The sequence below is a fragment of the Hypomesus transpacificus genome, chromosome 3, assembly GCF_021917145.1.
Source record: "Hypomesus transpacificus isolate Combined female chromosome 3, fHypTra1, whole genome shotgun sequence".
In the NCBI taxonomy this organism is placed as follows: Eukaryota; Metazoa; Chordata; class Actinopteri; order Osmeriformes; family Osmeridae; genus Hypomesus; species Hypomesus transpacificus.
This window is the reverse complement of record NC_061062.1, coordinates 3490737-3631265: the sequence shown is the minus strand read 5'-3', so window position 1 is coordinate 3631265 and position 140529 is coordinate 3490737. Positions and strand designations below refer to the sequence as shown.

Genomic DNA, 140529 nt, shown 5'->3' with positions numbered 1-140529 from the left:
CCTGCACATTAGCTTGTATTTCATTCCTGGGTTTGCATGTGACATGTGAACAATGCTGGAGCTGGAGAGAGAGACATTTTTTTATGTAAATTACAGGGTGGAGATGACATTATTGATTAACAACCACAGCATGCTGTCGCCTTGCCAGATGTGTTGTTGCTACTGTCAAATGAAAACTTGTATATAAACTGTGAGCAGGTTCCATTCTCTCTCCTTCTCTCTCTCTCTCTCTCTCTCTCTCTCCATTTTCTCCCTCGTTCTAAAACAGTAGAAAGGACAACAGAAGAGGGCGAAGACATTTGAAGAAAAGAGAAGAGAGAAGAGAGGAAAGAAGAGAGGAGAAGAGAGGAAACTTTAGGAGGAGAGGAGAAGAGAGGACAGGAAAAGAGAGGCCTTTATTGAGGCATGGATTGGTCCACGGGGGCAAATAGGGGTGTTCAGTCTATGGTTGCACTGAGCCCTTGAACGGACAGGGAGCCCCCTACCCCCCAGCCCCCCACTCCTCTACCCCCGAACAAAGCCAACAAAGGCCCTCTTCACCCCCCCCTCCCCCAACCCCCCACCCCCCTCGATAGAGAACTAGGGAACACGTCACACATTCATTCACAGCCCCCCCCCCCCCCTCTGCCTCCACCAGGTCAAGCCCTCTTAAGCCACTCATTCCCTTCAAAGTTAACAGCCATTAACGGCGTAATGAACAGATTTACCAACAAAACCAATTAATGGCATAGGAAGGGCCCTGGTGAAGCGCCAGGGATCAGGAGTTGAGGGTCACACAATCAGTGGCCAGCGCCGCTCTGCCACTCCGGAGGGGAGAGGAGCGCCCGGGTCGCGGAGGAGTGTGAATTAACTCTCTTCTTCTTCTCTTTTTTATCCTTGGCTTCCTTCCTTGTTCTTCAATAGCCCTGACCGTCTCCGCGGAGCGATGGAACACCTTTTCACCACAGCCTTCAGTAATGAGGCAGTGCAGACACGGGTCTCAATGGCAGCAATAGAAAAGCTATTGACACCCAGTGACTCATGCAACACATACATGTTATCCCCAAACATTTAATGACTGGCTTGTGTCGCATGGTGTTTGTGATATAATGCTTTAATGAGGTAAAATATCTGAAGAATACAAGGTTTATTTTTTTAACAAGAAAACATGGTTACTTGGCAACATTACTGTTTATGTTAATGCATTGATATTAAAAGTTATTCCGTAACTGAGACACAAATTGTTTTTGGCGAATACTAAGTCAAACCAGTAACCACAATCTCCGAAATGAATCTACGCAGTCATTTCAGCATGGGCCATCACTGAACTGTTGTTATTGGATTGTTGTTGACAAGCTGTCAATCACTGATAATGAGTTTCTTATTTTGATGATGGTGGACTCACTATCTGTTGTTATAATATGCAACACATTACCATGCAGTGATGGGGACACACGATGCCTGGAATACACTGGCAGGGATGATACGGTAATTATGACAGCCTTCTGACATTGATCCCAGTCAGGCGGCTTAATTACTGTCTGTCGAACTGAAGCAACAACACAAACCACATAACTTCTAGATGTTTTTTTTTTACCATGTCGCACATATAGCTTTTTTCTTCCAGTAGTTAGTTTTATTTTACACAACACATGTTTGCATATTATGGGATGTTTCCTGCACATACCCTCCAATGAGGTCAGCCATAGCAGCCAGACATCTGCCTTGCCTACCACGTTTTCATGTGTTGAATGAAACAATGAGAAAACATAACTGGTTTTATATTTTTTTTTAAGATGTTGCACATTTGTCTGCGTGTTTGTGGAAAACATTGTACATCCACTAGTTGACAAGCTGCTTACTTGTCAGATAAGGTCTCCAATCACCATCTTCAGAGTGTAAAGTACAAATCATGGACTGTTACGTGGCACATTTTTCAGTCAGCGTCTGCATTTCTGTAGGTTACGTAGTGCTACTGTGTACATACGTGAAGAGAATGCCTGCATATGTTCCAATATTATTAAGCAGATTTTACATGTATGTTCTGGCTACCCTCAGCCCTGACATCGCAGGTTGGCAGAGTCAGGCAGAGTGTGGCCCAGTGACCTGAAGATAATGAGTGTTTGACTTAGTTGTGGTCAACACTGTCTGGTCTTCACAAAGAAACACACACACCTTGGCACACACACTAGGTTGTTATGGTTGAGTACGTCTGCCTTGTGCCTACAAGTGTTTGAGAGTTTCTGTGTGTCTGTGTGTCTGTGTGTGTTTGTGTGTGTGCATGAGGGAGGTAATGATAACATAAACAAAACATCAGAAGGAGAACACTTAATGTCCTTTTCATCTAGCACACAGTGAGCATTCCATACACAAGAACTGAAATGAAACGGTGGTGTTCTGATGCTTACGCATACAATAGACTTAAATAACACGTCCCCCTGTCAGCCCTCAAGACAACATGCCTTTAGTAAATGATATGCAGCGTTCATCTATTTGATTACATTAACTTATCGAAACACATTTAAATGAGGCTCACAACACTGCTGCGACAGATGACTGTTTTTGCAACCCTGTCATTCTGTGCGTGTCTGCGTTTCCTGTGCATGCACGAGTGTGTGTGCGTTCGTTTGTGTGTGTGTGCGTGTGTGTGTGTAGCGCTGGGTGTATGAGTGTGAGAGTGTGTGTACAAGCTCAAGGGGAATGTTATTTTCAGAGTAAAAATGTGTGCAAATATCAGAAATGGAAACTAGAAACACACTCATATCCCAGTGTCCCACAGGGGAGGGGTGACACAGGGCCCGGTTCACCAGTGTCAATTTATTCAGCTTCTGCGTCTGTTGCGGCAGCTCAGCTAGGAGACGGGAGCCACAAAAATAATGTGAGAGCAGAGGCGGGACGCGACACGAAAAAAACCTGTCATCTGCTTCAACCACAACACACACTCACAACACACACTCACAACACACACTATCCAACTGAGGAGAGGAGGAGAAGCCTGTTGCCGCCTGACAGCGCTGTGCTGACGGGACTTGAGGCCAGGAGAAATACTGTATGTGTGTGTGTGTGTGTGTGTATGTGGGCTGGGGTTGGGGGTGAGGTTAAGAGAGTAATAATGAATGTAGCAACTCCAATGACTATCCATAATCTAATTCAATTCACTCCCTTTAAGACTGTCAAATATGGACTATGTAATCTCACAACCCCCATCCTCCCCCTGACTGAACAACAACTAGCCGAAGACTTACAAAATCTTATCAGTCTTACCAAGTGAATCAAGTGAACCCGCGGAGCCCCTGCTCCAGTTGAGTCCCTCACCGCTCCATAGATCATGACGACTTTCCAAATAACTGAGCGCTGAACTTTCCCCCTGACGTTACCTAATCTATGGTATCAATGTTTTGTATGAGCCTTTCAGCCAGAACAGCGTTACGGCACTAGCTCCGTGATCTATCCTTCCCCAGGGAGCCTCCCTCTTCCCCTGGGTCTCTCTCCAACAGACTCTCCTCTCCCCTCTCCCTCCAACATTCTACTCTCATCCATCAACAGCCACTTGTTCACCTCATTATAGGGCTATATGTCAGTGTTCTGGCTGTGCAGCATAACTTCCCCTCAGAACTCCCCCAGCCTCACCCCACCCCAGACCCCAGCCTTATCTCCCCCAGCCTCAACCTCTGGCCTCGTCCCTCCATCCCCAGCCTCTTAGTTTGCCAGCCATTTAGTCTAACAGCTTGCCAGCCTGCTGGCATTAGATCTCCAGCCCCAAACCCCCAAACCCCCCTACCCCCCCATCCCCCACCCCCAGCCTGCAGCCTCAGTCCTAGAGTCTTAGTCCCTCAGTCCCAGCCTCGGACCCAGGTGTGGCCTAATACACTGTTTACATGGAGAGTTCATGTTTAAGACAGCCTGCTCTAGGTTTGTGTGTGGGGGTGTGTAGAGCGAGACAGAGGGAGGACAAGAGAGAGGGAGAGGGGGAGGGAGGGAGAGAGAGAGAGAGAGAGAGAGAGAGAGAGAGAGAGAGAGAGAGAAAGAGAGAGAGAAAGAGAGAGAGAGAGATGGAAAGAGCACGCACCTGTGTGTTTAGACATGTGTGACCACTGCTCTCCTGCTGACGTGGACGGTGGTGTGGAGTACAGCCTCAAAGCTCCCCAGTGAAAGATCTCCTGGACTGGGGGGCGCCACGTTAGGAGCCCTGGTCCAGCTGGGGCTTGTCTCCTCCTCTCTGTATGACCTCCACTCTCCTCACCTCCCCAATCACCATTTGTCCCTTGCAGGCTGACTGGTTGACTGGACCACTGGCTGGCAGGCTGGCCAGCTGGTTGGCAGTCTGGCTTGCAGGCCAACTGGCTGGCAGTCTGGCTGGCTGGTTGACTGACTGCTCCAATCCCTCAGTCACCACACTCATTGTCAGCCTGCTAACAGCTCAAGGCTGTACATGTGGCCAGCAGCTTGGTAGCTCCATACTAGCTTTGTTTTATTGAATATTTGACAAAAGGTTATATCACTCAACATATAAATACATAGAAAAGGGAAACATGGAACAATAAATCTTTTCAACAACAACTAAAAAGCTCCACAGTTCCTCAACAGGAACTGTTTTAGACTCAACTGCAAGGAAGTAAGGAAGAAAGGATGCATTCAAGTGAAGTATTCCAACAAATTAGGACACATCCACCCTGCAACCTTCCTTGTGATCTGAAGGGACTGAGCGATGAGGTCCAGCTGTTGAACTGCTTCTTTCGTATGTGGTCTATAGAAGCTCACAAACGTACTGTATCTGTTATCTACAAAACACTTTTCAAGTTGTACAGTATCTAACTAAAACAAGCATTCATGTAACAATTTGTCAAATGTTTTGGATGATGTATTATTAGAAGACAGTGCTGTATTGTTGTAGTATCAAAGTAGTGAGGATTCCATTTCAGTATCAAAGCATGTCACAGACCTGATAGTACAATGCTCTCCATGAACTGGTTCTGCTGGATAAGTGATGTAACAGAATGAACACAACTTTACTGAAATGAGCGATCATTTGAATATAAATGTACATCTAACACAACAAAAGACATTTGGGGTTTTGAGGGAAGGGATTTTACGGATGATGACAAGAAGATGAGGAGGAAGTGAGGACAGGTAGAGTGTTTACATCAGGTCAACCTCTCAAAGTAGCAAAGCTTCTGATGAACGCACCGACTCAGCCTACTTGTCAGGTAGTGTCACATGATCACCTGGAATGTGTGCAAACCTACAATGGCCACATGTTAAAATCAACATAAAATCTTAGCTTCTAAAGAATGTATACTTGGGCGTTCCTTTTAACACAAACACCACTAAAATGTACTCATACAGACACACAGACATACACCTTGCTTTATCATAGAGTGAGTTCATTTGCATGTTGCATGTTGACTTTAAACGTTAAGCTCAATATTGTTAGGGAGCGTGGTTGGGGGGGAAGGGGATATATACAGTTCGAGTGGTTATAAACAATCTCACAAAACTTCAAAGAAACAGAGAGTGAGAGAGAGAAAAAAAATCTACTTGACTTGACAAAGTCCCAGTTGTTCAGGGGATTGCTATTGTCCTAATACTTACAAGCCAATTTGAGCAGCAGTTAACAATTTTCACAGGATAGATAACTTCTGAAACATGATAAAATGACAGCTTTTCAACAATGGCATATAAGAATTTCTCACTGCAGCAATTTCCTGACAGCGGTGTTCAGTCTAAAACGCCGCTAATGCATGATCCGCTCTGCCCTCTCCAATCTCTAAGGAAGGACAGAGAGGAGAGCATAACAATGCAAAATGTCTCTAATGGTGCTCGGAAAAAGCACAACATATTTATCTCTCAAAAGATATTCTGTGTGAAAGATGTTCCGCTCAGTTCAATCTCCGTAGGTGTCAAAGCCTTCAGAATGATATCAGCACTCTAGCGATGGGCGTTAGACAGGAGCCTGGCTCTCAGCAGATACCAAAGTGACATGCAGCACCATCCGGTGCATCTTAAACAGGTCTCCATCCTCCACAGAAGCCATGATGTACAGTGTACCTGATCCAAAGCAGCGTGCCTATCTAAAATGGATCGTTAACTAACAAGGAAAGCAAAATAATCAGCTTCTTCCCACAACTACAGGGTATTGTTTTTTTTTTTATCGTGGTCATAAAGTAAACATAGTGATAGAATTTACACTAATATTGATTCAGTCCTCGGTTGAATTCTTTCTAGAAGGTGAGATGTTCTTGGTAGGCACACTGAAGTATAAATACTTCAGCTAAGGCTCTGCTCCCCAGAACTGGTTTTAAAACTAGATTGTATTAGTGTGACTGTCCAGAAATTCAAACTGTCAACCACTTTCCACCATCATCCACTGTTTCTCCAGTATACATGGTTATGGGGGTGCAAGTTGGTCTCCACATCTGAGGAATTAAACACAGTCAAACAATGCGATGAGGAGAGGAAGCAGCCAGGGGAACATGTGTGGTGGTCCACCGTGACTGCTGGATGACCTCAGAGGTGCACCACCATGTTGAGGTCCACTTTAAACACAGATTAGTCTTGAACACACATGTAAACACACACACACACACACATATACTGATGCCACGCTACATACACACACACACCAGTGGCGGTGCTGTATATCTAATCACATCTGGCTCGGATAAAGCTCTTTTCTGTTCTCCAGTAACAGTGTGAAGCTTTGCTCTGTTAGATCTCCCCAGCTCTCTCCTGCTCAACACCCCCAGGTATGGGTTACTGAGCTGAGTGTTGAAGTGATAGCTCAATACACCCTGCAGACTGACATTGGAGAGCATTCCTGGTGGTGCTCCTTGCAAGGAAAAGAAACAGATTAAGACTCTGAGATGACTGTCCGTGTGTGTGTGTGTGTCTGTGTGTGAGTGTGTGTGTGTGTGTGTGTATGTGTGTGTGTGTGTGTGTGCAAGTATCTGTGTGATTTAGTTTAAGAAGAGTCGGGGGAAAGTTGAAGTAATATAGCCTGGCAAAGGTCACTGTTGTTCTATTTGAGGATGAAGAATAGTTATGCCTGGTCTTGTGATCACTGGGGTAGACACATAACAGTTATCCCAGCGAACACTCGAGAAAGCGCATGCTTACAAAGATACACACACACAAATACTGATTTACAATCAATCGATGGCAAACACAGACACCCTCTCTCTTTCTCCCGCTCACACACACTGAACACTGATAGACTGAGCAAATGCATGCTCTCACTCGGATCTCGCTGTCTGGGATAAGAAATCAAATGACTGTGGGGATTGTCAGGCTATTTCTATTCCCTGCCCACCGAGAGCAATCATTGGGCAGCGAGTAGCCGTGTTGTATTGTGAAGGCCATTCCCGGTCTCTTTATGACTCCCCAATCATGGAGACACACAACTCTGTAAGTGAGGGTCTGCGAGCAGCCGCAACGGGTAGGAACAGGTTGCCATGGCAGCCACAGTTGGAGGAGAGCTGTAGATTGGCAGGAAAAAGCGTGTCAACAATTGCCCTGTTGCAGCGCGAGAGAGAGGAGCCTCTTCGTCGCCTGCTCTCTCTCTCTCTCTCTCTCTCTCTCTCTCACTCTCTCTCTCTCTCTCTCACTCTCTCTCTCTCTCTCTCTCTCTCTCTCTCTCTCTCTCTCTCTCTCTCTCTCACTCTCTCTCTCTCTCTCTCTCTCTCTCTCTCTCTCACTCTCTCTCTCTCTCTCTCTCTCTCTCTCTCTCTCTGTGAAGCCTCAAGCCTAGTCTCCTTTGCACCCCCATGCTGTGTAATAATATCCATTCACCGCTTGCAGATTGATCTGGATCTGTAGCGTAAAAAAACAACACTTCGGGAACATTCTCCTTTCTCTTTCCCCCCAACTTCTCACAACAAACGTAACTGAGCAATTTGTCCACAAAGATAGAGATTTTCAGGCAAGCTTGGAGCGCGCGGGCGGTGTGACGGGCTGAGTGTGGTGGGAGGAGGAGGCTGTTGCTGCAGAAACTTTGCAGTGATGAGTTTGAAAACAAATGAGACAGCAGCTAAATAAACATCTCAGCACTATGCCGGAAGCATGTGGGTCCAGAGGGCGAACATATGAGTGTGTCCCCAAAACATGATGCCGTGGACATCCTCATGTCGCAATGCTAAATAGTAGCCCATTTTGCAATACAGAGAGCAGACCGTAGTAGCCTACGTTAGGTGTTAATGGATGGCGCAAAAGAAAACATAGGCCTACAACTTATTATTTTTTTAATTGAGAATGGTCATTTGGTATTATTACGTCCATTCTCCGTTGCCTATTCGAAAAACGCGTGTCGATGATTTATCCCATAAAGCCACTAAGATTTAAAAACAGGAGATAATGTTCGTAATACCATCGATGTAGCCTAATAATGAAGCATTGTGAAACTCCAGCTCCGTGGAACTCAAAGTGATGAAAATTGCTGTAATAGGCCTATAACAGGCAATATGTTGTAGGCTTACAGGAGAACAACAGACCTGATGCTGCTGTAGTGGGATATCCTCCCAGCAGCAATCACTCCCCATCTTTACACCTGATAAACAAAGATGGCTGAATTGTCTTTGTGTGCAGACAAGTGGAGCTTATTTGCTGAACACCTCCGTGTCTGTCTGGACACTCCCGACAGCAACTGTGAATTTACTGTCATCAGACTAATCAGCGCACCATTGATTTTCAACTGGGTTGTGCCGGTTTCACCGGGGCGGTCTAATAGCTTTGCCGCTGGTGCCATCGGCCCATGTCGAACTCATACAACCATGTACCGCTGATGGATCTTTTATCAAAGAAAACAAAATAATCAGCAACGTATACACACAGGATATTTTTATTTATTCCGGGTCAATATGTAAACAGCCAGTGGTGAGTAATTAAACTTTAGACACGGTAGTAAATAAATAGGGACATAGGCTTCCTCTGTGAGGTGATCGATGAAGAGAGAGAGGTGGTTGAAGTAGGGAGAGGAACAGAGAATAACGACTGAGTCTTTGTGATGCCGCATTGATCGGGGTGAAAGCCCGAGAGAACCGCGAGGTCTCCGCTCACCGCCGACCCGAGCCTGCGCAGCACGGCGGCAGTTTGTTGAGTCAACTCCCACGATTCCAAGTAGATAATTGGTCTGCGACATTGGTGGCAGAGGCAACCCGGGCACCGCGATAAACACAGCTGGTGGTTGGGAGGAGTGTCTGCATCCTTTTATTTTCACAAATTTCAGAAACCTTCACAGCAAGACCTCTGACAAAAGTCTTTTTTTTCCCGTCGTTGCGTTTTCAGGTGAAGGCACCAAGGGAGCATGGGGGAGAGAGACTCCCTGAAAGCTTATTATTAACGGGGAAAGTTACATTGGAGCTGTGTCGGAGGACGACTGGCAGACATGTCAACAGTGACAAGGTTTAATCTCGTGCTCTGGGTATTGGGGAACAAGGCAAATGTCATCCCTGGTGGATTCCATCTTCCTCTGCAACGTGTTCACAAGTTTCAAATCCGCTATTAGTATGGTGGGGTGCAGCTGGGGTCTCCCAGCCCTTAACAACAACACCTGCCCCTGTGTTACAGTCGGGTGCTGATTAACGTTAACGTAGTCAACATGCAGCACTATTACTCAATATAAAACAAAATAAGACCTAAAACAGGCAACATCTAAAATTCATGGAATATATACTTTCTTTGATTAAATCATATAAGGCAAGCCAGAGAAAGACAACGCAAACGAAATAAATGTGTCACTGCAAAGACAAAAGAATTGCATAGCATTAGAATATAAATGTAATCAGTTTCTGTGCGTGGAAAAAACAGGTTAATGTAATTTGCACTTTTAAAAAAATGAGACAGTCGTGGCAACGTGTCAAAAAACATGTAACAAAACAGATGCAACCTAGGTTTATTATTAGAAGTCTTCTGACCCTTAAAACACTTACCCTGTTAACAAAAAACCTGAACCGGCCTCCCCCATTTATATATTTAACCACATTTTTTATAAGAGAAAATAAACATTTAGAGTGTAATTTTTGCAGCATCTATTTTGAAGTGACGTGTATAATCAGGGTGGGTAGAAGAGTCCCCTGACCCGTGTCTGTGTGACTGAGCCCCCGGCAGGCCGGTCCCTGGGGCCGGGCCGCTGCGCACACAGCGGAGACTGTTTGGAGGCGCAGCCGTCTTTCTGTCAGCAAACTTCGGGACATGTTGGGGAAACACTTTTCTAGTAACCCAGAAGCTCTCGCCAATTTATCACCAAGGATAGACTGTTCCATCAGGATATCGAACAAAACAGCAAAAAAAATAATCACGCTTTTTTCAGTTAAAATTAAGATGTTAAACATCTAGGGTTAGAGTTTATAGGTTTGTGGGATTGCAAAAGCCATATGTTATCAGGTGTTCACTCGCTAAACATCCTATATATGTGCGTTAAAACTATTAAAAACCAAATGCATATTTTTAGAATTTGCGGAATTATATGTTTTGTCTTGTAGACAGATATCACTTTATTGTCAAACACTGCAAACATCTCTTCTGTTAGTACAATCCTTTCTTTTGTTTTCATCTTTTTGCAGACAGCAATTTAATCAAACTGTGACTTCATGCCCCACTATTTGCAAATTATATAGCACCTCTAAAACATAAAGGCACAACATTTCACAAACAAGTTACATGGACCTTGATTACGACGGTAAACACGCGCAGCATGGGTGAGCATCACATCACGGGGCGGAACCGGAGACTGCCGCTCCAAACGTCGGAGACAGTGAAGAAAGAGAGAGAGAGAGCTAGCGAGAGAGAGAGAGAGAGAGAGAGAGAGAGAGAGAGAGAGAGAGAGAGAGAGAGAGAGAGAGAGAGAGAGAGAGAGAGAGAGAGAGAGCGCTTGAGAGCACGGGATAAGGAAGACAGGTAGGAGGGTGAGGAGAGAGAGAGGGAGAGGGAAATACATGACAAATCCACTGCCGGTCTCACAGTCACAACACGCCATCTTATTGTTTTGGGAGGATGGAGACTAACAACAGAGATATGTTGGTAGTAGAGCACATTCTTAAAGGTAACACAGCCACCATCATGCGCTGGTAGCAAATGACTGGAATGACCCTGCAAAAACTATGCTCATAGGGCTACACTACATGAATTGCAATCCCGTTTTTACTTGATACATGTTTGGAAAAGATCTGGGATTAACTATCTTTAGCCATGTTAAAGCAAGGTGTATTTTGCGAGCTCGAGAGGCTGGCAGGTGTGCATAGTATGATTATGGCTGCTCTCCGGAGACGCCCAATGTTTTAGAGCAGCAGAAGTCCACTACAGCTCGCTCTCTCACCACAATGACACACTACTGTACTCTCAACATGCTAACGGCGGTACACAAACCTGTACAGGGAAATGGGGAAGGAGTGAAAGAGCGAGTGTTGGTCGTGGTCGGTGCTTTTTTGGCCACCTGGACCCTCTTGTTAAATCACGAAATTTGAGTTGGTGGGTTTTTAATGATGACTTTATAAAATGCTACAATTGATTGACTTGCTAGGTTATTTAAATGTTAGAGAGATATAAAATAATACTTCTATTCAGCGGCGTAACAAGGACTTGGCGGGCCCGAGTGCAGATCTCACCAACGGGCCCCTTACCGACCTATCGTCAGGCGAAATTATTGAGTTTTCAGTTTAGCGATGCGCAAGGAAATTTAGGCTACTCATGATGTACAATTAAGGGTAACGACTGCTCCTTCTATGTGAAGATAGATTACGGTTTTCAAAAGTGAACGGCTCTGACTCGCGAGTCTCTGGCTCTAGATTATGCTTGCTACAACACGGAATGAGTATAATGGAACAGTCAGTCATGAGCCGACGTATCTGCGACATTTGAAATAGAGCACAGAGATGAGAAGAAAATCTGATCATTTACCAAGGCTTATCCGACGTTATGAATGACGTTTCGATCTGTCATGTGTGCTATCTGGGTACTAGTAAAAAAAAACTGTCACTTCGATGGTGAATATTTGATTTTTTGTTCGTTAAATATGCTAGTTTACATTTAGTCTATCTAGCTTCAGCTATTTTCCGACTACATCCTGCACATAGTTTACTATATCTAACCTGGCCGCTGCCTGGTAGCCTAGGCCTATATGTGCATTTTTATGACGTTTAATAGCCATATGTCAACTGCATACACCAGACAGTAAACGTTATGTAATTATTAGCCTACCCTGGTGGCTGAGTTTCACACTCATTGCTGTTGCCGAGCTGGGGGTCAGACGTAGCGTCCTCTTCAACACGCTTCGCCACAATCCAAATGAGGATAGTTTTGACAGCTTTGCCCCACTTACAAATTGCTCTTTTCGTTCCTGCCGCTTTCTGGAGCCACTTTTATGTTAAAGGGCATGGCATGGGGTAGCCTAATTCGCTTCAAAACGCTAATGCAACACAACTGTAGTATCCCAACAACAACTGTCTGTGGTATTCCAACAACTGGATGGGAACAATCGTGTGTGGGTGGGCGGGAATCTTTGACAACAATATTACCCAGACATCCTTGCTATTTTTCGAGGGCAATATTACTTAATAAAAACGACATTTGTTTCATTCAGCAAAAGGCAAATGAGGAAAAATTAATTATTTGCTGTTGTTAACACTGACTGTTTTTAAAATGTTTATTGGGCAGGTGATAGCTCATAATTCTGAATAACTGACACCATAATTGAGAAATGTTTGCGAATTGATAACACTGGATCATATGGGATCTTCAACTTACGGTTTTACAGCGGTGCAAGGGGCCCGGTCAGATTGCCTCAAGGGGCCCGGTCAAGTTGTCTCACTTTAACGGTGAGATCGAGGACGGGCCCCCTTTCGCCACGGGCCCTAGTGCAGCTGCACTCCTTGCACTCCCTATAGTTACGCCACTGCTTCTATTTCAATGAAGCTATGCTCCAATCTGATGTGGCTCTGTAAAGGACGCATGCCTGTCCGTGATTGTGGCTGTGAGTCACTGGCGTGTGTGTTTCTGTTGGGAGCTAATCTTTATAAACATCACCACCACAACTAGGACAACAAGCTGTTCAATGTTTGTATGCCTCACCCACAACAATCCTCCAGTAAAAACAGCATCCTGGTCACATGAATATGCAGCGTAGACCGTAAAGCCCCAAAGTCATGAACTATAGAGTCTGTGCTGGAAATGTCTGCACAAAATTAAAAAACACAAATTCGTAGATGTATTCTTCTGTCTTTGGACACATCTATTCCCATCCTAGTAGACACGTCGACTGTCAGCTTTTTCGCTTAGCAAAGTTTACACAGGAGCACTCTAACAAGCAATATCTAGTGGAGTCAGTGTCTGTTGTAATTGGAGGACGTGAGGACGAGAAGGCTGCCTGAATGATAGGCCAGTGCCCGACATTCGATGACGACTGTTGAGATTGTAGTGATTATTTACTGAGAGGAGTACAACACCAGATGAAACGATGAGAGGTTTCAGCAATGTTGGCGCTGGGAGGACACATAGGTTGGAGGCTGTTTCTGCATCATTATTACCCATGATGAACGAGAACACTCTGTTTCCTTATCTCTCTACCAATCCTACTTTACAGATAACCTTAGAGAGAGATTGAAAGTGTATGAGAGAGAGAGAGCGAGAGAGAGAGTAGGGGGCGCAAAGGGTTGAAACAGAGGTAGAGAAACAGAGGGATGAACTGTGGTGCCGAGACAGAGAGAGGGAGAGATAAAGAAAAAGAGAGAGGGAAGAGAAAGAGAGTCACAGGCTCGTGAACAGACCATTAGAGAGATGGTAGCTCAGGTCAGGCAGAGGGGACCCCAAACACCCCTGTTTCCACAGTGCTGCAGCCACCATCATCTCATAACCACCACACACACACACACACACACACACACACTCACACACTCACTCACACACATTATAAATATATAATCGTTCCAAAGCCTTTACACATTAGAATTAGCCAACTGTCTGCGTTAGGCTACTGGTGTAATGATGAACTTTAGTTCAAATGCTTGAGGAATTGTATAATTTCGGGAATCTAGTTACTTAAATTAGATAGTTAAGAGCTCTGACCCCTATACGCGCTCATGGGCGCTAATGCACGCGCTATCCACTTTACGGATCTGTCTGTGGATCACGAATCACGCAAATACCTGTAATTCTTCCCTGATTCCAAAGGAAAATGCAGGCATGTATTTAAAATACTGCATAGACCATACATTAGCGGTGACAGTCAGTCTTCAGTGGGATTTTATGGCATGGGCATACATAATTATGTAGAGTCTTGATTTGGATCACTGAATGTGATGTAAACACAGAACGATCATGTAGGGAGGGAAGGAACATCATGGCAGGTGCACCAGCGGCTGGATGCCTGCCGGGCCAGCATTCATTCAGCTGAGAGTCTCAGTCTGCTAAACTGAGTTCATTCGAGATGTACACCAGGCACCAATAATTATGACTGTTATGAAAATAATCATATTCTAGATTTAAATTGTCTGTACCTAAAAAATATTTAAATTACTAACTAGAGTTAACTTTACCAGAGTCAAAATTGTTATGTAATATTCTATGTTTCAAAACAATTTTGAGAAAGGTTTTAAAAACGTTCGCCGGTGGCACGCTTGTAGCCAAGACTGTGGCGTGCCTCTGCTGGGCCAAACAAGGCCCAGAAACTAATCTTGATATGTTTAACAAGCAGCTCAAGGAGAAGCCTGATAAATAATAAACGACCTTTTAGTGGATCCAATTTATGAAACATTAACTGGGGGCCATAATGGAGTAATTAGTTGTATCTCACGTTGGATGTTATTGGACACTGCTCTTCTGAATGAAAACTTTTATGGCTGGCCTGATTCGAGACACAACGGAGAGCAATTTTCTGTTCCGCTGTGAGCCGTGAGGCGGGGAGAGGGGTGGTCTTGATCTCTCTCTCTGCCACCGGAGCTCGACGGGAGAAGGGGATGTCCAGATAGAACACCCTGTTTATGTAGTCCCAAAAGTGTATCAAAGCTCAGATCCACGGAAATAAAAGAAAAGTCAAACAAAACAAGCATTAGACTGCATAAAATAAAGTATGGACAGAGGAAACAGGTGAGGCTTTGTCTAGGTGGTTGAGGTAGATCGATATCTCGGCTTGCAAGCCCGGAATCTTGCCCGTTTTCCTCCAGCACTCTACAGATCATCTTACGGCCTGTAGACTGACTGTCGCCTGCACTGCTCTGATAGACAACCTGCCTAACCCCCAAAACACGGAATAAAAGAATATGTCCTCCATTTCTACGTGAATAGAGAAAATAGTATGTGAGGCTAGTGAATTACGTTGTTGTCGGTTTTAGGCCAATAGGACAAATAGCAATACTACGGTCGTTGTTTAGGCATATGGGTTTAATCCCTGATATTACGCACTGTCTGTTGTGTCATTGGAGAATAATCCTCCCCACAGTGTAGACTAGTTTACACGTCACACCAGGAGGGTAGACCAGTGAATAGGCCAACAAAACTATGAACGCAATGGCAGTGGAAACGATAAATTAATAAATGTATATTGCTTCTCACAAAGGCCTAACTCGTTTTCAATTAGGCTAATTAGCAAAGATTTTTACCTGAACATAAAGTGCAAAATACATAGCCTATATTTTTTCCTGTAGATTCATGCAACACATTGTTTAATTTCCAAGAATTCGGGAAGTGTTTAAGAAATAACATAGCGTCTTTGAACGCATTAAACAGGAAGTGATTCAATCAGATGTATTGATTAGGTTTCAGTTCATATGGATGTCATAATAGGAGCATAGCCCTATAGATATAGCACTGCCCCAGGGTAAGTCATTAAGAATGTTCATGAGGCATAGGGACTACATGCCTTTAGTCTTCTGGCTCCATTACATGTTTAAAATGTAGCCTACTTTAGGCATTTGCAGACGAGTTATGGCTGTTTATCATTAGCCAGTGTCGTTTTTATGGTCATACAGCTTTGAGTTGTGTATTACATAGGATAAGGGGTCAATGGTTAGGTGAATATGGTGCGAGTTATCGGAAATGCAAATCTTTGCCATTTTCCTTCTTCAGGATCTGTATGTAGGCTATACGATATGTTTGGGTGGTGTGTGTGTGTGTGTGTGGGGGGGGGGGGCAAGAAAATTGCTTTTGTTTACCAATACTTAAATATGTTCACTACAATGCAATGACTGCGAATGCACTTACGACGGAATGATCCTCTACAGTGTTAATGTACTAAGTGGAGGTCGACCGTTGCGGTTCATTTCCAAATATCATCTTACCAACTCGAGCTGGAGAGAGAGTGAGAGGGTTAGTTTTCAGCCAGGCGATAGGCACCACACAAACAGCATATAACCTGCAAAGATTCCTTTATATTTTAAGCATTGTATAGTTCTAGAGGTTGTGAAAGTTCGGTTTAAACATTAGTAACACAACAACAGAGAACAATAACAGTGACTATGGCATGCAGCAATTATATTAAACCTATGTTATAATCATTACTTTTCTAGACTTATAGGCAGCATTTTACATTGCAGTGATTTTAAATAGCCTATAGTAGGCAAGCCAAGAAACTGTGAACGTAAATGTTGCTACATGGCTCTTATCACAGACTGTATTATAAATAGGCCTGCAATATTAATTTGTTCCAAAAATAAAATAAAAAGGGGTTTGGAATAACTGGTAAATAAATCATATAGCCTTCACATATAGGCTTAATATTATTCAAATAAGAAATCGACAACATCCAGTTGGATTGTTGCTGTGTATGTTTCTGGGATGGGCTATGCCTAATTCCTCACCTCATATGTTTGTTTCGAATGAATCACAGGTTTCATCTAATGCACCGTCAGAGTTGTGAACCAGAGCCGTGGATTGATTGATGTGAACGTTGTCCCACATACGAGTCCTACCAAAATACACACACTAAATAACAGAGAACAAATTGCTGTACGCACTTGATGTGATGTAATGGAATTTAGATAGCAGGCTTGCAAAACCGATTCATTGTAGCTTAGGCTAATTACTGCCAACACGCGAATTTAGTAGTAAGGCGATAACAATAATTCAACGCACAAACAGCATCCTCAGTTTATACCCAATTCAGTGCATGCAAAACATTGTGAGGCAGATCAGGTTCCCCACAACTCCGGTGATGGCCCCTTGAACAAACTAGTCCACCACATAAACATGCTACACTATTTAATGTTGTCCGATAATGCATGGCCTGAAAATATCTGAAAATGTCTGTATAGTTTCTGTTGGATTATTGCCTCTAAACCTTCAGGCCAGCAGGAATGGAAAAGCGCTTGAATACACCTCCTGTCAGAAGTAGCCTTTAAGCAAAAACGCATGCATACAGAGTCATTATTGCCTATTTGGATTTTGGTTGACAAACTGATATTCAAACTGAGCATCAGTCAAGCGTGCAATCTTCAGGTGAGCAGTGGGATCGATCAACAAACAGAACGAATGCAGAAACTTCAAGAAGTCTCCCTGACGCGGGATTGACGGAATTTTAACGAGGAACCCCATGGCAGGTGACACAGAAGGAGGTGAAGATGTAGCCCTAAAAAATACACTTAATTCTCAAATTAACCATAAATACATTTCAGTTGGTTATCGATGATGGTGTTGGTCAAATGGTAGCCTAATGTAAAAGTTTTGTTAAAGCAACTGTGGGTGAGTGTGCATGTTGCCTTTAACCTTGTACTCCAGTAACGGCCAACTTCACCTTGTAGTCAAACATAGTGCTTGCATGCAACCATTAGCCAAGGTTGGCCAACTCTGCGCGCACACGTAGGCCTACACACAATGTTTAAGGTAATACAAAAATAAAAAAGACTGAAAAAAGTTGTGTGCCAGTGTAAGATTTTGTACATCAATATCCGGGGTCATTTTTAAGATTGTCACCCTGCTCCATAGCCCAAATCAATAGACATATAGGTCCTATCTACGACAACAGACAGGTCCCAAAAAATCACCAACAAACACAATGTTCAGATTCTTTATAATTTACTTGATTTTTTACTCAAAATATGTTTACCGTTTGTTTTGTATGCCTATACTATTTTAATAATTAACAAAAGTCTTTAGCCGTGTTATTCTAAGCTATGTTTACGCGTATAGGCCTATAGGCTATAGCCTACTGTCGTTTTTCTAATATTAGACTTCAGTTTTGCGTTGCAAATACATTTGAGATTTTAGTCTATAGTCTACCATATTTCATCACAATTTAAATCGATAAATTATCGTACATGATCTCATAAGATGTTCTGGAAAAGTAAACCTGTGAGGTCAAGTGAGAATTGGAGATTCATTATTAATTGATACTTGAAAAACACGCATCAGCATTCAAGTCCGTGCATTTTATAATAACACAAATAAAGATCACATTCACTTTAAGATAATATTGCAATGTCATATTAAAAGGATTTGGGCTCCGTTGTTTAAGATCTGTAGTTTTTACGGAAATTGAATTGACACCACTTTGCACTTAAACAATCGGATTTCGTCATGGCTGCGGGTTGTTTGTTTAACCCGACAGCTCGGTGCACCAAGTCGCACGCTTTACACTCATTAAAACGATTATTCACGATCTGTCGAATGTTTTCTTGTTCGTTCACACGAACCTCATGCACAGAAATGCAGCCGGGCTACAACAAATCCTTCACCTCTTGTAGTCGGTGATGGCCATGTAGCCTGTTGCTTTAAGTGACACGTAGAATGAGTTGACCATGCAGGCTATTTGCAGAAAACTTCAACTGACATTCCAACATTTAATTACTATTGATGTGGTCCTAAGTCGGACATGCTTGAACAAAATAATGGCGATCTGAACACTTTACAAACACAGAAACACACACACACACACACACACACGCACAGACACACAGAGATAGAAGGCGGTGGTGGAGGGGTATAGAGAAAGAGAGAGGTGAATTAGCCACATAAAATAATAACACAATAAGCATTTATTTAAGACAATGTGGATTCCAAAATTACAATTAGACTTCAAGTCATTGAGTCTCCGTCGAATAAGAGCCTCAGAGTTTGTAGCCTACTAGATTGGATCCTGATTGAAATTATTGAAATAGCTTTGTCTGCACCTTGTCCATTCAACCTCCTCATGCTCCTCCAACCATTTTCACCCTGTCGACCACGAGCAAGGAAGATAAGACTATCAAACAAGTATCAAAGCATGACATCCGAACTCCTAACTGCTTTAACTCTCTACAAGATTCTAGCGCCCCCAGTCTGTCGATTTAGGACCTACACGCAGTACACAGGACAAAGACACAATCTTGGCTGACAATCCCCACTGCAAGAAAATGAGAAGACAGCCCTTTGGTGGATAGGCTACTTCCGCGTTCTTAATCCAAATTTAGACTATGGCTTTTAAAATGAAGATTTTTAATACGACATTGATCGTAGCTAAAATAATAATCTAGTGTAATCATGCTTTTATGCATGCAATAATAGGTTAACGGAAAATTATTCGCAGGCTGTTGTTTTTATTAATATTATGAGTGTGTTATTATAAATTCCCTAAATTATTAAAGCCTTTCCTATTGTTGCGTTGTTATGCTTTGCTGTGGTGTTTCCGTTGTTAAAATGACAGTCGAGTTTTGAGGTCAGATTTAGTTCTAAGGCCCGTGCTTGCGGCACCTCAGAATTGTCAGTTTCATCACCTTTGTCGGCTAAGATCAAGTGTAGCCTACATCCTCCTCTTGCTCTGTCTTAACCGACTCTAGCAGTGTAATCTTATGAAAGTCCGTATTTGTGCGGGTTTCAAGCTAAATCTTTTCCGAAGAGTAGCCACTGTAGCACAGATCTAAATGCATAAGAGTAATACATTAAAGTCAAATTTAAATGTTGCTTCCCATTTAACTTTAGCCTGATACGTGAAGGTATGAATTTATAGGACCCTTACAGGATATAGTTAATGGTGAGTAATTTAAGATAGGGCCTATATAATAACAATGATCCAAATTATCTAGGCCACTATCTTAATATTACAGACTACTAGAAGAACAAGCCGGTCGTACGTTGACAACATTAGGCATATTTTGATTATAACACATAAACTATGAAAATGTAGGCTAACATTTTATTTCACTATAACGACACAGGCAGGCTTAGGTTTATGTCCCTGTAGCCTCAGCCCACAGCCAGTTTGAAAACTGAACAAGGCCTATAAGGTTAGAATACCAGACAGAAGCTACAGGGTTGTTTAGAAAGACATGCGTACACATGTAGCCTATCACTGGGAAGGAAACTAAATGACCGTTAGGCCTACTGTTTATTTGCACTGAATAAGCATTAAAACTCAAAATCAGTTTTTTTTTTCAGAGACACGCATGGGCTTGGTCAGGTATAGTGTCTCCAAAGACACTATACCTGCCGGTATGCAATCTGAGGTTACTCAATCCTAAAGACCATAGGCACGCAATCCCTCAATTGACGCTTTGTTCTAAATGATACAGAATACTCTTTGTGGCTCAGGTGTAGGCTATTGGTTGCTAATTGTGTCTGAAACGTAAAATACAAGCTAATAAATAAATACTTATTGTTGGTTTCTTGCGTCTTGATATATTTAAATGTAGGCCTACTTCTCTCAGGAAGGTCAAGTATCAGACCTTACTAAATGTCTCAATAATAGGTAATGATAATAATACTAAAAATAATAATATATATATTTTTTAATACAATGATTAGCCTATTATCGTTATTGGTATACAGCTATAAAAAATGTACAATTATTTTAGCCTAATAAGAGAAATAAGAAATATTTATTATCATTATTAGTGATAGTAGTAGGCCTATTTTTGTCAAAGTTAATATTTTATATCTAAAATGGGCTAATCATACATTTTCACTTCCTTAACAAAAGGTGTTTGCTTGATTAAAACATTCAAATATTGAAACGTTCATCTTAACACAAGGCACTCTAATTAATACAATTAATTAATACATTAATACAATTAATTAGATTGCATAATATTGTTCTTGCTTAGAACAAATAATAAATAGTTGACCAATGTCATTGTTTGTTGGCATATAGCGCGTTGGCATACCCCTCCAAATCTTCTGTTAACATATTGGATCAAATAAACTTCAAATTGACAAATGAAGTAACAATAAAGTATGGGAAGATATGTCCCTTGTACTTTTAACCCAAGCCCTTTAGTCATTGTCTTTTGAGTGGTCACCCCATTTAACATTTGAACGATAGCATCTTGCGAGGGAGATATTGAGTTCCACCGGCCCATTGTGAAAAGCAGTGAGGTTATTGCATTACAGTTGGACTCATTTAACACGATGCCTCTTTAGGAAATGAACAAATTGTTGGCCGCGTAGAGCTGAGAGTTGAGCTTTGTTGTGTTTTATTGTGGATACAAGCCTGACCACCAGGTCTATTCTATTTCTAATGAACACAACTAATTGTCAGCAGAAAGGGAAAGGCTACAGATCCTGGCCTACTTGTTCAAAGTCAATACAGAAGTGCATCTCTTTCCCATAAACATCATAAGGTAAGACAATACATTTTCCTCAAACAAATGGCGGACAATGGTTGACAAACCTCTCTAAGAAAGGATTTGTCTCACAGTATCTCTATCGCTCTCTTTCTCACTATGGCGGAACAATTAATACACAATAGCCAAACCATCAAAAGCCTCCAATATAGGATGCTAGAGGGAGTAAGAAGGAGCACAAAAATTCTCACAAATACCGGTTTCATTTGTATGTTCTCAAAGCATCACATACGGAAACAAAATATGAACTGGCCTTCACGAGCCCTGAAGCACAGCAGCATAGCAGAGCATTTTTCGTACAACTGTACAGCGCATGCATGTAACTTCAATTAAGTTGATCATAGGCTACTAGTCGCGTGGATCTACCATGGATTATTTCCTTCACATATAAATAGACGTAGGCCAAATGAGAAATGAGCATGTGATATAGTTTAGTGACAGTTTCCTCTAAAAGACGGACGGTGTATAGAAAAGTCCCCCTCGGACAAGGCCCAAGTCACAGCCACCCAGCCTGTCGCCCATACAGTCCACGCTCAAAGACATGCAAAAGAGAAGCCAAACGTTTCTCTATCATAAAGGAATGTTAATAAAGACAAAGGTTGGATAAGAACGTAACCTATTCTTTTATTTTTGATCGATTAACAGTTTAAGCGACAAACACGGGAATAAAGACCACAATATCACAACCATGAAATTTAAAGAGACGACATAAACAATCACTCCATATTTTTATGAGGCATTTGCTCAACACGGGTTACACGTTCGCAAAGTTAACCTATAATTACAATAGGTATTGACATGTCACTAATTACAAAAAAGAATGCGATCGGGTGGTGATCACATACAGTAAAATATGCACAACACAGGCCAGAGGCATTCATTCATTTTGTCCCCTTCCTATCTGCCCTGTCTTATGCTGCTGCTGAAATACTGAACTCTCGAGTATCATCTAAACCGATTCTTTGGTCCAAAAAGTAACAGTATCGTGTAGAAAATATAAATGATTGTATCAAGTACTAATTGTTCCTAATGGGAGAGAGGACAAAATAATAAGAGCCATAGGTTGGTATGGGCATTCTGCATTTTTTGAAAACACATTTATTTGAAAATGAAAACAAAAATTAGTCTTTAATTTTTCACAAATCATATTTCCACCACCAGTGCACGCATGATATACGTGATAATACTGCAAACATGGCCACTGGTGGCTGATGTGATGGTATTAGATATTTTTAATATTTAAAAAATTAGGCAAATCTGCAGACACTATTTAAATACACATTCTAAAGGTAATGCCTCTTCAAAAACCTATACGTTTTTCTCTTTTTTTTTCATCACATTGCACGTTGCTGACAGTGGAACCATAAACACCTCCCCGACACTTGACATATATACACAGAAATAAATGCAGAATATCAATAAAAAATACCTGGACTTCGGGCTGCTTTCGTTTTGTTTTCTCTTTGTTCTTAAGTCTCTCTTTTATAGGATATTTTACAAGGTAAATGGGTGTAAAATGTTCACTTACAGTCTGCTCCATGTGGATGTTTTGTTAGTGTATAAGTGGATTTGAAGATGAACCTTGATTTTGATGTGTAAAGTAGTCAGACAGGCCTCCGGACAGTCCTGAAGAGAAGCTGGGAAGGGAAGGCCGTAAGGAATCGCAGGACAGGGACGAGGGAGCCTGCGGGGAGGAGGAGGAGGTGGCTCGAGCAGTCATCGTGGTGCTACTCTGAGACGTCATGGACGGATGGGGGACGTGGGGGAAAAAGTAACTTGTCTGTCCAGCTAGTAGGTTAACGGAACACGGGTTTAAAGAGTATGTCCCGGAGCAGGGCACAGATAGACCACATGGCACGGAGGCCGCCAGCGCCGCTGCTGTGAGGTGATGAGTGGCGTAAGGGATGTCTCCATTTACCAGTCTGTCAACACTCAGTCCGTTCGAGGAAGGGAAAGAATGGTTGTTCCCCAAACTGTTCTGAGTCAACATTGTACTGTAGGACATGGGGTGACTAGGATAGGCTGATGATGTGCCGTTGTAGCTCAGGGCACTGCTGGCCCTGGGGTGGTGAAGAGACAGAAACGGGGACATAGGCCAGTATAAAGACCCTGCCCGGTCCATAAAAGTGAGGCCAGAGGTTAGGCGAGCGCCCCGCTTAAACGCCAGCTTGGCCCTAGATGTTGTGGATCTCCTGCGAAGTTTGCCCGTCGTTCCACCGATGAAGACATCATCACTTGAGGGGTCAAGCATCCAGTAGTTCCCCTTGCCCGGGTCATCGTAGTGCCGCGGGACTTTAACGAAACATTTGTTCAGACTGAGGTTATGCCTGATGGAATTCTGCCAGCCCTGCTTGTTCTCTCGGTAGTAGGGGAAGTTTTTCATGATAAACTCGTAAATACCGTTCAGCGTTAGTCGTTTTTCCGGGCTCTGTCGGATCGCCATCATAATAAGAGCGTTATAACTAAAAGGCGGCTTCTCATACTTGCCGTTTTTCTTTTCTCCGTCTTTACCACTTTCCCCGTCTTTGCAATCCTTCTTCTCATCCGTTTTTTCCTTCTCGTCGTTGCAAGTCGATTCCTGGTTGGAATTGTTGTCACTTTTAGTGCAAGTGTTCTCCGACTTAGTGTCCTGTAGTGCAGGCTGAGACATCTTCTCCTCTTCCTCGGGGACTGGTCGGTGGTTATCATTTAGGACGGCTTCAGGCACCAGGCTGTTTATACTGAACGACGATTTAGGAATCATTTTCACTTCTTTCCGTTCTCCCATATCCAACATCACACGCAAGGTATAATGGCAGTAACCAGCAGCACAGTTGGGTCTCAATCTCTATCGCCGGCAACTCTGCAAATAAAAAACAACTATTTCATGGTCTTAAAAAACACATCGATAGGAGACAGATAGCTACAATTAATTACGGAGCCACAGACACTAAGCTGTAAAAAAATTGGTTGAACCTTTACAGTGCGCAGCCAACCACAGCACCATAAGTATTAACGCGTCCTCCTAGGTTTCAACCAATCGTGGAGCAGTTCTTAGCAGTTGTCCAAGTGCGCAAGGATACACACACACAACCTCCATTGCAATGTAGAACGCACTCACCCCCATCAACAAAGGCAGTTCCTTTACCTCGGACCAAAAGCATACCAAGAAAATAGATCACACCACCTAAATCCATGTCACTGCTTCTGATATTTCTAGATTGCTTACCCAACATTTCTTAGCGTCACAAAAGCGTGTTACAGACCGTGGGCGATAAACACAAGAGAAAAACTGTAAAGTAGCCGCCGAAAAGAGGTACTACTTTATGTCTCAAACAAAACTATAACAATTTGTTAGCATACAGCATATTTTTATTTGCTTATATTTATGTGGGCCTGGTCTATATTTTCACGTGTTGTATGCCACAAATAAATGTGTATCATGCCATGATAAGTACTGTTAAAAAAGTACACTATACATTTAAAGGAACATATAACGTATTATGTGTTGGCCTACACGTTTCCTTGCCCCCCGCCCTTTATCTGAATGGAAGCCTCTCCAGTCAGACGCCTTTAAAGTCCTTCTATTTGTACCTAAAGATTTAGTTGAAACATACAGAAGTCCTTACTAATGTTGTTGACATTTAGATATGAATCCAGTAAAATAACATAAATACAACGAATTTTCCAAAGATATAAATAGAGTTTAATCAGAAAGTAAAGCATTAATATAAATGCAATGTGGGAAAGAGCAACTGTAACAAATGCTACAAAATAATAATCCATTAATAATGCATCTCTTGTATGGATCATCATCTAAATACTGACTGGTAACAAGAACCCAGAGACAAATTTGTCTACAATTGTGTGAACTGTAAAATAGCTTAGGCTGAACATATGTTGTGCAACCAATAATTGCCCCCAGGGTGGGGTCTTGACAATAAGATATATTACACCTGCGAATTTAAACATTCGTAAATCATCGCATTCCATTCCTCCTTATTCTCGCATAGTAAATTTGGCTATAGGCTTAAATCCAAACGATATCTGTATATAATACTGGGCCTCAGAATTGACACCCATTGTGGGTTCAAAGCATGTTACATACAATTGCAGAAACCAATACTTCCAATAGTCTAAAGGTCAATCTAGGCCAGCGTTGCATTGTTTTTCTTCGTCTGTTTAGGTACATTAATATGTGTGTTTAATAGGATGTGCCACAAACTCACAAACACACAAACACAAGCACGTACGCATAGACACGTTTCCAAACAGTTGGAGCGCGGGCGCATGAGAAAGAGAGAGAGACAGAGTGAGAGAGAGAAAGAGAGAAAGAGAGAGAGTTGAGGGGGGGATGCGTAGGAGAGAGACCTACAGCCGTTATAAATTCCCACACGGCTACTTTTCTGGCGTGGACATATTGTTTATGCACTTTTCATATAGATATCAATGTCATGGTAAATGTCATGGTAACATCCTGTATTTTAATTCATATAGTAATTAGGACATTGTTATTATGCTTGCCGGCTACAAGGCCCAGTGATTGTTTCAACTCAACCGAGAGTTGACCGTCTTTCCTTAAGCTATAAATGTATCCTTTTCTGGTATAGGGTTTGTGTCTTAAGAATAGTTACTAACAATGGCCAATTACAGCATGTGATCAAGTGTAATGAGAGGATTTTCTTTACTCAAATTCCCAAATATTAAAATCTCAAATAGTAGCATTAGTAACATAATTGATATAAGACATTACAGTGTGAGTAATAATGTAGTTGGCTGAATGCCAATACCATTAAGCTTTTCTTGTTATGATTTTTTAAATTAACGATAATGCTAATGATAGATACTGCAAGGCATACCAGGCTACTTTTACTATTGACACCTACAAAAGTAATAACACATTGATCAATTAGTAACAACAACATGTAACAACGTTTAAGAATATATTGGACACTTACACATAATTTTACTAAACTAAAAATTATACTTTTTAAATGCAGTTATGGCTATGGAAGAAGGAATTACCCGTTTGCCATCCTATTTGTAGTCCTGTTAAACTTGCTAGTAATATATGAAAATGTAACTTTATGAATAGCCTACAATTTTAAAATACATGTTTTTTCCAGGTAGGCAGTACACAGAGTGGAGCAGTCAAGTTGGGAAGGCACAAACGCTTTTCTATCGTTTTCTCATGTTAAACGCTACGTCCATCTTTCCCAGGGAGGGAGAATGTGATTTTGGAAGGCACCAGCGGGACCGCATCACTTAGTAAGAAAGGTCGCTTGTCAACGCTATCCTTCAGCACAGCAAACCTGCATAAGAAAACAAATAAAGTCGTGGACGTGTGTTTTTATACGTTTGAGGGTAACAATCTAGAGAAGAAAAAACACATCCATCTACCATCAAATTAATCAATTACCTTTCAAACCTTATACACAAATCTCAAGTATTTTCGTTACATTTAAGAAATGACTAAGGCAACAAAAGAAAAGTTTATAAAAAGCGAAGCAAGTGATGTTGTGTAGCCTACATATGTATGATTGAACCCAGGTTTACAATAATTAGAATAAATCAAGCCCTCCCCCCTCTTTCTCTACCTCTCTCTGTTCGAACCAAATTGGGTGCAGAAAAATCTGATTTACGATGAATAAAAACAGAACATAAGAAGGTGGTGATGGCTAGTAAGACATGGTTATGAATGCAACACTTCAAATTGGATACGAATTTGAATGCCCATGTCACACAATTTTGAATTCCTAACTAATGTTACATCACTATAACTTTCAATAGGAAGCATACATTGTGTTTTCCAAAGCCACGCTATACAGATATTATTATATTATTGGAGACGTTATTATCGAATATCCGATTTTCATTTGATATATGAACATCTTTCAGTGATTCTCAAAAAAAAGAAAGACGCATGGCGTCAAAGGAAAACTGAAAAGGGATTCATTGCTCAACAAGTCTGTCGTAGGCCTAATTCCTAATATAAACCCCAAAAGTTTACAATTACATCTTTCAAACACACATTTTACCTGTTGGCCCTAAATACCTTACTATACTCAGTTTAGTTGTAAATTTATTTGAATACAATGACGAGGCCACTCAACAAGCACTGCACAATATTTATAAACATGGCGTTCATGTAAACATGGTTATTATACACTTCGGGGCATAAATAATGTCGTGAGGAAATAAGACACTGGAAAACAGAGGCAGACACGGCTCCCGTTATTCAGAGGCATGGTTTTGGCCATGTATAGGGCTACATAGCCCTCTATCGGTAGACAAGAGAGAAAGCATGCTTTTTGATACTAGCCTAGGTGGACTGCAAAGACTCAGAATTAATCGGATACAAGGCACACATTTGATCAATTCTATTTTAACAAATAAAGCATTAGACCTAGCCTCCTTGTGAAATAGAAGAAAGTGGAGCTTATGGCCTAAACTATTGAGTTAGGCCTATAGGCCCAGTGTCCTTTGTCATATTAATATTCATTACCAGACAGTGTGCCTATATTACGATCATCCATGCACGTGTTTGCTGATCAATGTCGATACCTGTCTTCAAGCTATTATCTTCGGCATTGTTTTAATAATAGGCAAATGTCATCAAAATGAAAATGTGAAGTGAAAGTGAATTAGAATTTATATGGCTATGCATGTAAGCATATAGGTGTAGAAAATAGTGTAGAACTATTGTAGAAATAATGCATATTTCCAATAATAAACTCAACTACACATCTTTTTTATTACATTATTCTGGTTATTATAGATATTATTATCGCCAGGTTTGTTGTCTGAATGGCAGTCTACCAGTAGGCTGCACCGTATAGCGTCAATAGTCTTGTAAAGCCTGAGAAACAGTCAACATGCAGAAGCTCCCCACGGTCTATCCTGAATTGTAGGATAGCCTACATTGATGTGTAGTATCTCGGATTGAAACATGGGCCAGTTTGATATATTAAAGAACTACGTTGTTAGGAAAATGTTGTGCTATGCTTAGCTGAACAGGACCTAAATAAGGCCCACATTTGAAATGGAACAAACTATACACAAACATGGACAGATCAACATAAACTTTTGTATGCAGCCTAAGTATTATTTTTGTTTGCCATAGGCGATATGCTGTAGGCCAAAAATGATTGCAAGATCGAATCTGGGAAACAGATAAGATTGTCATTACAATTTCAGGAGAGCTGTAGACCTGAAAAATGAAATTAGGGTCCAACATTATTAATAAATGTTGTCAGTGTGATGGCTGCCCCGGGGAATATGTGTTTTCCGGATAATTCAATTTGTTCCGTGCTACTAAAGGCGTTTGTAGCGCAACAGTGGGGATACAAACATAATTCCACTAGCTCCTTTCAGCAGTGGGATTCGTTGGATCTTCTGCTGCAGCTTTTGTGAGCCGTGATCGGAATTACAGATATTGAATGATAACGCATGCGGCTAACCAAAATCTGCGTCGTTATAGGTTACTATAGAAATCTTTCCATAATTAACGAAAATGTACAAGCCATTGTAACCAGAAGTATGATAATCTGAAAAACAAATACAGAAACGTAGAAACGTAGCCTATGACAGTGCCTAGACTAGTATAATGCATAGGCTGCATCTACAACAACAATAATAGCCTACCAATAATGACATTATACTGTGAGAATACATACATTTGATCCTTCAAATATTAATTAGTAAACAATTTCCTTTCATTCTATTGTGTATTGAATCAGCTCCTAAACGTTTAATTTATGAGAATGCTCAGTAGGCTAGGCCACATCCGTGTTAGTAATCAAATGTATTATTGAACTATATTGCTCGGAAGCACGTCTCTGCAAATTTGGAAATGTCTTAACGTCCTAAGGCTCCTAAATGATCATGAGTCGCAGAGTTTCCCAAAACAAGATTTCAAGAAGCAGTTCTTCAAATCTTTTTCATAATAATGGGGGGGAGAAAGATAATGAGTGGTCGTTAAGGACCAAAAAACTTTTGGATGGGCCTAGTTTAAATCTGTAGTCTAAATAGGGCTAATTTACCAATGATTCACAATAACGTATCGCCATAAACTTATTCCTCGACTAGAGAAGAAATCGGAAAACACTCGTGACGTGAGTACCATGGGGACAATATTCAGCAACTGATAGATAACCTATTATCCTAGAGGATAGTTAAGGCTTTCAGGCGAAGGTTAACCCTGGAATGAACTTTTGAACCACAATCTCGATGTTTAATCCAAAGAAAGGTCGAAGATGGGCTCATTGCTTTGTGCGTGCCGCCATCTTGCGGTTATAGTCTTAAGTAGCTTTCACAGTTCAAGGACTTCACCCAAAAACACACAGCATCATATAAAATTGTAATTTATTAATTTGGAAAATTATTTCTACAAAGTTAGTGCAATGTATAACCAATCAACATTCTCCAACTTGCTTAGTTCATCAGATCTTGAAGTGGAAAGATTATCAATCATATTCCTTATTTGATCTTTGGTGTAATCTCTTAGTGTGAGGACATTCAAAGTTAAGCATTCCATGTATGTTTTTGTCAAGCTAAATAATCCCAGATACAAATGATGATAACAGACATGATTAAAACATGCATGTCTATAGAAATGTTGTCGCAAAGTATGATGTACTGTAGACCTATGTGTAAATTAATACAAAAGTAATTTCAAGAATAAATATATTCACTGAACAAAAATGTTGGAAAGGCACATGCATGATCCCATGAGAAACAATCAGATAGATTGTTATAGTGAATGTATTTATGATGTTTTGATTTTGTACTGCTAAGATGATTCATACAGAATGAAATGTTGCTATACTACAGCAAGCCTCATTTAAACTTGGATTAAAAAACTACGACTAGATAAAAGATCAGAATAAGAACGAATGTAAAATGATTTAGTTGTGATGACCCGCTCCCTCTCTGGCTCAGAGTTCTCGGAGGCCTTTGGTCACTTTTTGAAGAGCTTCTGGAAAACACTCTTCCTGGGTTTGTCTGTGAACCCCGTCACGTCCTGGGCTTGGGGGGGAGGGGGCGGGGGATCTGAGGGGGGCTGGATCCTTTCCAGGCTCCTGTAACTTTTTAAGGTCACGCTCCCTGAAACGAGAGGACAAGATTTTTTTTTAAGCTATACAATTTGTAAACAGTTTTTGTCTCAACATACAGTACTGAGTACTGTGGATAAAAGTCTTTGGCACCTCAAGATCTTTTACATGAATATTGTTTTGAATTTTCGTTTTTTGGTCTTTTGTATTTGGCAGTAGTATAAAAGTGGAATGTTGAGAAAAGTTTTGTTTAGTCTTTTGCCTTCCTTATTTTTTAAGCATTCCTTAAGCATTTTTGCTTGACTTTTTTGTATTTATACTTTGTATATTTGTTCCGAAGACTGCACAGTACTGTACATCCTGAAACAAATACATCTGATGTATGACTGAAGACAACGGATGATACCCCACACTGCCCCCCTAACCCCAACACGTATACCTTTCTCTCTACTCTCCCCTCCTCCTGGATAGTGGTGTCTGTTGTAGTAGGTGTGGGGGGGCTTGGGTGGAGGCTCCCTGTCCTGGGAAGGCTCCATGTCACGGCCGTAGAAGCTGTCCTGTCCTCTGGAGGTCTGCCTCTCCGCTGCTTCAGTCACCAACCCAGACCTGATGTCGACAGCTGCCGACTTTCTGAACACAGCACACATCAACGTGGATGAGTGACGCTTTCAAAGAGTGACAGTGCATGGAACGTTTAAAGAGTTGATCTAAGCAAATTTGACTATTTCGTCCAAACAAACAGGTTTCAATAAATGACACTCCACAAAATCAAGACTTGCAAGCCCTTGGGTTCAGAGGGAGAACCCTTTCTGTGTCTTAGCAGTCTTACCCAGAATCCTCTGAGGAGCTGCCCGACTTGGTGCTGCTCTGCAGAGTCTCCACCCATCTCAGCTGCACCTCGCGGCTCGTCGCTGCAAACAGGTACTGACTCCCATCCTCCAGTCTGTAAGGACCACGTACACATCACAGTCACCCTCCCATATTTATCCTCATGTCAGATTCATCTGTCCTCTAATTCAATTACGAAGCATCATTCATAGACCATGTTTGTTTATTTGACCATCCTTGTATATTTTATTTCCTGACCAAACATCACTGGCCGTGGCCTTAAGGCCCACTGAGAATGTTACACAGAAGTGCTGATAGTTTAGAAGTGGCCCCCTTACATGAGCTTGAAGGTGTGGTCCTTCCTGCGGTAGAAGGTGTTCTCTTTACACACAGCTCCCACCAGGAGGATAGGCGGCCAGCGTGACGTCCTCTGCAACAGAAACAAGAGGTTCACATCCCGGTCTCTCTGGTTTACATCCCGGTCTCTCTGGTTTACATCCCGGTCTCTCTGGTTCACATCCCGGTCTCTCTGGTTCACATCCCGGTCTCTCTGGTTCACATCCCGGTCTCTCTGGTTCACATCCCGGTCTCTCTGGTTCACAGCCCGGTCTCTCTGGTTCACATCCCGGTCACTCTGAGGTAATAAAGTCTCGAGGAGTAGTCATGGACATACCTCTACAGCTGCTTCTCTGTCTTTGAACAGGTTGAGTGAGTCTCCCTCAATGGCTGCATACACGGACTCCCAGTGGTCCATTCCCTAGGTGCACACACACACACACAAACACACACACACACACACACACACAGAAATAATACCAAATTGATTAAATGATTACATTGTCAATGGGAAAAGGCTTGAATTCACAATTAGTTTTTCGAAAGCAAATCATTATTGTTCGATTAAGATTGAATCCATCTCTTACTTTCTGTTTCAGCTTGATCTCTAACATGCCATCCAGTTTGACAGGTGTTCCATCACTTTCATCAGATGTGGAGTTAGAGATGGTGATGGATTCTTCAGGCAGATCCAGGTCTGCTAGGGCAGTAGATTGCTCTCTGATTGGACTGGGCGGGGAGTTTGGGGATGAAGGCGTCTTCCTGGTTAGCAGAGAGGGGGAGTCAGGGGGTGTAGGCATTTCCCTGATTGGTGTCGGTGGGGAGTCAGCAGCATCCGACTTCCTGGTGCTTGGAGGAGAGTCGGCAGTCTGGTTCTGTAGCTGTCTGGGAGCCGAGGTGGGTATGCACACAGGTGGGGCAGGGGCAGGTTCAGAGGGAGGGACAAACTTCCTGTCTTTGAAGGAACCCCTGGGTTTGGGGCCAATAGAGGGTTTGGCTGGGCGCTGTTCCTCATGAGCCAGGCTGAGGGGGGTGGGGGAAGAAGCTGGGGAGTGGGACTGGGGAGGGGGTTCAGGGACTGTAGCGTGGGGTTCGGATGAGGTGAAGGGGGTCACAGAGGCCGGGCTGTGGTTGGTCCAGGTCCTAGGAGCAGGGGTGGGTTTGGGGCTGAACATTGGTCCACTGGAGATGATGTCTGGTTCCTCCTCTAGTCTCTCTCCTCCTTCTCCTCTCTCTGGACTCTCTCTTCTGTCTGACGTCTCTCTCTTCCCTCTCTCTGGTCGTTCTCCCAGGCCTGGCCTCTCTGGTGTTGTGCCACTGCCGGACGTGTTGACTGGGGCTTGAGAGAAAGTAACACGAGGGTTTTTAGGGTCGGACGGTTTCCTCTTCAAGGAGGACACTCTCATTGGCTTCTTTCTAGAATCCTCCTCATCGCCTTGGAGACCTAACAGCCTCTGTTCACGCTGAAACAAAAGATAACCGGGTTAGGACCTTGGCCGTGTACTGGCTACATGGATTAAGGGCTTGTGAAAGATAGCCTACCTGGGTTACAGGCTAGGTAGTGGTAGCCTACCTTTGTCCTCTTTTTCTGCAGGGCTGTGAAGCGATCACTCTGGGCCTGCATCATGGCCTCCAGATCCTCCTGTTTCTTCATGAGTTCCACGACGTCGGACACCGAATCCTGTCAAAGAGGAGAGCCTTCTGCTGAGCGACTGGAGAGAGGGTGCGTGTCCATCCCTAATGTCTGGGTACTACCACATTTTCACGTTTTCTACTCGTGTTAGGTCCACTAAAGTATGTCAGTTTAAGATTAGACATTTAATAAAAAGGTTACGGTTCAAATATGATTTAAAGGACAAGGTTATGGTTGTAAAAAAAAAAACTGAACAGAAGAGTTGCCGTCTTTTTGGACGTTCATCCATGCGTGTCTGCAGCCGTCGTACCCCGTAGTCCTTTGCCTTGAGGGTCGCCTCGTAGGTGGAGAGCCAGTGTTCCGCCTGCTCCATCTCTCTCTGGAGCTGCAGGACCTCCAGCTCCTCCTGGTACGCCACCCTGCGCTCCTCCCAAACCTCCGCAACCTGGGCCTGCAAGTCCTGCATCTCCCACACACGCTCCTCCAACTGCACACGCACAGGACGCTTGCATCATTACACATTATTCATTCAGCTTGGAACCGAAGAGACGTACAACAGTCTGCATCTACCAGCTACGTCCCGAAGTAACCACATCTCATCAGCTCGGCAGGAGAACGAGAATATATTTATGAACGAGTGGATGGATGGTTGAATGAAAGAATGGACCGATGGATGGAAAGATGGTTGTGTTTCATACCTCTTGGCACATAAAGCTGCCTTCCTCTGCCAGTCGTTTGCCTCTGTCTTTCATAGCCTGTGATTTGTAAGACTGCCTGTCAATCTGGACGTGGTATTCTTCGTGCTTCTTGATTAGTTGCTCCAGGTCTGCTCTCTCCCCTCCAAGCCCCTCCCCTCTGACCAGGGAAAGGGTCTCCTTCAGCCATGCCCTGGAAGACAGTCTTTTTTTCTAAACGTCTTCTTTCTAGAATGCTTGGAAGTTCACTCAGGTATAAAATAGTTTTTTTTTCTTCAAGACAAACCAGACATAAGTAACATCACCAAGCATTGAATACATCTTGTTTATCTTGGGGGGGAACAAATACACCTCAGTGACCTTCTTAGTTCACCAAAGTGGTTAAAAGAACCACCTACATGAGTTCTGTCCAGTCAGTGAGGTATCTCTGGACAGCCTCAGCCTGACCCAGCCTGGTCCTGCGCTGGCTGGCCTTGGCCTGAAGACTTGCCCAGTGAGCCTCCATTTCCTCAAGCCTCTCCCTCAGACTGGCCCCCACCTGGGGGTGTCGCCTGGCCAGAGCCCTGCCCTCCTCCTGGGTCCTGGACACTTTCCCCTCCATCACCTCCAGGTCCCTCTGAGGATCCACATGGATATTTGTTGATACATAATACAATGTGTTGATTTAGTTTAATTCATTCTTTTATTTTATTTTATTCATGAATTAAAACAACTCATTCCTTGAATTATTTCTCCATCCATATTTACAACTGTTAAAGGCCTGCTTCAGGCCACAATTTATCTTGGAAGCTACCCTTCCCCTTTTCAAGACTTTTATTTTGAAAAGCAAACCATTGGGGTCCATTCCTTACCTCCAGCCCCTCATGTTGTCGTATGAGCGCCTGGATTCCCAGCAGGTCGTGTTCGTGATCTTCCGAGTTCAGCACCACCTCTTTCTCACTCATCCAGCCCCTCAGCTCGTCCACATCATGGTCAAACTGGTGCACCTCCCTCGCTCCCCGCAGGTTCTGTTTGACACAGGAGAGAGAGCAGGTCAACGTGGCTGTTCAGGCACCATCATAACTCGAAGATCATCTATTAAAGTCGACTACCTGATCTCTGATCTTGATGGTGTGGTTGAGGTCATCCCACAGTCTGCTCAGGACTGCCTCTCTCTTCTGTCCTTCTGCAGATTTGACCTCTCGGCCAAGCTGCTGCACCGAGCCCAGTTTGCTGTGGCCCAAGGTGTTCACCTCCACCACAAAGTCCTCAAACTTCTTCTGAAGCACCTGGAGGATGTTGCCAAGAGTGAGTGAGTTAACGAGTGAGTTAACGAGTGAGTTAACGAGTGAGTTAACGAGTGAGTTAACGAGTGAGTTAACGAGTGAGTGAGTGAGTGAGAAAGAGTGTGAGCAAGCGAGAGAGAGAGAGCTAGTGACCTAGTGAATGATGTAATGGAAATGTTGGTCATATGCATAGATGTATGTGTATGAAATCTATAATCTTCTATGTTCATTGGTAAGAGACAGGAAGGGAAGGTAATTAAGTTGAGTTCAAAGGAATGTGAGGTGCTGATGGCTCTGTGGGCAGCTTGCCCTGGGGGATGGGTGAAGCATTTTATATGGCCTTCTGTCCTCTGGTTACTGTAAGGGGTCAATGAGACAGTTGCTCTGAACTTTGGCTAGAAGGACTGTGTCCTGTTTCATTGTTTGTGTTAATTAAAAGTATTGTTTGAAGATGGTCACACAAAGGACAGTTGACCATTTGACTGGTCAACCCCTGTGGCTTTATTATCTACTGCTCTGGGGAGAGCTGTGACATCAAAGAACAGTGAAACAATCGCTAGGGAGATGTATTGTTTCAAACTGTCACCAAGTTGAGTTGGCCAATCACGGAGTTTGTTTCATTGATTGATTGACCATATAGAATGCCATTTGATCTTAAGTTTATATAAGGCAGTGCATGAGTGCTGGCTGATCATCACTCTTGCGAACGATTTGTGGCTATCACACCCTTCGCCAAGACGGATCACAAAGTACTTTGTTTAAATCATATGTAATTGTATAGTCTAATAAATTGTATTAAAACCATATCCCTTGACTATTCAGATCGACACAGTGCCACTCGAATTCTTCCTTTACACTTGGTGCCGGAACTCGGAATCCTCGTCTGCTCAGCGTTTAACAGACTTCTCCCTCTGATGGCGATTTGATCAATCCGGCTGGAACAGCTGCCTTAACCTCCAAAATTTTTCGGAGACAGCGGGGCCGATTCTAGGGGAGTTTTACTGGTTACGCTGTTGCTGACGCGGGGTCTTAAAGAAACAGGTGAGATATTCTTTTTGGTCACTGTGTGATATTGAATTGTCTAAATATGGTTATAGGCTATTGTCAATAATTCGGTTAAAAGTTAGTAATTGGGCAGTGGTCTGAGGAACAGTGTCCTGTACGTGTGAGTCGTACGAATTAATGAGGTACGGTTGTTGAACCTATCTTTTACGTGAGAGTCGTAAAAAACAAATCTGCAGAGTGTGTCGACGGACATACATAGAGGTCGTGTGTTTGACGAAACAACACAGAGGGAGAAAAAATTCACATGTGATATCGTGTTATGTGTTTCTTGGAGACCCTAAGGATTAGAATATGTTGGATTGGTGATAGTTTGAGAAGTTGTATTGGCAATTGTGGTCATAACAGTTCTTATGTATTACTAAGGCGTTACATGATTCTAAGTCCAGAAGAGAAGTGGAAAAGTATACTTGTGAGAACCGGTAACCAGCTGAGTTAAAAATAAAAAAAAAGATAAAGAAAAGAAGTTAGGAAGTAGGTATAGGCCTATGAAATTTCAAAGTGAGTTTGTAAACGCGCGTGTTCATTTTTGTTTTACTTGCAAGTTATGTTTTTTGAGGTTAAAAGAAGTATGGGTAGTAATTAATGGTGTCAACGTAAAAGCTATATCTACAAATTACAAAAATCAAAATTTTAAATTCTTTTTATTTTGGTTTGAACGTTTGTAATTTACGATTGTAGGCTATTCGGTAAGGGTATATGTTCATTGACAAGTTGTGAAATCGGAATTTGAGAGTAAAAAAAAAAAAAAAGAAAGGAAGGGTGTAATTGTGTCTTTATGTTCCTTCGTTGGTTATTGTTGGTTCAATGTGTTCAAATATGGATTGTAATTCGAAAATGAATAGGGCTAAAGATTGGTCTGGAGGCAGAATTAACCTGTCCAAACATCGATTACATAAAGCAAAAGTATGGTAACGATAGTTTATTGCAAATGCAAATATGGATTGATATATGTGGATTTCGGAGTGTGGGTTCATTTTGTTGTGAAATTATGAAAAGCTTGTGCAGAGAGAAATTGTTACACGATTTGGAAAATAATAGATGTTAGCTTGGTTGGATGGCTTTTCAGAATTGGATGGAGGTAGGTAGAGTCAAAGAGAAATAGATATTAGAACAGATAGTGTGGGGAAATTTTCATCTATTTCCACACAGATTCACGATTCAAATTGTATGGCTGTTCCGCAGACAAACTTTGCGGTGAGTATTCATCCGTAGCCCGTAGTGGTTAGCGGGTGGATGCGCAGGCGCATTAGGTCTTGCTGGCTAAGCGAGAAGAAACTGAGGTCAGACGTTTGTCTTACGACTGAAGTGTTTTCTGACAGACTGTTGTCTAAGATAAGTCAAGAAAGCAGGATCCTGGAATTTGTTTATAGATTTGCTTTGGATTCCCGCAAATATTGCGGCTTGTGCTTTGACTTGCACTATTGCACTATTGCCTATTATTCAAAAGAAGGAGAAGTTAAAGTCCCCTCCGGTACAAAAGGGTTTGAGTCCCTGAACGAGTTTAAGAATGTTATAGGCTTGGGTGGCAATGCTTCTGTCTCGAGGGACAGCACTGAGTTACGATTCATCAAAGTGAATGCAGAACATGTTTAAATGTGGTTGGAAAACATGTAGGAAAGTCGAAGACACAAAGTTAGGCCAACACGATTGGATAGGAATGGTCAATCTATGTTGAGCACAAAATGTGTGGTTTGATTGGGTGTATTGAGCATTATGGACGTGAATGTACGGAGATGTGTCATCACTGTTGAAAGTTTTCTGGAAATTGGGGGCAAACTCGCAAATTCTTGCCGAACTGGTGACGAAGGCTACTATGTTGACACACGTACACAGATGAAACACTTGGGAGAGACTTTGTTATATTCTCTTCAGATTCTTATGGATGTTTATCGGTTATGACATCGTTGGTAGAGGAGTGACGATTGACTTGTTATATTGTTTTACAACTGTGTGTTAACCGATATTTGATGTTAGATTTTACATCTGTCTGATTTGTTTTGAGGATGGAGACATCTGTGTTTTTGAAAATGCTAATGCTAATTCTTTGGCTGAATTCTCCATTTGAAAAGAGGCGCATGCGCTTGAGTCTAGCGGCTCATTCTGCGTGCAGTGGCCCACAACATCATGAGTGATAAAAAAAAAAAGAGAAAACAAAAAATACACTCATCTGAAAGAGAATTTGACGTTGAAAATAGAAATGTATTGGTTTGAAACACATGTGTGTTTCTGTTTCTTTGTCAAAGTTAAGAAAATATTGTGAGTTGGCATACTTTTGATTTGGAAATCATGTACAGACCGAGTTTATCTTATGAGCTTGATTCGATATTGGATTAGTAGGCTATGGCGCTGCTAAATTTCGGTTCTTGGGTCAGATAATTGGTAAAGGCCAGTTTTGGCAACGAAAGCGATATTCATTTGAAGAATTGCAATCCAAGGTTATTGAAACGTTTATAGAGTTTTTGTGTGTGCAAACGGAAATTTCAGTTTATGTTGTTAAAGGAATGTTTTTTGTTTAGGCCTACGTATTGAATTTATCTGGAAATGTTGCTTCGGTTTTGTGTTGTGTGAATGAGGTTACTGTAATATCTACGTTTGATTGTAACATGTGCGTACTAGATATCCATTGACATGGAAGCAATTGATGGTTTTTATTTTCATTTGTGTGGGAAGTTCACAGATGTGATGGTTTTGAAATGAGAAAGAGAAAATTATTACAATGTACTTTTGTTTGAGTTTGATTGTAATGTGGTTTTAAGTTTTATTTGGGTGTTTTCTCAGAGCCTGTCACAAGGTTTGGGATGAACAGTTAGGCTGTGATGAGGATGTTTTATTGTGGTATTGATGCATGAAGAGGGTTATTATAACTTTTGGGTTTGAATTGATTTGGGAAGACTCATTATGTCTGATAAATTGTGGTTTTGATGGTTTGTGCTAATTAGCCTGTTTTGGACTGCAGCCAAAGCAAGTTATGAAGCTCTACCTATCTAACCTATGTAGAAATATACAGGGGGTATAAGTTTGGCTAAGATTTATGTTTCATTTTGGAATCATGCAGATTAAATTCTGATTTGGGGTAGTGGATGGTTTTCCTAATGTCTTGGACAAAGAGAGATTTGATTTGGTGAATTTAAATACAGAAAAATAGAAGAGAATCTCAAATATAAAGGTAGTAATTTGAACGGTTCCTAAAGTGTTTTTAAGAAAAGATAATAAGAGATTAAAAGTTGAGGTTATTTTTAATTTGGTTGTTTTTTAAAATAGTTTGATTCTCTAAAGATTGGTTCAAAAGTTGGTTGCTTCAGTGTAAGCTTGTCAATTCATAAAAGGGAAAAGAGTTAAACACATTAGCTGATGGTTAAATACATCATTGGTGTTACATATGGATTTGGGAAAGGTATGGAAACAGGGAGTTTCTTATTTTCACCTGTAGAACAACTTGCTGTATGCAAATGTGGGGTTCACTCTAACAATGATGATTATTTCACAGAGAAATGCTAGTGCTGAAACTAGCTGGAGCAGTTTCTATACTACCTGCAAGCAATGATGAACTAACTAGAATATGTTTTTGATGTTGACATATGTTTACAGGAAGTGCTGAGATGGTGTTGCCATGTTCTGATAAGCTTAACTTAACAAATTTGGGTCTACAGGAGTCTTTCGAGAAATTGTTGTGTGACTTTGTTAGAATATTTGTCACAGATTCTTTAAGGGAAGCGCAGGCTTCTTAGAGAGGAAGAGATGACGTTTAGTAATTTATGACTGACTGATGACTGACTGATCCAAACAGAAAGTGACTATGGGGGTTTTATGACTTTAGTGTCAGAAGTTTGGCTCTGTGGTAAGATTGTGGGGGTTTGATGAAATACTGCTAAGTTGAAAATGTTTGACTGTATTTAACCCAGAGTGAGAATTGTGTTTTGTTTGAGTATATTTAACAAGAATTACAGAATGCAGCAGACGGATGGAGAAAGGAATGGTGGAATGGAGATTTGGACTAATCCACAAGAAAATGCATTTTGGAAAAAGGAAGGATATGAGAATGAAATGGAGGTTGTATGGTCTGCATAACACATTTATCTTGAGATTTTGCTCAGTTAACACATGGAAAGATCATGCCTCTACAGTTTGTGTGATATATTAATTTTAACAGACATGGGGATTTGTAATGAATGCATATTCATTTTGTTAGACTCATATGTGGAACAAGTAATATGGGAAAGGGAATTTAACACGTTAAGCTTCACGTTTAAGGTTAGAGAAACTATTTGATTATTGATAGGAGTTTTTTAGAGTTACATTTTGGAGAAGTGATACTGTTTCATGATTGTTGATGATTGATAGAAGAAGTTGTTGGAAGAAGTTTTAGACATTTCAGGCAGATTTGGGCTCAGTGGTCAAGCTTTTGGTAATTTAGATTATTCTTCAATTAGATTTTTCTTTTCTTTGAGGATATATAATGATAATGGGTCACACTTGGTTAAGGAAGTTATTTTTGGAGTTGATAGGAGTCAACATTGTGTCAATTACTTCAGTTGAATGAGAAAATGGGATCTTGAAGATGAAGTCGGACGACAAGAAGTCAGTTAACTTTTTAACTGACCTTTGTGAGTGTGCTTGTTTATCACTGTGCAACCCTTTGTAGTGTACTTTGTGTGAGATTCACAGGCAGGTGGAGGTTATTCTTCTTCCGGTGACTGGACCGCTGCATGATTTGATACCAGGGGACTGGATCGTGGTGAAGGACCTGAAACGCAAGTCCTGGTACCATACCAGATTCTCCTGACGACTAATTCGGCGGTTAGGGTCGAGGGGAGAGCAACGTGGATACACGCTAACCATGGCGAGCGTGCGCCTTGCCTGGAGACGGAAGGAGAGGATGCGCGTTCTGCGTAGTACCAAGGAAAACTCAGAGTCTGTGCGCATAGTGCAGTTCTTTGAAAGTTGCTGTGAGCAATTTGATCGTCGTTTGCAATTGGTTTGACTAGACTACACTGCCTGAAAGAAGATTGCCTATAGCCAACTGAAGATGGAAGAAGAGGTCAATGTGAATGATAGTATGAAATCAGATTTACAGAAGAAGATATTAATGTGTTTGCTTCTGATGTTCTAAATATAAGGGTATGTTTAGATTGATGGGAATACATTTGCTTTGTGTATGTTTGTATTCGGTATGGATGTTTTTTACTGAGTTGCATTGCATACTTCTTTTGATGTTGATTTTTATTTTTCTCAATGCACTGTTTGAATTATGGTGTTGTTTAAAAAAAAAAAGAATGGAAATGTAATGGAAATGTTGGTCATATGCATAGATGTATGTGTATGAAATCTATAATCTTCTATGTTCATTGGTAAGAGACAGGAAGGGAAGGTAATTAAGTTGAGTTCAAAGGAATGTGAGGTGCTGATGGCTCTGTGGGCAGCTTGCCCTGGGGGATGGGTGAAGCATTTTATATGGCCTTCTGTCCTCTGGTTACTGTAAGGGGTCAATGAGACAGTTGCTCTGAACTTTGGCTAGAAGGACTGTGTCCTGTTTCATTGTTTGTGTTAATTAAAAGTATTGTTTGAAGATGGTCACACAAAGGACAGTTGACCATTTGACTGGTCAACCCCTGTGGCTTTATTATCTACTGCTCTGGGGAGAGCTGTGACATCAAAGAACAGTGAAACAATCGCTAGGGAGATGTATTGTTTCAAACTGTCACCAAGTTGAGTTGGCCAATCACGGAGTTTGTTTCATTGATTGATTGACCATATAGAATGCCATTTGATCTTAAGTTTATATAAGGCAGTGCATGAGTGCTGGCTGATCATCACTCTTGCGAACGATTTGTGGCTATCACACCCTTCGCCAAGACGGATCACAAAGTACTTTGTTTAAATCATATGTAATTGTATAGTCTAATAAATTGTATTAAAACCATATCCCTTGACTATTCAGATCGACACAGTGCCACTCGAATTCTTCCTTTACAATGAGCAAGTGAATAAACGAGAGTACGTGAGTGAGTGAGTGAGTGAGTGAGTGAGTGAGTGAGAGAGTGAGTGAGTGGGTGAGTCAGTGAGTGAGTGAGTGAGTGAGTGAGTGAGTGAGTGAGTGGGTGAGTCAGTGAGTGAGCGAGTGAATGAGTGAGCTCACAGCATCCGTCCTACCTCCACATCCTCCAAGTCCTGTCCATATTCCTCAGACTGGGCGACAGACTGGTGGGAGCTGAGCCAGGTCTGCAGCTCCCCGGCTTCTCTCTCAAACACGTACAGGCTTAGCTGGTCCTCCAAAGCTGAGCGCCGCGAGGCAGACAGCCGAAGAACACTCTCGTACTGGTTCATCATGTCTGGCAGGCTCTTACTCACCAGATGGCTGGAAGGATACACAGAGAAGTGTAATACTGTTCAGTCACAGAAAGACTAGACCAGATGTGTGTGAGATTGTGAGTCAAATCTGGGTTAATTACTATTTGTAAATACTGTCAAATACTTGGGTGCATCGGATTTGTTTTACCCACTGAAATGGATCAACGACGTGACAGCTGTGAGCCACATTTCAGCACAAACCTGCATGTCACTAATCCCGGTGGTCAACTCAAGGATGTTACTGTGCTTGTGTGTGTCTGTCTACCTCATGGGGTGTCCACAGTGCTCCAGCTTGGCCCCCATCTCCTGAAGGGCGTCCACAGTCTCCCTCTGGTGGTCCAGATCCAGGTCTACAGAGTCCAGCTTCTTCAGGAGGATCTCCGTGGCCTCCTCACTCTTCCCATAGTCTCTGGACTCCAGCACAGGCTTCTGCTCATCCATCCACAGCTCCAGCTCTGACACCTGCACGTGGATGAAGCACGGAGCAAAAGGAGCAAAAGGAGAAGATGGTGGATTTTGTGGTTGTAGAAATGTTTTATAGATTGTTGCCATTCTTGTTTGTTCCTATACCAAGGGATACTTTGAGGAATAACTGACAGTAGTTTAAATGATGACGTTGATATATCAGTTTAGGCCTGGACTCAAAGCACAATGGCTACCTCAGATAAGAAAATCTGTATCTTCAAGGCGTCCTGCAAGAGACGACCCTTGTTTTCCGACTCTCTCTTCAGGTCTTCGAAGATCCTTTTCAGTTCGGCCAAGCGCTCGCTGATCTCATGGGAGGCAAAATGGCGTCCGCGAACCAGATTCTGCCCTGCCTCCTGAACCGCCTGGACCAATGGGGTGCGACTTGTGATTTCCTGCATCACGACCTGTTGAAAAGAGGATGAATCAACACACCTGTTACCGTCTCATGAAAAACAGACCGATGTACATCTTTCACTCTTCCAAGAAGCAGGGGACGAACACAAATCCAGTAGCTGATTTCGATCGCAGCCGTGGGAATAAAGCAGGCCTGCCGCTGTGTCATGCTGACCTGGTGTTTCTTGACCATGGCCTGTGTGCTGGACAGAGTGGAACCCCAGTCTCTGGCGAAGGCATAGGGCAGCTTGTCCTGCACCCATAACAGCTCATCCTCCATGTCTCTGTAGAACTGGAACAGCAGCTGCCAGGACTCCAGGGTCTCCCTGCGACTCTGCAGGGGCTCCGCCAGCCCGTTGTATCTGTTGAGAAGAAGAGGGAACGAGCTGTTACTGTCTCACGAAGAAAAAACCGACACACCTCTTGGCTCTGGCGACAAGCACCGAAATAGCATTCAGTTTTGAGCACAGTCTCGGGAGAAAGGAAGCATATGTTGAAGAGATGTCTTTGAGGTTCTGAATGAATGAGACAACACATTGACCAGAATGTGAGACTCTCGTGATAGAGGATGTGTCTGCTGTCACCTGTTGACGATTTCTCTGACTCGGGGATGAATCTCCTCTGCCAGGAAATTCCCCTGAGAGCTGAAGTCCTTGGCTGTAGCCATGAGGCCCTGGATGAGAATCATTTTATTATTAGAGCGGATATTCAGATCTCAAGCCTTCTTGACCTCCTTTTGTCACCTTACACCTCTTTCACCACTTCCTCCTACCTGTATTCTCTCCTGGTGTCCATCCACAACCTCCTCCAATCCCTGCAGAGACTTCAGCAGACGACTTACAGACTGCAGGTCAGTTCCACAGTCCTGAACGGTCAACTCCTTCTCTACTGACCCCACCCACTGCTCCATATCCTCCAGGGAGCGCTGGAACTGTAACGCCTGGGCAGCAGAAGCAACTTTCAGCTTGTGTAGGACTGTGCATGTGTATTCTTTAATGTGTGGGTGAGATTGTACAAACATCTATTCCTGTGTACCTGGTAGGCTTGCTGCAGACGTGCTTCCTTCTCTTTGCAGTTGTTGAGGAGCTGTTCCCATGTGTCTCTGAGGTCCTTCAGCCAGGGTTTGATTTTTCCAGGGGCGTAGTGGCCTGCCGAAATCATCCTCTCACCCTCCTGCAGAACCGTCACAGGGGTCAGTTCCATAACATCGCATCAATTCAACCATGAATACCAAAGCATTGCGCTTTGATCTGAAAGATAAGTATGGAACCAATCGCAAGCCACCTGACCTAGAAGCCAGTCTAAACTGGTTGAATAAAGATCTCATTAGAAAACAACCTTGATGAGAACATCCACTCTGTTGCGATTAGCCAGGATCTCAGCCTCGAAGCTGTGGTGCTTGAGGAGCTTCGCCTGGAGGTTAAAGGGCTCCTTCCAGCTCTCATCCAAGGCGACCGCGTTACGCTCATTCAACCATGAGCACACCTTCAGAGAGCAGGTAGTCATTATAGTTATTACATTTAATTCATTTAGCAGACGCTTTTATCCAAGGTGGTACACATACGTAGCTTTCATTCAGAAGATACGGAGCAAAGATATCCGAAGAGGGAGAGGAACGGCATATAAACTAAACGAAAGGAACATAAACTCCTGGGCCGAACTTTGAACGGATCCAGATGAATGTCAAATCAGTTGGCTTCTGTACCTCGTATGTGTTAGCCAGGAACTTCTGGAGCTGCAGAGATTCCTCCAGAAACTTCCGCCGCCTCCTACTCATCTCTAACAGCTTGTCCTTTCTAGGGAGACAGAAAACATGGAACTACACGCAACACAACACATAGTTGTAGTATATCACCACACATAGTATACATATATATTGTTGTTTAGTTGTGTTGTGATATGAAATATGTCAACTTTTTCACAGGCCACACATAACAAATCTGAAAATTTTCATCACAAATATCAGCAACCAAGTAAACAACAACAACATTGTGCCTTATAATCCCTGTGTTGTTCACATCCACAGTCCACCTATCAGCATCCTCCTGCTCTTCAATGTTCTGCTACCTCTACAGCCTTGTCACCTGGTGATGACGGCCCTGCTCTACAGCCTTGTCACCTGGTGATGATGGCCCTGCTCTACAGCCTTGTCACCTGGTGATGACGGCCCTGCTCTACAGCCTTGTCACCTGGTGATGACTGCCCTGCTCTACAGCCTTGTCACCTGGTGATGACGGCCCTGCTCTACAGCCTTGTCACCTGGTGATGACGGCCCTGCTCTACAGCCTTGTCACCTGGTGTGGACTGCCCTGCTCTACAGCCTTGTCACCTGGTGTGGACGGCCCTGCTTTTGCTATTGATGTTGTCAGCGTCGTAGTGTCTCTGTTGGGTCAGTTGCTGGGCCTGCCTCTCCACCTCCTCCACCTGCTCCAGCTGGGCATCTAGCGTGGTCTCAAACAGCGCCTGCTTCCTCTGCAGGGTCTCCACATCCGACAAGGAACTCTACACGTGCAAGCACACACACACAGACACACAGGGCAGCCTGTCAAAATTCTCTGTACACAGGTCAGCCAAACAAGTAGGCCAAGCAGTCAGACAGGAAGTGACACAGCAGCCAGTTTAAGGGACTCAGAGTTCCTACCCCCAGGTCCTCGTTAGCCAGGAAGGCCTCCTTGCTGCTAAGCCAGCTCTCACTCTGCTCCACGTAGCCCAAGAACAACTGGGGACAGAGAGATTCAGCAAAGCAGAAAGAAAGACGGCGCATGTTTAGCAATTCTACAGTCAACCAAGTGCAAACATAACACAGGCTTTGTGTGTGTGCGTGTGGGTGTGTTGTGTGTCATACCTGCAGTCTCAGGGCTTGGTCCAGGATTGTATTCCTTTTCTGCCAAGCCTGGTTCAGTCCAAATTTGGCCTCCTCAAGCTTGCTTAGAGACTTCTTGATGTCTGCAGAGCAGCTGTGTCCAGACTTCACCAGACTCTGACCAAAGTCCCTGACCGCGTCAATGCGCTCCGCACGCGCATCGATCTCCGTCTAGGAATACACACACACACTTCATCAATGTCTGATGCTTTCATTTGCTGGCTGTAAACTTACATGACCGAATCATACATGAGGATGTTCTATTAAATGTAACTGTATCTGGTGTATAGCTGAGGGTGATAGCCCCTGTGATTGTTTGCTGGCTTGGACAGGGGAAAGGCGACTGGGGACAGGGGTCGACTTTATACCTTCCAGTCCTGGTGCTCCACTATGAGTCTCTCTGCCTCAGCCTTGCTTTTGGGAAGACCCTTGTCTCCCATCTCTGCACTCTGTTTGACGTTCCAGTCCAGCAGGAGGCGCTGGTTAGCCTTGAACAGCTGCAGCTGGTGAGCATCCTGCAGCTTTTCCTTCCTAAAAGGACATCAGTTCCTTAATGACATAATTTCCTGTCAGCCTTACAATGTATTTTTTTTATATCACCAATCAACCTTCTCCCGTCCACATCTCAATCCAGAATGGCAAATAAAAGACCAGTATGTAAGGGTATCTTTGCCATTTTGCACTCATAGAAAGTTTTATAAACACTGTAATAACGTGCCTTAGAAGCTAATAGTTGCCAGGTAAGGACTCCTCTGACCTGAGTTTGACCTCCTTCTCCAGCGTCACCAGAGTCGTTTTGACCTCTCTCTGCTTTTTACTCAGCTTGTCAGACAGCACAGACTTGCCCTTCAGACTGTCTGATGACTCTTTATCCAAGACCTAATGGAACAACGGTTTAACAGTGGTGCAATATCATTTAATACACCTATTAATTTCAGTTATAACCGCAATATAATAATATGTATGATAATACTTGTGTAAGAGTGGTTTTATAGGAGTTCACAAGTGATTAGATATACACAGATTTACTGTTTACTGCAGTTTGAGGGTCCGTGTTTGGATGGTTTAGTGACAAACATCATCGTATGTAAAGCAAGCTCATCTGAACACTTCCATCACTGCCATGAACAGCAGCTGCTACCATGGGAAAATGTGTCCAAACTTTTGACTGGTACTGTTGGAACAACTGTGATGATTTGACTGTGATGTGCGGGACAGGGGTTCTTCCTCACCTTCCCCCTCTCCTGAATGACTCCAGCTTCCCTCCCCGTCTCCTCGTGGCGTCTGATCAGGTTCTCAACACTCTCCACGTCCCAGCCACAGTCCTGGCCCTGCAGCAGGTGCATCTGAAGAACACACCACCACAAGAGGGAGTGAACAAGCATGCACTGGAGTATACTGTTGTTTGTCCATCATTCCTGGAAGCTGAGTTGCGGTTACTTTGAGATGTGGCCCACGAATATAGATTGTACCTTGCCTCTGACCCGTGGAACTTTGCCTTATGCTATTGTTTTATCTTATGCTGCATTTTGCTTTGGATAAAAGTATCACCTAAATTAATACGATGTAATGTACAAATTTAACAACCATGTACACGTTTTAATGATGAAGGCAGCCTTGGTCAAGGCACATCGCTGTGGTCTACCAGCGGTTAAACCATCGTTCAAAACAGATGAAACCTTCCTGGCACCAAACCTTCTCATTGGCTCGCTCCCTAACTTCATCCAGCTCTCTGATGAGGGAGTGGATCTCCAGCGCCCCTTCCAGCTTCTTCTTGTAGCTGCTCAGGTTCACATGGAATTTGCTCCACCTGATGTAGGTAAAGTAGCAGGTTGGAAAGAAAACAAGATGAGGGAGTCGGAGGTTGTGTTTGGCAGCAGTTCCTCTATCGTTGACCGTCTACGATGCCTACCTGGCGCTGACAAAGACTTGCACTGTCCCTATACTGTATAAATAGCATCCATTATGGGTAGATGGTGTATCTACCTGTCGTTGAGCCCTTTTCTCTTCTGTTTGACGGTGTCCAGGTCGTCACTGTTCTGTCTCTCCAGCCGAGCAGCCAGACTGTTGATGGCCTTAATGTGAGCGTCGTCAACAGTCACATCCTGAAGATAGACAGCAGGAGATGAACTCCAGTCAAGTTCAGCAGCTACATCACATGCAGAGCACGGACAGAGTAACGATAACACACATTGCCTCCATACTTACCCTGGACCCTGACCCTCTGAACTCATTGAGTTTTTTCAGCAGCTGGAGTCCATGTTCGTAGTCCTCGCCCACGTCTCCTACGTTGATCATCACCTCCTGGCAACAGCAAACAGAATAGGAGTCAGCTCCCATCCAACAACATACAGAATCTCCTCCTTTATTTCTCCTGTACCTCCTCCATACCTTCTGCCTGATCCAGACCTCCACCTGCTCCACCTTCTGAAGGAACTCCAGGAAGTCTCTGTTGTCTTCTAGGACTTTCCCCCTGGCCACCACGGCCATCTTCAGCTCCTCCCAGTGGTGATTCAGAGCCACCATGCTTGCACGGACATCTTTCGACCTGGGGTGACGCAGTGACAGCAACTCCTCGCCAGCCTATCCCAGCCAGGGGTGTAAAGATCAGATACTGATTGGCCGATACAGTCATGTGACTTTATACATATGATAGCTTCCTAGTTGACCAGTACCTACCTGCTGCACTGAGTCGATGATCCTTCCGTGGGCCAGGATCTCCACCTCAAACACCTGGTGTTTCTGCAGCATCTTCATCTTGGTCTGCAGGTTACTCAGGTCCATTTTGGAGTTCTCCTGCATCTTCTGCATACGTTCAGACACCCATTCCTCTGCCTGCATGGACACGGTGGACAAGTCAGGTGACAAGCCTTTTTGAGCAAGACAGAAGTTTATTTATTTTTTATAAATCTCGAAAAGGGGAATGAAAATATGTCCAATTAATGAACCAGGATGGGGTATTGCATAAATGAGCATTAGCTAGCATCGCTGTGAGTACTAGCAGTGTCGCACATCTGTTAGGAACGCTGTGGTCTACCCATCTACCTCAGCAGCGTTGCGGTTGAAGATACAAATCAGCCTGGAGATAGCCAGTTCCTCCTTGCGTTTGATTGACAGCTGCTTGATCCTATCCCGTCTCTCCAAGAGGCCTTTCAATTTGCTGTGAATCCGACCAGATTTTTCTCTACTCAAGTCTTCCTGTTTCAGCTTTTCAGCAAGTTCCTTCAGAGACACAATCTGAAGGACAGGGAATGTATTGGGGTTAGACAGGCTGAAAATAGGCTTTAACAAAGTGCACTGCCAAACCACCCTCAAAGCCTTCTAATTACAACCTCTGCGAGAGTGTGTTTGGCAGAGGAAGATAATACTGGGGGTCAGATGGCTGAGCGGTTAGGGAGTCGGGCTATTAATCAGAAGGTTGTTGGTTCGATTCCCGGCCGTGCCAAATTACATTGTGTCCTTGGGCAAGGCACTTCACCCTACTTGCCTCGGGGAGAATGTCCCTGTACTTTCTGTAAGTCGCTCTGGATGAGAGCGTCTACTAAATGTAATTGTAATACTGAAGTCAGCCCCACCTTGTCTTCCTGGGTGCTCAGCAGTTTCTCAAAGGCCTCGTGGCGTTTGATCAGCCTCTCCACCTCGTCCACTGTGGTCCCCAGGTCACTGTTCTTCAGCAGAATCTGACAACACAATGCAGACGAGTCAAGTAAAGTCAACTTTAACAGATAAGGGTGACAGTCAGTCAGGGCGTAGGTTTGGCAATGTTCCTTCCGACCTCCTGCGAGTTGTTGATGTTCTCCATGCTCTCCATGTCCCTGTAGAAGACCTGCTCCAGGTGTGTGACTTCCAGGCTCCTCTGCTTCCTGTCCCAGTGACCGTGTAGCTTGTCCTTCTCTTCCTGCAGTGACTGCAGCTTCTCCTTCACCTGGGAGGGACGAGCAGAGGAGTCAAGGAGAGAAACCAGTCCAGACGATTGATCCTTTCCTCTCGTTTGATCTCCTCTCTTCTCCTCTGTTGTCCTCTTCGGAAACCCTCACCTCTCTGGTGTTTGTTCCATCTTGCTCCACCAGCTGTTGGCCTAAGGCCAACGCCTGGTCATAGGTCTCCTGGCGAGCCAGCATCTCCGCCCACAGCTGTTGGTGCTGGGAGAGCTGGAGGTCACAGGTCACCAAATCTCTGATGCTTTCCTCTGCTGACATGCCACTAAGCACCTGGCCGCACCACAGGAAGTAATCCTGCACCTGAATACACCCACGCATATGGAAATCAGCGATTAGCAGGAGTGTAAAACACACAGATACTGCTTTTCACACAAGTAAGTGACTGTCAATTTGTCTTCAATACAAGAAATGCTGAAAATCCAAGTCTGATTTACAAAGTGAATCTGAGTCTCGTGTTGTTTTCAGTTTACCGTGTTGAGAAAGAGGTAGCGCTGGCGTGTCAGTATCAGCTCCGCCTCCCTCTGGTCCATGTGGAGGCGGAGCCTCTCCCAGTTCCCCACCACTTCCTGCTGGTGGTCCTGAAGGCGGAGTCTCATGTCAGGGGTGCACAGCTCCAGGGTGGCATCAGTCGCATCCAGCAGTTCCTGGAGCTGGGAGACAGGGACGAGGGAAGATGGAAACGAGAGATAGACGAGAAACAAAGAACAAAGATGGCAAAGGTATATCATATCTGAAGAGTTTTGGGTTGATATTAGTTAAGATACAGTGGTTTTCTTACTACTGTATGTATTCAGGTAGTGGTCTGGTTTCAGATATCTGCAGTAATCTACTGTGTATTTTGGTAATAGTCTTGTTTGAGGTACCTGAAGTTGTGTACAGTGTATTCTGGTACAGTAGTGGTCTCATGACATCATCTCACTTTACCTGCTGTTCAGTGCCGGCCAGCTCGTGGACCAGTTCTTCATGTTTACGTAGTTGTGACATCACTCCTCGCAGGTCTCTGGCAATGTCATCAGTGATGCTCATTTGCCGCTCCTGAGGAGGGGTGGAAAGGAGAGATAGAGAGAGAAGCAGAGAGATAGAGTGGCAACGAGAGAGAGAGAGAGAGAAGCAGAGAGAGAGAGAGAGAGAAAGAGAGAGAGAGAGACAAAGAGAGAGAGAGAGACAGACAGAGAGAGAAGGAAAGGAAAGGACAGGAGAGAGTGAGAGAGTGTGAAGGAGGCAGGGATGAATCACATTACCTCAGCAATTGTTCAACCAGAGGCATTCCCTTCACACTGGTGACTTCCTACTCATTATTTACTTAAATTCCTCCTCCCGTCTAATTTATTATTAATGTAGTATTTCCTCAGTGAGCATAGAGCAGCATGGCTACGTACTCTGGTATTTAACGAGTCCCAGTCCATTACAGCGAAACAGCAAGCAGAATTACAAATCACATCAAAACAGAGATGGATAGGTTGGCCTCTAGTTAAACCCAGAGTAGCTTAGCGCCGCTGGTGAGTCACTGAGCTGTGTGTGTTACACACCTTCATCTGCATGACTGCCCAATTCACTCAAGGCTATGTCTGGCTTCCTGTTTGGGCTGTTCCTCTTTTTCCAAGCAATTGCTCCCTCACTCCATAAACACAGTCTGACATATAAAATAGTATTTTCTAGTCAGACAAAGGAACATGTCTGTTGTACCTCAATGTGTCCCAGAGCCTCAGTCAGGTCTCTGTAGACCTTGTGACAATCCTCTGCCTTCAGCAGACAAGCCTGACGCTCTCTGGACAGGTCGTGAAGCTCCTCCCACGAGGCTCTGGAGGCAGAAAAACCAACAGAAGATAGATAGACTTACGGTTGGATGGATGGATGGCTTTATGGATGAAACAAAAACATTGTTTCGATATACCTGAGCTGATGCAGAATCTCTCTGATGGTGGAGGACTGGGGATGTTTGTTTTGTATAAGGGCGTCAGCCAGTTCCTTGCAGCTCTGCATCCTTTCTAAACCCATTTCCAGGCGCTTCAGGAAGGCCTCAAAGTTCCCACGCAGCAGCTGGATCCACAGGAGAGAAATATACGAGATTTAAAAAATTATGAGATAAACAATGTTTCAAAGCTTTCCATAACTTTGTAGACTGACAGTTCCAACAACCTTGATAATGTTAAAAAATGTCAAATCATGTGAGAAATGTGCTTGAGACCAGTGGGGTCAGCTAGTGGTGTGAAGTGTGTCTTACCATCACATGTTCATAGTCGTTACCATAGTCCTCAGAGCAGGCAGTCAGTCTCTGCTGGGAGATCCAGTCCTCCAACTCAGAGGACTCCCTTGCGAACTCATGTAAGTGTAACACCTCCTTCAGCTTCTGGGCCCTGGTTGAAAGTTATAAACATGGGTTAATTGTATTGTACTTGATGGGTATGGTCAACCACTGTAAACTATGAAAGGCCAACAAACTGTGAACTGTTGTTTAGAAGTCACTGGACACCTAAGAGCAGCACTGTGCTGTAATTGTGTGTTCTGGGTGCTAATTCGCATGTAAGGTCTGTTGAGTTCCTCTAGGTGCCAGTCATGGATGGCCTCCTCCACCTGCTCCCCTAACTCCTCCACCTGAATCTCCACCACCTCCAGCTGTCCCTCCAGCCCCTGAAGAAGAGAGGAGAGTTTATCTTTCTGCACTGAGTGAATCAACAGAGGACTGAGTCAAGGATCAGCTCTTCCTACCTGGTGCTGTTTAATGAGGCTCTGTGTGGCCAGTTCATTCTTGCCGTACTCGTCTGTGCTGACCAGAGCCAGGATCTCAGACAGACGACTCTCCAGCTCTGCACAGTCCAGCAGGATCTAGGAGAGGACGACAGCGCAGCCCAGCATGAGCAGGGATCACATGGGATCACAGAGACACAGTGCTTTAGGATGTGGATGTTGGGATGTTAGAGCATACATTTTTATCCAGCTAAAAGACGAGAATGAAGCTGTATATTCACATTAGGGTTAGAGAGAAGGATTCTTCTACCAAACCTTTGTGAGGTGTTCTTGGTTTAGATGCCCCAGTACCAAAAGGCCAAATAAATAAATATTTGTATTTGGTCTCCCCACTCCCCAGTGGTAAAAGTGCAAACTCTATAAACAATTTAAGTCAAATTAAGGCGATTCAGTTTGGCAGCACCTGTTCTCTGGTCACAGCCTTGCTCAAGTGGGCCGCTCTCTTCTCGCACGCCCCCTCCAGATCCTCCCACTCTGCGTTCAGGTGGCCACACCTTTTCACCACCTCCTCGCCTTCGTATTGGCTGGACTTCCCCAGGCCACGCCCCTTCTCCAGGACACGTGTCAGGTGTTTATGGTGGGCGTTCACCTCTGCCTGCAACTCCTGAAAACAGATTGTGGGACAAACGTTTTCACGTGGACTTCCTCCACACCTCTCCTAATCAAGCATCTAACTGGAAGGTGTCCTTAGCAAAGCCTGGGCACCAAAGAGACGTTTAAAAGACTCTCCTGTACCTTGTGTTTCTGTAGCAGGACGATGGCCCCTGCCAGGGACTTGTCATAGTTAGTGGACCCAGCTGATGGATAATGTTCTGTTATCCAATTTAGCTCCAAGTCCACATCGTGGTAGAACCCGTACAGAACCACGGAGGCTTCCAGCTGGGCTCGGCGCCGGTCCAGGGGCTTCTGCAGGGACTTGAACCTGCGAGGAAAACAAAACCGATCCATAGCTATGGGAATTCCACTTCTGCGCTGCTTTCAACTCCCCTAAATAGCAAACACACAGACTCACATCTTAAGGTAGAGGTCTGTCTCCTGAAGGATCCTCTGGGAGTCAAAGTGGTGGGTGGCGAGGTGTTTGGCACGGGTCACGATAGTGTTGATCTTATCGGCCAGCTCCTGCGCTTCCTGCTCCAACTGCTGGTGCTCCTTCAGCAGCTGCCGGCTGGAGCGCAGGTCATGACCTTTGGCGGCGTTCTGAAGCATCCGCTGGATAGCCTCGATCTTCACCTTAGCATCCTGCACCGAAGGGAGTACACAGTCAACCATCTGAGCTTGTTTCAAAACCCAAAATCAGGTGTTGGGAGTCAGATGGCTGAGCGGTTTGGTAATCGGGCCACTAATCAGAAGGTTGCCGGTTTGATTCCCAGCAGTGACAAAAATGACATTGTGTCCTTGGGCAACGCATTTTACCCTACTTGCCTCAGGGGGTAATGTCCCTGTACTTACTGTAAGTCCCTCTGGATAAGAGCATCTGCTAAATGAATGTAAATGTTTTCTCGCCGCCATCCATACCTGCAGCAGCTCCATCAACTGCTCCTGCTGCCCCGCCTGCCTCAGTTTGTCTCCCCGCTCAGCCATCTTGGTCTGGAGGCGAGCCCAGCGGCTGGTCACCTCTGAGGATTTTCTTCGGATGCTCTGGCTGTTGTAGTGTTCCTCTGCCAGCATCTCCTCTCCCAGCTGGGGCCAGAGACACACAGCAGGACGGGTCAGGTCAAAGCACGTGTTAGGGTGTGTTCGGAACAACAAGGTTCAGTGTGGGGGTACCATGGACAGGGTTACAGTTTGGTCAGTGGATGTGACTGAGATGTTCAAGGTTGTAGTTTTTTTGTTAGGCTCAAGACTCACATTCATCAGCCAATGAACTACAAAGCGTTTTTCTTGCCTGAGTGAGTCTGTCCAGCCACACTTGATTGGCCTGCATTTCCTTCTCTGCCGCCTCATGTCTCTTCAGCTTGCGGAGGACGTTGGTGGGGTCTCGGTAAGATTCGTCCTCCGCTATCTTGAACTTCTCCTCCATCCAGAGCTGCATCTCCCCAGCCTCTCGCAGGAACTCCTGCAGGTTGTAACAAACATAGACTTGCTCAATCACAGTCATGTGTGTTGCATGTCAGATTTTCTATTTCATAAAAAACAAAACACAAAAATCACAAAGCAACGTGTGTAACTAAACAATCTAATATCAATTTGTTCGACTTGTTATGGTGTGTTAGGTACCTGGTACTTCCTGGAGGCTAACAGGACATTTCTTCTCTGTCGACAGCTTTCTCCAAGCTTCCTGTTGCGCTCCTCAATACCCTGCAGTCTCTCCTGGATCCTAGGAAGGAGATGGATGCATGAAACTTCCTTCATATACTTTTTATGTGTACACAGTTTTGATACTTATCTAGTCATAGGATATGTCAAGTATGCCATTGTATGACAAAAGGATTAAGGTCGTACTGTTTGGATGCAAAGTGTCTTTTGCTTATGAGCTGGTGGCTCTTGTTCTGGAAGAGGTTGATCTGATGGTCAAGGGCCTTCAGTAGATCCTCCAGCTCCTCCTGTCTACCCAGAAGACTGTGGACACTGTCCACCGAGTCCTAAACACACACACACACCCACAGACAGGGTTAAGGTTAGGGTTAGTCTCAGTGGGATATGCTCTTTCTGTGCCCGTGAGCAGGTTGACTTTGGGTAGAGGAAGCAGAGAGCAGGCCTACCCAGCACCATCTTACACATATTATCTTATCTGGAGGATTATCAACGTAGGACTCTGGAAGACTTAAGTACTGATCCTGACTTAAAGCCTCTATGTCAGCAGAATACAGAATACACTAAACACAGAAATGGAGGCTTTGAATGCGTTTCATATCTCTGATAGTCTATTTACTCACCAGAGTGAATACATACAGTCGCTTCAAAATCAAAATGTGCAGTATATTTTTTAGAACTAATCTTTATATTCTTTTCCTCACCCCCAGATCTTGAATTCTCAGCCTGGCTTCGTGTCCAGATAGGGATGCATCTATCCTGTCGGCTTCCTTGTTCAGCTTCTGTAGCTCCAGGCCCTGCTCCAGACGGCGGTTCCTACTGGCCCACAGGCTGTCCAGCTTGGTCCACTCAGAGTGCAGCTTGTCCAGGGTCTGATGGATCTCTGCTCCACCTCTCGCCCCGGTGCTCCTCTCCAGGGACTTGCCCAGTTTGTCCATCCGTTTTAGCCTAGGGGAAGGACACATATTTAGGTATCAAGGCACAACTTTTTTTCTCTCTCATATATATGAATTGGGTGTGATTCTCTCTCATATATACTGCATGTATTTTGTTGGTGCGTAGGTTTGCGACTACCAGTGTGCATGTGTGTATGTCCCTGCGTTCACCTGTCTCTCTGTTCCTCTATCTCCAACCTCAGGTCCTGGTGGTCTTTGAGCAGGGCCAGGGCCGACGCTACGTCCGTGCCTGACTCGTCCTCCAGGAGGCGCTCTTGAGTGGCCCCGGCCCAGAGGACCAGGTCTCTGGTCTGCAGCTGGAAATCCTGCAGCCTTTTGGCTTCCTCCAGCTGCTGCTGTCTCTCTGCCGCCTGCTGCTTCACCTGGAGCAGCAACGCCTCCAGACCACGCACCTCCTCCAAGATGGCCGCACTCTCTGCCGGGCTGCAGTCCTGCTTCCTGTGGCAGAGGATGAAGGGGAGGAACCAAGAACGATACACTCAATCAAAAGACATGTCTGTAGGCGTTTGAAAGCAAATCACATTTCATGTCATTTCAACACCTTCTCCCCCCGTGTCACTTATCCGCTTCCGCAGAGATGATCAAAATGGTACACTGGAACCAGAACTAACAGCAGATGATTACAAACACAACACACGCCTCACATTTTGGCCACGCTCTTCAGGTAAGCGATCTTCCTCTCCAGGGTGTGGATGTCCCTGAGAGCCTGGGTCTGGGTCCTCTCCTGGGCCAGCAGGGTGCCGGGGCTACAGCCTGGATCCAGGGGCTCCAGCAGGACCAGCTGGTCCTGGAGCTGACCCTTAGCCTCCTCACAGCTCTGCAGGAAGGAGCGCACGTCGGCCCCGCTCAGCAGCTCCTGGCCCTTCTCATCCTTCAGGCGCTGGATGTGCTCCCACCTAGTGGTCGGGAGGACCCATGGACAGTCAATTGCACTCGTCAGTGGATAACTATGTGAATTTGCTCCTCATCCAGGGCTACATGTTTGTTTTTGAATGTGGGTGGGAGAGCTTTTTTAAATATCTGAGGATGTGGCCGTGGTGCAAAGGGAATCACATCTGTGAGAATTTACCTCCGTGAAACCTGTCTTTGTCTGGCTTTAATCTCCTGCTGTTTGCTGTGTCTGCTTCTCACCAGCTCCTCCCCCAGGCTGGTGATGTCATCCAGCTGACCCCTCCCACTCGCTAGCTCAGTGAGGAAGTTCTGAAGCACAAAGGGGTTTGAAGGATGACAATCACAGTAACAAACGGAGACATGTTTTCTTCGAGTTAGTATAAAAATGCAGAGAGTCAGGAGGAGGGCAGATCAGTTGAACAGTTGGTGCAGAAAGTGCAGAACATCTAAAGAGATAGATGTTCCTTGGCCTACGTGACACGAGAAAGATAGCTAGCTAAACTCCTACCTCATACTTGGCCTGTGCGACTCCCATGTTCTCTGCAGAGGAGCTGAACGTGTTCAGGACTTTCTCCTTGTCCTCCATCCAGGACTCAAACTCCTGGCAGGTGTTGTAGAAGCGGTGGAGACGCACCATCTCTTCCAGGGTCGTCCTCCGAGACTGGGTGACAACACACACACACACTTCATCACAAACCTCACACACTTTACAAACTAATAGTGGCAGCAGAATAAGTCATGTTGGTTACAGGGAGGCTGTGGACAAAGACTTAGAGCTTCAGAGAGTGTACCCTGAAGAAGGCTTGCGGCCCAAAATGTCAGATTTTCAGTCAGTCAGATTCACACGTCGGTCCCGCTTTAGTAAGATTGTAGAGTGTTTTCTTCAACACCCGGCCTGTCAAACTGCACCTCGTACCTTGGCCAGGTTGTGGAGCGAGTTATAGTCCTTATCCAGGCTGCTCTGGGTGCTCTGGATGGTGTTCCTCTGGTAGTGAGGGTCTGGGATCCAGGCAGTCTGGATCTCTGCCGTGCAGCGACGCATTGACCGGCTGCGCCGAGGACGACTCAACTTCCTGGTCAGCTTCCCGCTTTCTGGCTTAAACACCCCATTAGTGGGTGGAGGTGGTGTAGACAGTGTAGCCTAACCAGAGAAAATATTAACATGCAGTCAGTTTTGTTTTTATTCAGAGTTTCTGCAACTGGATTCCAAACACCTTTTAAAAATAAAATCTTATTTCTTAGAATGTGAACAGGGTATGAAAGTCTTACTGTGACTGAGAGCTCGTTGAGATAGGTCTTTGGAACCAACTGTTCATTTCCTTTGGTGTCCTTGGCCAGGACCTTCTCACCATGGTCTCTGCTGAGGATGGTCACCACCTCACCACGGTCCCAGTTCGCCTGTACTCCTGCTCGTCAGACCAGCCCAATAGACACACCATGTCACCACAAGCACCAGCTAACATCACAGACTGCGCAACATGCTAAACAACTACTGTAGAACATTGTTTACTATTCGACATTCTCAGTGACCGCAAAGGAACGGTCTAGGAGGTCATCCTAGAGAGAAGAGAGAGTGAGTACCTTTGTATCTGTATCTGATCTTGGCTTTGGCCTCCTCTCTACTCTGCGTCTGGATGGAGGTTGGGCCCGGCTTCCCTCCTCGAGGTGATGTCATGGCTCCTGGCTCCTCCTCCTCCCCAGAGGAGTCACTGTATTGGACCATCTTGCTCTGCTGAGGCTCCGCCTACACTCACAGGCATCAAAAGTCAAAGGTGAACATGACGGCGGACATTGGTTCAGTCGTTTCAACTAATATCATGCAATGAGACAGCAAAAAAATGTGCTCTTGAGCTTCAAACTGTCGTTTTCAGGATTCACTCCGACTGCTGGTGAGGTGTTAGATGTTACTGATCTGAGGATGAACTCACAGTGAGAGGAGACATCTGTGCAGCGTTCTTGGCCTGCTCCCCCAGTCTCTTCACCTCGGTGGAGTAGGCGCCCATCTCCTTCTCCAGACGTAGGTGGCGCTGTAACAGTGCACCGGTGCTGGATTCATCCTTGCCGTAGTCTACACTGGTCAGCAGCGGCTTTCTGTCGCTCAGCCACGAGTTGGCTTCTGTGACATCAGCAAAGTACTGAGGAAAGTAGAGTTGAAGAGAGGTGACATGCAAAAACCATTGCGCACATTGCCCAAACAGTCCAAGCAATGCTATAGGGGTGAGGAATCTCTTCAAAATTATATCGCAGCAGGTACACTGTCTGTCCATAACAAAGGCTGTAGTTCATCTCTGCGTACCTCCGCGAACCCTTAACTGTGCATGACTGTGGACCTCTGCCTACCTGTTTGATGACTGTGGCGGCATGCAGCCGGTTCTTGTGGCTGGCCACCTCATCCCTCAGGTGGTTCCACTGTTTCTTCAGAGTTCTGACCCACTTCTGGATGGCCTGCTCACTGGGGGGGCATCGGCTACACAGGTCCTGCCCCCGACCTACGACCCCAGAGCACAAAGACTCGTGGGACTGCACCTCGGCTTCCAGCACCTGGGGAGACGACATGGAGAGATGGATGCAGGTGAACGGTCTGGGTAGGTGTGCGTGTGCGTGTGTGTGTGTGTTGCGCATGTTTCCAGTCACACCTTGTGTTTCTGGATGGCCAGCTGGATCTGGCTGAGGTCGCGCCCCAGGCCGGCAGTCTGGAGGCGGAGCCACCTCTCGTATATCCACGCCTCCACCTCATCACAGTCGTGGAAGAACTCAAACAGTCTCAGCTGGACCTCCAGCTGCTTCCTCCTGCAGAGACACCCGGTAAAAGTTATGCTCACTTAGAGGAGACTTGTATCCAAAGCAGAGCTTTGCAGCTTGGGGTGAGAGTTTTATAGCACAGGGGGGGTGGGAGGTGTGAGGGGTTTGAATCTGTGAACTCTTAATCTGCAGTCAAAAGCTCTAACCACCGAGCTCCCCCCTAGATAAAACATCAAATATACCTTCCTACCAACAGACCATTATCCTTTTACATCCAGGGCTCTACTGCTTCAGAAACAGACACCAGCCCACGACTGGAGCAGCACCCTAGCCCACCTGTTCTTGCTGAGAGCCTCCAGAGAGCTGTACTGGGCGTTGAGAGCCTTGATCCTGGTCTGGACCTGGGGAGCATCTCTGTGGCGCCCCCTGCTGATGGTGGTTAGCGCCTCACCCTGGGAGGAGATCTGGCTCTCCAGCAGGTCCTGCTGCTGCAGCAGAGACACCACTTCAGCCAGCTGCCTCCCCAGCTCTGCTGACCCTGCCAGGGCCTGGAGCAGGAGGGAGGGAGGGAGGGGGAGAGACAGAGAGAAAGAGAGAGAGAGAGAGAGAGAGAGAGAGAGAGAGAGAGAGAGAGAGAGAGAGAGAGAGAGAGAGAGAGAGAGAGAGAGAGAGAGAGAGAGAGAGAGAGAGAGAGAGAGAGAGAGAGAGAGAGGAGGGAGAAAAAGAGAGAGAGGGAGAGGGAAAACAAAGAGAGAGAGAGCATGAGGCATCAACAAAAGCAAGGTAATGACAATGTACTAGACCATTGTGGTTTAAACACAGAAAGTCAGGACAAATCTGGTTCTGCACCTGTAGTTCTTTTAGCTCCTGGGAGACCAGCTCTATGTCTCGAAGCACATTCAGTGTGTGGACTACATTTCCCAGCATCCCCCTCTGCTGCTCCAGCTGCTGCAGCAAATCCCTCCAGCGCCGTGTGATGCTTTCTTCCCTGGAGCAGATAGAGGAGAAGAGCAAACAAGAGAGGAGATTCCAAATTCATTTCCTTTAAGTCCTCGTGAGAAAACCCTATCTTCAGTAGAAAAGGTAAGCCGTGTAAACAAAAACGGCAAGTTTTGAATCCCAGTTCCCCTACCTCCGGGTGACCTGCTCTTTGCTGTGGTAGTCTCCTCTCTCTATGAGGGCAGCCATGTCCCTCAGGGCCCTGAAGCGGGGCTCCCTGGCCAGGGCATCCGTCTCCAGGGCCTCCAGGCGGCGAGCTGTGGCCTGGGCCTCCTCCAGATTGGCCAGCCCCCTCACGTCCTGCCTCCTCACCAGACCCTGGGTGTCCTCCAGGTAGTTCTCCCTCAGAGCCGCCTGGGGAATGAAGGTGGAGGGGTGGGGGATAGGTACAGCTAAGCTATTTAATATTGCTTAAAGGTTTTTCGATAGTTTTGGATGTTATTTTCAGGTGAACAGAGATGGTGAGCCCTGTATTGTATTTAATCTGAAGTCCTTTCTCAGCTGCGTCCAGGACACTGGACGAATCCAAACAGGTAGCAGTGTTGAACTGTAGGATGTTACAATTTCACAAAATAATCTTATATGACGACAACATTATTCACACCTTCCTGTGGAAATTCTTGGCCAGCTGTTCCATCTGCTCCAGCTTCATCAGCGCCCCCTGTAGGGCACCCTCCCTCTCATGCTCCGCTCGTTCCAGCTGTGCCCAGCCCCGCTCCACGTCCCCCAGGGTCCGCCCCTCTGGGGGCACGTACGCCCATTGGTTGTTGGCCATCAGCTGGGTCCGGAGACTCAACAAGTGGGCTTCGATTGCTCCACGCTCCTGGAGAGTGGGGGAAAGAATTCATGAAGGTGGATAGGAAAACAAAGTATGGCGAGGAAGCAAAATTACAATATGTCATTGATGATGTCGCAGAAACTGAATGAATTAGAAGGTTGATGGACAAATGCCTGAATTATATAACAGTTTTTGTGTAACTTCAGAGTTCTGACAGAGTACCTGATACTTGGGCGGTTTCTCCACGGTGCGGTAGGTCTTGAAGGCGCTGACGAGGACCTGCATCTCTCTGAGGGAGTTGGGGAAGGAGCGATCGTTCAGCTGCACCACCTTGGCTCTGATCCAGAGGAGCAGGTCTGACACCAGACTCTCATAGAGAACCTTCTGGTCGTCAAGCTCCTTCAGTAGACCCACAATCTGGAGAGGTGGAGAGGAGTGGGGAGTGAAGAGGAGGGAAGGGGAGAGGAGGGGAGAGGAGGGGAGAGGAGGGAAGGGGAGAGGGGAGAGGGGAGAGGAGGGGAGAGGAGAGGAGGGGAGTGGGGAGAGGAGGGAAGGGGAGAGGAGGGGAGAGGGGAGAGGGGAGAGGAGGGAAGGGGAGAGGAGGGAAGGGGAGAGGAGAGGAGAGGGGAGAGGAGGGAAGGGGTGAGGAGGGGAGAGGAGTGGGGAGAGGGGTGCACCCATGAACCTCACAACCAACAGACACACAGAAACCTAAAGACACTTTCCAAAATCACCTACACACACTTCTTAGGCACACACCACCTTTCTAGAAACCAACAAACCTAGAAGCGCACCTCCAGACACAGCACAGACACAGCTCCACCTCCAGACACAGCACAGACACAGCTCCACCTCCAGACACAGCACAGACACAGCTTCACCTCCAGACACAGCACAGACACAGCTCCACCTCCAGACACAGCACAGACACAGCTTCACCTCCAGACACAGCACAGACACAGCTTCACCTCCAGACACAGCACAGACACAGCTTCACCTCCAGACACAGCACAGACACAGCTCCACCCGCAGCCTGCAGCCCAGAGAGCAGGCAGACACCCACCTTGCTGAGCGTCAGCATGACTCTGACGGCATCTGAAGAGAGTCTCCTGTGTTGCCTACGCAACCACTGCTGGCTGAGACACCCCCCCAGGAACATGACATCACCACTGTCACCTCCACCGGGGCAACGCCATCCTTCCGCGCTGCCCTGTCCACCTATTCTGGCCAGCCTGGGAAGCCATGCCGCCTGGTCCTCGAAAATCTGCCCTCAACTCTCTGGTCTTGGACTCCTGTCAGTTATGTTCAGGATGCACCTGAGTGCACATACATCCTGTCCCTCGTTGCTGGCTCAGCACATGCTCATAAAGCTGACTGTGTACATACGTGTTCACAGTGGATGTGTCATCCTGCTAAGGCTTCAACACACACGCACACTGTATCTGTGTTAGCTCTGGGAAGCTACTGCTAATGCTAGTCTGTCCAACAACCTAATACTCCTAATCCCAGGAAGGCTTCCTCCCTACCTTTGTTATCAATGGTTATTTAAAAAATTGTAAAATACTTCAACACTGCATTGGGGAGTAGCTAGTAGCTCCAGGATTCTTCTCAATGTTGTTTCACTCGTGGATACTGTTTGTCTCAATATGTTTGTGTGTGTGCTTGTCAGCACGCACGCATGTGTGTGTGTGCGAGTGTTAATGTCAGTCTGCGTTAGGGGATCAGTGTCTGGGCTTATCTGATTAGTGTCACAGGTCCACGCATCCGCACAGGGCTGCTCCAATTACTTTTTCCTTCCACCTCTCCTGACTTCCCTACCTCCTCACTCTACCTCCTTCTCTTTACTCCTTCCTACGCTGTCACTTTACTCAGTTCCCTAACCCGGTCAGACCAGCAGGCTCTGACCTGGTTTAGAGACGCCCATAAGCAGTGGTCTAAGATCAGCTTCTCTACTCTTCTTTTCTTCACTACTCTTCGAATAGAAACATACAAAACTGTATCTCAGTACACAAATGCAGAGCTACAGTATAGAAATCCAGGATGTAATTCACACAAAAGCCTGTAGAGGGAGCCTCAACTTCATTTGGGGAGATTCACGGTTGATTATAGTGTGTCTGCAACTGTAGAACGAACTGTGTCCTTCAGAACGGGCACAGGGCACACACTGACACGGTAACCTCCACTCCCCCTGAGCTTGCCGTACCTTGGCGAGTCTCTTCTGGATGGTCTGTCCCTGCTTCATCTTGGAGAAGTAGTGGTAGTAGAGCGACACGTAGGTCATGATGGACTTCTCGTCGGGGTGAGGAACCACCATGTCCTCCACATCCAGCAGCTGCATGATGCCCAGCTCCTGCTCCGCCACCGCAAAGGCGTGAGCGAGGTTCCGCTTGGGCTCGTCCTCTCCGAGACGGTGGTAGTCAAACAGGTCGGGCCTGGAATGGGGGGGGTGGGAGGGTGGGAGGGGTGAAGGGGGGTAGAGGATGGGGGTTTGGGAGGGGGATGGGAGGGTTAGTAGGGTTGGTTGGGTTAGTAGGTGGGGTTGGGGGGGGGGGGGGTATGGATCCTCAATAGCTGTTGAGCCACAAGTTTCAACTCAGCTCACACATTACATTTATATGCTACTGTGGCCCCAGCATGAAAGTGTGGTGTGTGTGTGTATGTATGTAAACACTACCTGTGCGCGTGTATCAGGGCGTTAAACGCCAGGCCGTCCCTCCAGCTACCAGAGAAGTTCTGCACGTTGACGTTGGCATAGCCGGCCGTCTTGTGCTGGCACCAGATCAGCAGGGCCTCCTTGGCAGAGCGACGGGCGAGGCTGGCATTCCCACTGTCTACCTCGTCCAGATTGATGGCCCCTATCTGGAAGCGTAGGATGATGATCCAGAGCAGACCCAGGATCAGGGTGCGGTCTCCATCCACCACGTTCTCTGGACCAATCAGATCCACACGAATCTGAGAGCAAGACAGGGATTGGTGGGAAACAATTAGGCCTACATGAGGACTAAAATACCGGTCACGTTTTCTGATCACGTCTCCCCTCCCTTGGATGTGAGGGGCACCCATGATACCTTGGTCTTGAGGAACTTGATGGCGATGCTGTTGTTTTCCAGGCAGTGGACACGGAGTCTGGGACGACTTGTCGAAGGCAGCTTATCCCCGGAGATCAGCTCCAACAGGCGCACCAGGTGGATGCCTGTCTTCAGCTCTGTGTAAACATCACTCAGATTCACCTCCTCCTGCACACACACACACACAGACATGCACACACACACACACGTACATTCAGACATGCACACACATACAGATACACACAAACACACTTGTGTTAACTGTATGGCTGCATGCACATGTAGATGCACAGTCTCCCCCAGGAAATCACATGATTCCATTCAAAGCCTTGGAATATTTGTATAAGGTTGACTGTTTATGTGATCCCATTTCTACTGCAGACATTATCTATCTATAGCAAGGTCATCTATCTGAGTCACATCCCTGACCGACTAGAAGCACATGACAGACAATGTCATCACTTCAGCAGAATTTAAAAAAAAGTATTGGGTGGTGTCTCCTTTCACAAGTTTGTCTAGTTCAGTGAAATTGGGCTGGGTGGGGTAAGAAACACTAGCTGTGTGTGTGTGTGTGTGTGTGTGTGTGTGTGTGTGTGTGTGTGTGTGTGTGTGTGTGTGTGTGTGCACGTGATTGCATGGCCGTGTGTGTGTGTGTGTGTGTCTGGCCTGCTATAACAGAATGACTCAGACACCCCACCCTCTGACATGGGGCTTGTTCAAGATGATGGAGAAGAAGAAGAAATATGAAACAGTAAAGACCAGACGCTGATCCACTGGAGTCATACTGTGAACCCTCTCTAGCCTCTCTGAGCACTGCCCAGGCCTCACTCAAAGAGCAGAGAACCACACCCTAAAACACAGACTTTGAGAGTCAAGTCTCCTCTCCTCTCTCCTCTTTTCCTCTCCTCTCTCCTCTTTTCCTCTCCTCTCTTCTCTCCTATCTTCTTATCTAAGAAAGGTGGAGGCAAACCAGTTCCCTGTGAAAGCACATATTGAGTGTGGGACCAAGATATATAGTCTTATACTGTACATTACATAGAAGTCCATTACTCAAACAGACACAAACACAAACACAGGCTTGCATGTAGTGGGAGAATCTACAATATATGCTAAATATGATTGAGTTTGTTGCAGTGTTTTGAACACACTCCAAACACACACTGTGCACTGTACACACACACACACACACACATTCTACAGCTACAGGATTGCCGATACCGGTTGATGTTTACACTATGAGAGTCCTGCATACAATGTCATCAGCATGTATGCTGTGGCACTGTGAATTCCATCTTACAGGAGGACGTTCACATGTTTATCTACAGGCTCCAGAACCTTTCCTCCTATGACACTCCACAGGCTGCTAATGTATGATTTATGTTGAACGGCACCCATGAGAGATGGACGGAGAAAGAGAGAGAGAGTGCGAGGAAAGGGAAAGGGAAGAGGGGGAGGAAAGGGAAGCTTTTAAAAGACACTTGAGGTGTTGTATGTTTCTTACACAGGGGAATATAATAGAGAAGAACATGATCAAATACACTGGAATAAAAAGGAATACATTTACATTTAGTCATTTAGCAGACGCTCTCATCCAGAGCGACTTACAGTAAGTACAGGGACATTCCCCCAAGGCAAGTAGGGTAAAATGCCTTGCCCAAGGACACAACGTCATTTGGCACCGCCGGGAATCGAACTGCTCAGCCATCTGACTCCCTCGGAATAGAACGTGTCGCATTTCTATTCACATTTCTGAAGCCCCATGTGTCAGATTATTTTGAAGATCCATTCTGTTCTGTTCTCTTTTACATTGTTCCCTTGTGTTTCCTCCATGTTTCTCCCTGGGACCTGATGATATCGGTAACAATGTTATCTCCCCGGGAGACGAAACATTAAACAAAGGTAATTCTATAAAAAGATGCTTAGTCCTCGCTCTCCTTCCTGTGTGTCTGATTGGTGCTGAGGCAATGCCAAACTCACTCTGTCTCCCCCGCCCATCTGTCTTTCTATCTCTCTCCCTCCCTCTCCCTCCCTCTCTCTTTCTCTCTCTCTCTCTCTCTCTCTCTCTCTCTCTCTCTCTCTCTCTCTCTCTCTCTCTCTCTCCTCTCCCTCTCCCTCTCCCTCTCTCTCTCTCTCTCTCTCTCTCTCTCTCTCTCTCCCTCGCTCTCTCTCTCTCTCTCTCTCTCTCTCTTTCTCTCTCCCTTTCGCTCTCTCTCTCCTCTCTCTATGTTTGTCCTTCACTCGCTGTTAAGGCTGAGTGAGTCAGTAACATATTGACCCTCCGTCAATAGGCTGTGTCTCAGGCTTCCTGCTCCCTCTGCTGTGTGAGAGGAGAGTGAGACCAAGCAAGCCTCCTCCACCTGCTGGAGGACATGATCACACATCGCTACTATACAACTACCACATGGCCATGATAAACAACAGCACAACGACAATAAATTCTACAAAAATGTTTCCCCAAAAAGTTTCAAAAAGGTTTGAAAAAAAAGCCCCACTCAAAAGAGGCACTGTACGTGATGTTAGACCTGCGCATGAATGATGGACCTTGCCTAAGACAAGACACAGAGCAGCTACGCTGGCATTAGACCTCCCAGATATGTCTGGTCAGCAGCGTAAAGACGATGTGGCTCATATACACTGTAAAATAGGTCAAGGATAGCGTAAATTTACTCTAACTTGTGAATTGTCTAGAGGCATTTGAGTTGAAGAACCGGATCAATTATTCAAACTGCACTCCAAATGAATCCAGTTCTTCAATTTCTATGGCTCTAAGCAATTCATTTCATCAAACAGTTTGAGTAAACAACTTCAGGTTTTGCGGTGTGCAGTGAGGGATTGTGTAGATTACATACAGACATGTATGCCTTCCCCTTCCAAACTAAGCACATACAGTCCAGAATATATACCTGGGTTTCCAGTAATGTAAAAAGAACATTCCAGACACCTTCCCAGGCACATCCATCCTTGTTTTCTACCCCTATTGTACCCCTATGTGTGTGTGTACATGTGTGTGTCTGAGTGAGTGAGTGTGTTGATTCCTCCAGCTCAAAGTGCACGATCATACTTCAATCTCAGAAGAATGCCTGGAATGGAACCACATCTGCAGTAAGTTCCGAACCTACGTTCATCTTGCCGTACACATTCCTCTAATAACTTCTGCTGGGGCTGTGTGTTTGTCTTTGTTGCTTAATAACCTCTTGGCCTCTCCGTCACTCCTTCGGAGCTCACTGGAGCTCTGCTGATAACGCTACAGGCTGATAGGGAGAATATTCGAGGGCTGAGGCAGTTAAAGGTTGTCAGTGAAGGTGGCCGATGGAGCCAGGAGAGAGACAGGGGGAGGTGATGAATGGAGGTGTTTAGTGTGCAGCCACGGGTCACTTTGTGGAGGAGGTGAAGCCTGTCGGTGCCTTCAGAGAGAGAGCGAGGTAAGGGTGTTGGTGAGGGGAGTGAGGGAAGGGGGGATACATTTGCTGTGAGGCACCATGAAGGTAAGAACTGACTCTGAGTCTGTGAGTGACTGAACCTAGCTAGCGAACAGGTTATCTGACATACAGTATGTGCGTAGGAACAACTCTGATAAGGCCTGTCAGATAGATGACATCACAGTAGGGAGGTACGTGTGATGACAAAGCAAAAAGGTTTCCACAACAGCTTCATGATAGCAGGGCGAGGCCCACACCACCTCCAGTCCAGGACTCTGTGTCAACTGTAAACAGTGAACACCAAAAGGTGCGGACATACACTATTTTAACATAAACATTAAAGCCTGCTTTCTAAAGCTCTCAGCCGGAACAATTGTAATCAGTCAAAACTCATGGAATGACTTGCAGGAGACAATTAAAAGCTAGTGTCTTGTCTCAGCTGTTCTTTGTGAACCTGGTACCATGTGTGATTTTAGTTGAAGACAAGAAGAATGCCCTGTTCTCGTAGATATCCATCTCCACAGACTGAGTGAGCGCATGATTCTGGATGGTGTCCAGCGCTCAGAATACACACAAACATACTGGGGGGCCTAACATAAATATCTCTGACACTTGCGGGGGTGTCCACTTTGATAAATGACTTGAAAATGATGTGTGTGTGGAGGTGGTGGGGGGGTCAAGCTTACAATATTTTCAGGGGGGCCCCTGGGACCCCACAGAAATGACCCCCCCCGTGTGAAGCTTTGAGGAACCCTTCAGAAGGGAAGAAAGGTGAGGAGAGGTCCACCCTCCAACCATATTTTTCCCTCCGTCCAAACAGGAGGACAGCAGAGAGGGTCACGGGAGGGAAGAAAGAGGGGAGGGCTTCTCAGAAAGAACTGGAGCGAGCAGGGAGTTGAACCCTGGTCTCTCTGTGTATGTGTGTTCCACAGAGCCTCCTGGTCTCTACAGACCTGTAGGCCTGTTTCAGACTTGGCCTGGTATGGTCCTGGTCTCTATGGCTCTGTATGTGAGTTCCAGAGTGCCCAATGGGACTTTTCTCACCCCATTCTTGGAGAAGACGCTGTTCATCCACTTGGTGTAGGTCTTCTTCTGCACGGCCATGCGCTGCTCTTGCAGCTCCCGGATACGGCCAGTCTCAAATTCGTCCCCGTCCATCCTGACAGACAGACTGCTTCCCTGAGGACAGACAGACCAATCCCTTAAAGACAGACAGACGGACAGACCAATCCCTTGAGGACAGACAGACAGACAGACCAATCCCTTGAGGACACACAGACAGACAGACCAATCCCTTGAGGACAGACAGACAGACAGACAGGCAGATGGATGGACCAACAGATAGATTGGACAGACAGTTTTATCTCAGTCACATTTAGACTCATTCAGTTTAATTTCAGAGAAAGCGTTCTCAGAATGATTAATATGATGACGTCTGCTGCTGACAGTATCTTTATTCTCTAAAATGTATTCTCCCCTTTATAGGCTTTTATACCAGCACTATAAAAATACCTCACATTTTGTTTGCAGATAGGTTATATTATCTTGCTGTGGTCTTTGTATCCTTAAAGACAGTGTTAGTCTGGCACTGTTCCTGGCACTGTACCCTGGATATTACTGTAGGTAGAGCTAGCTAGAGAAGACCTGAGGCTGGCTATGGAATGATCATTTCCAGTAGTCTAACAATTGAGGTATTTTGTCAAGCTGTTTTTATTGCAAATGTACAATTCCCAAATATGAACTTCTGAGTGTCAAAATCCCCTGAAACCAACCATGAAAATCACTTGTGAGGTCACTCAACTCTAACAGGAGTTCTACTTGGTGATGATACTACAGGAATATTCTAGTTTGAAAACACAGATACTACACAACTGTTGCAGAACCTCAAATTAACCCGAATATAAAAAGTGTATCTTGTCAACTGTAGTGTCAAAGAAACACCAGCACAAGCACACACACACACTCACACACACACTACACACACACTACACACACTAAATCCACATGAAACACAACCACTGACCTTCTGTCTCCTCTGTATGGGTTTAGATCAGATGTGGACACTCTCCTTCAGGACCGTAGGCAGGCTACCTCAGCTAGCCAGAAAGGTAAGCTCAGCCTCACGGCAACCCTCATACACACCTCAGACTGACTGCTTATTCTGACAGGAATGTGGAGATGAACTTTGAAGCCATCTGAAGTCATGCATTTACAGCCCAGTGAAAACTCACCTGACAGTGTTAGCTAAATGATCCATCAAGGGGCAAAGGTAAGCTGGTTAAAGCTTTTTAGCACAAACACAAATAAATTGTTCAGAAATACTTCTCCTCAGGATTGTTGAAATTCATCCTTATTTACTACACACCTTTTAGAGAAGTCACTGATCTGACCTGCTTATCACCAATATTGTTATACAAAATAAGTTTAAATCAGGGATAACCTGAAGGGTGGGTGGAGGTATTCGAAACAGGCACCTGGAGTGCTGAATTATCAGCTTACAGACAGTACATTACTGAAGTATTGGACCATGGGGAGCGAATAAAGATCATAAAGCACACTGTAATGTGATATTAATTAGATATAGTACTGCAGGTCTTCCAACTACAGAACGTAAGAATGAAATCTCTGGAGATGGATACAGGATGGATTTTCATTTATTCTTACTAATCTGTTTTGTTGAAGAATGAGGAAATGGGATCAAAGGTTATTCTTCTGATCTGTGTCATACAGTTCAACACATCCAGTTTATGACACCTGGCCATTCCTCCAAAAGCTTCTAATATATGTTTTAGAAGGTATCGAAACAATTATTTTGTTATTTTTGCTTGGTTAATTTCATTATGAACCCTCCATTCACTGGTCAAGTACAGCGCGATTGTTTAATCAGTATTCACAAACAGTCATTTACAATGGCAAAATACTACAATGTTGAAGCTGTACAAGATAAAGGACTGAGATCCATGAATTATATTGTATCAATTCATTTCCCAGGGGCACTGGAAAATATCTGAGAGGATCAGTTTAGCCTGAGGACAGTTCAGCATAACATCATAAGAAACATCCCATCAAAGACCAGAATGGGCCATGATACCACTAGTTTGTGAGGCTGACTAAGAACATTTCAACTAAACAAAAACGTAAAAATTGAGGATTATCAAAGAAACATTATTGAATACATTATAAAATGTAACATGTTCCAAAAATTAATTTTTTTTAATTTGCATATTTTCATAATTAATTGCTTCTTCTTCTTCATCCAAATCTGCTACAGGTATATCTGGCCAACTGAAAAAAAGGTTACAGACCTGGCATTTCTGCTTAGGCACATGGCTTTAAGGCAAGCTTTGTGTGTGACTTATGTGTCCTCAAGGATATAACTCCCATCATAGGTTTAGATATAGTAATGTTAATTTGTTACTCAAAAACAATGCACAATCTGGATGAAGGCCTACAGGAATATTTTACAGTGATAGCAGTTAAGTGATGTGAAGAGAGACAGAATGTATTTTCTCTCTGTGTGTACTCTTATGTTCAGGTAGTTAATAGCCTGTTCCTCTGTTGTCTGCTGTTAAAACAGGAGGACATGCTCTCTAACCCTGCAACAGTCCATCACACTAACTTCCTGTTTCTGAGTGTTAGACAGGAAGTTACTCGAGGGATGTTAAATAAACACACGTGTTGGGGAGCGCTTAAAAGGTTCACTTCTCATTGTATATTTTCTGACAGTAGATTACACATTCAAGACAATAAAAAACATAAATTCACTTTGACATTGACGTTTGAATCCTCGATATGTTAAACTAATCTCTGGATGCAAAGTAGTAAATGTCAAAAAGTGAGCAAAGACAATCAGTAACAAAGTAAGGCTTTGGTTCCATGTTCACAGTCACTGCATGTGTATGTGGCAGTTAGTTGGGTGTTTACTCCTCATCAGGGAGTCAATTAAGGGGAGGCTTTTATTGTGAAAATCCTGCTCTTATTCTTAAATTCCCAACACATGAATGACATTCTAACCAAACCTGTGCACTCTCCGGACGTGAGTTTGTTAATAAGAAGGTTAATCAGCGTGTTGACTAGTCCTCCTCGTGGTTGTACAGGGTGTCTGCAGTGGGGTTCTTGCGGTGTGAAGGGGGGACCAGGTGTGAAGGCAGCTCTGCCGGCAGCTCGTACCCCTCCAGCTTCACCTTGATGAGATGCTGCGCCAGGGCAAACTCCTCATCGTCCAGCATCCCGTCCTTGTCGCAGTCCGCCAGCTTCCAGATCTTTCCCAGCACCGTGTTGGGCAGGTGCGAGTTCATCATCTCCTTCTTGGCGTTGACGCCTGCGATCTTCCCGTTAACGGGCATGAGCATGTAGAAGATCTCGTCGTACTTGTGTTTATCCCGGCTCACGATCCAGTCCTCGGTGTCGGCGCCGGCGCTGATGCCCTCGCCGTAGCCGTGTCCGAACGGGCCATCCTGAGTGTCCTCGAACGCCCCGCCTGACACCATCGGGGGCGGGGCTTTGCTCTCCTCATCACGGATCATGGTCATCAGGCCTGAAATCTTGTTGGCCAGCATTCTGTCAACGGACTCGATCAGTTTGATCTTGAGGGAGGGGAACTTGCTGAAGTCGTAGTGCTGGAGCTGCTCCTGTAGGGGATAAAGGGAGGGAGGATGGATGTTTAAAGTCTGGTTCATATTAAGACATGCAGTTTCAATAATGGAAATTGGCAGCTTTGGAATCCACCTTTATATCGATGATGAATATCTGCTTTAGTTGGCCGAGAAACATAGATACATAGAGAAGAACCTAGATTCAACAAGTCTGCAGGATGGGATGATGAGAACACAAGACCAGAGGCATTTTAGCTGGACCACAGTGAACGGTCACTGGGTCCACACCATGGGAGGACAGAACAGCAGATCCACATCAGCTCTTGGGAGCCAGTTAACCCTCGGCATTGTGAGCTATGTTCTCTCCACCAGCTGTACTGCTGCAGCGTGGTGTACAGTTATGGCGTGTCTGGTTCCCTGTAGTCATGTCTATCCCCTGTCCAGTTCTCGTATGCTGAGACGAGGGACCCCAGTCTCCAGCAGCTGCGCGGCTCCATGTCCAACTACATTTAACAGGTTCTGTATTCTTCTCTCCATTTCAAGGTCTCCGGAGAGTTCTATAGACCAGGACAAGGTCTGAAGCCACCTCTGCCAGTCCCTTTCCTGTGAAACATGAACGTGGCACCAGCATTTCCGCCTCCCTTCCTCTTTGGTGTCTATTTGGAGCACTTCCACCGTATTTCTGACAACAGCTCGTTCATTTAAATCCCATGAGGGGTGTTGAACGAGGGCTGGCTTCAGGAAAATGGGTGACAATCCCTACAGCAGCTGTTTTTTTGCTTCTTTCTGGAAAATATGTATCAAACTTAAGCTAAGTTTTAAGTTTTTATCGCCCAATCCCCTCATTCATGGTTGTTCAATCTTTCATCTCTGCATGTATGCCTCCCTTTCCCCCCTTCCCACCAGACCTGCATCTTGCCGACGTTGGGGAAGTCTCCAGGGGAGATGTGGTGCTCTCTCTGTAGCAGTGTGTAGATTTCTGGAAGCCTCATGATCAGTTCCTCCTTCTTCTTCTCCTTCCCAAACAGAGACGGCATCTCCTTCTTCAGGTAGCTGATGATGTAGGCGTGCACCTGGTTGGGAGAAAAGGAAAGGAGAGGGAGAAAGAATGTTCATAAAGTCAGTGACAATAATCAGACCTAGGAAATGGAGGATAAAACAGATTATGATTGAGCCGTCTACAAAATGAATGAAAATCTCAGAATATGCTTCTTGTTGTTTGGAGTGAATCTTAACAAAAACCATCAGGCTCAATATTATTAAACAGGCCTTGCAGCTCTTGGTGGATCTTAGTACAAGGCCCTCTTTGCCAGATGTGATATCCAGTTTGACCCTGAGAATATTGGGCTAAGACGTTATCCCGGTAGTAAGGGATAAGTAGCACAAGAGAAGGTCGAAATACTGTGGTGCCTCTCTACAACTGTGTTCCGTCAGCTCCAGCCTTGCCAGATGGTTATCTCGGATTGGCTAGTCCCGCGGACAACCCCACCTTGACCCTGTCCCTGTCCCTGACAGAGCAGGGGTGTGTTCGACAACACCGCTGTTTATGCAACTACTTCCTCAATAAAGTGTTGCGAGCATTGCAGGATGTCGGCTTGCGGGAGGCTGAGTTCCAGGAGGAAGAAGTCTGAATGTTTATTCCTCCTGGAAACAGGGGCTTCGGGGAAGGCGGGAGACAGGGCCGAGCGGTGTAAATATGGTGTCAGAGAGAGGATGGGGGGGAGAAGAGGGTTTGAAAGGCATTTCGAGGACTGTGGGTGTGGGAGGAAGGAAGAGCGAGGGAGTGGAGATGGGTGAAGGTGCAGAGGCAGAAAGAGACCAGGGTTTATACGTCATGCATTTCTTCAACTGAGTAGACAGGGGGGGAACTAAGGGAGGGGTTGTCAGGACAACCTTGGTAACAACCCCCCCCCCCCCCCCCCCCCACTCCATCCCACAGTCTCACAGCCAGCCACATGGCAAGGAGCGAGGTGGGAAGGAATGCCGGACTGGTGATGCTGGATTCCTGTCTGGCCCCAGGGAACAACCCAGCGGAAAAGAGATAAGGCCATTCTCCATCCCACTCTCAGTCCTGCCATGTTTGAGCTCTTTAATAGCCATTTAATCGCAACACCGTTCCATGGAACTGGGCTGCATCTCTATCCTGAATAGTTGTTCCCTTTCCAACCATTTGGTAATCACACAGGTCCTTAGAGCAACACATGACTTCATCCAAAGGTCAACACATGAATCTGTCAACCAGACTTGACGCAACACTCGCAAGGAGACACCTCAGCCTAATTTTCTGTCTTACTGCATCTGCGAGGGGAAGGAAGTGAGGACTGTGTGGAGGGAGCAGCATGTTGGAATGGGACGCAGCCCTGCAGTGAATGGAGCCCTGGGTTGGAGGAAGCTCAGAGGAAGTGGTGACACAACAATAGCAGGCGTAAAAACAACACTAGTTTCATTGGTCAAAAGAAACACAACAGAGTCATCAGGTGGTTCAAGGTGCAGTCATCATCTTGAACCACCATGACTTATACATCCCAAATACAGGAGCTGTGGTCTAGAGTGTGTTACTACCCAACTACAGCATCCTGGCCAGATGGGCTTGATGTAGACATAGAACATGGTAATAAAGTCCTGTTTGTATGAAGTGAAATCACGCCTCCCGTCTGACGCGGTTACCTTAGCAAGGCGGGCTCGCTTTATGAGGTCGTTGAGCTTGCGCAAGGCGGCGTTCCTCGGCAAACTCTGGATGTCTCTGAACAGGTCTTGGGTCTCCGCCTCGAATAGCCGGCGGTTTTCGGAGTTCTGGAGCGGCTTGGCCCAGAAAGATCCCAGGTAGACCCGGGCCACCTCCGGCGTGTTGATCACCTTGCCAAGCGACCACATGAGGGCGCCGTAGACACGCATCAGCTGCTGGGAGTCCACCTGGTCGGCCTTGTTGAGGACCACGCGGATCTTGTCGTCCTGCCCGCGGAACGCCTTGATGGCCTCAGAGAACTCGTCGGAGATGTCCAGCTTGTGGGCGTCGAACAGGAGGATGATCCGGTCCACGCGCTCGCCGAACCAGCGCAGAACCTCGGAGAAGTCGTAGCCTGAAGGGACAGGACAACAGAGAAAACAGTGTTTAACACGTACGGTAGCGGGCCGAGGAAATGAGGAGCAATGCTCCAATCACAGACTAGACAGTAGTACTAGGGTATGATTTCACACAGTTTCACATTCCACACCAGCAGAGAAGCACAAGCCTGCATTCCTGCTGTGCTGCATCTCCCTGCATGGGTATTACTGCCGTACAGATGATTTTCTTTGATAGAAATGTCTTGTTGATAGTCGATTAAAATAGGACCACCTTACTTTGTGCTCCGACCTCAGCTCTACAACCAGCTATCCACCCAGCCATCCAACCAGTCCTCCAACCAGCCCTCCAACCAGCCCTCCAACCAGCCATCCAATCAGCCCTCCAACCAGCCCTCCAATCAGCCCTCCAACCAGCCCTCCAACCAGCCCACCTCCAGCTCCACCTCCAGCATTTGTTCTATAGTCATATCCAGAGTTTACACAAAACACAGTAAACACACACCCGCAAGCATGACCTGGCACAGAGGTAAGTTGACTGCAGGCCACCTGCATTTGGACCTCCTTGCATAAATAAACCAGGTTGTGAATGTACTGCCACACAAAGACAGGGCAGGGATCATGTTACACCAGGCGTATCAAGTGTTGGCACCGTGACAACAACTTTAAGGAGGGTGTCGACTATATGTAACACAATCAAACAGGAACGAACTTCCCAGACAAACACAACTGGCTGATGGGCCAGTGTGCCCTTTTAATAGTGTGAGTAGAGCTTTGATGGCGTGAGGGCCAGTGCATGTTTTTTTAATTTCCAGAGGGGAAGCAGGTAGGTGGGGGGGGAGGGAGAGGAAACATATCTACAATGAGACCACCATCTTACTATGCCAAAACTGAATAGGAGAGAGAGGGAAGGAGAAGGAGAGTTTACAGGGGAGAGAGAGGGAAGGAGAATGAGAGATTACAGGGGAGAGAGAGGGAAGGAGAAGGAGAGATTACAGGGGAGAGAGAGGGAAGGAGAAGGAGAGATTACAGGGGAGAGAGTGCAGGCGAGGGAGGTGCTGCTTGAGAACTGTGGGAAAGATGATGATGTCATCATGTAGGGGGGAGGGGGGCGTGGAAATGTCTTTGAAAGACGACATGTCCAAAGCAGGCTGAATAGCATTTATAGGGCTTTATCTATTTATAAATATGTACATTAACAAGAAGCATGCAAAGGAAATAATTAAGAATGTTTTGTGTTAAAAAGAAACTTGTATTCACAACATCAACATGCCATCATGGCATGTTTCTCTTTATTTCAAATTTTACTTCTCATTTAAGAACTGGTGAGTTGGGAACTCAACAATGATGTAATTAACCTTTTACTCCTTGATTCCTAACTTATCTAGGTTATTGCATCATCCTGCATCTGACGCTCATTTCACATACAGACAATAGAAAAAGGACTTGAGCATTCAGCTCCAAACCTCCAATGATGTAATGACCGTATGTTGAGTCACCAGAAGAATTTAAATGGCCAGTGCTTGAGGAATACAACTCAGCTGAGACAGCAAAACAGTTCCAGATGCAGGAACGCCCTTCCACCCCTCCCTCCATACCACCCTTCACCCCTCCTTCCCTCCCATCCATCCATCCATCTCTGCTCCACAATACAGGCTACAGACTTCTACTCTCTCCATCTCTCTCTCTCTCTCTCTGAAAGGCCATCCCACCCTCCCTCAACAGCGCTGCGTTACAGACACAGCTTCTCTCTCCTGGAGGACAGAACTCAACCAATCTTCTGAACATAATCTGTGGTGACTCCAAAGCTGCTCCCTGCTGCGAGGGAGGGCCCATTCCCCATAACATTAGAGGTAGTATGGACATAGGTCCTAAATAAATGACACCTGGCAACACTATGGTTTGACAGCTGATCAGACTTTTGCTCAAGTGTAAATATAGAACTTTTTCATGTCAAGGTTCTATTGAGGGATCTTTCTTCAGAATAGAAACCTAGCAATGCAGTTGCATCAGATTAACCAATCTCACCGAAGAGGAAGCGAAAGAGGGAACTAGTTGGTCAGCAGGTGTTCAAACCTCACTAACCCAAAGGTCATTGTTTTCTATTAGTTCCCTGCATGGAAAGGGATGATGTTGCTAGCCTTGTGCTACCAACATCTCCTCTGTAGCTAGCCTGCTAGCATCTACCTATTATGGGGCAGTTAGCATGAAGCTAGTTTGATGCAAGCCTGGGGCAGCCTTGGTCTCTGACCTCTGCTGATGCGTTGCTTCTCTCCAGACAGGATGCCCGGAGTGTCGATGATGCTGATACTCTGTAGCACTTGGTTAGGCATCTGGGAACAAATAAACCTTGAGGGAAACAAGGAGACAGAGACAGAGAGAAAAAGGGAAAAGAGAGAGATGTTTATGTTTATTTTGGGAAAACAGACAATCAATTTTCCGATATTCAGACACCTTGATCACTTTCCCTTTCTAAATAATGAATGTGCGTTGGAGGCACAACCTACGTTATCCTAACATTTACAGTAGATGTCCTGTTTTGATATCAGGTAGGCTAATGATATTCCAGTACAGTATCTAACTAAGAACAGTACACAGACCTCAGGCTATTGTTGTTGACAGGAAGGACTATGAGAAGGTATGCAGACATGGCTGCCATCTTAAAACTATAAATTCATTGGTGTAGAACAACAGAGTCGGGCGGGCGGGAAAACACACTCCGAGTGACACGCGGTGACGCACACAGACTTCCCTGGGGAAACAATGAGTATTGTGGATGGTTCCTCTGTTGTGCAGGAGAGCCTCCCCGGTAGGAATGTCTTTGACCTCACCTTGGTCAACTGTCACTCTGGCTCTTATCCACTTCCTCTCAAGCACAGAAATATCCAGGCCGAGGAAATACGCCTCGTCGGCCCGATGTTTAAAATTAAAACCCAGCTCTTGTGGTGCCTGCCAGCCAGAGAGGCTGCTGAAGGTAGGATCAATGGAAGGGTGACCGAGCCGTTTCCTGCTCTCTGGGTGTTTGTGGAACAGAATGACAGAGATGTCAGAAGGCAAAGGCCGAGACAGGAAGCAATGGGACAGAACTACCAAAACAGGCCTCACACCTTGGCTGTTATTAACAGTTAGACAAATCCGTCTGGGTCTGGGTCCGGTCTGCTCTCTAGGGAACGAACAGGAGCAGCATTCAATCAAGGACACAACTGTGTGTCAGTTTCCATTTTACTCGCGTGAACGGAAAAATATATTTACTGTGTCAGTTTGCACTTGCTTACACAAACTGTCTCTTTCAGTGAGCAAACAGTCATTTGGATATTAAAACTACAGTACACCCTGTTCTCATGTTGCTTGATCAGGTTCAGGCCCCCAGTGATGTGTGTACAGCACAGCAGAACAGGTTGTGATAGTTACTGGAAGAAGTTTATTAGACTTTGGAGGAACATTCTTCCAATCACACTGTACACCTACCCAGCAGGGACATTTTCACTAGCACCAGAACCCCTCGAGAGCAGAACACAAACTGCTGCCTCAGTATTGTCACCAGAATCAGTCACAACACAACGCTGCAGTACGCTAGAACACAATACAGTTTAAACACCATTTACCGTAGTGTGCCTATCTATGGAATCTTTTTTTTTTCCTTAACAACTCGCTATAAACCTCTCTAGACCGATATCCACAACCAACTGGCTCTCTCACCTGTTGAGGAAGGAGTTTCCAAAGGCGTTAAGTTTACGGAAGGGTTTCTTGGGGTCGACGACCAGGGCGTTTCCAGGGACGACGCCCTCGGTGTCCCCGTGCATGACGGCGATGAATCCATCGGTGGTGGGCTCTGGGCCGATCCGCATCCCTGGGAAATCCTGCTCCAGCAGGTACCTGGAACACACACACACACCTGCTAGTTACACACACACACAAAGTACAGGCGCACACACACACAAAAACTGCTATTTGTTAGATAAACAGTAGAAACAGACACATGACAAGCGTCATGTCAGAAACAGCTAGTTACACAATGTGTAACACAAAGTAGATGCGGTATATTGTACAGTTACTGATGATCACACTATCTTCTAACTGTTGGATCAACCACAGCTGTCCAGACACAGTGACATTTGCAAAAGGCCTACTTCTCCATGCAAATAAATGTGAGTACCAGATCATGATAAACTACGACATTGTGTTTAGGGAGAGTTCAGGGAGGATTCTTTTTCTCCATCCTCACACATGCAGCAACATAAATCCACGTTGAACTGATGTTGCACAGATGACGGATTTCACAAAAAAAACGACTGAAGTCAAAAATACAAAATAAACTGAGTGCATCACTTTTATCAGTATTCCAAAACTCCTATCTCTTTCTCAGTGTGTGAGAGATCCAGGGTAAGTTCCAGGCCTGACTGGAAACCAGACTCTGTTCTCCCTCTGTGCCAACCAGCGGACATCAAAGCTGGCTGCTGGGTTGATATATGTCCCTTAGACCAACAGAAAACAGCCAGGCTCATGGTGTTGTTCTTCCTGCCCTGTGTGACCATGCTAGGGATCCTCTCCGCTTCCTGAGGGAGGATAGGCCGTGTCAGAGGTCCGAACACAGACCCGGGGCTGGGGACAGAGGTGGGGAGGAAGGCATGGGGCAAGGGAGGAGAAAAGGAAGGAGGGAGCCAAGGATTGGGGGACTGGGAGAAGAGAGGGCCAGAGAGGAGGGAGGGGAGGGAAGGGATAGGGGGCAGAGAGAACGATGTTAAGGTGGAAAGAAGGGATAGAGGGATGGGGGGGGGGGGGGGCGGAACAGTGTAATGCCATCCACTTCCATGCAGAGGACATAAATGTGTCATTACTATTACAAGTCTGTCTCCACGGTTACTGGCCTGAGCTCCCATGATTCACAGCATTCCTCTCAGGGTGGGGCCACGGGTCTTTGGGTAACTGCTCTGAACTACAGAACCGAAACACTGGTTTTTGGGTAACTGTTTACAGGGTTTCCCGCAGCACTTTGCAGTTAAGGCGGCCGCCTTAACAACACACGCCTGCCGCCTTGACTACGTTTTTTATTTATTAGCGATATTCGCCGTGTTTCCGCCAGTTTTCTCCCTTTCATTCAAATGGCAGTCTCACTTCTCTAGAGAAGGGAGGCTCACTTCTCTAGTTTTTGGAGGAGAACCCCCCCCCCCCCCCCCCTTCTGCGGGAAACCCTGGTGTAGGACTACATGACTGAAGCACTGGTTAACTTGAGATTGAGAAGTTGAGACAACAACAATTTAACAACATGAACCTCAAAAAAGTGCAACGTTGCAAAACGCTGCAATAGGAACTGAATCCTGGCCCTCAAGCCCAAGAAATTCCGGCGGAAAAGGTGGCAGTAGTTTAAGTGTGCAGCAGGCTCACAGTCAGCACATCTATTATGCCGGTAACCTTACTCTGAGTCCTATAAACTGGCTTAGCTAACTCCCAACCCAGGCCGGATTATCTATGAAGCCATCATTTTCTATGCCATTTTCCTGTCTGTACATGATCTGCAAGGTGAGCCAAGATGGCGATCCCCTGGAGACACTCAGGGGTGTGTTACCGACCTCATTCTCAGTGTTGTGTCAATTACTATCTCATCTCTGCAGCTGCCTGCGCGTTTAGCTTCTCTCTCTGCAGACAGTCAGCCTGCATGTCTTATCATGCTGTCATCAAACTGACACAGTCACTCCTGGCTAGTCCGGATAGAGAACATGCTTGAAATTGCCATTAAATAGAAACATTCCTGGCAGCTTTCTTCTGTGGTTGACCTCTTGCAGGGTCAACCACAGAAAGTTTCCTAATGCTTCCCTGGACTAAGATTGGCCTGGTGCCTAGATCTCCCTGATACCAGTATGTCCCCCCCCCCCCCCCCCCCCCCCCCCCCACCCAGGAGACGAACATGGGGATTATATCATATCAGCCCAGAGAGACAAAAGGGTTAATTATCAGCTTGTAACTCGTGACATGAAACCTCTGGCAAAGTAGCCCAGATCTAGGCTTGAACCCTCCACAGCTGACCTGGGGGGGGAGGAGTGCGGTCTCACCCTCTGAATCAGGCTTCACTGGCTCAGACGCTGAAACAGAATCTAGCCAACATACACATAACTGTCAGATAGCTTGGAATTAAATTAAATGGACTTGAGAAGCATTGGTCAGAGGAGCGCAACTTAATGCTTTGTCCAACAGGTGTCTCTAACTGCGAGGGAGGGAGGGAGGAGGAGGGTGTTTGACATAATAAATACACAAAAAGGGAACATTATTGTTGGTTCCACTTCACAGTTGATTCATGGGGATTCAGGACAACGTTATCACAAAACTGATTTCGTAAGAGATTTGATTAAAGTTGTTTGTGTAGGTCTGTTATTGACATAATCTTTACCTGATGAACGTTGTTTTCCCAGTGGAGTACTGGCCGACAAGGAGGACCATTGGTTTGCTCTGGAAATCTGCTGCCTCCAAAGCCGGAGAGTGGAAATCATGAAAAAGGTACGTTTCCTCCAACGGTAATAATTTCTTTGAATAAAGAGCTTGAAGTCCCTCCGTTACTGTTTGATACATCTCGCCCTCCTTGTTTCTCCCTCCTTGTTCCTTATTCACCCAACTGAACATGACGGTGGAGATGCTCCGCTTTAACTTCCCAAAAACAGAAGTAACAATCAGATTTCGTTGTATTCTCGGAGCTATCAAGTTTAGAGGAACAATCGTCACTTTTGCTTTCAATTATCAACAGTTCACGCGCTCTTGTTACTGTTTTATCAAGTCGTTCTTTGACGACTCACGAACGTGGCAGCTGGTCTCCTGCTGTATTCTCTCCGACGCTGCGCACAGTGACTCCTCTGTGCGTCGCCTTCACACACTGGCGCACTTACCTGAACACCGCCATCGCCCTTCCCATCTGACGTAGCGGCGGACAGGGACTCGATATTCATGAGGGAAAACTACTGTAATATTTCATAGAATTAATCATTCATTCACTCATTACTTACGAATGACAACATGAATGGATTCCTCATACAAAAGTAGAGCCGTATCCTGATAAAATGTATTCGAAATATCCTTTTAATTATCCTTTTAGTAGGGCCATTAAGATCATAATGATTTAATCATTCATGCATATGTAATGCATTTTATGCAACCAACATTTTTTCCTATTTTGATATACATGCACGCATACTGCTTGAATACAAGGCAGTTCAGCACGGTTGCCAAGTTATTTAATAATGGGTATCATATGGTTGCCTTTACATTTTGGTTGAGCAGGATCAGTGATTTTCCAAATGAAGGGAGGGCAGAATAGTTAAGAGTTGTTGCTATGCTACCCTGACATCTAGTGGAGAGAGACACACAGAAAAGAGAGGACTGCATCCTCCACAAACTACAAAATCAATGTGACAAATCCCATTTGTTGAATACCTTTTTAATATTACACATTCAAACATAACTTGTGCAAATAACAATCTTCTCCACCATGAAAAACAAGCTGACTGACTCAGTTCCATTGCAGCTGTAGGGGTTTGAGTTCTATTGAGGCATTTTCTTCCCAACAGTGTAAAAAAACTAAATCCATAGGATGCACAGCATCTGTTTTCAACATTACAAAACAATGTATATAAAGATACAAAAAGGCGTAACAGTCCTTTATCTGTGGTCTTCTTCATTTTGAGTATAGAGTTCTAGTCAGACTGACAGGACTGCAGCACCATCGCTGTATCAGTATCCGTGCTGTTACCTTACGTGAGGTCTACCACTTCAGATACAAAACGGAGGTTCTGTATAATAACATTCAAAGTGTTAATTTAACACCAGTACTGTTTATATAGGTCTATTCTCTGTTCAGAAGTTTGGGGTCCCTTAGAAATGACCTTGTTTTTGGAAAGAAACTTTGAATTAATCCTTGAACGCAACTCTGAGTTTGACTTTGATTACACTTAAAATGGCCCGAAGCAAAGAACATTCTTTTAAACCTCATAAGTATACTCTTATCTAAGAGATGATTTATTGTATGTACCTTCCTGCCACAGTAAATTCCATTGTTTGTAAACTTACTTGGCGAATAAAGCTGATTCTGAAAGCTATTTTATGTGAGAAATTGCAGAGAAACTGTAAGAATGCTGTGTCCTACTTCCTTCACAGAAAAGCACAAGCTGGCTCCAACCAGAAGAGAAAGAGGAGTGGAACTGAACAATAAGATAACAGAAGCCTCCCAGGTCCTCAACTGGCCGCTTCATTAAATAGTACCTGCAAAACACCAGTCTCAACAGTGAAGAGGCAACTCTGGGATGCTGGCCTTTGCTGGTTGCAAAGTCAAATTCATATCTCAGACTGGCCAATAAATAGATTAAAAAGTTTGCAGGTGCCAATTTTTATTACTATTTCTAACCGTGTCAATATTTTGTAATAATTTTGCTATATTTCCTATTCTAACTCGCTGTGTGTATGTTTTGATGAAAAACCAGGACATTTCTGAGTGACCTCCATCTTTTGAACAGTAGTGTAGGCCCATCTCATGACAGTGGATCACATAAACACTTGACGAGTAAAATGAACACTCCTGGTGTTAAAGGAACAGTCTGAAATGTACTGTGTCGACAAACACCAACATTTTCTGCTAATAGGAAAGGATGTTAGCAAATGAATCAACATCATTCCAAACACCAACACAACATGGACACACACACACATGGTTCCATTCTGTACTTGTCAACGTTGTCATATAGTGACCAACACTTTACCGGCAATGCAAACACAACAACATACAGGACCACTAACATTGAACCTTGGTGCTCATTAGATATGGGCTTGTCTTTGAGGCTAAAGATAAGTCAGTCTTAGCTTTCCAAAGAGGAAGATATATCATATCTAATATTAATAATAATAATAATTTTACATCTATCATCAGCATTCTATCGGAGCTATGGTTTTGGTAGACTGCTATAATATACATACACACTGCAGCTGTAGTTTGATGATGGACAGATAGCCCATCGAGTCAGCCAGGCCTGGGAGTCCCAGTCTCTCTTAACCAGCTCGGATCCCCTCAGAGTAAGATACATCCTGGAGGTCCAGACCATCACCATGGTTACAGCCTGCCGTCTCTGTGAAGCTCTGGCTGCTCTCTGTTGTCTGGGGCCGAGGGAACACATCCTATCCCCCCCCCCACCCTCCCCCTCCCCCTCCCCCTCCCCCTCTCTCTCTCTCTCTCTCTCTCTCTCACAAACAATCTTTCTCTCCCTCTCTCCCCCCCAGACCCCTCCCCCGCAGCCAATGACCGACAGGTCCAGGAACCCCTCCCCCTCTCCCTTTCTTCCCCTCTCAACCCTTCCCTCTGTCTCTCCCTCAAGAGACCCTGAACAAGCTGCTAGACCTTCTGGACATCCCGACTAGACTGCACACCTCACCACCACAATCTAGCAGCCCACCAGCCGTCAATCCTTCCTTCCTGTCATCCATCCATCCCTCAACACTTACAAAGCCTTGCTAGTTCATAAATGTTTTCCTTGAACTCAGATTTCTTGATTTCTGCCCATTTTCCCAAAACATCTCTTTTTCTTCTTATTCTTAAACTCTATCAATGTCCCTCTCTCTCTCTCTCTCTCTCTCTCTCTCTCTTTTTCGTCCATCGGTGTCCATCTGTACGTCCGTCCATCTGTGCAGCCCTCTGCTTGATCTGACACATCAGCTGATCTCAGTCCAGCCGTCCCAGAGTCAAGGGTCAAGGGTCGGGCAGGTCAGAGGTATCCACGGTAACCTTGATAAAGATGGTGTCGTCCTTAATGTATGTCCCGTTGTCCAGCAGGGTCTGGGTGACGAACAGCGGGCAGCCCGACGCTATGTTCATTTCTGCCACCGGCCGTCTGAAGCTGCTGGAGTTGGAGTCGGGCTTGAAGGCGTCGCCCAGATGTTTGCGGGCGGGGCCCTGGTCCATGAGCATCAGGGTGACCTTCTGCTTGAAGGGCCAGGGCAGGAGGGCGTCGTATTCGCCACGCATCACCACGAAGAACAGCGACAGGTGGGTCCCCTTCCCCATGCCGTCGCCGTTTAGGTAGACCCGGGCACACATCTTGTAGCCAAAGTAGCCCGTGTAGAAGGGCTGGCTGTACAGAGACAGGGTCTTGGCAGCCACGGCCTCCTGCTTCCTGCGCTTGTAGTCGCGGATCTTCCAGATAAGCGTGCCGTTGAACGATGCCGTCTCTAGAACCTGGAAGCGCAGGTCGATGTCGGCCAGCCTGATCTCGTGCACGCTCAGCATGTCGTCGTGGCGAGAGAGCTGGGACTCTGTTTGGGGTTGAACAGACAGACCAATCAGGTTGGAGTCCTGCATTCAGTACTCTTGAGACCCTAGAACTACAGTGACCAGGGTTTAAAATATAAATAATGGGCAGTGTGTAGCTCAGTGGTTAGAGCACTTGACTGCAAATCAAGACAAATTCCCCCGTGTCGTACGTGAATGTGGGTAAAAGCATCTACTAGATGATATAGATGACATTACAGTAATGGGCAGAGCAGGTTCAGATGGTGGAATCTAAGCACACGACAGTTAACTGTTGGTCATTGGTCAATTATTAGTTGCGGCACGTGCCACAAAAGCACCCACGCTGCAGCAACCGAATACAATCAGAATGTAGTCCTTCACTGTTTTCTTTTAAAGAACACAGAAAGAAGCCGTTGGTAGAACTTCCTACCTACAACTGGACCACACCGGAAGAAATGTAACTGCATTAAATCGATCAAGTTGAACACACTTGACATTCTGTTCTCATTCTAGTCAAATTTTTATCAAGTCAACCAGTCACACTATATTAGGCGCTGCAAATATTATATTTACTGACCACAGTTACAGTACTAGCTTTAGACTTTGAACAGATCACCCTGCCTGGCACTCCTAAGTGCTACTCCAACACCGTGTCACATGACTTTACCCTGTCAGCCAGGTGTGTTTGTTCCTAACTGACCCAGAGGCGAGACCCAGAGCTGGTTCCAGTAAGCTACTGTGTACGTGTGGGTGTGTACGTGTGGGTCTGTACGTGTAGGTGTGTCCGTTTGTAGCTGAGAGGGTGTGTGTGTGTGTGTGTCTGAGTCTGTTTGTGGCTGACAGGGTGTGTTTGTGTGTGTCTAACAGGCGATGTATGCGTGCGTGTCTGTACCTAACTGACCCAGAGCCAGAGTCCCAGAGCTGGTCCCGGCGCGTCCTCCGTCCAGCAGGGAGAGCCGTGAGCGGATGCTCTCCACGGAGCTCCTCAGAGCCTCCACCTCCTCCCGTACCCCCCTCAGGGTCCTCAGCTCTAGCTCCACCTCCAGCAGTTTCTCAGAGTGGGAGCTCATCAGCTTCTACACAGGACACAGCAACACAGGGGTCAGATGGCTCTGGGCTGTGAGGCGAGCTGGGGGTGGGGGAGGGGGGGTCAACGGACCCCAGCCCAACACACAGAGGTGAGGCTGGGTCAAGTGCAGCTTGCTGGGTTGTGTAACTGCCCGCTACCCCCAGTAGGCCTTTACTGTACGTCGCTTTGGTTCAAAGCATCTGCTGTGAGTTTAGATGTATCCTAATGACCTGCATGGTGACCAGTTTCTGCTCCAGCTGACGGTTCTTCTCCCTCATCTCCTCGTAGTGGGCCTCCAGCTCTGCCAGTCGGCTGCTGAGGCCTGGCAGAACCTTGTAGCGCTCCAGCAACTCTCCCTTCACGTCCTCCACCTGCACCAAAACACACTCCTCAGTTACTGCGCTCATCCCTTTCAGTTTAGGAAGGATTTCAGCACCAGGGGCTGCTACTGCCCCCCTGCTGAATGACAGCGTGTTGTGAAAGTCTTCCATCCTCATTGATTACAGTATGACGATACTGTAAACACACCCGTCCGGTATCATCATCTATCCATCCATCCATCTATCCCTCTATGTGTGCATCTCTCCATCCATCCATCCATCCGAGGAATGCATATATTTATCTGGGATTGATTGGTCCAGCCTTGTTACCTTGGCCTCCAAGGTGCTGTTCCTAGCTGCCATGAGTCTGAGGTGTTCTGAGGCAGAACTGGACTCATGATCCCTTAGGTCCTGGTTCAGACCCTGCAGCATACACAAACACACACAATGACTAAACCAGTAATGTAGCAACCACAGATAAAAAATAAATATATATACGGTTAACCTAACTAAAGGTCAAACCAAGTCCAATGATCGCATAGAGCCAGTTCAATTTTAGGGCATCACACAACAGTTCTAGTGAGGGTGTGTATACAGCAGCAGCAGGCTGACCTTGAAAGTGCACCCGTAGCGGATGAAAGAGCAGGCTACCTGGGCCTTGGGACAGTCATGCTGGTGACTCAACAGCTGCAAGAGACAAGTTGGAGGTTAGACAATCAGCCCTGATTTCAGGGGGCAGCTAGGAGGGCAGCTGGGAGGGCAGCTGGGAGGGCAGCTGGGAGGGCAGCTGGTAGGGCAGCTAGGAGGGCAGCTAGGAGGGCAGCTGGTAGGGCAGCTAGGAGGGCAGCTAGGAGGGCAGCTGGTAGGGCAGCTAGGAGGGCAGCTGGTAGGGCAGCTGGGAGGGCAGCTAGGAGGGCAGCTAGGAGGGCAGCTTGGAGGGCAGCTGGGAGGGCAGCTAGGAGGGCAGCTAGGAGGGCAGCTGGGAGGGCAGCTAGGAGGGCAGCTAGGAGGGCAGCTAGGAGGGCAGCTGGTAGGGCAGCTAGGAGGGCAGGTTAGCCAGTAGCCACAATCCCTTTCCCTCCACCTACACATCATGCATCAAGACCTTGCTCTGATCGACAGGGATCTTAACAACACAAACAGATCCGTCCGCGTGAGTGGAGCAGGGTGTGGACAGGGTGTGCACATGATGTGGACATGATGTGGACAGGGTGTGGACATGATGTGGACAGGGTGTGGACATGATGTGGACATGATGTGGACAGGGTGTGGACATGATGTGGACAGGGTGTGGACATGATGTGGACATGATGTGGACAGGGTGTGGACATGATGTGGACATGATGTGGACAGGGTGTGGACATGATGTGGACAGGGTGTGCACATGATGTGGACAGGGTGTGCACATGATGTGGACAGGGTGTGGACAGGGTGTGGACATGATGTGGACAGGGTGTGGACAGGATGTGGACATGATGTGGACAGGGTGTGGACATGATGTGGACAGGGTGTGGACAGGGTGTGGACAGGATGTGGACAGCGTCTGTGACCTTTCGCTAGAGCGCTCCGTACCTCGCTCCGCAGGATGGAGGGGAAAGTGCAGTGGTTGGGACAGGACACGGGGAACGCTGGACACACCGTCTCCTTGTGTTTCTGGGGAAGAAGGGACAGCACAGCGGTCAGACTAAAACAGCACCAAAGAGCTGGCCGGCAACCTATAGGAACTGATAGTTTCAGTTCTGTTAGCGGCTGACATATAAATACAAAACTGTCATCGTGCACGTTTATTACACGGTATGGACCAGAGGGGAAATATGTCTACAATTCCAACCCAGCTCTGACACACAGTCCTACATTGGCTATGAGACTTTAAGATTCATCTCAATGAAGTGACTCGGTCAAATCCCTCCACCCATCGCCCCAGGGCGGGGTGCAGGTACCTGGAGCTCTGTCAGGGGCATCTTCTGCAGGCACAGCTCACAGGTGGCCTCCCTGTGCTTGCACCTCCTGCTCAGGTGCTCAGGAATGTCCTTCCTCATCATGCTCTCCTTACACTTCCCCAGGGGGCAGGGCACCTCAAAGTACAGACACACGTTCAGGTGGTCCTGGAAGAGACAAGCACCCACACACACACACACGACGGACACAGACAGAGGAGGGGTTAAGGGAGTTGATAAGCCATGTTAATAGCGTGATTGCAGAGATCTGTTCGAGGGTAATCCTCCCTGTATGGGGAAACACAGTAGGAACATCCAATGAAGGCGGTGATGATCCTCACCATGACCTGGTGGAGGCTCATCTGCTCCTTGCAGCCGCTCTTCTCGCTTCGACAGAACACCTTCAGAGCCATGATCTCCCTGTGGCAGCATATATCCCGGAAGATCTACCAGAGCAGAGTACCGGACTGAGTAAACACATGTCATTAGATCTACCAGGGATGATGACATCAGCCAGGGTGGTTGTTTTATTAGCCAGGAATTCTGCCATCAGTGGGGGTTCTAGAATGGTAGGTTCTAGAATGGTAGGTTGTAGAACGGCAGCAGGGCTTCGTATCGGCCTTACCTTGTCCTTGAACAGAGGCTCCTTGTCGGCTGGACATACTGGGCTAGGCTTGCTGGACAAAGAAGAGGATCATTAGGTCCCTGTTGTAGCTTTACGTGCAGTGTTTCAATGCAACATTTGAGTGGGTGTTATAATACAAACAGACGCGTCCTCGTGACAACCATCAAGAGACTGCACCTCTGACACAGCCAAAAGAAAACACTGTCTGGCAAACCGCATAGTCATGGTGAAACCGAAATCTCTCCCTTTCTCATCTGTTCCTCTCTTGTCTCGTCTCTCCCCCCTCCCCCCCCTCCCCCCCCCTCCCCCCCCCTCCCCCCCCTCCCCCTCCTCCCCCTCCTCCTCCTCCTCCTCCTCCTCCTCCTCGCCCTCTATCCTGTGTCTGACCTTCGAGATTGAAGCACGCAAAGAAGAATCAGGGTTGGCGAGTGCAACATCATCCCCACCTTACCTACCCACCCCTCCCCACTACTTCCAACCCCACCCCGCCCCTCACCTGAGCAGGTCAGATATGCACGTCTCACAGAAGCGGTGGCCACACTCTGTCTGCCGAGGGTTGCAGAGCACCAGGCGGCAGGACTCGCAGCAGTACTTGGGCTCGGGGGTCAACAGGAAGTGGTCCCTGAAGCCACCGTGGGCTGGCAGGAATCCCGTGGTGTTGGGAGGGTCGCTGGGCCAGGGCCTCTGGGCGAGAGAGAGGCCACCCAGGGAGGACACTGCCTGCTGGAGGTGAATCTGGAGCTCCCGCCCGTCACCACCACGCCCTGCTGACATGACCTGGGGAGAGGACGGGAGGGGTGAAAAGGGTCCAGGGCTTCTTGGGTGTGCTGAGAGGAACACAAGTCAGCCCCCAGGGCAGCACCTCTGGAGCTAGCTCGGAGTCAGGGGCGTTGCTAAGGTACCAAGTGGCTGGATATCAGCTTGTACCTATCCAAACTGCTCTACTGGAATCCAGCAACTCTGGACTTAAGTTGTGCAACAGTAAGATACCCGTTATTGCAACAAGTGAAGCTGCCCCCTCTTACACTCTGATCCAGGATCTGCATCCTCCTTGTGAAACATCCACTTAACCTTCAAGGGGGGAACATAGTTCTGACCCCAGTTCAGCACCTACAGTAGGGGTAGCATTACCTTACACCATTGCAACATACAGGACAAACACACTTGATGAAAGACACTTTAATCTCATGTTACATACTTGTGTTTCAGATGAGGAGGCTGTGTGTGTGTGTGTGTGAATACAGTGCATTCACTGCCACATCAACAGCTCCTGACTGAGGCCTGGACTTGGGAAACCCCTCCATAACACACATAGCTAACTCAGGCTAATTTTATCTCCTCTCCGAGACGAGAGAAGCACACAGGCAGCAGGGACAGTAAGCGACTGTCTGGACACTAACTGGCTGTCTGGCTGGCAGTCTGGGGGGGTTTGACTGACTAGCTAGAAAGGGGATGGAGGGGTGCAAACATCCACTGTGACCGCATACCTACACTCGGATCCCTCTGCACCCTGAACTGGATTGTTTGCGTCACCGAAAACCCGTCTTTCCTGTGCTCCCGGCAGACTTGCCTATGGGGTTGGCTGTACCTGTGAGGATCCATGCCAGCACAAGGTTCTCCCCTGCAGCCCTGAATTCCAACGAGAATGAGGGACGGGTGTCCCAGGTCTCCTCCCGGGCTGGGGGAGATGAGAGCTGGTGAGTTCCTCCTCTGGTGGTTCAGGGACTTCCTGGGATATGCTAGGGGCTTTTCCACTGTCTGGTTCATCGACGCTACTCAGCATCTGACTACACACACACCCCCTGACTCTCCCATCTTTGACTACACAGCATTGAATGCCATCATGACACTATCAAACCGTTCAAGATTTTGGACTAAGCACTGTGTAGGCCTAAACTTCACACGCCCCAGCTGTGTAGTTTCTAAATCATGAGACTGCGATATTCTGAGTGTTCTGGTAAATTTAGTCAGGTCTCTCTTCCTCGACGGGAAATGGTGTTTCTGTTGAACTGCAGAGCAAATGTAAAACGGGGGTATTTCCCCCTAAGAACTCACTGTTTCTGTTGAACACCAAGAATGACTGGAGCGCTGAGAAAGAAATTGCTTGATGTCTGAGTGTGGTCTTTTGGGCCTGACTGGGTTTAAGGCTGCTAAATGTAATGAGAGGAGGAAAGGAGAGATAGAAAGACAGGAACAGAGAGAGACAGGGACCAAGAGAGAGACAGGAACAGAGAGAGACAGGGACAGAGAGAGACAGGGACAGAGAGAAAGACCGGGACAGAAAGAGACCGGGACTGAGAGAGAGACAGGGAAAGAAAGAGAGATAGGGACAGAGAGACAGGGACAGAGAGACACTGACAGAAAGAGAGACAGTGACAGAGAGAGACCGAGAGAGGGACCGAGAGAGACAGGGACCGAGAGAGAGAGACAGGGACCGAGAGAGAGAGAAGGGGCCGAGAGAGAGACAGGGACAGAGAGAGAAACAGAGAGAGAGACAGGAACAGAGAGACAGGGACTGAGAGAGAGACAGGGACAGAGAAACAGGGACAGAGAGACAGGGACAGAGAAACAGGGACAGAGAGACAGGGACAGAGAGAGACAGGGACAGAAAGACAGGCACATAAAGAGAGACAGGGACAGACAGAGAGACACAGGGACCGAGAGAGACAGGGACAGAGAGAGATAGGGACAGAGAGAGAGACAGGGACAGAAAGACAGGCACAGAAAGAGACAGGGACAGAGAGAGACAGGGACAGAGAGAGACAGGGACAGAGAGAGATAGAGAGAGACAGGGACAGAGAGAGACAGGGACAGAGAGACAGGGACAGAGAGAGACAGGGACAGAGAGAGATAGAGAGAGACAGGGACAGAGAGAGACAGGGACAGAGAGACAGGGACAGAGAGAGACAGGGACAGAGAGAGACAGGGACAGGGCCTGAGTCAAAACATGCAGGTCCATTTGTCCTGGTTGCTCTACCATGACAGCACAAAACAAAAATGAAACAACACAACTAGGGGATTTCTGTCACTAACCTTTGATTGCACAGACTTACTGTTACATCCATCAACTACATCTAGCCCTCAAATACTGAATCAGCCCAGCTGAACCAAACCTGGAGACTGATGAATCTCATGGATTGAATAAACGTTAGGCTAACATTACACCATACATGTGATTCATTTCTGACTATATTGTTAAGACATTAAGGAGTAAGACTAAAATGCCTCAAAAGATCAATCTTCCAAATAAACTGGATTGAGTTAATGCCGCTGTCATTATGCACAGTGACAGCTGAAATGTCATGTGTGAGCCAGGTCACAGGTGTTGCAACAGCATCATACCTATCACCAAGGCTAACGTGCATTTAGCAGAGAAAATGTGTAATTGTTTTAAAATGGCATTTGGTATGTCGAATATAGTTTCAACAGCCGTGTGAATGAAAATATCCGGAGGGCAATAAACTAGAATAACACTATCGAAAAATTACCATTTTAATTTTTTTACTGTGATTTGCGATGCTTGTCTGTTGAAAAGCCCCACAATGGATGTTTGAAATTACCTCATCCCCAGCTTGGTTTGAATATCTCTCCTCACACACGAACACATGCTCTGGCTTTCACACGTATGGTTTCTCAACATGTTGCCACTATCTCGCTCACATAAAATAGTTCCTACACTATTAGCGTGAAATGAACATTGTAGGATTGTGTCTAGCAATAATACTTACATGAATCAGATGGTTAACGTTGGCCAATGCAACGTCGTTGTCCAGCTACAACGTTTCGAATAAAGCTTTGCGGGGTGAATGGCACGTTCAGTAGCTTACTATGGACTACACTGAAAGCGACCGAACTCCTCTCGATAGGAAACAGACATCCAAGGGCCTGTCACATATAGGTGACATCGTACCTATAATATGTTTTAGGAATATTTCTGAAATCCAAAGGGAAATGCGGGTCAAAAAGAGAAGCCACTTCTTCTCTTCGATGTTGATGCCTAAGTGGCTGGAAAGCCCCCTTCGGTTTGCTTACTTCCTCCCTAGGAAATCCCCGTCGTGAAAAAAATGAGCAGGCCATGCGCGCAATTGTTGGCCTGATCGCTAGTCGGCACTGTTACTGACAACTACGGAAGAGACGCTCTGGGAATGCTTCATCATATGTTGTTACGAAACTCATGTTCACCCATAGCATCGAAATGATCACAGCCTAGTTAGTACATGAGTTAGTACGTACACGGGATGACTAATAAAAATGGAACTTGAACTCTGACGACCTCATTTCCGGTTTCGGAAATGAGAACAGAAGTTATTATATAGCTTGTGCAACCTACACTGAACACATTAAGTCATATTGGTGTTGTATGTTGCTGATATATGAACAAATGTCATACATCTGGCACAAACCAAATGCCAGGTCAAGTTGTTAAATAATACAAATGTATCAAAGTAGAAATACTATGCATGCACACAGTAGAAAATAGGACAGCAGATGAACGATAGACACAGTCAGATCATGTGTGTAAACATCCCCTATAAATCCTTCAAATGTATTGTTTATTGAACTGCAAATTGGATACATAATGCTTAATGACTGCAATAAAATACACACACACGCACGCACACAGACCCTTTCAGCATTGAAACCCTACCCCTCAGAAACGCACACACATTTCCACAAGTATAGAAAAGGCATTAAAACATTATGCTGACAGTAAGCTTGGTACCAGGACAGTAAAAACTTCTCAACAGGCCATGTCCCGTGTACAGGACTAAACCAACAAAATTCCTACTTCTCTAAAAGGTGTTGATTCCCCAAACACAGATCCAGACTAAAGTATCTTTATTTGAAAGAACAAAGAACTTTCCAAGGACAACCTACATTGACATGAGTCTTGGGCCTGGGGTTAAGCATCATCTGTGTCTGAGAAACCAGTGTTTTTAATAAAAATGTAAAAATCTGAAGAACATCCAGTCAAATTACAATCTCTCATTCATCTATTTTAAAGGCTAAATCCTCTCACCTGAACTGGATAGGGGTCAGAGTTCGACAACTTAACGGTGTATGACCCAATTGTATATATTTTCTAGGCATTGCTAATCAAGTCTAAATTAATCTTAAATATTGCTAATCGAAGTATGTGAAGTCCACATTAAGTCAAACATGGTCAAACCCCTGGGGTTGGTTTCCTTGATTAAGTTTCATAGATTTGCTAAACAAATCCCAATTGGTTCATTTGTATTTGTTAGTCTAGGTGTTGTTAGAACTCAATGTCATGTGTCCAGGAAACCAGACGCCCAGGGCTCTGTTGAACATGATGAAATCCTTGGCCTCCAATTCCCAGGTTATGTACAATTTCTTACTTCAATCATTAGGTCTGACTCATCAGACACCAAATCACTAAACGCATCATAAATATATTCCAATACAAATAGTATTACCTTAACCATTATTCTTGAATACAATTGTACAATTTGAGCACTTAGCAGCGCCCTAAAAATGAATAACGTTTCCACAATTTTTGACTCTTCTCGGCAGAAGACAAATTAAATCAGCTATAGGAACAATCTCGGGAGACAGTTTTCCATTAGCGATGAACTCTCTGAACTGAACTCTCAGATTTTCACCAAGACGCCCCGTGAACACTGCTGCCATTTTGGCTGGTGGTGCCAGCTTTTGTAGGAGAAACATAACATAATCAATAACCTGAATAATCGCATCTGACTGATAGGCTGTACAGTGCCGATGTCTCCAGCACAAACTGTAGGACAGGGTGGAAATGGTGGTAGTGTTTGTCACTAACTAAAGCTAAGTTTACAGTGAACTTCTGGAGAAGTGATATAAAAAAGGTTTTGCAGTGTGACATGATAAAGACACAAATGGAGATACAGGAAGGATGTTTGTAATGTGGATTCATTGCTGGAAGGGGACAGGATCAGGTCGAGATGGCCGATCTGGCCATGGTCATGGTGGTGGGATAGTAAAGTGCTTTAGCTAACCCTGGTAGTTACTACATAGTCTCTTTGACATGTGGTCACTGCTGTTGCCCTCTCTGTATGTAGTGGTAGATTAACATGTCCGGGTAATCGGGGGGGGGGGGGGGGGGGGGGGCGGTCGGGGTTGGGAGGGAGAGAGAGAAGGAGGGCAGGCCATGGGGAGATAGGGGAAAGAATGACCTTGTGGTGACCTTCAGGAGGTGGTCAAGTCATAGATTGGGCCTGAACTGGGACGGGGACGGGGGGCGGGGGAGACAGGGGACGGGGGGTCAGGTCTGAACTGGGACGGGGACGGGGGAGACAGGGGACGGGGGGTCAGGTCTGAACTGGGACGGGGACGGGGGGGGCGGGGGAGACAGGGGACGGGGGGTCAGGTCTGAACTGGGACGGGGACGGGGGGGCGGGGGAGACAGGGGACGGGGGGTCAGGTCTGAACTGGGACGGGGACGGGGGGGCAGGGGAGACAGGGGACGGGGGGTCAGGTCTGAACTGGGACGGGGACGGGGGGGCGGGGGAGACAGGGGACGGGGGGGTCAGGTCTGAACTGGGATGGGGACGGGGGGGCGGGGGAGACAGGGGACGGGGGGTCAGGTCTGAACTGGGACCTGGTTAGGCTCCTCCTCGTCCCTTCACAAGCCCTCAGATCCGCAGGGAGCAGAAGTTCCAGCGCAAACACCATCCCTCCCAAGATGGACGCCCGCTCAGGACGCCTGGGGCTGCTGGGTCTCTGTGGGCGACGACTCCTTGGGACAACAGGGACAGCTGTTAGTTCCCTATACAGGTCTAACGTGTTGCTGTTGGTCCACTCTGCACATCTACACCACCAGATACAGAACGCTTCAACAGAGGACAGAGAAGACCATGCGACCGAACACGCTACTCGTAATACAAGGAAGGCATTGTGCGATTAAACCATGCGAATCGCGTCAAAATAAGCGTAGTACAGGAGGATGCTGCACGTCAGTTGACACACCACGATTAGACACAGGGGCGTGTGTAGACTAAACTGTCTCTGTCCCTCACCTCCTTCTGCTCCTCAGGGACGGCCGGCGTGCCCGCTCCTCCTCGGGCTCCCGCCTCCTCAGGGGAGTGAGACACCTCCATCTTCTCCTCCTCCGCTCCTCCCCTGGCCCCGCCCTCCACCCCGTGCTCCGCCTCCCACTCCTGCAGCACCTCGTCGAGGTTGTAACGCCGGCGGTAGTTCACGAAGAAGTTCTTCACCTGCACCACTGACTTGTTGCCGATCACGTCGGAGATGGCCTGGAAGTCTCGTCCGTACTTCCTGATGGCTGGTGAGGAGAGGAGGGGGGGGATTTTAATCACCTGACCCAGATTGGCCATTTATCTGTGTTATTTAGTATGTAAAATGCCTGATTCTTTGAAAGCCTTTTCACTGCTATTTTTGTTACCTTGTACTGCCAGCAGTTGCTCATCTGTGGTCCAGCGAGTATTGAACTTCTGGGTCACCTGAGATTACATATCCAGTTACCGATCAGTAATACTGAATATCAAGCTCATTGATCAATAACCATCACAGCTGGGGTTTAAAACAGGAATTCAGGCACACTAACAGCATTGACCATACCTCAGGCACGCGGAAGTTATTTACTCCAGAATATAGCTTCTCCTTTAGAGCACTGTTGTTCTGTTTGATGCTCTGGATCTGGGGAGAGAAGCGATGTAAATACCACAACCAGGAAAGGAGCAAGTAGGAGAGCAGAGCAGGGGGACAACTTGATTGTTCAGTCCTAAATCCATGGATAAACTTTTAAACGCCAACGCTCCTTCACGCGGCCTTTAAGCTGGCACCTGTCTTTTGATGGTGACCAGCTCTGTGTCCAGCTGTCGCAGCACTCCCAAGGCCGCTGGGCCGCTCGTAGACATGGCCCCGACGTCTCCCTGGTGCAGGTGCATGCCCTTAGGGGGCTTCTTCTTGGCTCTGTGCAGGTTCTTCCCTGACAGACCCTGGAGCTCCTTCTTCACATGGGCCACCTTCTCGACCATGCCAGTGGGCTGGAGGAAGACGCGGAACAGGTCAGGTGGTAGTGTTGTGGCGGAGCGTTTTAGTTTTTAATTATTTGTTAAATTATTTATTTGGCTATTATTATTATTTATTATACGTATTTATCTCCGAACAGGAAATTGTGTGTGGATCTTCATTTCTAGGCTCGACAAGAACGTTAATGGGATGTGGAAACTGCAGAATGCAGTGAACCAGATGTTTACAGAGACTGAAGGAGATCTAGTTATTGCTTACCTTCTGCACTACCACTGCTGCTACTGCTGCTGCTGCTGCTGCTGCTGCTGCTGCTGCTGCTGCTGGCTTGGTTTCCTGTTTGGCTTCTGATCCTGAGGCCACCTGCAACAGAAAACGTCTGTGTGTCAGCAAGCATTCGATACTAGCCTCATCCCTTAGAACCTGGTCCTCAGTCTCGGAGTGGGCCCTGCTCCACGCGTTGTGCATCCGCCAAGCAGTAACGACTAGCCTGACATTGTCATACTCATAATTCTAGTCAGAATATGAGTCTGATAACTCTCTGTTGGGCTGTGAGTAAGGGGCGTGTTTCAACCGAACTCGTAATACTAATGCCTCTTCGCTCAATTGGATAGACCTACAACCAAAGCGCTCTTTGGTGACGTGGTTGATTACGTTACTGTTGATCATCTGTCCATCATCGTATAAAGCCCGTCCTGACAATTTCATTGGTCCGAACAGCTCCTGTTTGGGTATAGTTTTTCCGCAACCGAGCTACTCCAGACCCAACTTCCCGACCAAATGTTGTTGTGGGCGGGGCTAAATTGGACTGGCAGCCAGGTTAAGTAACGACTGGACTGATACCGAATACAGGTTCAAATTAGTGATGATACTGTACCTCCTTCTTGTCCTGCTTGCTGGGATCAAAGTCCATGTCACTGGGAGGGTTGGGAGGAGTCTCCTCAGCCTCGTCTTCACTGAGGACACAGAGGAGGCAGGTGATAAAGAGCAGTCCTGGATAACTGCTGCTCATCAATTCAAATATCTAAAAAGTAGCATATTGTACCTGAGAGTGTTATGGCTCAAAATTGGTGCTGCAAAGTGTGTAGGCCATGGTTTGGGCCTATAAGGTAGTTAATATACACATTGGTTTGGGATTGGGCCCATTGGGTAATTATTCTAGAGTTTGGGCCAATGGGGTAGTTAGTTTTGAGTTTGGTTTGGGATTGTGTTTATAGGGTATTTAGTCTACAGGTTGGTTTGGGATTGGTCCTATAGGGTAGTTAGTCTACAGGTTGGTTTGGGATTGGGCCTATAGGGTAGTTAGTCTACAGGTTGGTTTGGGATTGGGCCTATAGAGTAGTTAGTCTACAGGTTTTTTGGGATTAGGCCTATTGGTTAGTTAGTCTACAGGTTGGTTTGGAATTGTGTTTATAGGGTAATTAGTCTACAGGTTGGTTTGGGATTGGGCCTATAGGGTAGTTAGTCTACAGGTTGGTTTGGGATTGGGCCTATAGAGTAGTTAGTCTACAGGTTGGTTTGGGATTAGGCCTATAGGGTAGTTAGTCAACAGGTTGGTTTGGGATTGGTTTTATAGGGTAGTTAGTCTACAGGTTGGTTTGGGATTGGGCCTATAAGGTAGTTAGTCTACAGTTTGGTTTGGGATTAGGCCTATAGGGTAGTTAGTCTACAGGTTGGTTTGGGATTGGGCCTATAGAGTAGTTAGTCTACAGGTTTTTTGGGATTAGGCCTATTGGTTAGTTAGTCTACAGGTTGGTTTGGAATTGTGTTTATAGGGTAATTAGTCTACAGGTTGGTTTGGGATTGGGCCTATAGGGTAGTTAGTCTACAGGTTGGTTTGGGATTGGGCCTATAGAGTAGTTAGTCTACAGGTTTTTTGGGATTAGGCCTATTGGTTAGTTAGTCTACAGGTTGGTTTGGAATTGTGTTTATAGGGTAATTAGTCTACAGGTTGGTTTGGGATTGGGCCTATAGGGTAGTTAGTCTACAGGTTGGTTTGGGATTGGGCCTATAGAGTAGTTAGTCTACAGGTTGGTTTGGGATTAGGCCTATAGGGTAGTTAGTCAACAGGTTGGTTTGGGATTGGTTTTATAGGGTAGTTAGTCTACAGGTTGGTTTGGGATTGGGCCTATAAGGTAGTTAATCTACAGTTTGGTTTGGGATTAGGCCTATAGGGTAGTTAGTCTACAGGTTGGTTTGGGATTGGGCCTATAGAGTAGTTAGTCTACAGGTTTTTTGGGATTAAGCCTATTGGTTAGTTAGTCTACAGGTTGGTTTGGAATTGTGTTTATAGTGTAGTTAGTCTACAGGTTGGTTTGGGATTGGGCCTGTAGGGTAGTTAGTCTACAGGTTGGTTTGGGATTGGGCCTATAAGGTAGTTAGTCTACAGTTTGGTTTGGGATTAGGCCTATAGGGTAGTTAGTCTACAGGTTGGTTTGGGATTGGGCCTATAGGGTAGTTAGTCTAGAGATTGGTTTGGGATTGGGCCTATAGGGTAGTTAGTCTACAGGTTGGTTTGGGATTGGTTTTATAGGGTAGTTAGTCTACAGGTTGGTTTGGGATTGGGCCTATAAGGTAGTTAGTCTACAGTTTGGTTTGGGATTAGGCCTATAGGGTAGTTAGTCTACAGGTTGGTTTGGGATTGGGCCTATAGGGTAGTTAGTCTACAGGTTGATTTGGGATTAGGCCTTCACCTCTCTTCTCGCTCCCTCTTCTGCTTGCGTGCGTGGCGATCCATGACGCTGGTTTTGCTGCGAGTTTTTTTCCATGAATAATAGAACCTCACCAGGCTGGCGATGGACTTGTCAGGTAGCTGCCATGTGGTAGAAAGGGCTAGATGTTATACCAAATCCAGAACCACAAACAACGAGTGTGTGTGTCGGAGTATATGAGTGTGGGTTTGAGTATATGAGTGTGTGTGTGTGTGTGTTTGAGTACATGATTGTGTGTGTGCTTCCTCACCATCTGCTGGATGCGGTGGAATGTCTTGCCATGGAAACTGAAGCCCTGTTCAAAGAGAACCTTGTCCTCCACCGTCCACTCATCTGGGAAAGGTGTGAAGTTAGGCAAGTCTGCCAGGGACTTCTCTATATTGTGCTTGTGCCAGAACAGCATGCCCAACGCCTGTAGTGTACATGAAGACACACAGGGTCAATTATTCATAGAGTCGATTGAAGAGTAGAGGAGGGAAAATTGAATTTTTTTTACACATTGTAAAGACCTGTTTTAGTGGCACTTTAACACAGCAGCATTGTATTACCTGTTCCATATTATAGCCGTGCTTTTCTTTGGCGATTGAAATGTATTCATCAACTGCAAGAGGGCAAAGGAGCAATGTAAAACTGTTCTACGGTGATTTACATTGTATTTATTTATAGGCTGTAAGCATTTTCCACATATGTATCCTATTGCAAATGGTGGTTCTTACGTTTGGTTTCTGCCAGGGTCTGGCTGGGTATCCACACCAGCATGCCCAGGTTGTCCCTTTCCTGGGCAGCCTTGGCCACATCTGGCAGGAGCAAGGAAGGAGGAGACATGAGGCTAGGTACTGGTTTCTTTAAAATACTAACCTTTTTATTTTTTTTACCAATCTAGCTTGGTTTATTTGGAGAAAAAAAACTGAGGATTTGAATAATTGTGGTTGGATAAAATTCAAAAATCTTTGTAGATCAAAATGAAAGCTCATACATTGTGAAAAGTTTAATTACTGTGAAATGCGTTACAAATGTTTTATTTTGTTTGAACAACAAAACAGCTGTCTTTGCAACTGATGTAGATGGCTATTTATTATTGAACATACTCTTAAAATAAACGGTTCTGTTCAAACTGTTTCAAATGTAGTTGTTTACATTATTAAATTACGTAAACTTAAGGCCAAATCTAATCTTAGAAATTGATTTTTAGAAAGAGTCGGTGAGATGATACAATTCTTCCAGACAATCTGAACTCGTGGAATGGGCGATCACCAGAGTTCGAGGCTACCACATCTTAAAACCTGTCTCATCTTCAAAACTGTAACATCGCGTAAATTACTCACCAGGATCATAGTCTGGAACGATGGCTTGATATTGAGCACCTACTCGCATACCTCCGCCACCTATGCACAGATGATGAACATGTATTACAGATATTTTTGTAACATTTCAAAAACCAGAACTAGTTCTGTCTGACCAAGGCTACCACCGTCACGTTGACCTACCATGCTCATCATCACTGGAGGAGCCCGAACTTCCTTCCTCCCATGAAATGTTACTGTTTCCATTCGTAGCAAAACTTTTGTTAGGATTATTAACTGAATTCCTCCCTCTCCGCTTCCCTGATATTTCGGAACCGTTTTTCTCCAACATTGCAGGCATCTTGAAAATGAACTCAAACAAAGCTACTCTAATTTGGCAAGCTAGCTAGTGCTAGTTGCTACGGCTCGCCTGGCTGTGATGTGTCAGCAGCACCTTGCTATCGTTACTGCTAGCGGCTAGCTAGCTAGTTGTCTAGCCAGAAAACAAAGTAACGTTTGCTAGCAGGTTGGATAGCTAGCTAAGCTATTTGAGCTAGATCGCTAACGTTAGCTAAACGAGGCGATGATGGCAAACTGATGAATTGCTCAAATTAGCAACCCTATTATGTCACAGCAAATATGTCTGTAATAAAAGTACAACGGGGAGATGGCTCCAGAAATAGCTATTACAAATAGCCAAATGGCAGTAGCCTAGTGAGTCTTGACTCTTGTCTTTGAATAACAACCACCCCAAGTAAGCCAGGGATGCTTGCAGCTACTTGGATAAAAGTTGCGGTAGCACAAGCTAGCTAGCTCAATTTATAAAATAAATAAACATCGCTACTAGACTACTTCATTATCGATATTGTACACAATCTGGCAAGTTGTCGGTCCACTTTCGCTCATTAGACGCTTTTCGAGGCAGGGTCGGTAATCTTGCCAGGGGTCGGGAGCTGGCTGACTCGGCACGGGGTCTTGATGTGAAGTGGATGGAACTAGCGTAGCTAACTGATGGAGCTGGTTAGGTACTTCAAGCCTCGTCCTGAAGAGGCCCCTCTCAAGCTGATTAATGGGAAAGACGCCACGTTTCTTGCACTGGAGTTTAACAGAAACAAATGCCATAACTCGTTCCTTAATTAAATGCAATTGCAATTAATATAGACTACGATCAATTGGGGAAACGATTATTTAATTGTCTGGATACTTATCAAGCATGATAAACTATACTGGAGTTTTCCCCCACAAGCTTTAAGACACATATTCGCAAGACTAATAATGAATCCCAGAGTTTCTCTGTCCAATTAGGGATACAAGAAAACAGAAGTAGTAGTATACTTTATTGATCCCCAAGGTGGAAATATGGGTAGGTTAACTCGTCAAATTAACTGATAACTGATAGACCTGTTGGCCTGACTTAATAATAAGTATTTTGAGCACATTGTACTGTCCCACCTCAAAACCATCACAGACCCATTCTGGACTCCTGCAGTTTGTCTACAGAGCCAATAGGTAAACATGGCCCTCCACTTCATCCTCCTCCATACTCAGAAGTTTGAGTCCGCCATGGTGGGAGGTTAACTACCTGGTGTCCTGTTCCGGTCAAAACAACTTGCAGCTCAGTGCTCCAACGACAATGGAGATGGTTGTGGACTTCAGAAAGAACCCAGACCCATCTGCCCCCATCCCCCTGTGTGACTCCTCGGCTGACACACTGGAATCTTTCCACTTCCTGGGCACCACCGTCACCTTAACATCAGCTCCCTCACCAAGAAGGAACAGCCGAGGATGTACTTGCTGCGGCAACTGAAGAAGCACAAACTGCCAGAGCCAATGATGGTGCACGTCTACTCCACCATTAATGACTCTATCCTCATCTCCTCCATCACAATCTGGTGCGCTGCTGCCACTGACAAGGAACTGCAGAGTATCATTCACTCTGCGGAGAGGGCTGCAACCTGCCAGTCCTGCAAGACCTGCATGCCTCCAGGACCCTGAGGCAGGAGGAAAGATTGTGGCTGACCCCTCCCACCCTGGACACAAATCCTTTGAACCCTCTCCCACCGAGACAGCAAATCCCTTTCTGATTCTGACTGCAGTCCATCAGGATCAAAACGTCATGGCACAAGAACAGTTCCTTCCCGACTGCAGCTGGGCTCATCATCAAGGCCCGGGACCCCCACTGATACTGGCTGTTAACCTTGTTACACTTATTCTTATAATACTTTTTCATATCTTCTATTGTTATTTTGTCATTTATATTTTGTAGTCATGCAGTTGTGTGCTTTTGTGACATTAAACTTCCATTGTTGTGTGTCATCAGATTAAAAACAATTCCTTGTTTGTGAAAACCTAATAAACCTGTTTCTAAATTTGGTTAAGGAACTTGACTAGTCCACAGAGACATTGTCTATCAAAATAAGAATTACACTTAAATGGTCACAGTTAAGGTGCAGCAGTGGAATGGATTGCTGCTTTGAATTCTGAGCTAGAAGGTGAAACTACAGGGATTTTTTCTTTGTGAATTTTATTGATTGCAGCCTCACTTACACTAAAACAAAAATACTTACATTTACCAGAAAGATCTGGTACACAAGACCATGTGGGGAAACAAACAATAAATAAACACCATGTAAAACACATATTTACATTTAGGCATTTAGCAGACGCTCTTATCCAGAGCGACAAAGCGTAAGTACAGGGACATTCCCCAGAGGCAAGTAGGGTGAAGTGGCTTCCCCAAGGACACAAAGTTATTTGACACAGCCGGGAATCAAACCAAGAACCTTCCGATTAGTAGCCCGATTCCCTAACCGCTCAGCCATCTGACTCGTTATATAACTACATGCAAATAAACAACCCAACAATGCACATCCATAAACTACTAACTGCAAACAACAAAAGTACATGTCCTATCACAAGATGATTGGAGGTCATAGAACCATTCGACATATGAACAAAAGACGTCAGCCAAGCACAAATAGCGGTTCACCAACATCCAACAACAAACTAAGGGACTTTACACATCCATGTTGCCCATAAAAGAGTTGATGAGCCAGAGTTGGCTACTTTATAATGTCTTTCATTGTGTTTATAATGTTTTACTGACATATTTAGTCTACTTTATGTTTCACTCTACATTATTATACTCTAACCTGTACCAAGTCACTGGTCAATACTATTGTGTGTATGGTACTTGTCTTTTGAACTCAGCTCATTTTTATTTATTCAAAGTGTATTGATGCACTGCTGTTACATTGCAGCGTTGCTTTTAACAGGGGGTCATATTTTTATTTGATTTATTTAACGTTTATTTAACCAGGCAGAATCATTGAGAACAAAATTCTTATTTACAAAGATGGCCTGGCAAAAAGCAGAAACTTTTTGAGGGAGAAGGTAAGGGGGAATATACATATTTGGATGTCGTGCGTCTCAAAACTATTCTCATTCTGCATGCATAGTTGGTCTTCACATGGTAGGCAACTTGAATAATCCAATTTTATAATCAACCTATTGTTAGCACATTTGATCTTTATATGGGATTGAACAGCCTTTCTATCATTCTTAAAATTGACCATGTAGCTCATCTGACAAGTGTTAACGATGACGTGCAATTGCAGCTGTTGGCCCAAAAGGTGGCGTAGCTGAACTGCCAATAGTGCCTACTCGATCCTAAAGTTGCATATAACCTGGTATTTAGAGTAACTAATCAAAAATTGCGATACCAGATTTTTATTTTCATATGGTGTCATGTGCGAGAATTATATTGTCCCTCATCAACATGTAACTATGGATCAAAAGAAAATGTTATCCAAGGTATTTTAGGCCTAAAACAAGATGAGATTAATGATTTAAAGATTTAGCTTTCCTTTGAATTCATGAAACCGTTTGGAGCAGTGCGTAATCTTTTATGTCATGTTTTAGGCTACGCAGTGAAGGTTTTGGCAAAAGCGCAGTGCACCAGACGCTCAATTACATGACATTTGCTGGCGATCAGACCAGCAACTCAACATGCGTCCTTTACACCGGCTCGCTCTGAATGTTCTGAATGCGGGAGTCCTCTAGAGGACATTCGATAGGGCCGATAACCGCGTCGCCCAAACAAACGCTCACACGGCGCGCTTCACAAATATGGACACGTTAAGGGCACTTTGAACCGGTGATGTCACATTTCTTCTCTCCAAAGGCACGTCATCAACCAATTACATTTTGGTGACGCAGGGAACAACCAACAAGGGCGGTCGTCAAGGGAGTTCTACTGTTTCTCCTCTTCGTTGGGGTATATAAACGTCCGATGGAGTTTGAAGAAGGGGTTTGAAGGTGCAAAATCAAGACCAGCAGAGAGACCCCGGCCGTGACTGCATGCCAAGATCCCGATAGCAACCTGGGTCAAGACTCCCAACTGTTGACCATTTTGTAGCCTACTATATTGTGATTCTTTCTTGAAAAACTTTTTTTGCCGTGCGTTTAACGCAACTTTTATGCGCAGAGCTACTCTTCTGCGCATTGGCTACTTTTCCTATCCATATCTGCAACTGTAGCACATGTAAACACAGAGACGTTTATTGCAAGGCTCGGTTTTTATACTAGAAGGATTTGCAAACTATTGTGACAATGCCGTGGGATGTAGGTGTATTTGACAACGGGGCGGATTATAAATCCGAAAAGCAGTGCCAAAGAACCTCCTTTGCTTTTTACCAAGCAGTCCGGGACCTATTCCCTGTATGGATGCTCGAGGACATGAGAACGATGGAAGTGTTTCACTGGGAGGATGACGGACGGGCGTGCGCCTTCTCTCCATCAGAGGCTCTACTGTACGCGCTTGTGCACGACCATCAACAATACGCCAGATACCTGATTAACAGATTCTCCGTCAGCGCGCTGGACATGCCCAGCAGGAGTTTCTGTTGCTGCCAAGCATCGACTACTCCACATCTTTCTATAGCTGTTCGTTATAACCGCGTGACTATACTGAAAATGATCATGGACTCACTGAAGGACTTTTCGGAGAGCGAGCGCCAAAGCTACCTCAACAGTCGCGGGTGCGTTCACGTAGACGGGGGCAAAGCAGCCCTGCATCTGACCTGCGACCTGGTGCGCCCGGAGTGTTTGATCCTGTTACTAGGACACGGCGCTTGTCCTTCCGTCACGGACGGGTCCGGGGACACCCCATTGGATTGCCTGCTGCATCAGATCGACCAGGGCGAACCCGACATGCGCAGAAAGCAAGTGTGCCTGGGCTACCTTCTCCTCTTCATGCCAAAGATCAGCTTCCAGATGAAGAGGCAGGTGCAGGACAACGCAGCGGCTTGGCGGAGCCTGGTTGGGGAGCAGGCTTTCCACTGGCTCTCTGGGATCTCCCCACCATCCCTGTATGTCCAGGCCATGCAGAAACTGACCCAGTCTATCCCCCTGGAGCAGCTGGACTCCCTGCCAGACTTCCTGAAGCCCCTGGACTTCAGGCTGCATCAGTTCCAGTCCTAGACTGACTCAGGACTCCCCTCTGAACAATGTAAATAAAACACTTTTTCATCAGTCTGACCGATTAACACTGTATATTGTGCGATTCCTGTATGTACAGATCTTAAAAAAACAATGCACTTTAAAACACAAATGAGTGAATTCTACAGTGTGTTTGTTTGTTGATGATGTTGTGATGTAAATAAAAAGAGGATACTTTGAAGCCTTGTCTGGTGTAGTCATGTGTTAGAGTAGAAGGTGTTCTCTAACAGTCCAAGGCAGGACACACATAACACGGCTGTCACATGCAAACTCAATATCAACCATCATATAGAACACACACATGGATGTTACAAATCCTATCATGTCCTTACGATGTCATGTGTTTAGAAGCTTGAACAATATCTGATGAGCTAAGATCCATTAACAAGGTAACACTGCCTAGAGACCACCAACCAGACAGCCTTACAGATATGTAAACATCTTTATTTAGGAAGTTAACAATGAGGAAAGGCATAGAGATTTTATTACAGGATTCAGCAGGTAACCAGTCATCTTACAGGGTGAATGTATTCTGTCCAATATAGACATACAGGGAAAAAATACCTTCTGGACAAAAGCCCTAGATTCCCTTCAGGTCTACCCCTAGTTCCATGTCAAGTGAGAGAGCGTTTGGTATAGCGCACCTTGTCTACAGCTGAGGATGGGATTCCATTTGTCTTCAGAACCATGACACTCAGTGGTGGTATGATGGGAGTTAAATCAAACACACCCATCAATTTTAATGAGCTATTAAGAGTGATAGTCTGGACACCCTGATGTCCAGTAGACAGGCAGCCTACGGGCAATGACAGAAGCAGTATATCATGGAGGCATAATGTGTCATAAACCTAGCTACTTTTCCTTACAGGTTGCTATTTAACGCGGTGAACACGAACACAGCATTTGGGCTCATTACTGAAAGCTACAAGCTACCTTCACAGACACGACGCACAAGTTCATTATAAGCAAACCGAAAAGTAGCTACAGCTGTAGATTATGTTATGTTCTCAAGCCAGATCAGTGAGTTATGTTTATAGTACCTGGCATGTTCAGGTGAGCTTTGACACATATTTCCTGGTCAATAGTTGTGATTACAAGCAACTTCCAAGACATCTACTCTTCTACGCTACGCAGCATTTGTAATGTAGATGTTTACAGCTGGATATGGGCTCTACATTAGGTTTGTCGGTAGAATTCCCTTTCCCTGTCATTTCAAACAGTGGTGCTATAAAAGGTCACCCAGCTCCAGCCAGTTCCTGCCCTGCTCCACAGTAGACAAACAAGCATGGGTGTCAGAGCCCAACACTTTACAGCACTGTCATGTCGTTAGTCAGCAGTTTGATTAAAGGAGCTTGACCTGGTGAGCAGAACAAGTGAACCAAATACAGCTGCGCTCTGACAAGCTGAGGTTTGTCTAGGGGTGTGCTTGTTCTTGAGTCATCTCCCAGCACAAACGAGAGAAACAGGCAGAGCACAGCTGAACACCTGACCTGTGACTGGAGCTCAGTGAGGTTTCCTTTCCTCCCCCTTGACATAAGGCGTAGGAGTTTCGTTTTTTGTTGTTGTAATCACTACTGTGGCATTGTATTGATGTTTTGTTTGATATTTGTCTAGCAGCTGTATCGAACCCCAGCGCATCACACAGTGTTACAGACGCACCAGAAGACCACAGCTTCACCCTCACCCGCTATATCTTCTCAGCTGAAGCACTTCACATGTTACACGTATGTTACATAGCTTTTACAATATACAGTAAAAAGAAATCACAGATCTCAACCGTCCTCCTAGTTCCCTGGGTGTGGATCATGGACATACTTCACCCCCTACAGAGACCCCACAGATTCCTTGGTTCTATGTATTTCGTCCTATGATGCTGGATGAGCTATAAGCGGTTCAGCCGACAGTGTCAGCCTCCTAGTGAAGCTGGATACGTCCCCTATAGAGGAAAGAGTCAGTTTGGTGGTGTGGTTTATATACAACATCAATCTGTATGAAACAATATGAGTGGCGAGTCCCTTTACAGTGGATGGTTGCCGAGCTATGGAGAATAGTGCTGTGTTGGGGGTGGACTGTCTCTCAATCCTATTGTGCAAACATTCTAACTATTAAACAATAAAGCGATTCACTTCCCTGCAGTCAGGGATGGAGCAAAGGGGTCTGTTTAAACGGGAGCTCCACATTTCTTAAAAAGTGAGTTCATGAGTTCACTTCCGAGGACATCCGCAGGTCGTGTAAACAACGTAAAAAGGTGAAACAAGAATAACAAATACTTTTCAGACTGCCCCCCCCCCTTCCTTAGATGCATTAGGAAACGTTTTATGGTTTGCTCTGCAACAGAATACAAGAGCTCAGAGTTTTGCCCTGATAAAGTTCACTCAGCACCAGTTTCCTCGGCTAGCTAGAAAGGTGTGCTATCTGACAGGACCAAGAGGTACAAGGCTGAACTGAAAGTCCTCCCAATCCCAGCTTACTGACTGTCCACTGAGCCTCTGTACACACCATCAACAACATGATGCACACATCAGGCTAATGTCAGACAGACAAGAGGGCGTAAAGTGCTCACAAGCTAAATACAAATCCAGCCGCTTTCCCTTAAGTGAATTAGACATAGTAACATAGTGACACTAAATCAATCTGGAGGATGAAAAGGGGCAAAACCTAAAAAGATAAAATACCCGACCTGCGTTGTGGTATAGACCCCTACAAAGTTTCTGACCAGGATTGTTAAAAATGTGAAATTGTTAAAATACAGTCCTCTTCAAGAACATATTTTATTTGTTAGCTACGCTAAATTGGCTCAAACTACAGTGTGGGTGTATTCTTTTCTCCAGTTGACAACATAAAGCATCTTGCACGCTGATAACTGTACACACATGGCTGTACAAAGTCTCTGACCAACCAACTCCTTCAATTACCTCTGACTCGTCAACCAGGAAGTAGTTTTGAGTGCTTTCATGAAGTGGTCGGATCATGTTTAGATGACCTCCCACTCGTCTTCCAGGTCTTCTCCGCTGAGGGAGCCTGTGTTGGCGTGGGACTTGGCTGGGGTGTGGAGCAGGGTCTTGGTGAGGCGGTGGGTGAGGCCTCCTGATGTCCCCACGGCCCATAGCTCATCCTGGGGGGTCACTGGAGGGGGGGAGGACAGGGGCAGGACAGGGGCAGGACAGGGGAGGACAGGGGGAGGACAGGGGCAGGACAGGGGCAGGACAGGGGAGGACAGGGGGAGGACAGGGGCAGGACAGGGGCAGGACAGGGGGAGGACAGGGGGAGGACAGGGGGAGGACAGGGGCAGGACAGGGGCAGGACAGGGGAGGACAGGGGGAGGACAGGGGCAGGACAGGGGCAGGACAGGGGGAGGACAGGGGCAGGACAGGGGCAGGACAGGGGAGGACAGGGGGAGGACAGGGGCAGGACAGGGGCAGGACAGGGGCAGGACAGGGGGAGGACAGGGGGAGGACAGGGGCAGGACAGGGGCAGGACAGGGGGAGGACAGGGGAGGACAGGGGGAGGACAGGGAGTAGAACATGTTAGACTGGAGGATGAACACCCCCCCTCTGAGATAGGACTTGCTGTCAAGAGGAAGGGGTTAATTCCCAGTTGAGCCTACTCTTTACAATGCTTTGAGCATCCTTGAAAGTGCTTCAGTATACTGTATAAACACAATGCATTTTTTTTATATATGCAATTTATTATATAACATCTACTGAGACAGCCAATGAATGTACAGTATGTGTTGGTACATAAGTGTACAGACCCACTGTGTGAAATGCGATCAGGTGGAGCAACAACAACAAAGGCGTTACTAGGTGAAGATTTATGGACTCTATAATGGGACGTGGCTCTGGGGCGTACAGGACGTATTGTGACTGAAGGCCAAGGCTGTCTGGAGCTGCAGCCAGCAGCGCCTCCCTGTAGCAGAGCACAGCAGGGGGTCAGAGCCTGCCTGCCTGCCAGCCTGCCTGCCAACACCCCACACTGAGGAAGCATCAACTCTTTGTTCCTCTGCCCACCCACCCCCTTCTCCTCCCTCTCCCTCCCCCCCTCCCCTCTCCCCCTCCCCCCCCCCTCTCCCTCCCCCTCCCTCCCTCCCCCTCCCTCCCTCCCCCCTCCCTCCCCCCCCTCCCTCCCTCTCCCCCTCCCTCCCTCCCCCCCCTCTCCCTCCCTCTCCCCCTCTCCCCCTCCTCCTCCCTCTCTCTCTCTCACCGGTGAAGCAGTGGACCACACCAGGGATCTTCTTCCAGTAGTCTCCAGCTGGGTTTTTGTCTGTGATGCCGTAGCGCCTGGCCACCTCCCCGTTGGGACAGCGGACCCACACCGTCCTCAGACTCAGAACCAGCTGGCTGGCCTGCAGACCTGGGTAGTGGGGGAGACAGAGAGGGGGGTGAGAGGATAGAGGGGAGGAGAGGGAGGGACAGAGAGGGGGATGAGAGGAGAGGGAGGTACAGAGAGGGGGGTGAGAGGAGAGGACAGGGAGGTACAGAGAGGGGGATGAGAGGAGAGAGGGGGTGAGAGGGAGGGACAGAGAGGGGGATGATAGGAGAAAGGGGAGGAGAGGGAGGTACAGAGAGGGGGATGAGAGGATAGAGGAGAGGGGGGTACAGAGAGGGGGATGAGAGGAGAGGGAGGTACAGAGAGGGGGATGAGAGGAGAGAGGAGAGGGGGGTACAGAGAGAGGGATGAGAGGAGAGAGGAGAGGGAGGTACAGAGAGGGGGATGAGAGGAGAGAGGGGAGGGGGGTACAGAGAGGGGGATGAGAGGAGAGGGAGGTACAGAGAGGGGGATGAGAGGAGAGAGGGGAGGGAGGTACAGAGAGGGGGATGAGAGGAGAGAGGGGGGCAGAGGGAGGTACAGAGAGGGGGATGAAAGGAGAGGGAGGTACAGAGAGGGGAATGAGAGAGGGAGGGAGAGGGAGGTACAGAGAGGGGGATGAGAGGATAGAGGGGGGCAGAGGGAGGTACAGAGAGGGGGATGAGAGGAGAGAGGGGAGGGAGGGACCGAGGAGAGGACAGCCGGTAGTGTTGCTGTACCTGGTATGTGCTCCCAGTCTGTGCCCACGGGCATCTCCTCGCTGATGGCCGTCCTGACATGGACATTGCCTCGGTTGTCCAGCGCCCACAGCATGCGGTCGTTGGGGCTGGTGTGGACACTGACCAGGTGGACTCCTACGGGCTACAGAGAAGAAGAGCATATTTAACCATCCTCATCCTCTATCGATAAATCATCAGAGCTTTGATAAGTGATTCTGAAGTGTGAGAGGTGGAACACTAGTCCAGTGTCATCAAATGAAACAATCTGCAGAACTATTCACATCCTACCAACAAAGCCTGATAGTATGTCACCTGCTGACATTACACCATCTATAGACTCTATGGTGTTGAGACCCTCCTTACCTGTTCAGGTGGTTCTAAGCAGATCCACGCAGGCAGCATCATGCTGGGGTTCAAAGGTTGGGTTCCGACCCGAAAGTAGACCAAGCCGTGGCTGTCACACGCCCACACGTTCTGGCTCCCACACGACACGCTGACCAGACGGACACGGCCTGGGGACAGGACAGCACACACATCACGGTCAGACAGGACACAGTACCTCGTTAACGCTTCAGATCACGTTGGGCGTCAGCGCCGTGGTACAGCGTTTGGTACAGCGTGCGGATCAAGGGCCTCTGTTTGAAAGGAAACCTGTGTGAGTTTATTCTACCTCAGAGTAACCTCATCTTCGTAGGCAGTGACCCTATTGCCGTGCTTGGAACATCAACGTATGGACCGGATTCTTTGTGCTCTTTCTGTCCTACTGAAGTACAGGGAGGTTGGGATCTACAGCCCTTGCCCTCTCCTGGCCCTCTCCTGGCCCCTCTCCCTGGCCCTCTCCTGGCCCTCTCCTGGCCCCTCTCCTGGCCCCTCTCCTGGCCCCTCTCCTAGCCCCTCTCCCTGGCCCTCTCCTGGCCCTCTCCCTGGACTGGATCCTTCCTGGATCTGGCCCTGTCCTGGAGGAGGTGGATTCTGGTCCATGATTGGGCTGTGGACTAGCGTGTGTTGGGGAACTGGGGCACCAGGCATGGTATATTCTACTACGGAACCCCTGATTGCGTACAGGACGTTTGGTCGTCGCAACCTTGGCATCCCTTTTTCCTACCCTGATTAGAGAGCTGATGAGAGAAGAAAAGAACTAGATAAAAGTGCTGTTATGGTGACTGGGTGCTATCTACTGTGGTAGGGTGAACCCAGCTGACCAGGAGAGGAAGGGTTTAATCTCGACCTGATAACAGAACACCACAACAGAGAAACAGACAGGGTCAGCTGCTGTTTGAACAGTTCAAAGAAGTTCAAACCTCACACATTAGCTCGTGGCCCTCTGGACCAAAGCTCAGAAGACAAGATGTTACAGTACATAATCCCCACCTAATCATTACACTGCTTATCAGTACTGCCTACACTACATTCAAGCTTAAGGACAGGAAACCTTTAAAAGTGTGTCCAAACCTGTCCAAATACTCTGACAACTTTTTACTCCTTTATTCCTTACATTTATCTGTACTTTCTACTCCTTATGTTTTCAAGCCAGACTCATTAGTTTTAATCTGTGTTTGGTGGCATGATCTCTCTCTCTCTCCTGCCCTCTCTTTTGACTTTGTGTGTGAAAAAGTTCCCCCCACAAAGTTTCAATGGTTTGAAAAAAAAAGTAAGTATTTTTCAAGTATATATATATTAACTTGCATAGGCCCACTTCAATCCACTATGCATGCATCACTTTCGCATATTGTATAACTGGCAGGGAAGCCACCCAATAAGCAGTCCCTCCCCTCCCTTTCTCCCCACCCACAGGCTTGACTCTGGAGGTGTCTGACTGGGCTGGGCTGAGGTTGGAGCTGGGATGATGTAACGAGGATGACAGCAGGCCCTCCTCACACTGATAGCGCAGACTTATCAGAGAGACGTTTGTTTTACGGCCCCAGCAATCCTCACTGGGACTCTCCAACTTCAAGTTGAACCCATGTTTACCTCACCGCCCAGAATGTGCTAATGTTCGGAATTCCTTTTTTTTGTTTGTTTTTTACATTCCTAAACAGTCCTAGCTCAGTGAGGGACATAGAGGTAGGCCTAGTGTGTAGGCTAGCCTGGGGGTGGACCGGAGGGGGGAGGAGGAGCAGAAGGAGGAGGAAGAGACCTTGGGATCCAGCTGGAGGTCTGCTCCATGACAGCTGACCACCTGATGGTCCACCAGACAGGTCCTCATGGCCAGAAGGTCACAATAACTGCCCCAAGGGGCCAGACCCCCCCCCTCCCCCCCTTCATACATCACTGTGATGATGCCGTGCGTCAGTGTGGAATGCTGGGAGCTGGGTGGAACGGAGGATCCAGATCTAGGTAACTTCTGGTAGGATGATGGGACAAGCCCCCAACACACCACACCGCTCGGTCAAGGACTCTGATAGGACCTGGTTAGTTATCCTGATGGACAACCACACTCATTTAGGCTGGAACAAATTAGGATTAGGCATTCTATGACATTGGTTGATGAGTTTTAAATTGATCAAAAACTATCTGGAACCCACCTTGTGCCCCAGGAGAGACATTAACCAGGAGAGGGGACAACCACTGGATCAATGGGTAGTGTTAGAACAAAAGTATGTGTTTCATTCAGGCCCTACAGTATGTTGACTTCACCATGCAAGCTTCGTCCACACAGGTGACTGACCCAGAGTGAACTAGCAGGCAGGCAGAGACACTGTGTCCCCAAGCCTGGGGAATCAGTGTTCCTGTGCGACCAAGACACAGTCATGTGCCCTGGACATACTGACAGGGGCTATAAATGAGTCCCCTTCCCCTCCATATCTGGTTACCCTCCTGATGCACACACTGCCCAATACAGCCAGGCAGCAGCTGTCTGCGTCACTTGACCGGCTATTTACATCCCACTTCCAGCAGTGGCGGCGGAATTCAACACAGCGCTGCAAAGAGACTCCAGAAAAACAACACAGACAAACACAACCACCACCAGCAGTAAATATCCCCCTCCCTTCTCCTCGCTGATTAACTAAACACCCCCCCTCCCCCTAAAAGAGCCTCTGACCGGTGAAAGGCCCATTATACATACATCCCACACAAACACACTTTTCCAAATGCTGCTTTACGGATCTGTCCATGGACAGCATGAGGAAGGTCCAACAGCAGTCGAAAGTGGCAGAGAACAAATGACAAGAGACAAGCTGACCTGACACCTCCACAGGCACTGCATCCAGACAGATAGAAACCTACTGATCAGTGTTGTGCTAGCAGCATTAACTAGTGCTACAGTGTTCTGAACCAGTCTGGCTAGGCCACATGTGTTCCATACCTTTGGATACCTCTGCTTAAAGCTGCAATAAGTGACAATGACAAACTTTCAGAGCTGAGAAACAGCGTGCCCCAATTCTTGACTGAACAACTGTGTTTTTCTCCAGCTCGAGTTTGATTGACAGTGGTTTCACAAAATAAGCCAAGGAGGAAGTCACGCCTCGCCGAAGGTGATTGGCTGAAACAGGATTGCTGGATTGTGATAGTGCTAGAAAGTAGCGGCACAATCCAAAAAATAATTAATTGACATTCCACTGGCACTGAGCTGTCTGTGTTGCTAAACAACTCTCAGAGCGCCTCATTAGCTTGCACACCATGTTTTTTAGGGGAACAAACTATTATTTTCATTACTGGAAAAACTCCTACCCTATTGTACCATTAAAGCTCTAACCTGGATGGTGCTGTTGTTGACAATGCGTTATTTGATTTTGTACCCATATTATAATTGCTACTGTTCATTGAAGCATTGCACTATTCCAGTTTGGTGTGCAGTGCAGATGCAGTGCTCATGCCCTCTGAAGCGCTGAAGAGGCCAGAGCAGTCCTGTGAAGGCGGGCCTCTAAGGATGGGAATCTTTTGGTACCTCACGATTCGAATCGATTCTTGGGGGCACGATTCAATAATTTATTTTTTATTTTTTTCGAGATCTTAAAAAAACTGAAAAAAAGAAAAAAGAAAAGAAAAGATTGAAAAAATCTATTCACATAAATGTGCGAATCGATCTGAATCGCTAGCAGACTGAATCGCAATTCAAAATGTGAATCGATTTTTTCGCCCACCCCTACTGGCCTCCCTTCACCAGCAGGCTGCAGGAAGAGCAACAAACCCCCTCCAATGGACCTTGCTCCAAGACCTGATTACAAAACAACATCTTATGCAATGAGCCGAGCACCTGTCAATAGAGAGTATAAAAACATCTCCAGTAAAGACCGCGGAGGAGTGTGTGTGTGGGGGAGTGGAGACACTTAAACCTCTCCCCCACCACCATGCAGGAGCGCTGAAAAGGTCGCCTGTCCCTATCTCTCTCTCTAGCTTAAGGTTTCCTTGACCAGAACACGGGAGGGAGGGCGATCTGTTTGGCATGTTTATATTAAGGCTCTGGGGGTGGAGGAAACACTTGTGCGCACGGACACAACGTGCTGCAACCCACGACCTTCTTGCTGCGCTGCAGCAGTGCAAGCCACAGACCAGGTGCTTCGATCATGGGTTTGATTCCCGCTCTCTGCATGTGTTCATCTCGCAGGATTAATGAAGTATTCTTTTCCTCCTTCTCCCCTGTGACCACTTAGGTTTCTCTCTCTCTCTCTTTCTTCCACATGTGAATTCCTAGAAGTAGAGAGACACCTGTCTCCACAAGTGAGAATGAGGTCAACACTGAGGGGAAGGACAGGACGATCTCACAGGGGTCTGACACCTGAACCGATGTGGCCACTGTTACTAGCCATGTGAAAGTATGGAACACACGCAGCCTGAAAGTGACACCTAGAGCCACGCTGACGTGCACCATCCAGGGAGGCCTCTCGACAGGCCGCCTCCCACCGGGAGGGACACACCCCCTCTCCAGGACACACCCCTTCTCCAGGACACACCCCCTCTCCAGGACATCCCCCCCTCTCCAGGGCACAAACACCACCACGATATCAGTCTGCAGCCCCTTAAAACCAAGCAAATCTAAGGCCCTGTCTGTTCTAACTCGCTAGGTAGGACACGGGAGTTGTATGAGACACTATGACGCTATGAAGGAAGTGTTACATAATCTGGGCTGGGTGAAAATATATTCACTCTAAAAGTAGGCTAGGGCATCCAACAGTCATTATTTAAGACATTCAGCATAACATCTATTTGGAACTGTCCCAGAAGGGATCCACACGTGATGCCATGTGCAGGTGTTGTATGCGTTAGTGTGCTAGAACCCCAACCCAGCCTCTCCTCGTTTCCCAACATGGCTCAAATCAAGCGCACCCCAAGGATTCAACGATATGTCCATTCAGGGGTATATCTGGTCCTGGTTACCTAGCTGGCTGAGGTCCAAGGGGGTCCAGGTCATGCCGGTGGGGCAGGTGGGGGACAGGGTGCGGATGTGGACCCAGCCGTGCAGGTCCAGGCCCCACAGGGCATCCCTGCAGGCGGACAGCTGGCCAAACTCCACCTCCGGGGGCAGCTGCACGGTGGAGGGCCGCAGCTGGCCGTCCTGGTCCCACACGCAGAACAGGTCCCTCCGGCTCTGCCCCAGCCACAAGAAGGTCCCTGGAGGAGTGGGATAGATAGGTTTGAGGGAGGCAGGATGGAGAAAGAAAAGGTGGTATGTGTGTGGTGAGTGGATGGAAGAATAGATAAACGTGTGTACAGAGAGGAGGAGAGCTGGGCGTCTGTCATACCTTCTTTACTGGACACGGCAGATGAGGTGATGAAGGCCCACTTGGTGGCAGACACTGTCCCTCTGGGGACCACACCCTGCCAGAAGGTACCTGTACACACACACACACACACAGTATTCAGTATGTTTCAATATCAACACAAGATCAAAAGACAATCCCCATTAATCCACATGTGTGGTGTGCGTGTGTGTGTGTATGGTGTGTGCGGTTGTGCTGTGTGTGTGTATCCGTCTCCTACCGATGAGGCTGCCCTTGGCCACGTGCAGGTCGTTGCGTCCTGAAGCGATCCAGACCCCGTTGGCGTTGGAGCTGACCAGGCTGGGCTGGCACTGCGTCTGCTGGGACAGGAAGGCCACGCGCAGGCACTCGGCCACGCGCTCCACCGGAGCCTTGGTGGCCGTGGCCATGCTGTGGGTGGCCTGGATGAGGGTCTGGAACAGACTGCCCTGATCGAACACCACGTAGTCTGTTATACTGACCTGGAGACATGGGGAGACAGGGAGGGCATGGTTGCGACGTTTAAGGATTCATCTGGATCTGAGACAAGGCGGTAGGTGTGGTGTGTGTGTGGTGTATGAGTATTGTGTGTGTGGTGTATGTGTATTGTGTGTGTGGTGTGTGTGGTGTATGTGTATAGTGTGTGTGTGTGTGGTGTGTGTGTATTGTGTGTGTGGTGTATGTGTATTGTGTGTGTGGTGTATGTGTATAGTGTGTGTGTGTGGTGTGTGTGTATTGTGTGTGTGGTGTATGTGTATAGTGTGTGTAGTGTGTGTGTGTGTGGTGTGTGTTACTGTCCTACCTGCCACCAGTGCTGGTCGTCTCCCTGAGGTTTCTTGGTGGTGACTCCGGTCCTGAACCACAGGCTGCCGCTGGTGTCCAGGGCCCACACTGTGCCCTTCTCCCCGAGGGAGATGCAGATGGGCTCCAGACCCTGGCCCTCACTAACACACACACACACACACACACACACAGCATCAGAACCATCATTATAAGTAGTATCTAACTGACTATATACTATTTTAACCCCCTGGACGCTTGTGGACTTTGATCAAATCAATTACAAATGTATCTGTATAGCCCTTTTTACAAGACATGTCACAGAGGGCTTCACATAAGCCCATTGAACTGCCCCTCAACCTCAACCCTCAAGGGAGACAAGGAAAAACTCCCAGAAAAACTCACTAGAGGAGAAACAAATGGAAGAAAAGCATTTCAGTGAGGGATCCCCTCCTCCAGAGACGGTTGGTGAAAGAGTGGAGCAGAACACAGGCTGAACATAGTCATACAGCAGGGAAGTGTCAATGGGTGTTGAAACACCAAAATCCAGTGTTCAACTTGGGTCAGTTGGTAAATGTCAATTTAAGCAGAGGTCGCCACAGGGCTATGGACTGTGATCGGCGCAGCATCACAGGCAGTGCAGCATCACAGGCAGTGCAGCATCACAGGCCGGGGGATGACGGAAGGGACCGGGAACTCACTGTTGTCTGTCAGGGAGACCGTGATGTAATGTAATGTAATACCATATTACCAAGGCGACAATCTCTTAATCTGCAGTCAAATACCCTACCACTGAGCTACACCCATCCCCTTAGCTACACCCATCCCTCTGAGCTACACCCATCCCTCTGAGCTACACCCATCCCTCTGAGCTACACCCATCCCCCTGAGCTACACCCATCCCTCTGAGCTACACCCATCCCTCTGAGCAACACCCATCCCCTTAGCTACACCCATCCCTCTGAGCAACACCCATCCCCTTAGCTACACCCATCCCTCTGAGCAACACCCATCCCTCTGAGCAACACCCATCCCCTTAGCTACACCCATCCCTCTGAGCTACACCCATCCCTCTGAGCTACACCCATCCCCCTGAGCTACACCCATCCCTCTGAGCTACACCCATCCGTCTGAGCTACACCCATCCCTCTGAGCTACACCCATCCCTCTGAGCTACACCCATCCGTCTGAGCTACACCCATCCCTCTGAGCTACACCCATCCCTCTGAGCAACACCCATCCCTCTGGTCTGAGAGTCCTGTCTACGTACACAGGTGTAAACCTCACCTGGTCTTGACTACAGTGTGATGTTCCTGCACACAGGTGTAAACCTCACCTGGTCTTGACTACAGTGTGATGTTCCTGAACACAGGTGTAGAGCTCACCTGGTCTTGACTACAGTGTGATGTTCCTGCACACAGGTCTTGACCTCACCTGATCTTGTCGTACTTCCACATCTCCCCCTCGGAGCAGAAGCTGCTGAGCCCCTCCCGGTAGAAGAGGGCTCTCTGCTCGCTGAGCGCCCAGGCCACGCCGCCCCTCGCAGCCACCTGGGACATGGGGCAGGGGCAGTCCACCCTCACGGCCCGCGCACACGGACGCTCCACGCTCAGACCTGCAGGGGGGGCATGTGAACACGCACGCATCGATGAGCACACAGGCACGCACGCATGGGCACACACGCTCCCAAACGCACACACACACACAGCTGTTTTGACCCTGGCGTGAACATGCCTAGGGGTGTTCTGGACAGAGATAGCAGGGTTGTTCTCTGGCAGATCAGAGTGTGGCTGCAGTCTGTGTGTGTAAACAGGCTAACAGGTGTGTGTCATATGCCTCAAGAACAGACCCAGACACACTGGCAAATACCAACGCCCTCTAGCCCACTCATGGTTTCTGCTAATGAATGGAAAGAGAAAGTCAAAGTGGGTTTCTGCTAATGAATGGAAAGAGAAAGTCAAAGTGAGGCACTGAAACAACAGTCTCTGATACAGTCCTATTACACCACACCCTTTTCCTTAAGTTTCTTTTCCTTCACATTCAGGTGAATGAGTCGGCGATGGATGGGATTAGTAACGCCCCCGTCAGGGCAGCGTGTCTCTACAAGGCCGGCCCGTGGGTGTGTCCGTAAGACCAGTCACTCAGAGACACCCCTCCGCCTGTTTGACTGTTGGCTCTGGGTCTCTAACAGCTGCTCTCTCTCTGTCAGGCTGGTCCTGGTATGTGACCCAACCCACATGCTTGTACATGTGTACAAGTGCACTGACATGAGTTGTTTGCATCCAATATGTGGTCCCTAATAAAGAATATGAGGCTGTGAGAATACTAAGATACTAATATCTAAGGGAATACATGCATGTCATTGTGGCCATGCTACATGCTAAATGTCACTGATTACACTGCTGGTGCACAAATGGGTAGACAAAACAGCAGTTGGATCTTTTAGGAGCCGTTTTCCAGCTGTTATTTTTTGAGGAACAGAGTTTGAAAAAACTGTCCAGGAATAAAGCTAGAAGGAGAGAAATTGGGAGAGTTGCAGAGGCTGTCAACAACCTCGACGCCCTCGGTTTCTCTCCAGGAGCTGTGGAGACTCCTGGTGTTCACAGCTGGTCCTACAACTAGTATCTTCCCCACTCAATAACGGGGAAAAACGTCTAATGACGGCCTACAAGGTTGCCATGGAACAATAATCAAAGAAAGGCATCTTCCTCTAATGATGTAATCGGTATGACATTTCTTAAAACCCCTATATTTGACAATGTGAAACATTAAATGTTCATACATCAGTCATCCAGGTATTCAGACAGGCAACATTTTCAGAAACATTACTGTCCAGCTGACCTCACTTCCTGTCCTCCCTGCCGGCTTCACCTGTCTGCAGGTAGAAGTCCAGCTGACCTCACTTCCTGTCCTCCCTGCCGGCCTCACGTGTCTGCAGGTAGAGGTCCAGCTGACCTCACTTCCTGTCCTCCCTGCCGGCCTCACCTGTCTGCAGGTAGAGGTCCAGCTGACCTCACTTCCTGTCCTCCCTGCCGGCCTTACCTGTCTGCAGGTAGAGGTCCAGCTGACCTCACTTCCTGTCCTCACCTGTCTGCAGGTAGAGGTCTCCGTTGGTGCGGATGATCCAGGCCGCGTCGTCGCTCAGAGCCACAAAGGCCGTCTCGTCCATGGCCTTGTACCAGTGGCGCTTGCCCTTGATGGTGACCTTGCCGCAGGCGTAGGCTGTCATGGTCTTCTGCTCCACCTTCCACAGCAGGGAGCCTGCACAAAGCAGCTACTGGCTCAGGGTCATCCCTCAAAGGGGCTTTTGGATTCTATTTTGAGAACGCTATTTTATAGAGTTACTTTTTGTAGTTATTTTGACTATCACTTGTCAAAATAATTGTGTTATTCCAGGATCGGAATCACTTTACACAAGTATTGTAGATAAATATATATATAATGGTTGGATGGGGATTGCAGGACTTGTGTAAGATGATGTCTTAGGTTGGTCTTGTTGCAATGATCCATTATTTTGAGTTTTATTAAATCTGACTACTTCCTAAAGACTGCGTCTCAATCGGATATCTGACATTAAAAATAAAATGTTACCTCACTCTAAACAACAGACAGGCCTGTCAGAGTGAAGCAGGACTTCAAACAGAGTCTGACCTGAGGGGGAGAGCGCCACCTGGTGGACGTTGTCCTCAAAGCGCTGCCAGCTGAGGCCTCCGTCAGGCAGGGCGCTGCAGTACAGGCTCCCCTTAAAGTCCAGACACCACACGAACCTGTCGGTCACCACCAGACTCAGGATGCCACAGCCAGGCCCTGAGTAGCCCATCCAGCTCTCCGCCAGCTAGGGAGGGGGAGGAGGGACAAACTAAGTCAACACACACCACACAGGCTGCTGGACGTTTGAATTATTATACTTTAGTTTTTTTAAAGAATGGGGGAAAAAAAGAAAAGACCACAGACACAGCTACGACACGGGAGAAAAGGGGAAACGGCATGACGACATGATCCTGCCTCTACCTGGTCAGCCTTGCGTCTGCTCTTGTCCTCGTCCTGCTGTCTGTCGTTTCCCTGCAGGCTGGCCGAGTTCAGCCCCTCACCCACGCTGGCGCTGGAGGGCACCCCATGAGCGTAGATGTCCTCCTCGTCACTCGAGGGGCCCTGCTCGCGCTCTGCCGAGTCCCCCATCTGATCCAGAGCACAGGCCGGAGGCTCCAGATCGTCCTGCTCCGCCTCCGAGTCCTCCAGACCAATCAGAGGGAACTCGTCCTCCTGCTCCTCCATTGGATCTGGCTCCTGCTCGTCGGACGCCTGCATGTAGGAGAAGGTGCACTCCAGCAGGAGGTCCACGTCAGGGGTGGGGGCCTCGCCCCCTCCGGAGTCGTCCTGGGTCTCCATCTCCTGGAGGGGCAGGGAGTCTGGAGGACCGGGTGGGACGTTGGTGGACCGGGAGGGGGTGGGTTCTGGGGTGGCGGGCCGGCCGCTGGGGTCCTGTTCGGGGGAGTCGTTGCTCTGGAGGTCCAGGCTGCTGTACAGCAGGCTGGTGGGGTCACTCACAGGGGTGCCACCGCTGCCCCCGTCACTGAGGCCCCCGTCCTGGCTGAACATGTTCTCTGACCAGCTGCTGTGCTCGAACAGACGGTTACCACTGCCACTCTCTTCAGAGACAGAGATGGCAAGGGAGAGAGAGAGAGAGAGAGAGAGAGAGAGAGAGAGAGAGAGAGAGAGAGAGAGAGAGAGAGAGAGAGAGAGAGAGAGAGAGAGGGGTAGAAAGAATAACAGGACAGAAAAAAAAGAAAACAGTGCACGTTATGTTTTGTGTCTTGATCTACCTTTACCTGTCAGAATAGGAGACGAAAGGTGACGATGCCCATAGCTCCACCCAGACTCACCATGCCTCCTCCTCTTCCCCTTCTTCTTCACCTTGATGGCCTTCACCACCAGGTCCTCCAGGGGCAGGGGGGCGCTGTAGCGACTGGAGCTCATCTCGGACTGCTCCGTGGTGGAGGACGAGGTCATGAGCATCCCCTGGACGCTGTCCCAGGATGTGATGGAGCTGCTGCGGCTACGAGACTCGCTGGTTCCCCCGACGCTTCCCCTCGGCATCCACACCTCCACCCCCACATCCACCACCCCCGGCCTCTCCCCCTCCGCCCCAAACCCTCCCTCCTGGGGACTGGCACTGTGCTGCTGCTCCTGCTGCTCCTCCGCCTCCTCCACCTCCTCCTCCCCCACCATCTCCTCCTCCTCTGCCCTCCCTCCACCTCTATGCTGCTCGACAATGATGGGCATGGTTCGGATTGGCTGGGCTGTTTCTACGGAGCCCGTGGGCGGGAGCAGGAGGGTGGGAGTCACGGGGGAGCTCAGACGGAGAGACAGGTCCGACACTGCGAGCGAGAGAGAGGGGAGAGGGAGAGAGAGGGAGGGAGAGAGAGAGAGAGAGAGAGAGAGAGAGAGAGAGAGAGAGAGAGAGAGAGAGAGAGAGAGAGAGAGAGAGAGAGAGATTAATTGTTGGCCATTGTTTTTCTTATTAGGGAAAACCTGAGAAAAGAACGAATGAATAGAAGTGACAGAAAGGCAATCAGAAGTCCCCTAAACAAGCAACAGCAAATCACTTCTCTGGTCGTGCTGTTTCACAAAGCTGTCATTCATGCGAGGGGGACACTGGGGCGTGTGTGCTAGCTCACCGCTGGAGACCAGGCCCTCGGGGCTGGTGGAGATGCGGACGATGTCCCGGTCTCCCTTCAGGATGAAGATCTCATTCTCGGTGCAGGACACTGACACAATGTCTCCACTGCTCTCCAGCGATCCGATAATCACCTGGAGATGCCAGAGAAGAAAGCAGCTGTTTACCTACAGTCAATACAGACACAATACCCTGGCTGACGGCACAGTGATACGTGTCTGAAAGACAAGACAGTCTAGATGTGATACATTGATATGACCTGGTTAGGTACTGTATATTACCTGGTTAGATGTTGTATAGTACCTGGTTAGGTGCTGTATATTACCTGGTTAGGTGTTGTTTAGTACCTGGTTAGGTTTGTATATTACCTGGTTAGATGTTGTATATTACCTGGTTAGGTGTTGTTTAGTACCTGGTTAGGTTTGTATATTACCTGGTTAGGTGTTGATAGTACTTGGTTAGGTGTTGTATAGTACCTGGTTAGGTGTTGTATAGTACCTGGTTAGGTGTTGTATATTACCTGGTTAGGTGCTGTATATTACCTGGTTAAGTGTTGTTTAGTACCTGGTTAGGTTTGTATATTACCTGGTTAGGTGTTGTATATTACCTGGTTAGGTGTTGTATATTACCTGGTTAGGTGTTGTATTTACCTGGTTAGGTGTTGATAGTACTTGGTTAGGTGTTGTATAGTACCTGGTTAGGTGTTGTATAGTACCTGGTTAGGTGTTGTATAGTACCTGGTTAGGTGTTGTATATTACCTGGTTAGGTGTTGTATATTACCTGGTTAAGTGTTGTATAGTAGCTGGTTAGGTTTTGTATATTACCTGGTAAAGTAGCTGGCTAGGTTTTGGATATTACCTGGTTGAGACAGTCGATGACATAAACGCTGTACTCGTTCCAGCTGAGCAGCCAGCCCTCCCGCAGGAAGCAGCAGACCAGGCCCAGCTGTCTCTCCGGGGGCCGGTAACCCCCCGAGGGCCCGGCCCGGGGGAACAGCTGGAAGTGGGGCACGTCCAGGTTGAACAGGGGCTTCAGCAGCCGGGTGTCCTCCACCATGCCTTTGATGTCCGCCCGCCACAGCCGGAGGCCCGGCCGCGCCGCAAACACCTGCAGGTCGCTCTGCTTGCACAGCCCCGGCTGGAAGCACGCGCCAAACTTCCCATTGCTGCCGAGAAGAGACCACAGCAGAGACAACACAGAAATTACAGTCACGGGAGCTACAGAGTGGTATTCTGTTGAGTTTCACATACAATAAGTGAGCCAGATGTACTCCCTGCACTCGAGTGCATCTTAACCCCATCATGAGTGCATCACCGCAGGGTGAGCGTGACAGAGGGGGGGTCGAGCGTGACAGAGGGGGGGGAGGGGGGGTCAGGTACCTCTTGCGAGGCTTGGCGCCCAGCTGCTGCAAAGCCTGCTCCTGTGTGTGAAACAGCACCGAGCGCTGGTGCGTGGACACCAGTAGAACCTTCTGGCAGTACTCCAGCTGCACGATGGCTGAGGCCTCCTCAAACAGCAGCACGGGGTTACACACGCCCTGGGGGTGCGGACACACGTGGACACACGCACAAACGCGCACAATGCAGGTAATTAGACACACAAATGCAAGCAAGCAGGCAGCCAAGCATGTACATACACACACACACACATATACAAGTGTTAGATTTAAGCCCTGGGAATAAACAAATGATTGGATGAGAAGAATCCTTCACTTTCACAGCTATGTGATAACACCGTTCCTCCTTAATTTCTAGTCTGGAAATCAACATATTCCAGATTACTAGCGGGAGAGAGCAGCGAGACTGGTGGTCCTACCTGGTCCAGGTCCAGGGCGGAGTAGACCACCTTGCCCTTGTCATCTCCAGAGAACAGCTTCATGCCGTTGGGGCTCCAGGTCAGGGCTGTCACTGGGCTCTTGTGCAGACCCACCACATCAAACCTCCTCAGCTAGGCAGAGAAAACCCTCAGTGTAAACCTTTTCGCAGGCATACCACACAGCTTTGTACACGTGTTGATGTTGAGGTCATTTAAACTAAAGCTCAGACACATTAGCAGTTCCCTGTGGGTCCATCTAGTGCAGTGGCCTTGGGAATGTAGCTATGGTTTATTGATGGATGGCGGTTTGATTGATTGGCCTACCTGTTTGTTTCTGCCAGGAAGCTGTGACACCAGTTGGAAGAGTGCCACCCTGCCGGATGCTGTGCCCACGGCAACCAAGTCATCAAAACAACTCAGAAGTTTGACCGCTGTGATTGCCTCACATTTACCCTGGAGGGACAATATATCACCCATCATAGCAAACGTTACACATATTTTGTTTTCAAAATATAATTAGCAGAAGAGGACCAACTTCTGGTTTCAGAACGGAGTCAAGCTGTGTTGAAGAGAAGAGAACTTGTCGTGTACTGACCTCTAGGTTGTACTTGTTCATCTGACTGACCCTCCTGCAGTAGAGATATAGCATGCCGATGCTGCTGCCCACTGCAATGTAGTCAGCATTGGTGTCCAGAGCCGTCAGATAGACCAGCACAGAGCGGAAGCCCTTCTGCACTTTGGCAGGGATGGCATTGAGCAGGTAGTAGAGAGGACAAAACTCTCGCAGGGCAGACTGGGAGGGAGTCTGGGCTGCCATGGCTGTCACTGGACAAGGGCCAGCTAGAGGCTGCCTGGACCTGGGGAGGGGGGGGGGGGAGAGAGAGAGAGAGAGAGAGAGAGAGAGAGAGAGAGAGAGAAAGAGAGAGAGAGAGAGAGAGAGAGAGAGAGAGAGAGAGAGATGCATCTATAACTCAATCTGTTCCTGTGAGAATGATGCCCAGTTTGGTGAGGTTTTCAAAAAGTATTTGTGTCAGTATTGTATTTTGCAGACTGACCTGCTGATTTCGACATAATTTGAGTAATCAGACACTGATTCCGACTAAATTTAAGTAATCAGATTGCAAAAACAGTCAATCTGCCTCACTCCTCCACTTTCAGCATGTAACAAACACTCAAGGGTTTCTGTCAGACACGTAAATCAATCCAGACATGTATATAATATAGTTCATAACCAAAACAAACCTATTCGCTATGTGCTGCTGTTGGTATGTATGCAGCGTTACTACGCAGCAATGTATGAATTGAGCATTGTCTCATCTCAAGCATACGCCCATAGCCTGACAACTGGCCACAACCATTCTATCATAATCTATCTTGAATTGGGAAAAGGCCAGTTAACGGTATAACATATTAAACATGACTACAGACTCAAATGGATCACCAAGGATGACCTGCCAGTCATATAAAGAGTACAGTAAGTAGTTTTATACACTGCTCGCATGCTGGCTAAACCTGACGAGGCTATCCACAATGTTACGTTAGCTAGCGCAGGATACCGATTTAACAGAAACACTGGACAGCTTAACAACACAGCTACTTACCTTCAATAACTTTATTTTTAATATCAAAGGGCCACTGCTATTTCATTTAAACCCATAGGAAAGATGGGATTGGCGTTATTACGCTTTTATACGTGAGAAGTATCATAACAACATCATCATGCTGATGATGTGCCCGACACAGGTCCCCCCGTCTCAAGCTATGTCAACAAACTACACTTCCTTATCTCGCGCGAGCCTGTTGTGCACGCTACCTTGCAGCGTATGCAAGTTCATCAATACAAAAGCTGAGTAGAACATCAAACAGAATGTCCCTGGTATAAGTGTAAGAGTTAAACACGTGTCATAGCACACAACTTCTGTATATCTATAAAATAATAACGCTAACAAATTTGGTGTCTATGAAAATACTTCTTCTATGGTAGAGCGCGGAAACGCTTTTGGACAGGAAACGGAAATAGTGTCATCGGACTCTGAAGGAGAAAAAACCTATCCAAGGCTTGTTGAAAACTCACATCGAAACCGTTACCTATTTCAGTGCTGATTCACTGCGCTGGTTAGCAACATTTCCGATATTTTTTTTACATTTGACATATTAATGCATAATTACATAAAAACGTAAGTGTTTAAAAGAAATCGATCGACATCGGTGTTATCTAATACATCGATTGGTTCGGGGACTGCGCATGAATATCTAGCGAGCTTTCCTTGCTCTTTACAACAGTCAAAATGGCGGACAACGAGGATGAAAGCGATACGTTGGGTACAAAAACAGACGGAGAAAGCTGCACCGTATCACAAGTCCAGTGCGTTTCTGAATCGGTTGTGAGTGAAACGCCCGTAGATGAATTTGCAAATCAAAATGAAGTCGGCGAAAAGACGGGTGAAACGTCTGCAACTGAGATGACCGTAACCCAGGGGTTGGCTGATTTCCTCCAGGGCTGCACTAAACAAGACGATTGCCAGGTTGTCACCCAAATAGAGGGCGGAGAACAATCGGAACAGAATGCAATGGCAGTTGATGGGGGTTCTAATATATCAACGGGTACGGAATACACGGCGATTAGCGCCGACTTTGTCAACGCTATAACGCCAGCAACCACCATTATCTATGTGCAGCCAGACGGTAGTTTCGTTGAAGGGTCTGGTCTAACAGCAGAGGAGCAACAGCAGCTCGTAGAGCAATTGGCAAAACAGCAGCTAGTTCAAGTAACGGACACCGAAGCGGCGCGCCTTTTCGAGCAAAACCAAGTGGTCAAAAATATCCCTGCTTCATCGACGTTCGTCCCCAGCACAGCACTGGCCCCCAACGAGCTACAACAAGTGATAGATCAAGTCACAAAATCTCAACAACAGTCTATGGTTCACGTTAACCAGCATACCCCCAAAGCCACTGAGCAAGTGTTGACCACACTGGACCCTGTCACTGGCCTCTTTACAACTGTCACTAATACAGAGGTATCGACGGCACCCTCGCAGCCACTGAGCACTGTACAGAATGCATCTCAGCAGCTAAAAAACGTAGCCAAACACGTGGCTCTTCAGTCCAGCAACGGTACTCGTCTAATCCAGAAAAAGGTAAATTATTATTTTTGTCCATTCACTGTTATGAAAGATAAAAACTGCATACATTTTGTGGGAAAAATGTAATCCTATGTCCCTTTACTTACTGTAAGTCGCTCTGGATAAGAGCATCTGCTAAATGACTAAATGTGTGTGTTACTTTAAAGTGGTGTTATGTGTTTGACCCCACAGCCAGAACCAATCAGAATCCAGGTCCAAATGCCCCCCAAGCAGGACTTAAAGCCACTGACCACAACCACCATCACCATCCCTCAGCAGAAGACCCTGGCTGTCGCTCAACCTCAGGTCAAAGTTTCCACCAACGGTGGCATGAGCAGCCCCCAGATCATCCACATCACCCCGGTGGTGGGCCAGCAGCAGTACTTTCTCCAGCAGAACCCCGGAGAACCGCCCATCCAGCTGGTCCTGCAGAGCTCCACCCCCGTGGTGGGTAGTCTGGTCCCTGTCGTTCACAAACTTCCTGCCCCGGGGACTCCTGTGACCATACAAGCTACAAGTAGCGTCCAAACCCCACTCGTTACTGTCCAGACCACAGTCAAGACTCCAGGTAGGCCCCGGGCTAATGGCACCCCTGCCAGCTCCGCCAAACCTGCCACCGCTCCGGCTGCCCAGCCTGCGGTGGAGAAGGAGAAGCAGAAGGCTAAAACGAGAGTCAAGAAGCCTCTGAAGGTGAAGACCCGCTCAGGTAGAGTGTCCAGGCCTCCAAAGTACAAGGCCAAAGACTACAAGTTCATCAAAACCGAGGACCTGGCAGAAAGCCACCAGTCGGACTCCGATGACTACTCGGAGATCAGCGAAGAGGAGGAGGAGGGAGAGGAAGGCAAAGGATCCTCGTCGACAATGAGCTACAGCCACAAGCAGAGGGCCCATAAGTGTAAAACATGTGACAAGGCATACATAGGGAATGGGGGTCTAACTAGACACTACAGACTCAACCCCACCCACGGGGACGCCCAGGACCCGCCCGCCCAGAATGACGACCCCCCAGGAAAGAAGCCAGACACGGGGTCAGCGAACAGCGTTAAGAAGGAAGAGGAGAACTCAGTCCCTGCTGACAAACTGACAGGTTCTGAGAAAGATGAGGACACGAAGAAGACAGGCGCCACCTCCCCCGCCACTCCACACAAAGTAAGACATCACAGTACCTTTCCACAGCTCCATCTGTCAGACCTCTGTCAGAATGACTGTTTGTGCTTGTATGGGCTGTTGATGGCTGCGTTTGAAGGTGGAGGGTGTATTGAGGTCGACTTTTCAGAACAAAAACTGGATAAAGATCTAGGCTTTTCCCATGAGACCTATTTACTACTGTGTAAAACTGTCAGAAGGTTCTACATTTTGACCATTCGGAACATTCATTTATAGCCTTACCATTTCAAAACACTGTAAATGTCAAAAAGTGTCATGTTTTTGAACAGCACCCCTCTTCTTACCGATTACTTTGTGTGTACTTTCCGCAGGTAGACCCCTCTCCAGCCCAGGGTCCCGCAGCAGCGGCCGGGCTCCGGGGGGTCCAGTCCAGGGGACCGGGCAGGCCCCGAGGACGAGGCCGGGGCAGGGGCCGTGGAAGACCCAGGGGACCCATACCCCCCAAGGTGGTGGGTCTACCACTTAGACGAGGGCGTCGTGGCAGGCCTCCGAAGCTAGGGGGCGTCAGTACAGAGCAGCTTGCCCAGAGAAGACAAGAGAGACTAAAAGAGGTACTGCCAATTAAAGCTAGGATAGGTCATGTTTTTGAGAAGCACTTTTTGAAGATCTTCTGAATGCAATGATGGGATTATTACTTGCCTGTCTACCTACCTCCTGGCAGTAGTCAAGCAGTGCTTTTATGTGTTTCGGGGGGGGGGGGGGGGGGGGGGGGGGGGGGGGGGGGCTTTTGAAGGAAGGGGGTGGGATATTTGGGGTTGGAGTTGCAAAAATAGCTAGTTTAGCTAAACTTACCTACCCTACCTTTAAACAAACCACAAAATATTCATATTTGCCAGGTTTTGGGTGTTTTGTGTGAGCCCTGTATTTTCCTGTGCGTCTGTAAAGGTGGTCCACCAGTGTGAAAATGAAGAGCTGTTGGAAGTGGTCCTTCCTCGTCTGGCCAAGGCCATGAGCCTGTGGGACTTCCTCCTCATGAAGGTAAACGATCCCTGGTGTTACACAACAGATACACTTCAATGGCCCAACTGAAGCAGGGAGTCAGGTGGCTGAGCGGTTAGGGAATCGGGCTAGTTATCTGAAGGTCGCCAGTTTGATTCCCGGCTGAGCCAAATGACGTTGTGTCCTTGGGCAAGGCACTTCACCCTACTTGCCTCGGGGTAATGTCCCTGTACTTACTATAAGTCGCTCTGGATAAGAGCGTCTGCTAAATAACTAAATGTAAATGTAAGTCAGTTTGAGAAGTCACACTTGATTTTGGTACAGTCTGGTGTTATGACATTACTTGAATAACTTAAATTACTAGGTTAACGCCTACAGCCTGTTTAAGTTTATGGGGAAGAAGGCTCTGTCTGTCGATATGATGCCTTTCACTTCTAACAGTTTTCTAATGAAGGGTAAATACAGGAAGCTTGAAGGTTTAGTTAGTCTTTTTCCTTCAGAAGTGTGAACTAGTCTGTTTCTTGTCACAGAAGGCGTGTGTATATCTTTCACTGGCTTACTAAGTGTGTGTTTGTCAGGTGGAGAAAGGCCACCCTGCCAAGGCCCACTTTCCTGAGGTGTACAGTGAGTTTGAGAAGCTCCACAGCCAGGTGAAGAAGATGGCCCAGGAGTATATCTCCAACCCCCAGGGAGTCCACACCGCATTGGAGGTTCACAACATGGAGGTATGCCCCCTCGCTTATTCTCCCCCTTCTAGCCTCTTTCTATTTCTGTGTTGTGGCTCTTCCTCGAGACAAAAACGTACTTCGAACGAGAAGCTATTGAATTGATCGTGAGGAAGATATTGTCACTGGAAGAAATGAAACGTTCAACCGTTTATGAATTCGGTGTTAAAATTCTATTATCTGCTCACCAGGTTGCCAAATCTCTCGGCATCTTTGACGAGGTGAACAAACTAAAGGTTCTGAATCCTGGTCCAGGCCAAAGTTCTACAAACCTGGCAACCAAGAATGTCCGCTACATGGAGGTAAGCAAAAACGTCTCCTTGCCAACAGTGTTCAACGTTAGCAGATAGTACACAAAATATTTCAAATTATTCTCGATAATAAGTAATCCTGTCAGACTGTATAAGAATGGCTGGAAAGTAATATTTTCCATTCTCCTGCTCCAGAACTCGAAGATGCTGCCTCCGTCCAAGAGGTTTAAGATGGAGAACAGGACAGGGGAAATGAACAGTGTCTCAATCCACCAGAACGGATTAGAGAAGACGCCCAACAACACTAAAGGTATGCTATGGATCGGTGCCACATGGACAAGAATGATTTGTCCAGACCTTTCGAACTTAATTCAACTTTAGGGAGGCTACATTTACGTGTATTTATTGTGACTGTACTATATTTTGAAGGACCATCATAAATCATTTTATTTTTATATCTTGATTTTATAAGCACACTTATAGAGTCACCAAAAGCATTTCACTGCACAAGTATGTGATAAATAAACTTAGATTTTAACTGAACTTGTATGTATCATAGTTGAGTGTCTATAGATCCATAGTGGGTGTTATAATAGTGTTTGTTTATCTTTTAAATCCCTCTCCATTCCCAGAGTCTGGCCTGTTGAAGGTTCAGAGTGGAGCAGCCAGCAGTCTGAAGACGTGCACTGTGTCTGTCTCTCCTCTGGTGGTCTCATCAAGCCCCAAGTCAGTCGCTTCTGCCGTAGCCCCCCCAAAACAGCCCCCAGCCCCGTCTGCCTCACCCACCCCCAGCACCCCCATGCCCCAGGATAACCCTTCCAGCAGGCCGGCCGGCCCTGGGACCGAGGAGGCCATGGACACCAGCGATCCTGCCCAGGGAGGGCAGGGGGACCTGGGGAGAGCTGAGCCATGCGAGGTCCTGAGCACCAGTGACATAGCAGATCAGATGAAGGAGCTGGAGAAGGCTCTGGCCGCAGATCCTGCTACTGACAAGTCAGAGCAGCCGCAGCAGCAGCCTACCGGGACAAAGCCGCCTGCCCCCAGCCAGACCCAGCAGAGTGCTCCGTCCCTGGGCAGGCAGAGCCAGGCAGCTCCCCCTGGGGGTCATGCTGTGGTCCAGGAGGGCCAGGAGATCTACATCCAGACAGAGGGTCTGACCATGCAGCTGGCCGAGGGCTCGGAGAGCGACACGGTGTCGGAGCGTATCGTCATTGTGAACGGGCCCGACGGCACCACCATGCACATCCGCGCGCCGGAGGGGGTACCCCTGGAGGCGGTGCATGCTCTTCTGGGCATCGAGGCCGAGGCGGCAAAGACGCAACAATGATCTCAAACTCTTTACCAGACTCTCACCCCCCCCCCCCCCCCCCCCCCCCCCCCCCCACCGAACCCCGACTGAAACATTGGCCTTGTTAACCTCGCTCTGAAAGTGTTTCCTTCCCTCCTCTACCCAATTGAGAAAACACTGCTCTAACTCATCTGGATGGGTAACCACCACCATGCATGTTGACCCATCTCGTCACGTAACATTAATGATTTGGGAAGAAGGGAGGAAGGGGGTGTTTTCAGGGCTATGATAAAGCTGGTGACCCTTGCCCTGTCTTCTGGATTCCCTCCCTCATCCTAAAGCTATTCGTTATCTGCGCTCTCGGATGAAATGGGGCGATCTGAAACCAGGCGGTTGGGAAGGGAGGGGGCCGGACAAGCAGTTACCATCCGCCATGTTGATGTTCCATGATCGGGTGGATTTTTATTGTATTGGTTCTCAGTATTCTTTGTAAATTTGTAAACGTTCTTTTCGATGTGTTTTTTTCATATTTAGACACAAATAGCCCTTCCTTTAAACAAAATACTACAAAAAAAAGTGCTTAGTTGTTTGTGATATGTTTATATGTAGATAAATATCAAAGGCAGTTAAAAAAAAAGTTGCACTATTTTATTACTTTTTATATATTCTGGCGTAACATTTTCCAAACATAAAAAGGTTTGTAATAATACCATTGGGAATTTATGCGAGGGGGGACATTAAATGAGAAGGAACTGAGGATATTGTGGTTTTATTAAGTTTCTTGTGACAGTTGTTTATGATAGTGCAGTGCGATCATTTCATGAGCTGAGCTGTACAGTTGAACTCATTCTCCTCAATAAAGGATGTGAGAAAGACACTTTTACTGCATCATTTCATCAATACAGAGTGATCTAAAAGTTAATCTAGCTTAGTACGAAACAACCTCCAACTGCCGTCCCTGCAGTTCTTTCATTGATTTAATACATTTTTAAACGGGTATGTGTAGTATTTCACTTAAATACATTAAATAGAATCTATAAAAATATAGATTATTCTTTTTTTTTACACAACATTTATGTACAAACAAACTGTCCCCTTTGTTCACAGTGTCCTGTGTCCTGTCTCCAGTAACAGTCCCTCCAGCTGCAGTCTGAGGCTGTCATCCAGGTAGGGCTGGTGGAGCCAGCAGGACAGGTGCACCATGGAGAGATCTGCCCTGGATGTGTGAGCCAGCTCCTGGAGAATAGCCTGCTTCAGTCGCAGCTCCTGGCTGTAGGCCTCGTACAGCTTGGCGGACACCTCCACTAAGATGATGAGAGATATTTAGTATATTTAGGTCACAGGTTAAGGGCGGGCAGCGGCACAGGTTTGAATCCGACCAGGGCCATTCTCTGCATGTCTTCCCCTCTCTCCCACTTTACCCTGCCTTTCCTGATTATATCGTAGGCTACTCCCAATAATGCTTGAAGACGCAAAAAAAAAAAATACAACTATTTTTGAAATGCAATTACCATTTTCTGTGAATCTCAGGAAACCAGTAGTGGTTGGTTCGTTATATCTAAATATGTGTGCCTTACCAAACAGAGTTGTGGGCCACGTGAGGAACAGAGGAGTCGGCCTGCCCGCTGCTCCACACTGGAACATCTCCAGCTCCAGGACTCCTCTCCCAGTGGAAACCAGCTTCTCCATCTTAGACAGCACACGGCTCTAAGAGAGAGGGGGGAGCGTTTAACTACAGCTTTATTTAAAAATACAATTTCGTTTTTAGGAACATGGAAGGGAACCTGAGGGTAATCATTTGACTTTTCAAGTCCAGGAACATTTTTACTTCAAAAATGTTTGTCCTTGGGTGGTAAAAACTTAGGTGAAAAGTTGCTGTTTAATTGTAACTTGTCTAACTACATGCTCTTATTGTTCTTCCCTTTGGGACTTATTTGGTGTCCCAATGTATGCTTCATGTTTGGCTACCCACAATGTTTGGGGCTATCTCGTTGTTATGATCTGTGACTTTGGCACTTTTGTACAACTCTCTCTTGGAAGTCGCTTTGGATAAAAGCGTCTGCTAAATGCGTAAATGTAAATGAAAAGCATCCAGCTGCTCTGTTGGAACCAAACCTCTTTTGGCTTTGGCAAGATTTCTTCAAGTCACTCACCATTCTGTCGACCACAGCCAGCAGCTTGGAACATTCCTCCTCCAGTTCTCGGCTGTGACCAGCTGTCTCTTCTGTGTTGGTGCTGTTGGAACCTTCTAGGTCTTCCAGCATAATGTTATGCTGCTGAGACCTGAGGTAGGATATAGGGGGTCAGATGGCTGAGCGGTTAGGGAATCGGGCTATTAATCAGAAGGTTGCCGGTTCAATTCCTGGCCGTGAAAATTAAGTTGTGTCCTTGGGCAAGGCACTTCACCCTACTTGCCTCGGGGAGAATGTTCCTGTACTTACTGTATGTCGCTCTGGATAAGAACGTCTGCTAAATGAATAAATGTAATTTATGTAATGTGTAGGGAGAGTAGTGGGAATTAATTTAAAACATCTCCAACATCAGCAGATATCCAACCACTTTAACTAGGACAGGCTATTGATTTACAAGATGTATTGAGCAACAATTACAAAAGTAGCGCAACAGGATGCCTACCTTAACTTACCCTTTACTGATTCCTTGGTTGACTATCTTGTTTGCTATAGTGGATCCTTCGTCGTTCAGTTTGTCCCATTTCAGGATGAGGTTGTGCCAGTCAGCGGCGTTGTCTTTCAACTTTCTCGCGCTCCCCGTTAAAGCCGTCTTTCTTCTAGGGGTTGTATCTGGGGCTAGAAAAGAGGCAAGAAAGTTAGCAGTTTCAAAACAGTTGGTACAGTATGGTTAACCTTACAGAATACATTTGGTCTCGACCTTATACAGACCAATATACTGCAGTAATGAACGAATCCTTACTTCTCTCACTTTCCATATCTACTGTACAGTTTGTATTCCGTATGTGCAGTTATTACTTTGATATGTTGTCATTATCGCAGTACACGTTTTTCTCCCCCGTCCAAACTTCCGCTTATCTTTTCTTTGACTAATTCTAATGTTGATCGACTCTGCAAATGAGCTCATACTGCCACCTGCTGTATGGAATATGAATTGGTCCCAAATGTTCAAACTAGGCGTGTGCGATACTGCAACATTTGGTATCGATCCGATACCAAGTAAATAGAGTTAGGGCACCTGCAGAGCCGGAGACCCCGGAGAGCTGAAGAGCTGCAGTTTCAGGACCGCAGTTATCGGGCCTTTTATCTGACAGCGCACTGTAGGGAGACCATTCAACTAATAAGTAGTGCTGTGTTACCGACTTCACAATATGGGGTTTGAATATTGAAAGGTCCGGAAAAGTCAAATATCCATGTTTTTTTTAATAATTGTTTTTCTTGCTTCTATCTCTCATTGAAGGATTACGTTGGATGGAGGTCTAGATGGAGTGATATGGAGGGGATGGAGTGATATGGAGGGGTGATTGTTATTGTTTGACCAATATTCAAAATAAGCTATGTATATCTTGAATCTGCCCTGAGAGTCAACATTGTGTCTTGCCTCTCTAACATTACACATTAGTGGTTGAGATTGAGCAACTGCAAAAGCCATAGCAAATAGAATAGAATAGAACTTCACTTTTTCAGAACTTTGTGGTGTCAGACACATCCAAAATGTAGCATGCACACAGGCACGTGCAGTATTTACATGAATATGAAAGATGATCTGATCCACTGATGTGATCAATGTTTTGAGTCATGTCCAATACAAAACATCATCTAGCATGCCCATCCACACGGAAGCATCCTCATGCAGCCCATCCACCATAGAGGTTCACCACCAGCAGCAGAGAAGGAAGCGGTGGATCCTCCGCAGCACCACCATCCCACATTACTCAAAGAAAATGTTTTTGTGATGATGACATCAAATACATTTAAGTATAACAGATTAGAGTTAAACTTGTATTTCCTCAGATAACTTTGATATTTATGTATAATAGAGCATAAAATAAAATTATGAAACGAATCACAGAATACGTACATTGCATGAGTATTTTGACAGAACCCTGTGTGTGAGTGGAATTTAATTATCTGCAGAATGAATCAAGGATTTACTCATGTTTAGTAGTTGTATTCCCAACAGATGTGGTTACATTCTGTTAAAGGCACTAGAGATATTCCACAAACACAAGCCTAGCATGTGCTTTTAGTTTTTCCAGATGGGAGTGCATGTTGCAGGAAAGTAAGGGCCGCATCATCGAGACTTCTACACTTCATGTAGGCAAACTGGAGTTGATCTGCCAGGTTCTGGATTGTCTCTTGTAGTTACAAAAGCATCAGACATTCAAAACTCTTCATCACCACTGATGTAAGAGCTATATGTTGGAAGTAATTGGGAAGCCTGGGTCTGCTCTTCTTTGGAACAAGACATTTGGCAGAGGTCTTCCAAAGAGCTGGAACTGTGTGTTCCAGCTCCTCCAAGGACCAGTTGAACAGTTCACAGAAGACAGGGCTAGTTGTTTGTAGCAGGTCTCCAGGAGCTTGTTATTACTGATGTTATCAGGACATAATGCTTTGTTGACTTTGGCTATTTGGTGAAGTTAAGCCCTCTAGAACGAGTTCAGAGTATCTGCAAAGGTGTCACAATCCTTAAGGCTCATGTTGCAGGGTGTACATTGGTTCTCTGTAGTCCAAGAAAACTTTTAAGGCCACTCCAGACATCACACATCTGTCCACATTGATATATTTTCCACCTTTTCTTTAGGCTATTTTAGCTTCCTTAATTTGCTTACTTAATTTTATCAAATTACACTGGATCTTGACATCTATGAAATATGCACATTTTTACAAATTGTATGTGATTTTAATTTCTTTAATTATCCAATATTTATTATTCGAACATGTTTTGAAATATTATACCTTTTTATATTATTAGAACATATTTTCAAATGTTATACCTTTCTATATAAATGTGTCATCAAACATCATCACATGAGTTTTCCTTGTTTCTTGCCTTGCAAACCATTCAAATATCTTGTTGCAATCTAGTGACACTGCCTTTCAATTCGCTAGGTGGCGCTGTCAGGGTCCTAGAATTGCGGTCCTGAAACTGCGGTCCTGAAACTGCAGCTCTCCGGCTCTCCGGGGCCTCCGGGGTCTCCGGCTCTGCAGGTTCATACTCTTGGATTATCTAGCTGTGCTCCGACTGCGCGATATGAGTATTCGTTTTTGGTCAGCTTTGGGACAAAGGTTAAGAAACGGTTGACATTTAAAGGTGAAATTGCATAAAATTGCGCATGGTATTTCAGAATGATGTCAGAAGGTTGTTAATCAAAGGTTGTTGGTTCGATGCCAAATGACGTTGTGTCCTTGGGGAAGGCACTTCACCCTACTTGCCTCAGGAAGAATGTCCCTGTACTTACTGTAAGTCGCTCTGGATAAGAGCGTCTGCTAAATGTAAATGTAACTTTTGCTAGAAAAGAGCAGACAGTTCATATTATCACAGGTTGTTCATTGTGACCAAAAGAACACATAAAATAACACATGATGGCAGGACAGACCCGTTGCATGTTACGGGGGGAAATTGCCTGATATAATGTGTATCCCCTCTGTAACTTCTGTGTTCATTGACAGACCCGTTGCATGTTAGGGGAGCGGGTACAAATTATATCCTGATATAATGTGTATCCCCTGATTCCCTTCTGTAACTTTTGTTACAAAAGAGCAGACATCTCCACAAAGAAACGTATTTATGTAGATAAATGAGTCCCTTGTTACTATGGAAAACACTATTGACTCTTCCACGTCGCTTGCATTTAAGAGGTGAATTCGAAGTGCTTCTCCGAGTGCACGCGCGTACCCGCGGCCAGGGGATGCAAATCCTGGCGGGGAGAGTGCCTTGGCACGACACCGGCAACAAGTCACAGCGTAGCAGGGGAGGTGGGGGAGGAGCAGGGTGAGCTTGAGCAAAGTGAGAGGAGCGTTGTTTGCACAAGAGAGTTGTGTTAAGCATGTAGAGAGGAGAAATTGAAACTTAAGTATCGATCTCATCACGCGAGTATCGATCAATACTGATACCAACGTTGGTATCTATACTATCAATACTTTAGATCGATCCACCCATCCCTAGTTCGAACCTATAGGCTACTTGTCCGTTAACGTCTAATGCGGCTTATCATTTGTTAGTTAACGGGAAGAACGATGAGAACATCAAAATGTATATATAATTTACCCTCTCTGTTATGCTGTATACTGTCATGATGAGTAGCTGATTCATGATAATCTTTTTGTTGTGATTATCCGTTTACTCTTTGGTTAGATTAATCAAAGAACACCACCAGCCAAAAGTCTTGGCAATCTTAAACATGTCAACATCAGATAATTTGAAGAAGAACCCCACTGTGAGAAAAAAAAACTATTTTTCAAACTCATCTCTTCATTTATAAAAAACGTCATGGTTGATCACAGCAGCTTGTTCTCTATG

General features: G+C 46.4%; 9 protein-coding genes and 1 long non-coding RNA gene across 12 annotated transcripts; 3 read left to right on the top strand and 7 right to left on the bottom strand.

Annotated features, from left to right (window-relative positions):
- Positions 1-22135: 22135 nt before the first annotated feature.
- foxg1a (forkhead box G1a) lies at positions 22136-24487 on the bottom strand. Its single transcript, XM_047016665.1, has one exon. The coding sequence runs from the start codon at positions 24268-24270 to the stop codon at positions 23047-23049; it is 1224 nt and encodes a 407-aa protein (XP_046872621.1). The 5' UTR covers positions 24271-24487; the 3' UTR covers positions 22136-23046.
- Positions 24488-30105: 5618 nt separating this feature from the next.
- Positions 30106-69381, bottom strand: sptbn5 (spectrin, beta, non-erythrocytic 5). The gene is made up of 70 exons (XM_047052025.1): positions 69260-69381; positions 64797-64964; positions 64403-64680; positions 63932-64160; positions 61951-62145; positions 61555-61773; positions 61084-61304; positions 60801-60939; positions 60288-60499; positions 59846-59999; positions 59550-59750; positions 59138-59344; positions 58791-58953; positions 58479-58615; positions 58126-58350; positions 57718-57870; positions 57388-57518; positions 56963-57214; positions 56469-56756; positions 56067-56310; positions 55552-55691; positions 55327-55426; positions 54995-55165; positions 54625-54789; positions 54122-54348; positions 53845-54031; positions 53513-53713; positions 53071-53187; positions 52835-52992; positions 52586-52718; positions 52256-52401; positions 52048-52162; positions 51286-51396; positions 50832-51011; positions 50458-50661; positions 50196-50345; positions 49996-50100; positions 49466-49657; positions 49100-49255; positions 48812-49003; positions 48629-48724; positions 48407-48525; positions 48116-48230; positions 47653-47766; positions 47178-47299; positions 46789-46951; positions 46403-46591; positions 46199-46276; positions 45887-46059; positions 45263-45353; positions 44896-45042; positions 44593-44730; positions 44330-44497; positions 44142-44230; positions 43733-43919; positions 43356-43568; positions 42962-43158; positions 42499-42703; positions 35110-35286; positions 34870-35025; positions 34417-34634; positions 34022-34211; positions 33634-33810; positions 33264-33371; positions 32278-33153; positions 32028-32111; positions 31693-31784; positions 31356-31469; positions 30966-31156; positions 30106-30578 (listed from the first exon to the last, which is right to left on the bottom strand). The coding sequence occupies exons 1-70, from the start codon at positions 69371-69373 to the stop codon at positions 30433-30435; spliced, it is 12213 nt and encodes a 4070-aa protein (XP_046907981.1). The 5' UTR covers positions 69374-69381; the 3' UTR covers positions 30106-30432.
- A 1699-nt stretch (positions 69382-71080) lies between these two features.
- Positions 71081-82795, bottom strand: ehd4 (EH-domain containing 4). The gene is made up of 6 exons (XM_047052040.1): positions 82259-82795; positions 79573-79749; positions 78125-78222; positions 75478-75890; positions 73719-73883; positions 71081-72846 (listed from the first exon to the last, which is right to left on the bottom strand). The coding sequence occupies exons 1-6, from the start codon at positions 82486-82488 to the stop codon at positions 72289-72291; spliced, it is 1641 nt and encodes a 546-aa protein (XP_046907996.1). The 5' UTR covers positions 82489-82795; the 3' UTR covers positions 71081-72288.
- On the top strand, positions 81782-85071 carry LOC124489650. Its single transcript, XR_006958785.1, has 3 exons — positions 81782-82203; positions 82281-82365; positions 84013-85071. It is a non-coding gene; the product is annotated as an uncharacterized LOC124489650 (long non-coding RNA).
- Positions 85072-85125: 54 nt separating this feature from the next.
- On the bottom strand, positions 85126-94189 carry traf3 (TNF receptor-associated factor 3). Of its 3 annotated transcripts, none has more exons than XM_047052037.1 (11): positions 93811-94189; positions 90579-90859; positions 90083-90134; positions 89799-89903; positions 89461-89625; positions 89093-89173; positions 88133-88207; positions 87851-87943; positions 87431-87571; positions 87024-87207; positions 85126-86154 (listed from the first exon to the last, which is right to left on the bottom strand). In XM_047052037.1, the coding sequence occupies exons 2-11, from the start codon at positions 90854-90856 to the stop codon at positions 85592-85594; spliced, it is 1737 nt and encodes a 578-aa protein (XP_046907993.1). In that variant the 5' UTR covers positions 90857-90859; positions 93811-94189; the 3' UTR covers positions 85126-85591. The 3 variants fall into 3 exon arrangements, with proteins under 3 accessions (XP_046907993.1, XP_046907995.1, XP_046907994.1); XM_047052039.1 differs by having other exon boundaries at positions 87033-87207; XM_047052038.1 differs by lacking the exon at positions 93811-94189 and adding an exon at positions 92138-92305.
- A 2371-nt stretch (positions 94190-96560) lies between these two features.
- On the bottom strand, positions 96561-103208 carry rcor1 (REST corepressor 1). The gene is made up of 13 exons (XM_047052041.1): positions 102270-103208; positions 102108-102167; positions 101499-101579; positions 101331-101383; positions 101033-101194; positions 100765-100883; positions 98949-99027; positions 98333-98434; positions 97885-98088; positions 97661-97738; positions 97485-97542; positions 97099-97364; positions 96561-96818 (listed from the first exon to the last, which is right to left on the bottom strand). Exons 1-13 carry the CDS (start codon positions 102424-102426, stop codon positions 96777-96779), a joined length of 1461 nt encoding a protein of 486 aa, XP_046907997.1. The 5' UTR covers positions 102427-103208; the 3' UTR covers positions 96561-96776.
- A 3137-nt stretch (positions 103209-106345) lies between these two features.
- On the top strand, positions 106346-107745 carry ankrd9 (ankyrin repeat domain 9). The gene has a single exon (XM_047018422.1). The coding sequence runs from the start codon at positions 106677-106679 to the stop codon at positions 107544-107546; it is 870 nt and encodes a 289-aa protein (XP_046874378.1). The 5' UTR covers positions 106346-106676; the 3' UTR covers positions 107547-107745.
- Positions 107746-107987: 242 nt separating this feature from the next.
- tecpr2 (tectonin beta-propeller repeat containing 2) lies at positions 107988-128512 on the bottom strand. The gene is made up of 20 exons (XM_047045064.1): positions 128147-128512; positions 127141-127402; positions 126870-126998; positions 126546-126677; positions 126110-126267; positions 125589-125895; positions 124731-124863; positions 123936-124430; positions 123064-123701; positions 122704-122887; positions 122140-122313; positions 120487-120667; positions 119075-119216; positions 118514-118754; positions 118276-118365; positions 117911-118144; positions 112955-113103; positions 112592-112733; positions 111768-111917; positions 107988-110690 (listed from the first exon to the last, which is right to left on the bottom strand). The coding sequence occupies exons 2-20, from the start codon at positions 127360-127362 to the stop codon at positions 110539-110541; spliced, it is 4053 nt and encodes a 1350-aa protein (XP_046901020.1). The 5' UTR covers positions 127363-127402; positions 128147-128512; the 3' UTR covers positions 107988-110538.
- A 71-nt stretch (positions 128513-128583) lies between these two features.
- On the top strand, positions 128584-134914 carry znf839 (zinc finger protein 839). The gene is made up of 8 exons (XM_047045077.1): positions 128584-129682; positions 129860-130816; positions 131146-131385; positions 131720-131812; positions 132352-132498; positions 132690-132800; positions 132945-133059; positions 133382-134914. The coding sequence occupies exons 1-8, from the start codon at positions 128834-128836 to the stop codon at positions 134074-134076; spliced, it is 3207 nt and encodes a 1068-aa protein (XP_046901033.1). The 5' UTR covers positions 128584-128833; the 3' UTR covers positions 134077-134914.
- LOC124484239 (cyclin-dependent kinase 2 interacting protein) lies at positions 134791-137107 on the bottom strand. The gene is made up of 5 exons (XM_047045090.1): positions 136969-137107; positions 136682-136844; positions 136191-136320; positions 135615-135744; positions 134791-135341 (listed from the first exon to the last, which is right to left on the bottom strand). Exons 1-5 carry the CDS (start codon positions 136982-136984, stop codon positions 135139-135141), a joined length of 642 nt encoding a protein of 213 aa, XP_046901046.1. The 5' UTR covers positions 136985-137107; the 3' UTR covers positions 134791-135138.
- Between the last annotated feature and the right edge of the window lie 3422 nt (positions 137108-140529).

Bases quoted from the DNA above. Each gene is read 5' to 3' on its own strand.
- traf3 (XM_047052037.1), bottom strand. From the start codon at position 90,856: ATGTCAGCAGGGCGTGGTGGTGACGGGCGGGAGCTCCAGATTCACCTC. The intron at 89,904-90,082 runs GTAAGGCCGATA...CTGCTCTGGTAG, and splicing joins AGCCTCTGTTCAAGGACAAG to ATCTTCCGGGATATATGCTG. The intron at 88,208-89,092 runs GTACGGAGCGCT...TGTCTCTTGCAG, and splicing joins CCTCCATCCTGCGGAGCGAG to CTGTTGAGTCACCAGCATGA.
- foxg1a (XM_047016665.1), bottom strand. From the start codon at position 24,270: ATGTTGGATATGGGAGAACGGAAAGAAGTGAAAATGATTCCTAAATCG.
- znf839 (XM_047045077.1), top strand. From the start codon at position 128,834: ATGGCGGACAACGAGGATGAAAGCGATACGTTGGGTACAAAAACAGAC. The intron at 130,817-131,145 runs GTAAGACATCAC...TACTTTCCGCAG, and splicing joins CCCCCGCCACTCCACACAAA to GTAGACCCCTCTCCAGCCCA. The intron at 131,386-131,719 runs GTACTGCCAATT...GCGTCTGTAAAG, and splicing joins GACAAGAGAGACTAAAAGAG to GTGGTCCACCAGTGTGAAAA.
- rcor1 (XM_047052041.1), bottom strand. From the start codon at position 102,426: ATGCCTGCAATGTTGGAGAAAAACGGTTCCGAAATATCAGGGAAGCGG. The intron at 101,580-102,107 runs GTGAGTAATTTA...TGCTCCTGCCAG, and splicing joins CGTTCCAGACTATGATCCTG to ATGTGGCCAAGGCTGCCCAG. The intron at 101,384-101,498 runs GTAAGAACCACC...GCCCTCTTGCAG, and splicing joins GACCCTGGCAGAAACCAAAC to TTGATGAATACATTTCAATC.
- LOC124484239 (XM_047045090.1), bottom strand. The intron at 135,745-136,190 runs GTGAGTGACTTG...CCTCTCTCTTAG, and splicing joins TGGCTGTGGTCGACAGAATG to AGCCGTGTGCTGTCTAAGAT. The intron at 135,342-135,614 runs GTAAGGCACACA...TCATCATCTTAG, and splicing joins GTGGCCCACAACTCTGTTTG to TGGAGGTGTCCGCCAAGCTG.
- tecpr2 (XM_047045064.1), bottom strand. From the start codon at position 127,362: ATGGCAGCCCAGACTCCCTCCCAGTCTGCCCTGCGAGAGTTTTGTCCT. The intron at 118,366-118,513 runs GTAGGAGACGGA...GTGTGTGTACAG, and splicing joins GGCCAAGGGCAGCCTCATCG to GTACCTTCTGGCAGGGTGTG. The intron at 110,691-111,767 runs GTGAGAGAGAGA...CCCCCCCTCCAG, and splicing joins TGTGGTCCACTGCTTCACCG to TGACCCCCCAGGATGAGCTA.
- sptbn5 (XM_047052025.1), bottom strand. From the start codon at position 69,373: ATGGACGGGGACGAATTTGAGACTGGCCGTATCCGGGAGCTGCAAGAG. The intron at 52,402-52,585 runs GTAAGACACACT...CTGTGGATCCAG, and splicing joins ACGACTATGAACATGTGATG to CTGCTGCGTGGGAACTTTGA. The intron at 50,101-50,195 runs GTCGGAAGGAAC...TTGTGTTGTCAG, and splicing joins ACATCAACAACTCGCAGGAG to ATTCTGCTGAAGAACAGTGA.
- ankrd9 (XM_047018422.1), top strand. From the start codon at position 106,677: ATGCCGTGGGATGTAGGTGTATTTGACAACGGGGCGGATTATAAATCC.
- ehd4 (XM_047052040.1), bottom strand. From the start codon at position 82,488: ATGTTCAGTTGGGTGAATAAGGAACAAGGAGGGAGAAACAAGGAGGGC. The intron at 75,891-78,124 runs GTCAGAGACCAA...CTGTCCCTTCAG, and splicing joins GAAGCAACGCATCAGCAGAG to GCTACGACTTCTCCGAGGTT. The intron at 72,847-73,718 runs GTCTGGTGGGAA...TATCCCCTACAG, and splicing joins CCAACGTCGGCAAGATGCAG to GAGCAGCTCCAGCACTACGA.